Source organism: Furipterus horrens, unplaced genomic scaffold (genome assembly GCF_987537825.1).
Source record: "Furipterus horrens unplaced genomic scaffold, mFurHor1.1.pri manual_scaffold_3, whole genome shotgun sequence".
Lineage (NCBI taxonomy): Eukaryota > Metazoa > Chordata > Mammalia > Chiroptera > Furipteridae > Furipterus > Furipterus horrens.
In genome coordinates this window covers 15,644,702-15,779,960 of record NW_028327173.1, presented here as the reverse complement: position 1 = coordinate 15,779,960, position 135,259 = coordinate 15,644,702, and the positions used below count along the sequence as shown (strand labels likewise).

General features: G+C 48.2%; 1 long non-coding RNA gene, 1 other non-coding gene and 1 pseudogene across 4 annotated transcripts; 1 reads left to right on the top strand and 2 right to left on the bottom strand.

Annotated features, from left to right (window-relative positions):
• Nucleotides 1-24,845: 24,845 nt before the first annotated feature.
• LOC150014373 (U6 spliceosomal RNA) lies at nucleotides 24,846-24,948 on the bottom strand. The gene has a single exon (XR_016510218.1). It is a non-coding gene; the product is annotated as a U6 spliceosomal RNA (small nuclear RNA).
• Nucleotides 24,949-45,722: 20,774 nt separating this feature from the next.
• Nucleotides 45,723-100,658, top strand: LOC150014372 (uncharacterized). 3 transcript variants are annotated; one of them, XR_016509927.1, is made up of 5 exons: nucleotides 45,723-45,821; nucleotides 90,688-90,778; nucleotides 91,342-91,422; nucleotides 97,354-97,415; nucleotides 99,468-100,658. It is a non-coding gene; the product is annotated as an uncharacterized LOC150014372 (long non-coding RNA). The 3 variants fall into 3 exon arrangements; XR_016509925.1 differs by having other exon boundaries at nucleotides 90,685-90,778; XR_016509926.1 differs by lacking the exon at nucleotides 45,723-45,821 and adding an exon at nucleotides 79,045-79,181 and having other exon boundaries at nucleotides 90,685-90,778.
• Nucleotides 100,659-110,796: 10,138 nt separating this feature from the next.
• LOC150014371 (small ribosomal subunit protein eS25 pseudogene) lies at nucleotides 110,797-111,219 on the bottom strand (annotated as a pseudogene).
• Nucleotides 111,220-135,259: the final 24,040 nt, after the last annotated feature.

Sequence of the window (135,259 nt, the reverse complement as noted above, 5' to 3'; positions counted from 1 at the left end):
ATTTACTTGTTGACTCGACCTCTTGTAAGGCTCCAGAGAACTTGTCTCCAACAGGTGACCTCCAGCCTGTACGGTAAAGGCGGAACACAAAGCTGATGGCTGTGGGCGACTGGGGAGCTGCAGAGGTTATCTATTGGGTGGGGAAATCCATAGGGATGGGATGAAGCACAGAACAGCAAACAGCAATGCAGTTTTAACAGAAGATGGAGTGGGTAGGAGCTCACAAAACTTAAAGATGGAGAGGAACCCTGGCAGGGCTGCTCAGTTCATCAGAGCGTCATCCCATATGCCAAAAGGTTGTGGGTTCGATCCCTGGTCAGAAGTATTCTCTCTCACATTGATGTTTCTCTCTTTTCCTTCCTATCTCTCTAAAATCAATAAATATATTGGGTTCTGGCTGGTGTGGCTCAGTGGATTGAGTGCTAGCCTGGGAACCAAATGGTCACTGGTTCGATACCTGGTTGGGGCACATGCCTGGGTTGCTCCCACTGGGGCCTGGGAGAGGCAAGTGATAGATGTTTTTCTTGCACTTATCAATGTTTCTATCCTTCTTTTCTCACTCCCTTTCCCTCTCTCTAAAAAGTAAATATATCCTCAGGTGAGGATTATAAAAAAAAAAAAAGATCTCTGGAGAGGATATAAAAAAGCACCTAAAGGTCCATTTCATGTACATAGAGGAAACTTCCCACACAGCAGCCCATTTAATGAGCACAAGAGCCCGGAGTGGGTGGTGCAGGTATCCTTGCCCTACAGACAAGGAAGCAAAGACCCAGAGGTTTATGTGTCTGGCCCTACCTCGCTCCTATGAGCCACGGGCTGGGATTTGAACTTGGGTTTCCTGGCTGCAAAAAGCCCAAGCGCTCAACCACAAAGCCTCTCTTGTCTTCTCAGCTTTGCCTGTGCATTGAGGCTCCCCTCCAAGGCCTAGGCTCCATCTTCCTGTTCTCCTGCCATCTGCCTGTTACAGCTTGGGTACCACATGGTCTTGGCCCTCCAGGGGGCAGGACTTTGCCAGCCTCGCTGGGCCCCGTGGAGGGAGACTGCTGACTCCGTTGCACCTTGCGTGCCTGGTGCCCCTCCGGCGCTGTTCTGGTTGCCTCCGGACATGCAGAGAGCGGCCAGGGGCCTCGGGGCCTCGGACCAAAGCCGGGGCCGTCCCTCTCCTGCCGCCAGCCAGAGCTGTCTCCTGCCGCCTGTCGGGTTGTGAAGGCGAGGACTTGCACACAGCAGCTGCAGAAATCAGGCTGGGTCAGAAGAACTTAGAAGATAATTGCTTTGGAAGAAAACAAGCTGCAAATAACTCATAATGACCAGAGCTGGGCCCTGCCTGCTTTGCTCTGGGTTTGCTGAAATGTCTCAGGACATTTTTCTAAAGCTTGGGATTTGGCTAAACCTGAACGGTCCTTTGCCAAATACTCTGCTTGCCTTAATTTTCAAAGTTGAGAGTATGTTGAAGGCGTCTCCTCTGGAGCTTCAGGTTCATTGACTCTTGACACATCCCAAGGTGGTTGGTGAGCTGTTTATAAGAGCAGATTTTAGGAATCAGAGACCAAAGCAGGACAGATCTTGTTCATCCCATAGCATATCCCCTACACAGAGGGAAATGCCTATCCCTCCATAATACCTAGTCCTCCAGAAATACATATTCTTACATATTCCTCCACACAGAGAGAAAGTTCTGGAAACGGTGATTGAGGTTTGGGATCCCCAATGAAGGTGGGAGGCACCTCCTTGGTCACTCCTGAGGCACCTCAGTGACACAAAGCACCCTTGCTAGTGCCGCAAAGCTTCCCCACTTTGCTCTTTTCTTGGATTCTAGGAATGCTCCAGTGCCCAAACCACAGATTCCCAGAGGCCTGTCCTGCACAGAGCACCTGGCCTCGGTTCCACATTAATCAGGGTCTCCCTCCTTCTCTCCCAGCTCTTTCTGCCTTCTTTGGCCCCAGCCCTTGGAGCGCCTTGGGAGTGGCTTCCATGGGGCTGACCCTGTAGCCCCAGCCCTGCAATTAGGCCCAGAGCTCCAGGTCTGCCAAGAGCACTGAAATAGAATCCTGAAGCCTTTGCTCCCAGTTTCCAGCCTGCCCCCCTGGGACCCGGCCTAGCTCTTGGCTGGGCTCTGAATCCGCCGTGAAGAGCAGACAGTGCGTGGCTCACCACAGTGGCTCAGAGTCAAACTTGGGATCAATACTGCCGGGTGTGCTCCTTAATAACAACACAGGGCTAGTGATGACGAAGAGCCACGTTCAGGAAGGAACACACATAGCCTCCTTATTTTGGCCTCATTTTGGAAAAATCTGCAACAATGCCTCTGAGTCAATTCCATTGGGGCCTTGGTGACAAACCACTCTGGCCATGTCTGGTGGTTTACAATGTCACCAGAGCCCTTTGATGGAATTACAGCTGGTGCTCTGCTGTCGCAGTCTTGCCACCTCTCTCCCTGTCTCTCCTTCAACACGGAGAAAGAGGTGGAGCAAACTGGAATGCGCACTTGGGCGGCCTGTGTCCTGAGTGCCCACGTGCTGGCATGTCCTGGCAATGGTGGCACAGAAGTGTCCTGGCAGAACTAAACAGATGAATGGGTCATTAAACCGAGTGTTTCTTTACTGATGCTCATCTCCCTGTTTCAAAATTTATTACTTAGTTAAAGGGTGTTCACAGCCTGCCAAGAGATGCTAGATCTTTCTTTCCTTCTGCCAATGAATATAATACTCCCTTTAGCCCTTAATACTCTCTGTCTCTGTTGTTTCTGTCACACACACACACACAGAGTCTTAGATCAAACAAAAGCATCAGCAGCTTTTGGTAATTTTAGAGTCCTCCCTGGTTAAGACCATGACACTTAAAAAATTTGTTTTTAATTTATTAATTTTAGAGAGAGAGAGAGAGGCATCGATTTGTTGTTCCACTGATTTATGCATTCATTGGTTGCTTATGAGTCTTGACAGGAGATCGAACCCACAGCCTTGGCATATTGGGGTGACACTAGCCGACCGAGCTACCCGGCCAGGGCTAAGACCCTGCCACTTTTTGCCCCAGTGGAAGGACTGGCCCCAGCTCCCTTCAGTGGCCATGTAATGGGCTTGAGGTCGGAGCCCAGGGAAAGGAGAGCCATGGGGATGCTGGCTCAGCTCACACTGTGGCTGGGGGGCTGGTGGAGACATGGAGGATCTGACTCCCTCGTGGTTGTCTCCAGATCGGCATTGCCCCCGGCCAGCTCTCTACGGCCACCTCAGATGGCTTCCCAGCCCCCTCATTCCTGTGCTTGGCCCCATTGAGATGAGCACTGTGTGCTTTGGGGCACAGCCAACTATTGTTCCAAAGACAATAAGAAAGATTGGGAAATACAGTGGCCATCACTCCCGGGAGTCCCCAAGTCAGAGATCGACGTGTGTGTTCGGAGCCTTAAACAAGAAGGAACAAGAGAGAAAATGAAAAGGGCTGGGGTCAGGCACCCCAAAAAGATGAAACGAGGCGCTCCTCCCTTAACCTCTGTGACAGATTTAAAGCTTTGGTAGTGGGCCGCGTGGGATTCTCAAACAGTGACTGCCTCATCATCGGGGCCATTAAGCAGAGTGCAAATGACCGGCAAGGGCCCTCGAACCATCAGGCGGCTGTCACCAGCATGGTTTATGGCTTCTGAGCACCAGGTCCCTGGTGGGCAACATGATCCTCTCCTCCCCCACCAGTGACTGTGGACTTTGAAGCTCGTAAATCCAGCAGGGTTTCCCAGGGGCCGCCTGACAATGTGGAGGTGCCAAGGATTTACACCTGAGTTCCCGGGAGGCACAGGTGTCTGGTGGAGCATTGGAGGACACGGAGTCACCCAAAGCAGCAAAGGGGGCCCCCACTGGTGGCAGCTCAGAAGGACAGAGGCTTTGTGGGCGTGTGTTAGGATGTGCGATTGGTGATGAGCCTGGTGGCAGCTGCTGTTTACTGAGGCTCTGGGCTTCCTATACGCTGTCTGTTCTCCTGCCCTTAGTGCTTCCAGCCAGGGGCTGAGCCGGGACTCTGTGCCGGCCTGACCCCCGGGCCTGCCTCCCTCCTGCGGCTGCCTCCATGGCTGGCTGCGCCCATTTAGAACAACTTCAGACCGGTTCTATCAACAGAGAGATGGGTCCTTAGGGTTCCTGAAGGACTGGCACCTCTTCAGTACCGCCTAGGCAGGCAGCACAGGCAGGAGAAACCCCAGATGTTTCACCAGGTCCCAGGTCCTTCCAAGTCTTGTATCCTGGGCAGTTTAGGCTGGTTTTCGCATATGTTGATCAGAGTTTCTCAAAGGATTTGAGGCCACCTGAGAAATGTTTTTCCTGATGCTCTTTCAGGGTCCTTTACAGGTTGGGGGCGTGAGCATCTCTCCGGCCTGTCCAGGGCACTCGGAGGCACCCTCCCCCTCCTGGGGCTTGCCCTCCAGGGTTGTCATGCTGTCTGCTCCCACCATCTGGACCGTATGTGCACCCGCTCCTCCCCGTCCCCTACTCGGTCCCTGGCAGGAGGGTGCCCACATGGCCGGAGGTGTGCCAAGCACTCCTGATGGGCAAGGTGGGTCTCCTTTGCTTCCTGCCAGCCTCTTGCACACATTGTTCATGTAGACAAAGGAAAATGGATTTTTGGTTTCAAGGTGTGATCCACCCCAGCACATCCATCAGGCTCTGCTGTCGCCCTCTTTCTTTTTCTCCCTTTCTCATTTCCGCTTTGGGCTGTGGAGGGGAAATAGCAATTGTGAAAGGGCCACTTGTCAAGATAAAAATCACCCTGCCTGACAATGCCACTGCCCCCCCAGACCGACAGCCCAGGGGTGTACCAGGGAACGGCCCTACGGGTTGCTGCTGAGGGTGACAGGTGGCGCTGCCCTGCCTGGCTCTAAACCCCAGCCCTGCCCCCTACTGGCTGTGCTACCTAATCACTCTGTGCCTCAGTTTCCCTGTCTATCTAATGGGGGCAATAATAATTTCTATACCACAGGGCTGAGGATTCAGTGAGTCCATTCATGTAAAGTGCTGGATGGTGCCTGCCCTGAGTAAGCTTTCCATACATGATGGCTATTTATTAGAAATCAAGAGCGGGCAGAGCTTCTATGGGGAAGTTCAATGTCCAGTGGGAGTTTGTGTGAGAGCATTTGCCATTTGGGATGGACATCTCCAAACCCATCTGCTCATCAGAATTACCCAGGGAACTTTAAAAAAAATCCATCCCACCCATATTTAGTGTCTAATATTTCATTCACAGGCACGATGTTTAGAAGCTCAGGCTTGGGGATCAGCTTGCCTAGGTCCCACTCTGTGTTCTACTGCCTAGAGGCCGGTCACTGGACAAGTTCTCTGACCTCACTGAGACTCAGTTTCCCCATCTTCAAAATGGGTGCTTGTGGGGCTGCTGCCTGGATCGAATGGGATGGTGGACATAAGTCCTGTGGTGACTGGGATCATCCCTTGGTTCTTCGGTGAGGTGCTGGGTGCCACAGTGAAGAGACAGATGTCCTTCCCGGGGCTGGGCGAGTATGGGTGGCAGACATGCTGCTCCTTCCCTGGGACCGAAGCTGTGATGCTGTTGTGACCCCAGAGGCCTTTAGAGTCGCGAGCTAAAACCATCCGTGGATGCTGGCATTGGCTCTGAGCTGCTGTTGCATGAAGACCTAAAGGAATGGAGACTTTGGCATCTCCCCATCGGTGGCTGCTGCATCTTGCCATGTGTAACGAGGAGCCGGGCCCTGTACCAGACAATTTTAGACATCATCTTGCAGAGGGGCCTTCATTCCCCCCCAGGATGGGTACAGGGGCTCCGGGTCCTCCAATCTGCCGAACCTCGCAGTGGGAGGTCTTTGGGTGCCGAGCAGACATAAGCCAGGGGCCAGGGAGCGCCTCCTCCTGCCCTTGATGCGTGATAACAGATGTGTGCTTGTGAGAAGATGCAGATTCAGAAGGAAAATTATGTGCAAGATGAGTCAGTTTGTCCAGCCTCCCTGCCTGTACAACTGCAGCTTTTCATTTATGGACTGGTGACGGGCAGAGGTGGGAGGTGAGGAAGAGCACTGGAGAGGGAGGAATAATGGGGAGAAAAAGAAAAAGATTTGTGTCAGCAAATGGAAGAGCCAAGTTTTTTCATGTGTTTCTGGAGAAATAAAATAGAATTTGCGGTGCTCACGTGTGACTGTAAATCAAGGCGTCTGCTTTGGGCGGCCGTGGGCTCTGTGTTTGCTCTGGAGCCTGGGATGTAGGTGGGTACAGAGCCAGGCAGAGCGCACCCTGGCCCTGGGCTGTAGACATGAAACCGGTCCCAGGTACCGAGTTTAAGAGAAAACAGAATCTGGCTTATAAAAACCACACTGGGGGCTGTGGAGGCTGAGGGAGGGTGAAGGCTAAGGACTCTGCTAAGCCCGGTTTGTTCTCTCTCATAACAAGTTCAAACCCAAGTTCAGGATCTTTGCTGTAGGTGGCAAATGCTTGAGCCTTCTTTTTGTCAGGTGATGTGGGGAAAAAGTTGGGGACATCCTGGCAAAGTGGGTGTAATGAAAAGGGGAACAATTTTAGAGAGTGTTGGCAGGGCCAGGGGAAATTGTGCAAGCAAAATTGGACTTTGGTGGGGCTAATGAGTTTGGAAAATGTTTTGCAGAGCTGCTCCAGCTTGAAAGGCTCCCTGGGAGGTGCTGAGATGGGAACTAGGAAGCATTTTTGCTTCCTTTTCCAATTTGATGAGTTATTTTGTAAAGTAGAAGTGGGTGACACTTGCAGGCCCCACCCACCTGGAGAACCTCCTCCTGCCGGATTGAATCCCTGGCCATCCCAACCCTCAGCACCCCACCCCCACTGTCTCAAGGATGGTGGGTGTCTGTGTTAGCACCTGCTGATTGGTTTTTCACTTTGGCTTTCTTAACTGGGTTGGAAGTGCTCTGGGGAGGGCCCCAGCCCCTAACCTGTTAAACAGACTCATTGGAAATATTTTATCACATATGTACCTGTGCCTACAGGCTGGGGTACACCTTCCACATGTGTATGCATACAAAGGGGAGGCTTGGCACACCTCAGCTAGTCCCCAGGCTGTCTCTTGGGACCTGCGAGACCTCCAGCAGAACTGGCGAAGGGATTGACTTTGGGATTACAGGTCAGGCCTTTGAAAAGGTGGGACTGAGATTTTCAAACAAAGAGGGAAATTGGCTGGTAAGAGCGCAGAGTGACACCAGATTTCTGGAGGACCCTTCGTAAGATGTGTTAGAAGCTTTCATTGTGTCTGTCCTATAGCCCAGCCATTGCACGTCCATGATCTTGTCTTAAGGAAACAATCACAGATGTATGGACAAGTTTAGTTGCTTCATCTCTCTGATCCTCAGTTTCTTCATCTGGAAAATTGGGATGCTCCTCTCTCAGCCCCCCTCCACAGAGGGCTGCCAGGAGGATAACAGTGTGTGGCACCCAGTCGGTGCCCAGGAAGCTATTGGCTATTACTGAGGGCAAACCGAGTCCCGGTGAGGTGTGAGTGACTCTATCCTGGGCACAGAGCCAAGCAGCTATGTCCCTGGGACGAGGCGGTCGGCTCCCAGTGCTGACAGCGGAGACTGCAGGGTGGGGTGGTGGTGCACAGTGTGCTCCCAGTGTTGGGGGTGGTTGGGGGAGAGGCCAGGATGTAGGCGCACACACCTTTCTTCACTTCTCCATTTGCCAAGTGAAGATGATGTCCTGCTGCCCCCTCTGCCAGCTCGGGTGGAAGAGCAGATGCTTTCAGGCTGGGGTCTGTCAGGTGAACCCTTCCAGGACTAGAAAGTAGTAGCAGAACCCCTTGTCTGTCCCCACCATACCCCTCAGCTCAGTTCCTCTGGGCATAGCAGCGGGAGGCTCTGGGGAACACAAGTACACATGTTTACTCATGTATACTCACATATATTCCCTTACTCATGCACACTCACACTTGCTCACACCTCTTCTCACACACATGCACTCACACACACATGCCATTCACACGCATTTACTCACACTCCCATGTACTCATACACTCATTCATACACATTCGGATATGCTCACATGTACTCACAATGCTTTCCTATGCTTGTGCGTGCTCACATTTACTCACACACATGCACACACTCACATTCAGCCACACACACTCACACACACGCATGCACTCACATTCAGCCACACACACTCACACACATGCACACACTCACATTCAGCCACACACACACATGCACGCACTCACATTCAGCTGCACACACTCACACACATGCACACGCTCACATTCAGCCGCACACACTCACACACATGCACACACTCACATTCAGCCGCACACACTCACACACATGCACACACTCACATTCAGCCGCACACACACACATGCACACACTCACATTCAGCCACACACACTCACACACACGCTCACACACTCACCGACACGTTCCCCCTTTCCTGGTCTCCCTGAAATGTCTTTGGCAGCGAGGTCGGGATGGTGGGTGTTTCCGTTCCTGGGTCCGCCTGTGTAAGGGAAGCTGAGAGGTGAGGGAACACAGCTCTCCCACATGGCTCAGAGGCCCAAAGTGGTGGATTGGAAGAGAAATGTTTTTATTTGCTGAGTAGGTCTGAGTATGCTGGCGGCAGGTTTGCTGGGCCAGTAATGAGTAGCTGGGTTCTGGGGGGGCAAATGCACAGCAGAGCTGTGTCTGGAGGTGGAGACACAGAGCCAGGCCTGGGCTGGAGCAGGGGCCAGGGGCGGGGGGGGGGGGCAGAGCTGCAGGGCTGCGGGGCTCGGGGGCGCTGCCCACACAGAGACCCCTTGTGGAGTGCTCTGGCCTGGAAGCTACAGCCAATAGCACTGCTTTTGTTACGGTAAATGGAACCGGGTTTCAGGAGAACAGTACCTCTGTGACAGGAAAGAGGGGGACAAGCGGAAGGCTCCTCGGGAAGGCCTGTAGGTGAGGACGTGAGGATGTGAGGACGGTGGGGATGCACTGTGCACACGGGGGTGACTCTTAGGGGCCTCCCAGGCTTTGGAGACAAAGCCACTTCACTTCACTGGACCTCAGTTTCCTCCTCTGAAAAATGAGTGTGTGTGTGGGGGGTGCTACCTCATGCTGTGTTATGATGGTTTAATGAAATACTGAAGGCGAGACTCAGCATGCATCCTGGAACGACGCCCATGCTACAAATAAACCCTGTGTAGGACCTTTCCCAAGTGCAGAGCACCCCCACTAAGAGCCCCAAACCTGGGTAGTTGCATTAAACCCTCACAACATCCCAGGGAGCACGGGAAAAATTACTATCTTCCATGTTTTACACAGGAGGAAGCTGAGGTACAGGTCACTTGCCCAGCGTCACCTGAGGCCAGAACACGTGCTCCTGACCACTGTGCTCAGTGACCATGCTTCTCTGCCTCTCTTGAGAGGGGTGAGGGATGAAGACAGTTATTGTTTTGTTTGTAGGAAGGACAGAGATGGCAAACCAGCTGGAATTAGCGCTCTGGCTTGAGAACATGTTCATATATCTTCCTCATGTCACGGTCTCATTAGATGGCGTCTTCTACCGCCTTCCGGATATGCGGTGAGGGCCTGAGGGCCTGCTTCCCCTGCCCGTGAGCTCGGCGTGCAGAGGGAAGGGCGGGCAGCCGATCATATTTTATGCCAAGAGATTATGGGTTGATCTCACTTGTGCTTAAAAATTTATAATGTTCCCATCCAGACCTTTCCATGCATGGCACGTTCCTTCAATAGTCCACCATGGTTCATAAAAATGACTCATCCTTATGCCACTTTCATGCCACAGACCAGGGGAAGAATCTTCCCTGGAATGAGTAAGGAAGCTGCCCCACTGGAATGCTGGGGTGTGTCCAGAGCTGGACAACTGAGGATTCATGTCTCTGCCAATGACTTGGTTCCCAGGAACCATGCTCCCACTTTGTACCAAGTTTGCATTATGCTTTTGGGAGCTCCCGGCATCTATAGATATCAGTGATGACTCTGTCATCCACCTTTTTCCTGCACAATTACCAAAGGGCAGTGCTGATATAAAGAAGTCTTCCTTTTCTAAAATGATGTTTTGGGGCCCCAAATTATTTGGTATTATATTCCGAATATAATTTAGAAAATTATAGTTTCTAAATATTTTCTGAAATTTACTCCCAATGTTTCTAAATATTTCTAAAAGGTATAAATTCCCTTTCCAGGCTCAGTAAGGATATCCCAGGCTGAACAGGACAGGTCTGTTCTGGATGTTTAAGTGTCGTTTTGAATCCTGATTCAGATAGAACACCTGGAGAAGGCAACGTGGCCTGGGTGGATCTAATATTACACCAATGGTTGACCCTGGAAGTTGCTTTTATAAAGCAAGTGACAAGTCACCTTGTTCTTCTTATGAAATCAGAGGGAAGGATTACCTTTCACATATAGAACATCGCTGCCTTTTGGCAAATGGCACCATTGAGCCAAATGAAAGCCATGCTTTTCTTGGCTCTTTGGCCACTAATGTGAAAAGTTTTTATTCTTGCTTTTGGAGACTTTTTCCAGGAGTCACTACTATCTTGACATCACTAACCCCACTAGCACCTTCATCTTCCTTATCAATCACAGCCATTTTTTTTTTTAAGGGTGGAGGCACAGAGGGACAGAGTGGCATGTCATGCCATCCCCCCCCCCCCGCCGCCAGGCTCTTGGCTGCAGTGTGCACTGGATAGAACTTTTCAGCAGACACAAAGCCAGACCACAATTTCCCTTATGTTCTGAACAAATTTAAGCTCTCATCTGAATTTAGAGATGAAAAATGCCATCTTGCAGCTCATTCGTGAGGACTGGAGATGACGTATGTAACGCATGCCTGGCACCTAATCACAGTACTATCGTTACTATGATTTCCAGGCAAACTTGGTGTTCACAACAGCGCTGTTTTCCTTTCACTTTCATTGAGCAAGAATTGACATACGGCACTGGATAAGTTTAAGGTGTACAGGATAATGACTTGACTTATATGTATTGCAAAATGATTACCACAATAAGTTTAGTTAATATCCATTAACTCATACAGATGCTCATAATAACATTTATGTGTATATATTAGCGGAATTAAAAGTTCTAAATAGTGCCTCCGTGATGGATCAACTTCTCTTCAAAGATCCAAGAGCTTTATTTTTAAAGTTTTTATTTTGACATCATTATAGACTCACATGCGGTTGTAGGAAGTAATATAGAAAGATCCCATATAGCCATCACTCAATTTCTGCCCAGGGTAACATCTTGCTCACCTGTAGTACAATATCACAACCAGGAAATCAACATTGAAAATGAACATTAATACAATCCATTGACCTTCAGTTGTCACTAGTTTTACATGCACTCATTTGTGTGTATGTAATATATTTAATTCAACCAGCATTTTAAAAAAGATTTTCTTTTAACTATTTTTAGAGAGGGGGGAAAGGAAGGGGGAAAGAGAGGGAAAGAAACATCAATGTGTGAGAAATAAATCATTCGATTGCTTCTTGCTTACTGCTAGCAGGGCACCTGGCCCACAACCCAGGCATGTGCCCTGACTGGGAATCAAACCTGTGACCTTTCAGTTCGCAGGCTGGTGCTCAATCCACTGAGCCACACCAGCCAGGGCTCAACTAGCATTTTATATTATAAATAAAGCCAAGATCTAACATTTTGGTCAAAGAAGCACTTTTTCATTTTCTAAAGAATGACTGGGTTCTGATGGTTTGTCCATTTCCCTACTAGCTAGTAGGCTTCTCTGGGGAAAGCCTTTGTCTTCTGCATGTTCTGTTCCCACAGCTCTGCCAGGGGCCCCTCAAGTGGACAGCAGTACAGCAAACACTTATTGAGCCCCTGCTGTGTCCATGGCCGTGTGTTCCGAGTGCCTTACCCTACAAGGCACATTCTGTCGTTACTATTCCCACTTTACAGATGAGGAAACAGAGGGTTAGGTGCTCCGTAAATGCTTCCTGAATGAATGACAGCATCTGCAAGAGATCTGCCAGCCTTATGATACCAGCATTGGTTGTTTGGGTTTTTCTTATCATGGGTTCCCAAGGTCCATTGCATCAGAAAAGAAATGCTACTCATTAATTCCTTAAACATTTTCCTGTCTTCTGGAAGAATCATGTACTAGTTAAGGGCACAGGTTCCAGAATCAAACTATGTGAGCCCTCCTCTCTTTCTCCTTCCCTTCCAGCTTCTCTAAAACTAACTAAATAAAATCTTTAAAAAACTATGTGGGCCTAAACAGTCAGGTAGCTGTGTGACCTTGGGCAAGTAACTGAAACCCTCTGGGCCTCAGTCCTCTCATTTATAAAATGGGAGCAGCAATAGTACCTGCCTCGGAGGGCTGAGGATTAAGTGGTGTGTGTAAGGTCATTAGAGTAGGGCCTGGCAGCATTCAGAATAACACCTGTTGGCGATCAGCTTCTGTGCTCTTGGCACCACCAATTCTGAAGGCCTAAATGAGGAGCAACTTGGTACCAATTTGTGGGTCATTCCCTGGTTTTAATTAAATTTTCTATTCTCCCCTATGCTTCCCATCACTGGACTGGAAGACTTGGGGTTTAGGATTGGGAGTTTGTTTGGTAATAAAAACATTTATCTTGGGAGAGCTGTTTCGGCCAATGCTGGTGGCTCCTTCCTCTTTCCCTCCCTGCCTCTCTTTGTCTTGCTCATTTTCTTCCTTCCATAAATATTAACTGAGAGCTTGTTAGGCCTGGTGGATGGGGACAGACACAGCGATAAGCAGAAACTGGCCTTGTCTCTGCCCAGATGAAGCGTGCAGTCCAATGGGAGAGAGAGCCCTGGCTTAAATCATCGCACGAGGACAGCGACATCACAGATTCAGTAAGGGCTGCTGTGAAGAACAGATGTAGGGATGTGCCAGAGATTCCCCCACCTTGTTTTCTGCTTATGGAAGGGGCAGGTGCATAGCCTGGAAGTCAGCAGCAGCAGCCAGGCTGGCAGCCACCTTTTGACTAGGCCACTCTTGAAGTGAAGCTGGGAAGAAGGTCCTGAATTACAAAGTAATGATCATAGCTGACAATTGCTATTTGCCCAGCCTTGTTCTAAGCACTTTCCGAATATTAACTCAAGTAATCCTTACATTAAGCTTATCAGGTTGCTGATACTATCATCCCATTTTATAGATGAAGAAACTGAGGCCCAGATTCAGTAACTTGTTTGTGCACGTGGAAGGTGCTCAATAAGCAGTGCATGCACAGCTGAATTTCTATTTGGTGCCCACTGACAATGGGTTTTCTTTTTTTTTAAAGATTTATTTATTTATTTTTAGGGAGACAGGGAAGAAGGGAGAAAGAGAGGGAGAGAAACATCAATGTGAGTTTGGCTCCGGCACACTCCCTACTGGGGACCCGGCCCACAACCTGGGCATATGCCCTGACTGGGAATTGAACAAGTGACCCTTTTGTTTCCAGGCCAGCACTCAATCCACTGAGCCACACCAGCCAGGGCTGACAATGGGTTTTTATGGGTATTTCACATGTTGAAAATCCAGAGGGCAGATAGTGCCTGTAAAAGCTCAATTGTACCCCTTCCCCTCCTTAAGTCTTTCCTCTTCTAGGAGACCTTTTGCAATTAAAAAGAGACAGCATATGATAGATGATGGCTGCTGTCATTCCCAGCATTGTGCTGGGCCCTGCACTGGGCGATTTATACCAGTATCTCATATATTGACATGTGTCTCAGTCCCAACAAAAGCTTGTTCCCCTACGTTGGCAAAACAAACAAATGGACAAACAAACAAACAAACCCAAATCCATCTAAGGCTGCAGCCTTCTTCATAAGGGGCAGGTTCCAGCCACTCCCTCATTCTCTCTTTTTAAACAACTTTACTGAGGCATAATTTACATTCTATAAAACTTATCCTTTTTATGTGTACAGTTCAGTGCTTTTTAGTAAATTTACTGAGTTGTGCAACCATCACCACAATCGAGTTTCAGAACATGTTTTGCCACCTCAGAAAGATCCCTAATGCCCATGTATAGTTAAACCTTTATTCCCATTCTGAGCCCCAACACAACCACTAATCTCCTCTCTGTCTGTCTACATTGGCTTTTCCTGGACATGTCATATGTATGGAATCATACACTCACTATGTGGTCTTGTGTGTCCAGCTCCTTTCACTTAGCATGATGGTTTTGTGGATTACACATGTCATAGCAGGTGGTTGGTTGTTCATTCCTTTTTATTGCTAAATAAAAAAGATACGAGGGGTGACCCCCAAAACCCAGAATTTATTTATAAAAACTCGTGTATTTATTCTTAGATGTTTAAACTTCAGTCACCTTCAAATACTCTCCATCTGATGCAATACACCTATTGAGATGTTTTTTCCACTGCTCAAAACAGTTTGGAACTCGTTGGTTTTGATGCCTTTTAGTGCTTCTGCCATTTTTTGTTTCACCTCTTCCACATTGGCAAAACATTTCCCTTTGAGGACATTTTTTAATCCAGAGCAACAAAATAAAATCACCTGGGGAGAGATCGGGCGAATAGGGAGGGTGGGGCATGGGGGTCATGCTGTTTTGGGTCAAAAACTGCTGAACGCTCAGCATGGTGTGAGCAGGTGTGTTCATAAATTACCCATCATGAAGTGGGCAAACACACCAAAAGAGCCTTCAAAAAAATTAACTGAAGTTGAATGCAGCCTCTCACAACAACGTCAGCTGGTGCACTGATACACATGGGTTCCTAGAACACTCACCTAGTGGGGGAAGCTTATACTATAAGGGGCCTGCCCCCCAGAAGATAATTCTGTTTTTTGGGGGGGTAGCCCCCTCATATAGTACACTTTGTTTACCCAGTTATCTGTTGATGGACTTCGGGATTATTTCCAGTTATGTGATATTGTGAGCAAAATGGCTATGAACATTTGTGTACAGTCTGTGTGCGCATATGCTTTCATTTCTCCTGGGGAGATACCTACCAGTGAAAATTGCTGGCTCATATGATAAGTGCACGTTTACCTCCATAAGGAACTGGTTTCCAAAGCGGCTGTACCATCTTACATTCCCCCCAGCAACGGAGGAGGGTTCCAATTTCTCCCCGTCCTCGCCAGCACTAAATGAGGTCTGTCCTTTCCAGCTTCTCTTCTTAAGGAAAATGCCTACAGTCGACATTTATAGAAGCCTCACCATGTGCCAGGCGCTGGGTGGGCTGCTCCCCAGGCCGTGTCTTTAGAACGTTGAGAGCAGGAGTCCTTGTCACACTCAGTCAGCAGATGAGGGGACTGGGGTGTTTAGAGTGAGATCAGTGGTTCAGGTCACAGGTGTGGAGACTGCAGGGTGTGTGGGTGTCGGGCCCAAAGAGAGCAGAGGGGAGAGCAGGCTGGGGAAATAAGGTGGGGCCTGAGGGGGGACTACTGGGCCTGTCCCCTTGAAGCCTGAGGTCCGGTGGACACAGAAAAGTCAGGCCAGAACGTCCCCTGCACAACAGTTAGGAGAGACTGGGCATGACTCAGGAGGACCAGCAGCATCCATGCTGGCCCCCGGAAGCCCCACCCTCCTGAGTCTGTTCCGGGGAACAAAGAGGCCCTCTTTCCTCCATCCCCAGCTTGGAGAGGACCACAGAATGGGTGTCCAAAGGCAGCAGCATCCTGTTCTCCCCAGGGTGGCCTCTCACCTGGCGCCTTCTTCCGGACTCTGGGACCGTCAGTCATGACAAGATCCGAGGAGGAAAGTTCCTGCCCCGGAGGCTGGCAGGTAGGAGGCGGCCTGCTCTGTGGCCCTCAGTAAATCACCCTGTTCATTTGGCGTCTCGCTGATTGCAATTACAATCCTTCAGGCCCGACACAAAATCATTGGGCTGGTAAGAGGAGAGTACCTGGGTAATGCGTTTAACAAAAATTAACCTGGTTAAGCCCGGACTCTATTGAAAATGAGAAAGTGTGGATGGGCCTAATCGATTTGTCCACAGCCCAATTTACTACAGAGCTGGCTTTGGATTTCAGTTAAGTGGGCCGACCCGAAATGAGGGATACTCATTTTATTAAATTACTCCTTCAATGTAGAGTTCAGATTATGGTGGAGCTGGGTTTGTGTCAGCCGTGGGGGCTGGTGGAAGGTGCCCGTGTGTGCCTGCCCACACTTGCACCCATACACCTCCCCTCACCCCCCCCGCCAAGTGTGCACACAAACCTTTGCAGAGTGAGAAGAGTTAGGAAATATTTATCCTGCACTCGGGGAGCTGAAAGTATGGATTTGATCAAGCACTCATTACTCTCCACCCACCGTCACTCCCCACCACCTTGGCCTCTTGACAGATAAATGATGTTATTTGAAGGTATTCTTGAAATTTCTGACAGAGACTGTTTCTTAAGTGCTTTTAGAGCAGGCCTATACTTTGTAATACTTGTCATATTCTGGCTAGTAAACTCCTGGCCTCTAAAAGCCGGAACCTTACTCTGTTTCCTGAATATGAGGGAATAGGTCATTAACTGTGAATTTCAAATGAAGCAGATTTACAGTATATATCACAGAAATATGTTTATGAGAGACAGCAAATACCAAGGAATCCATGGAGCAGAAAACACCAAGAACCCAGAGAAAGGTCAGCTGATCTGGGGAGCAGGTTTTTCTTTCCTTTTTCAGGGTTTTGTGGCTGATTTGACCAAGTTGGGTGTCTCTTCTTCCAGGTTCCATCCCACTCCCACTCCAATGTGGAGCCCTACTGGGTGATGTCCCTGGAGATCTTGTCCACGGAAATGCCACTGTGTGAAGGTTAACTCGGGTCATTTGAGCTCAGAGGAGGAAGGGGAGTTGGGGTGGGGTGGATTGAGGAAATGGGCAAGAGCTAAGGGAAGCTCAGTTGAGGCTGACAGTCAGTGTTAGGTGTCAGTTTTTACCCAATTATTTAATCAAATACTAATCTAGCTGTGAAGGGATTTTGTAAATGTGGTTAACAGATGTGGTTAATCAGCTGCCTTTAAGTAAAGGAGATTACCCTTGATAGGGAGGGTAGGCCTCATTCAATCAATTGAAAGCCTTAACAGCAAAAACTGATGAGAAATTCTCCCCCAAGGCTGTAACATCAACTCCTGCCTGAGTTTTTCAGTCTGTTTGAAGATTCCAAACTGTTGCCCTGTCGATTTTTGACTTGCCTGACCCCATCATTGTGTGAGCCAATTCCTTAAGATAAATTCATCCAGCCATTCCTCTGCCATCTACCATCCACCCATCCTTCTATCCATCCATCTATCCATTCAGCTATTTATCCTATAATTCTGAATATAACTGGTTTCTGGCAATAATTCCTAGAGCTTTCCCCCTCATCATTTCTGTGCATCTTCTTCACTTGCTGCCATATTGAAGAGGCAGGAGAGCCCCCTCTGAGTGCTTTGCACAGCACACGCATGTGGGGGCGCCCAGGGAGCAGCAGCTACTTTCGCTTTTATGATTCCTGCCCGATTGACTTTCAGTTCTTCTCGGGGCTGACTGCACTTGTGGCAGTTACTACTGGGTGCCCACCCAGCAGCCCTCACCCATCTTCTTTTGCAACTGAGCCCTGGTTTTGATCCAGCAATAGGGTGCCCAACTCCGTGGACTGGATTGTGATTGGTCTTTACAAGTCATGACACTTCCACCCCTCTTGGCTGGTGATGGGTATTGGGGTGTGCATGTGACCCAGTTCTGGCCCAAGAGACATTTGGGGAAAGCTGCCGGAGCCTTTGGAAAAATGATCCCCTGACTAGATAGGCCCACACAGTGGATATGCCCCAGGGCCCCCTTTTCCTTTCACTGTTTTGATTTTTAAAAAACTGAGGTATGAACAAACAGCTCAATAATTTTTGCTTATATACCCACATAACCGCTACTCAGATCAAAATATAAAATGTTTCCAGCACCCTAGAGGGCTCCCGCATGCCCCCTCCCGGGCAATAGCACCTATCAGAGGTAACCATTTTTCTGACTTGTATCACCATAGTTGTCTTGTCTGCTCATATAAGTGGAATCACCTTGTGTATCTTCATTTAGCTTCTTTTTTATAAGACATTTCTTTTTAAAGAGCAGTTTTAGGTTCACAGAAAAATTGAGAGGTAGATACAGAGATTTCTCCGATTCCTCCTACCCCAACACATAAATGACTTCCCCATTATAATATCCCCCACATCAGGCTCTTTTGTTAAACAGCATTATCCATACTGTTACTTAAAGCAATTCTTTTTTTATAAAAAACATTTTGTTTATTTATTTTTAGAGAGAGAAAGGGAAGGAGATAGAAAGGGAGAGAAACATCGATGTGTGAGAGATACATTCATAGTTTACTTCTCACACACTGCCAACTGGGGACCTGGCCCGAAACCCAGGCATGTGCCCTGACTGGGAATTGAACTGACAACCTTTCAGTTTGCAGGTCAGCACTCAACCCACTGAACCACACCAGCTAGGGCAGCAATTCTTCATTTTTTAATATTTTTAATTGCTTTGGGATTTCCATTTTATGAACGCATCATAATTTTTAGTTGTGAGTTTGTTTTCATTTTAGTGTTCATAGTTTTGATCTTTTTCTTAAGTAAGTCTCTTTGACATTTCATATAATAATGGCTTGGTGATGATGAACTCTTTTAGTTTTACCTTGTCTGAGAAGCACTTCATCTGCCCTTCCATTCTAAATAATAGCTTTGCTGGATAAAGTAACCTTGGTTGTAGATCCTTGCTTTTCATTACATCGAATACTGCTTGCCAGTCCCTTCTTGCCTAAAAGTTCCTTTTGAGAAATCAGCTGATTGTCTTATAGGCACCCCTATGTAGGTAACTCTCCACTTCTCTCTTGCTGCTTTTAGGATTCTCTCTTTATCTTTCACCTTTGGCATTTTAATCATGATGTGTCTTGGTGTGGTCCCCTCTGGGTCCAGCTTGCCTGGGACTCTCCGTGTTTCCTGAACTTGTATGTCTGTTTCCTTTGCAAAATTTGGGAAGTATTCTTTCATTATTTTTTCACATAAGTTTTCAATTTCTTGCTCTTCCTCTTCCCTGTCTGGCAACCCTATGATTCGGATGTTGGCACATTTAAAGTTGTCCCAGAGGTTCCCAAGCCTCTCTTCATTTTTTCAATTCTTGTTTCCTCATTCTGTACTGGTTGCCTGCTTTCTTCTTCCTTATGTTCCATATCATTGATTTGAACCCTGATTTCCTTCCCTTCACCATTGGTTTTGTGTGGATTTTCCTTCATTTCACTTAGCTTAGCCTTCACTTATTCTGTTATGCGTTTGCCATACTCAAGCATATCAGTCAAGCCTGTGAGCATCTTTATCACCAGTGTTTAGAATTCTGTGTCTATTAGGTTGGCTATCTCCTTGTCACTTAGTTCTCCCACTGGAACCTTGATCTGTTCCCCTTTTGGGCCATACTTCTCTGTCTTCTCATCTTGACAGGCTCCTGTGTTTGTTTGCTTCCACATCCCAGGTAGAGCTGTTGCTCCTGTTACATTGTAAGTGGCAGAGCCTTAGGGATTCGTCAGTACAGGGCGACCTGTTTCACTATGTTGTGGTGCTGGATTTGGGGGAAGGGTCTGAGAAGGAATAATGCCGCTTGCCCAGCACTCACCCCTTTTCCAGGCACTTCTCCCACTTCCGCACCGGTCTGGCGCCCCTCTAGCTGCTGCCCGGGCCATCTTACCCAGAGTGGGTGAGTCTGTGAACGTTCTAGGACCGTGGGGCCCTTTAACCAAGCAGACTCTGCTGAGAGACTGGCAGTTTCTGCCTCCACCCCAACCCCCACTGGTCTGCACAGTCAGAAGCAATGAGGCTTGATTTTCCCGGTGCTGGGACCGTGAGCTGTGTGGTCTGGTGAGAAGCTGGGAACATTCCCAGGTGTCCTTCCTGACTTTTAAAAATGTGTAACTGTGCTTTCTGCCGGCCTGCTGCTGCCGCCGCTGCTGCCACCACCACACTGCATCCTCTCTGCCCCGGCTCTGCCCCTCCTGCCTGTCTGGATGAGTATTTCTTCTTTATATCTTTGTTTGTTGGACTTCCATGCAGTTTGATTTTCTGGAACTTCTGGTTTCTAGCTTTGAGGTAGTTGTATTCCTTCTTAGTTGTGGAGGGAGACACAGTGTGTCTGTCTAGGCCTCCATCTTGGCCGAAAGGCACATCATAATTTCTTATTCACAGTGGACATTTGGGCCGCCTTTCCTGCCTTGGACAGTGTTGCGGGAGGAGGTAATGCTTGAAGTGATGGCAGCCATATTGCTACTGTGAAGCAATAAGAATTCAGTTCAAAGCTGAGAGCTGACCAGCTGAGGATGCCAGAAAGGGAGGGGAGAAGGAGCAAAGGTCCTTTTGGAGCTATTAAACCAACCCTGGGACTGCTTTTCTTTAAACTTGTTAAGCCAATATAAATATCCTCATGTCTTAGGCCATTTTTACTCAGGTTTTCTATTGTTTGCAATAAAAAATATTCTAACTGACAGAGAATTCAGACTATCCTTCCAGACATGGGTCATGTGGCACCTTTCCCATACAGCCTTCTTCAAGTACTCCAGCCCACCTGGGCCTCTCTCACTTCAGCCTCTTATAGTCCTAGATGCCCCACCATTAATCACGTGTTCTCTCACACCATCCAGTCACATTTTCTGTCTTGCTTTTCTGATTTCCCCCTACTAGAGAATATTGGAATTGCTCATGGGGCCCAGAGCAACAGAGCTGAGGCTTTGCAGATTTAACTTTATGGTTTGACTATTCATGGGCTTCCAAGAAGGTCTACCACATGTGGTCATTTACAACATGGCTTAAGGAAAAACTGGAATCCATTCTGCAGGGCTGACCTGCCTGAGTTTATCAGTCAGCCAGGGAGAGCATCCTGGGCACCCCCCGCCTTTGCCACCTACCTCGACTTGATCCCTATTTATGGTGGTGCAGACATTTTGTGCTGCTGTGCTTAAATCTCTCAGTGAAGCCAGCTGGCCCAGCTCAGATCCCAACTTCTTCAAGAAGCCTTTCCAGACTTCCTCTCCAATCACATGATGCTCCCATCCCCAGCCATGACTAATGCCACCTCTGAACTCCCACGGGACTGCACTTGTACCTGGAGGAACTTCATTTAGTCCTGTGTTCATTCATTTACTCAGTACATATTTATTAAGCACCTATGGTAAAGGACTATTCTGAGTCCAGGGGATAAAGCAATAAACAAACAAGCCCAGGTCCTGCCTTCATGGAGGGTTTTGTCTAGTGGGGAGAGAAACAGTAGACAGGCCACAGATCAGATGATGAGCATGCTGTGATGAGAAGATGTGACAGAAAGCGGAAGGAAGAGGAGGGTGCTGGGGGCCAGTTGATATTTTAAGCAGGGTTTTCTGGGAAGACTTCATTGGTAGGTGATGGCACGAGCTGAGTGGGAACTGAGGAAGGGTGTTCCAGGCAGAGAGAATGGAACAGCAAGTGCAAAGGCCTCTGGGTGTGTTGAGCAAAGAGGCCAGTGTGGCTGACATGGAGGGAGAGAAGCAGGCAGTGGCAGGAGATGAGGACAGGTCCTATAGAGCCTGGCAGGTCAGGTCGTGGTATTTTAATTTTGTCTCTGAGTGACATGGAAGTCCTGGAAGGCTTTGAACAAGGGGGTGACATGACCTGAGTTCCCTTTTAAAAGCTCTCTATTGCTCTGTTGAGAATAACTATAACAGTGGTGCCCTGAGGGGACAGGTGAGGGGACAGCAGGGTGTCTACTTAGGGGATTGATGAGAGACAGTGGTGCCTGGGCCAGAGCTGTGGTGGCAGGTGCTTAGAAGGTCCTGGAAGGCAGTGTGCTGTAGTCTTGAGGCCAACGCTCAGGCACTGGGGCCTTGTAGCTTGCAAACCTCAGTCCCATCATGGCAATAGTCACTTAACCTCTCCATGCCTTAGTTTCCTCATCTGTGGGACGGGGATAAGAGCACCTACTTCACAGAGTGAGGTGGGCCACCCCCCAACGCCCTTGGCTCGGTGGAAACTCACTGTCCAGCAGCGGTCTCAGGATCACGGATGAGAGACAATAAGTAACCAAACACTGTATTTTGTCTGGGAGGAGGAAAGGTGGCTGATCTCTCTAGGAGAGAAAAGCCCCAATCAAGCCTTCTAAGCTCCTTTTATTGAGAAGGATAACCAGGGGATACAGAGGCAGGATACACAAATCATCAAGCAATTTGAAATGCTTGGATTACTGTTAACAATCACTGGTTACTAATAACAATGTAAGGAACACAGTGAGCATTCTGGGTCACAGTCCACTAGGCTTCCTGGCACTATATGGACATCAAGCGAATATACCTTCTGGGTACTTGATGTTACACAGTGTCTATTGCTAATTGAAGAGCTAAGAAAAACAGAGCAAGCCTCAAAGCAGGATGTGCAGTCTTTAAATCCAGCCCCCACAAGGACCCCCTGAATGGGCTTTTGGGTCATGTTCATCTCCAGCCTTCCCGGTCTTCCGGTCAAGACTTACAGGCCTCCTTGGGGGCTAGGGGATAGCTAGCTTGCAGCAGGGCTACAATTCCCGAAACCATGCAGGGCAGTCCCCTACAACAGAGTCATTGTGAAGATTAAATGCCTTAATATGGAAGGTGTTTAAACAGTGCCTGGCACACAGCACGTCTGATGTGTGCAAAGGTGAAACCAGCCGGACTCACTGTATTAGTCAGGGTTCTCCAGAGAAGCAGAAGCAACAGGACACACACACACACACACACGCATGCACACCCGGAGATTTATTTATTATGAGGACTGGCTCCCGCTATTACAGAGGCTGAGAATTCCCATGGCCTGCCGTCTGCAAGCTGGAGACACAGGGAAGTCAGTGTTGTGACTGAGTCGAACTTGAAAGCATAAGAACCAGGGAGCCGAGGGTGTGAATCCCAGTGTGAGGGCAGGAGATGAGATGAGATGTCCCAGCTCAAACAGTGAGGCCGTCCATTGTTCTTCAGGCCCCCAATGGACTGGGTGCCACCCACCCCCTTAGGGAGGAAACGCTTTCAAAGAAACACCCAGAAATAACGTTTAATCAGAATACCCTGCGGCCGGTCAGGATGATACATAAAATTGGCCATTACGCTTGTTAATGAGTTAGATTTAATAAAAAGGCCCAGGAAGTTTCCAAAGTTTTAGTCCTATTACCTGGAAGAATAGAGTGGCTGCTTCCTGAGGTGGGAAGACTATGGGAAGTAAATTTTAGACAAGTCTGAGATACCTGCTGTCCCGCAGGTGCCCATCCATCCCTATGTACCTATCTTTATTTGAGGAGGCATTTAGGAGGAATTGAGGAGGAATTTAGGACTTTAGGACATTCGTTTTGAAGGGAACTTTAATTTCATGAAGTCCAAACTCTTCATTTTGCTGATTAAAAACAAACAAACAAGCACGAGGCTCAGAAAGGAAGTGACCCACCCAGAGTAACAAGGAGCATTGTGATCAGGGTGGGGACTGGACCCTAAGGTCTCCCAGCTCCCACCGCCTCCTCTGTGGCTCTGACTGCGTTTAATCACAGCAAAACTGGTGAGCCTGGGGCTGAGGCTGGAGGTCTGTCCCAGAGGGTTCTCTTGGAGGCCCAAGGCACCCACCACAGCCAGGCCTGCCCCGGGGTTGCTCTGTTCCTCTGCTACCCTCTCATTCTTCCTGTGCCAGCCCGAACAATGCTCCCTGGTGCAGGGGTCGGCTGTTGAATAACAGCTCTCTGGTGGGTTGTTTCTAGGGTGTCACAGTAAAAATCACTACCATCTGTTGAATGTGCCTGACACTGTACTTTGTACCCTTGGGAGGTCAAGGTCAGGAGGCCATTGTCTGCCCAAAGAGCCTCGCTACTAAGTGGTGCACTGGGAGGCCTGGCCCTTGTGTCTGCATTAGTCAGATGGCCACTTGTGCTTCTGGGAGGGGCATTGGACAGGGAGTCCAAGGATCTGAACCCGCTGTGTGACCTCGGCCAGCTGTGTGACCTCAGCATACCTGGCTTATCTTCAGCATATCAGTCCTGGCCCTGCCTTCCTCCTGATGTGCTGTGCACATGGGAGTTGCTGGTGCCCTGTGGTTTGTCGCTTCTCCTGATGACCATCCAGCTAGTGCCTACCAGCTACTGCCAGTGTCCTGCCTCCACCTCCCTCTTCACTTCTGAGGGGTGAAGTGCGCCATGACCAGGGCTGGGCTGTGTGCTGTGGGTGGCTGGTGGGAGCTTTGAACTCTCCTCCTTGATGTGGGGACTGGAGGATCAGGCGAGGATCCTGCTCTGCTGGGCCAGGAGGTGCCCCAGACAGTGATGCCTTTGTGAACCCTTCCCTGGGGCATCTGCCCACAGAAACCTGTTGGCTCAGAACTGCCTCTTAGAGAGAAAGCAGCCTTCAGGAGAAGGGAAACAATAAGCTTGTCATGCTCAGGATAGAGCAGGGCCTGGGCGGAAGCTGGCACTGGTGGGTTGGGAGACCAACTCAGGAGCCCTGTTAGCGCTTGAGGAAGGAAGGGCGTGTAGGCTGGTAGGGCGGAGGCCTGGGGAATGTGTGGGAAGGGTGTTGTCTTCTGTGGCTCTATGATCAAATCCCTACCTAATTCTCTCATCCTGTGCCACCTTGTCCTTTGCTTTCTGCTTTCCAATGCACACTGGCTGTGCTTTAATCCTGCCTCAGGGCCTTTGCACATGCAAAATTCCTGGCCTGAGATTTTAATTTTTCAAATATGCAGAACATTACAGAACATAATCATTCAGATAACCTGGGTGCCCATCTCTGAACAGACATTAACATTTTGTTACTTTTGCTTCAGAACACTCTCTTTTATTGTGGTAAAAAATTCATAACATTAACTTTGTCATCTTAACCATTTTGTGTATATAGTTAAGTAGTGTTATTTACCTCGTAGAGCGGTAGAGCTCTAGAGCATTTTTATCTTATAAAACTGAAACTCTTTCCCCATTAAACACTACAAAATATGGAATGCTTCACAAATTTGCATGCCATCCTTTCACAGGGGCTGTGCTAATCCTCTGTTGTTCTGGTTTTAGCACCTGTGCTGCCGAAGCCAGCACCAAACACTTGATTTTTAACCATTCCTATTCAGAATCCAAAAGATAGTACAGGGTAGGCAGTGTCCTCCCTTCAAGCACCTTGTTCCTCTCAGTAGAACCTAACCGGTACTCCTCAAGACTGTCAAGGTCATCCAGAACAAGGAATGGCTGAGAAATTGTCGCCGACTAGAGGAGGCAAAGGTGACTTGACGGCTCTATATAATGTGGTGTCCTGGATGGCATGCCAGAACAGAAAATGGACGTTAAGAAAAAACTAGTGAAATTAGAATAAACTGTGGCGTCTAGTTAATAGTAGTGTACCAGGGCTGATTCCGTAGGAGTGAAAAATGGACTATACTAATGTACCATTTTAACAATAGTGTAAACCGGGTGAAGGATGTACAGGAACTCTTTGTACTATCCTTGCAATTTTACTGTAAATGTAAAACTATTCCAAAATAAAAGGTGTTTTTAAAGGCAAGGGGCAGAAGAATAAATATTAATGCTATCATGTGCATATACATATATAATACATTTATATTTGCATATGCACAGGATAGTTCAGAAAGTGTATTTTAGAAACCAATTACATCAGAGGCCTCTGAGAGGAATAAGATGCTTGAAGGCCAGGGAGGGGAGCACATGGCTTGATAGCTCATCTCTTTTTAGTGCTGAATAGTATTCCATTGTCTGGATATCCCAGTTTAGTTATCCATTACCTACTGAAGGATAGATACCTTGATTGCTCCAATGTTTTAGCAGTTATGAATAAAGTTGCTGTTCCAGAAATTATTTTGTTTATTCATTTGGATTTTCTACATAGACAATCATGTCATTTGTGAAGGAAGACAATTTTAATTCTTCCCACATGCTTCTCATTTCCTGTTCTTGTCTTATCGCATTAACTAGTACTTGTAGCATGATGTCGAAAACTATTGTGAGGGGCTCACCCTTACCTTATACGTGAGCTTAGTGGTAAACTTTCTCACCATGAAGTGTTTTTTGTTTTTGTTTTTGGTAGATGTTCTTTATCAAGTTCAGGAAGTTTCGTTGAGAATAAGATCATGTGATTTTCTTCTTTAGCCCATTGGTGTGCTATTAATTTTGACACTCAACTCGTCCCTAATTTAGCCAGTGGGAGTCCTTTCAGGCTGCTTTCTGTTTTTATGATATGCCCTCATCTGTCTTTGAATATTTCCTTACATTCTGGCATAACAGTGTTCCCAGCTCATTTTATACTTTTCCTGTCCCAGCCCGGGAACAGGCCACATTCCCAAGGAGCTCTGGTTCTGTTTAGTGGAGAACAGATTTAGAAATCAAGATCTGGGCCCTCGGTGTGCTCATTGCCATTTCGGGTGGGGGTGGTCGCAGGTGCTCGCGGGCATCTCATTACATTTTTATTTACTTCACCCTGGTCAGGGCTGCTGTACTGTGCAGGGGTCCTCCTCACCATGCCGCTCTGGCCATGGCCACCCTGCCCCTGTGAGACAGACACCCTTCCTTTGCTGGGGCTTCAACACCTGTTCAGGTCACCTCCTCATGTGGACGTCCTCCTCACCCCTCTCAGGCTCTGACACCCACTCAAGGCCACTCTTCACCTGTCGTCGCTCTCCACCACCACCCTTGCTTGACCCTATCTCACCTGGGGGCTCTTGACTAAATTACTCAGAAAGGGAAGGGCAGGGAAGAGGAAGATGAAGAGGAGGAGGAAACTAAAGTGCACTTTTAAAGCATAAAACCCCTACAAAATTGCGCACAAATGATAGGCCTGAAGTTCAGTGAATCTTTACAAAGTGAACTCATTCTTGTAACCACCAGCCAGAAGGGCTGCATTCTAAGGGGTCGGTCATTCAGCTACTGGGTGGAGAACAGATAGAAAGGGGTAGAGAGTGGATGCAGGAAGCATTACTGTGGGCTAAGGTCCAGGTGAGAGGCCACAGGGTCTTATAGTAGGGAGGTGTGGTGAAGGGTGCGAGGTGGCTGGATTCAAGATTTATTTGAAGGGAGAACTCACAGAATTTGCTCCTGGATTAAATGGGGAGAATGAAGGAAGAGAGGACCCAAGGATGACCCGGGAAGTTTGACCTGAGACGTGGGTAAGCGGATGCTGCCACTGTTGAGATGGGGAAGATTCAGAGAAGCTGTCCCTTCTCCTGAGGAAAATCACGTGTTCTCATTCAGGCACATTAGATTTGAGATGTTGGTAAGACGTTCAGGTGTAGAGGCTGAGCAGCGGATGGGGCTACCAGACCGTAGTGTCCCAGATAGGTCTGGTTGGAGCTATCAATGTGAAGGCCATCAGTGGACAGGTGACATTTAGAGCTGTGCATTGGGTGAAATCACCCAGAAGTGAGCATAGATGGAGAAGAGATCTGAGAGAGCTCACAGCCTTGGGGCATTTGAGACTTGGAAGAGGGGTCAACAAAGTGGCCTAGATATCAGTTTCCTCATCTGTAAAATGGGTATAATACCTCTCTGGTGGGATCATTAAGAATTGAGTTGATATATGTTAAAGAACCTAATGGGTAATTAACATTAACTTTTCCATTTCCCACTCCCTGCTAATTTGCCTCCCGCTCTCTTCATTGTCCCAGACTCTCCCGTCTCTCTTACTGCCTTTGCGTGCCTCTCCCAGTTTTTCTCATCTCCACCTTGCAATACGCTCAGTGCAGCAACCATGTGACCTCTCTTCCCTCCTTTCAAAGAGGACTTACTTGCAGAATTCCCCTCCGTGAACTAATGTTGCCTCCTCCCTTCCTCCCCATCACCTACTGCCCAGTTTAAGAACAATAACTTTACCACTATTTTTAAAAAATATTTTTATTTATTTATTTTTAGAGAGAGAGGAAGGGAGGGAGAAAGAGAGGGAGAGAAACATCGATGTGTGGTTGCCTCTTGCCCGCCCCCAACTGAGGATCTGGCCCACAACCCAGGTATGTGCCCTGACTGGGAATCGAACCAGCGACCCTTTGGTTCACAGGCTGGTGCTCAGTCCATTGAGTCACAACGGCCAGGGCACCACTATTTTTGCAGTCCTGTGTGTGCCACTCTCTTCATCTTATCCCCTAGACTCACTCCTTAGAGGATATGGATATGTTTCTAAAAATAACTATTGTCTGCTTCTCGCGTTTTTGAACTTTATGAAAATGGAATCTTGTCTTCTTCTGTGACTTGCTTTTAGTATTCAGCATTTTGTTCTGACATACAGCTGTATCTCTGCATGCAGTTGTGATTCATTTATTTTTCTCTGCCATATGGATATTCTGCAGTTTATTTATGCATTCTACAGTTGATCAACTTTCTGGTTGTTTCCAGATTTTGCTGTTACAAAGAGTGCTGATATGAGTATTTTGCCTGTCTTCTGTGATGCAGATACAAGAGTTTGTTAGAGTAGGTACCTAGGAGGGATGGGATGTCTGCTTCATAGAGAATGCACATTCTCTGTAATGCAACATTGTTTTAGGAGTGTGAGTACCAATTTAGGCTCCCACCAGCAGTATATGTATTCTTTTTAAGATCAGGAATGAAGCAAAAGTATCCTATGACCACCTTTGTTCAATGCTGTACTGTCCCACAATCTTGATTACACTTATGATTAGACTTCTTGATTTTATAGTAGTAACACATTACAGTTTTAATTTGCATTTCTTGAACACCAGTGAGGTCGGACATCTTTATGTGTTTCTTAGTCATTTGATTTCCTCTTTTGTAAGAGGCCCGCTTTAAATCTTTTGATAATTAGATTGGCTTGTAGTTCTTTATGTTAGCCTGACTATGGGTAACAAATGTCTTTTCCTAGTTTGTGATTTGTTTGCACAATCTTTATGATGTAGGTCGATGAAAAAGTTCTTATTTTAATGTAATTAAATTTACCATTCTTTTCTTTTATGGTAAGTACTTTTATGACTTGTGTAAGAAGTCCTCCTATCCCAAAGTTATAAAAATTATTCTCTTTGTCTAGTAAAAAGCTTTATTAGTCTTTAATCTACCTAGGACTGATTTCAGTGTATGGTGTGAGGTAAGGATTCAATTTCATTTCTCCCCTCCTATATGTATAACCAAGTGTTCTAGGAGCAATTATTGAAGAATCCATCTTTTCCTCATTGATCTACAATGCCAAGTTGGTCAAAGCATGTTGACATATGTGTAGGTCTATTTCTGGGCTCTCTATTCTTTCCATTGATCATTTTGTCTATCATTATCTTAGTACTGAATAACTTTGAAATAATTTGTGATATTTTTAGACACACCCCTATTTTGTTCTTTGTTATTGTATTTTTTCCATTATCATTTATCTGCCTTGTACCCCCCTTCCCACCTTGTTTTTCTCTTGAAGTATCTTTGTGTTTTGTACTTTCACATATATTTTAGAATCAACCTGTATGTTCCACAGAAAGAATTCTACTGTGGGTTTGATCAATTGAGAGAAAAAATATACATGGTCTGTTCAGAAAAAGTCCAGCCATTGTTAATATACGAGAATGGTTTACATGACATCAATGTAACCTGGAAGCCAAGGAGAGTGGACTGGAATGCGCATGTGTGAACAATGACAACTTCACTGTACTAGTAAATCGGGGTTGGTAGACACCATTGAGTGAGCATGTGTGCTGTGTGGCCATAGCATTTAACATGACTGAGTGAGCAGAGCAATGAATCTGCATCAAATTTTGCATTAAGCTTGAGCATTCCTTCACAGAAACTATTCAGATGATTCAGTAGGCTGCAGCTATGGGCAACTGGTGACTGGCAGCTTCCGCATGACAACACACCTGCTCATGCATCATGTCTCCTGCAGAGTTTTATTTTGTGAAACAGCCCCACTACAGCCCAGATTTGGTACCCTGTGATTTCTGGCTTTTCCCCAAATTAAAAGTGCCTTTGAAAGGGGAGAGATTTCAGATCATCAATAAGATTCAGGAAAATACGACAGGGCAGCTGATGGCTATTGGGAGAACTGTGTGAGGTCCCAAGGTGCCTACTTTGAAGGGTACTGAGGCATCATTGTCTTGTGTACAATGTTTCTTGTATCTTGTATCTTCTTCAGTAAATGTCTCTATTTTTCATATTGTACGGCTGGACAGACCTCGTATTTCTTATTGTGTCCATGGTGACGCTCTCCATTTATTTAGAGATTCTTAATTTTCTCTACAAAGGCCTTGCATAATTTCTGTCCTTTGATGCTAAATTTAGCACCAAAAAATAAAAAATAAAAAATTTTAATGGTAAATTTTGATTGTATTGTATTATTAAACTTAAATTTCCAAATTTTGTTGCCAATGTTAAAAAATGCAATTGAATCCTATAGATTAACTATGTAGTCAGCAATCATTCTTAACATTCTTTTATTAATTCTAATAATTTGCATATAATTTTTTATTTCTTTACATGATAATGACATTCTTTTTCTTCCTATTTATTGCATAAATACATTGGCCAGGGAGTCTAGTATAGTGATGATTAGAGGAGTGATAAAGAGGCCATATCCAGTTCATGATCTTAACATGTTTGTTGTGAGGTAGGTTTATTTCTTCTTTTTCTCATTTTCTCTCTCTCTCATTTTCATTTAAAAAATTGATAGATTTCCTTTACTTATAGTTCGCTGTTTTTTGAAAAAAATAATGAGTGTTGAATTATAACAAATGATTTTTCTGAATTACTGAGATAACTGGATTATTTTTCTTTTTAAATCTGTTAATATAGTGAAGTATATTAAGTGATTCATAAAATGTTAAACCAATCTTGGATTCCTGAAATAAATACAACTTGGGTCCAATGTATTTATTTCCCTTTTTATTACCAATTGCTGAGTTTGGTTTGCTAGTGTTTTATTTAGAGGTTTTCATATATGTTCATGAGTGTAATTTTTCTTTCTTAATTTAATTGTCCTCATTAGGTTTTAGAATTGAATTATACGTAACAAAATGAGTTGGGGAGTATTCCTTCTCTTTCATTACTTTGCAGTAGTTTGTATACATTTGAAAATATTTATTCCAAACATTTTGCTGATAAAACCATTTCTGTTGATCTCTTCCATGTGGGATGGTTTTTATTGAAGCAAAATTCTTTAATAATTTCAAGATTATTCAGAATTTCTATTCCTTCCTGAGTCAGTTTTGGTAATCTATACTTTTTCTTGAAGATTTTCCAATTTATCTAAGCTTTCAAGTTTCTTGGCATGTAAGTTTATAATATCTGCTCATTATCTTTTTAAATCTCTACAGCATCTGTAGTTATGCCTCTTTTTCATTATTATTTGTCATTGTTTATTTTTTTAAATCAGGTTTTACCAGATTTATTTCCTGTTAATCTTTTTTCTCTCTTAGCATTTATTTTATCACAACTTTTTATTTTGAAAAATTTCAAACCTACCAAAAGTTGCAAGAATAGTACAGCAAATGCTTATTTATCCTTTACCTAGATTCACCAAATATTAACATTTTACCACATGTATGTTCTCTCTCACACTGCTTTTTATTTTTAAGAACAATTTTAGTGTAAGTTAGAGATACCATGACACTTTACCCTGAAGCCATTAAGCACATATTTCTTAAGAACAAGGACGACATTCTCCCACAATGATCACACTTGGGAAATTTAACATTGATAAAATATGGTCATTTAATATTATAGGCCATATTCAAATTTCTCCATTGTTACAATAATGAGTTTTATAGCTGTTTTTATCCCTTTTAAATCCAGGATTTAACCGAGCAATCTGCACATTGCACCAGTAAAATACATTTAGTTGTCCTGTCTCAGCTCTTATCTACAACAGTTGGCCAGCCTTTATTCAAAACCTTTATGACAGCAGTTTTGAAGGGCTCAGAACAATTATACAACATTCCTCTATAGCCTGAATAATAGTCTCCCAAGGGTGTCCATGTCTTAATTTTTGGGACTTGTGAATATATTACCTTATGTGGCAAAAGAAACTTTGGAGATATGATTAAGGGACTTGGGGAGGATGAGAGTATCCTAGATTATCCAGGTGGATAATGTAATCACACAAATCCTTAGAAGGGAAGAACCTTTACTGGCCAAGTTGGAAAGAGATGAGATGGTCATTATTTAGTGCCTTCATTATTTTTTAATAACAAATTCTACATTGAAGCCTGTTTTTTCTGATGTTAATATAATTACCTATCTTTCTCATTTAGTTAGCATTTGCCTAGAAAATCTTTTTTTTTTTTAATTCTCCTACTTTAAACCCTCCTGGGTACTTACGTTATGTGACTCTAATAAATGACACTTACCTGTATTTAAAAATATCTTCCCTGAAAACTGGGATTTTAGATAACCAATGATTTATTTGGATTTTTTTTTCTCTATTTGTTTTGTCTTTTGTTTTTTTTTGTTTTTTTTTTCCTTTTCATTTTTAGCCATTTTGGAGGGATTGGTCATTTTTCTCATTTTTCCTTACCATCTGTTTGAAAGTTTTATACTTTATTACTATCATTTTAGTCATTAAATTAGAAATGTCAACATACCCACTTACTTAGTAAAAATTTAAAATTAATTGCCATTTCCCTTTTCCCCCTAGTGCAAGCCAAAACTTCATCATCCCTCTCTTATTCTATTTGTGGTCACGTATTTTTACCCTACTTTGATTTTTTAATCCCATATGGTATTAATGGATTGGTCAATCTATGCTGCTTAAATTTACCCCCATATTCTCCATCTTCCTTGCTTCAGTGACCTTCCATCTGGAATTACTTTTCTCCTGCCTGAAGAACTCTTTTAGTGTTAAAAAAAAAAAAAAAACGAGGATCTGTTTATGGCAAAGTTGTTCAGTTTTTGTTTGAAGCTGTCTTTATTTTAGTCTCATTTTAAAGGATATTTTCTCTATAGATTCTATATATAGTCATGTTTTTCCACCACATGGAAGATGTTATTCCACTGACTTCTGGCATCTCTTGCTGCCGTTGGGAAGTCAGCTGCAGTCCAATGTCGTTGACTTAGAAGCCATCTGTCTTTTCTCTTTGGCTGCTTTTATGAATTTCTTTTTTTCTTCGGTGTTTTGCAGTTTCATCATCACGTGTCTGATGTTACAATTGCCTGAAAGGAATAAAAACAGGATGCCCCGTTAAATTTAACTTTCAGATAAATAACAAATACATTTTTTGGTATAAGTATGCTCCAAATATTGCATGGGACATACTTACACAAAAAAGAAATAAATTCTTCATTATTTATCTGAAATTCAAATGTAACTAGGAGGAGTTTTCTATTTTTATTTGACAAATCTAGTAGCACTGGTAGGTGTTAGTTTCTTTGTATTTAACGTGCTTGGGCTACTTTAGATTCTTGAATCTGTGGTTATTTATTTCCATTGTTTAGACTTTTCTCAGATATAAGGACTGAGTCAATGACCACTGCCTCTTCAAATATTCTTTTGCCTTCTCTTTTCTTTCCCCCTTTGCCTTTTATAACTATGATTGGGTAGGTTACAACTTTTCACACTCATCTCCATGTATCTTAAACTCTGATATTTTCTACCTCTATGATTTGTTTCATTCTTTTTCAACTGTGTTTAATTTGCTTTTAAACTCACCTACTGAGTTTTAAATTTCAGTCATTATATTTTTCATTTCTAGAAGTTCTTTTTTAGATCCATGAAGTCACTTTCATAAGCACTCACTCTTTACTTATATTTTCAATACCCTTTAAAAATGGCATTTAACTATGTTTAATTAAAATTCTATGTCTAATAATTCAAGTGTTTGAGGTCTTCGTGGGTCTAAATATACTATCTCTTGTTTCTGCTGACTCTGACTCATGATGCCTGATTTCCTTGTGTGCTTTGTAATTATGACTGGAAACTCATATATCAGAATTTTACCTTTGGGTAATCTTTGAGACTCTGTTGAAGGTGCATTCCTACAGAGGGGATTTGCACTGACTTCCTCCAGGAGCCTGTGGTCATTACCGGCTTGAGACCACTTTACACTAAATTCTTTGGACCACCCAAGTAGAGTGGATTCAGGCGGCAAGTCCTCTATTATTAGAGTTGGCTTATAGCTACAAATTCTAAGAGAGGGCTTTCTCCTCCTGCTACTAATTGTCAATGTTGAGTATAAGCAATTTGCTTTGTAGTCCCCAGGGAGTAGGGAATAGGGTAGTTTTGTTCTAGTTCACCTTGACACCAATGTGTGACATTTTGGGGTCTCGGCTTTACGTGGAGGGGGTTTTCTGTTAGAATCCTCACCCAGGTTAGGTTCTGGGTTTTGTCTTTGATCTGCACTTCATGCAGCTTCAGAGCATGATTGACAAGTATTCAATTAGTTTTTAGTTGTAAATACAGTATGCCTTACCTTTTGAAGGGTAATCAGTGCCATTACATTATTATTTTTTTCTAGCTGGAATATTTGGTTGTTTTTTGGTTGGAGGTTGTCAGGAATGTTTAGTACATCCTCCTACTGGAAACACAACACCCTGCTTTCCTCTGCTCGCCCTTCTTTAGTGAAAGCTTGTGAAATCATTTTCTGAGTGGTTTTCTCTCCTTAATGCTATTGTTTTGGGATGTGCAAGCAGAGGACACTGTCAGATATAATTATCATAGCACTGCATCTTTAATTTGGGCTAGCATATTCATTTATTCATTCACTCATAATTTATTCATTGAATTTTATCAAGCCTCTATTAAAGGCTAGGCTTTCTGTTAGGTCCTGGGGATTTGGGGTGAACAAGGCAGACAGCCCCTGCCTGCCCTCCTGAGGCTCACAGTCTAGTGACTTGGGTACATCATTTAGTTTAATCCCCATAACAACCTTGTGGATTGTGTACAATCATTTTATAGATCAGGAAAAGAAGGTACAGAAAAATTACGCAATTTACCCAAGGTCAGACAACTAGTAAGAAGTAGATCATGGGCTTGGGCCCAGGTCTGTCTGGCTACAAAGTGCTTAACCATTCTGTCCTTAGCCTACGATGTCCTTAACCATGATGCTCTTGGATATACCCAGAGAGGGCACTGCTGGGTATGCCAGGAAGAGAGGATGCTCTCTTCCATGCGTGGAGGGAGATGAAAGGTAGACGCCATTGTTTGTTTCCTCAGGATGAATTTGGATGATAGGTCAGGCCAACCCATGAACAGAGAGAGGTTAGAGTTCCAAGGTACAGGGCTGAGGCCGAGGAAGGCTCATTCTGAGGACCTCCGTAGCTATTTGTCTCAGAGTATAACACTGTTGCCACACGTGGAAGACAACCAGGAAGGAGGAATTAGTGGCTTCTAGACAGTTCCATGGGGTTGTGGTGCTTCTGTTGGCACTTCCTTCTGGAAAATACACCCTGCATGTCAAGGGTGTCAGAAGCCAAGTCTCCCCTTGAATGTGAGGCTACCTGGTTCCCTGGATTGAAAAATCAGATCTTGTGGCGGAAGACTCTTCCCCTCACTGGGCCTCAATTTCTTCATATATATAGTGAAGACATTTGACTTCATGATCTCTAAGAGACCCTTCCACTTCTAGCACAGTGTGGTCCTGTGAGGCACCCAGAGAGGGACCCTTTTCAGTGCTGTGTCCCGAGAAGATCCAGTGGTAGAAAGTTAGGGAGCAGGAGACCTATCTTTTCCTGCCCTGACCAATGTCCCAGTTTTGGGTACAGTCAGGTGAAACAGCCCCACGTGTCCCAATCCTACAATGCCATCTTTCCCAAACCAGCGTGGAGAGCAGCTCTTTTAGGTGACCCTCCTTAATCTCCCTGCTCGGTGATGCCCAGAACACTTTGCTTGCTTGGACTTCTTCCATAACATCTTTGTTTCCTTCCTCAAGCTTCCTGAGGGTCAGGGTGGGTCTCCTGCACCCTGAACATGCCCCACCCATCCAGAGCAATTCCAGAGGAGCGACAGGAATGACAGGAAATCAGCTCTTTTGTTCTAAACAAACAATTCTATTGAAAGGTTTTACAGTTAGGTAGCTTTTCTACATTACACATAATATAAAAACATTTTATATAACATATAAACGAAAAACAGTATTTTTAAGGGCTTTAAGTGTTCACGGTAGCAATTTCATAAGTGTTAGAAGTATAATGATGGAAACAACCACGGGTCCTCTTCCCTAATCCTCCCCTCCCCCAATTCCCCATCATCCCTTCACCCAGGGAAAGCCATTGCTAATGCCTTGGTGGATTTTATTCCAGTCTCTTCTACCCGTGACAGTAATGGCTGGCATCCTGCTGCATATGTAGTTTGCTACTCTGTGCTTAACACTGAGGAGTCTTTGGGAGACTTTCTCCACACTCCTTACTTACTCTTTGAGAATATGATAGTGAATGACTGTCAGATGTTTCCAGCCCACTGAGGTCCAAGGTATAAAGAGCCGAGCTGCACAGAGAATCTACCAAGAGGCTTGCGGAGATGGGAAGCAGACCATCTCCATCCCTTTGTGGCTGTTAGTCAAGGAATACCCTCTCTCTGCCCAGGCACTGGGCAGCCCCTCTTCAAATCCCCCAAGAACTCTGTGCGGAAGGTTCTCTGGAGACAGAAATTCTGGAAGGCTCAGAGAGGTGCAGTGACTTGCTGAGAGTCACACAGCTAGCCAGTGGTAGCTGAAGATGCCTACTTCCAGGCCTCCCGCAGTGATCTGTAACACGGTGCTGGAAACACCAGGAAGGAGGGAATAGTAACGTGAAGCTGTACCCTGTGGCTGGGCTGCGGCTGGGGCTGAGCTGGCCGCCCTAGGAGGGAGAATTGGGAACTCGCTGAGTTTGGTGCTTCCTGCCCAAGAACTCTGGAGCCTCGCGCCTTGCTGCTCGGCGGTTAGCTGTGAAGTTAGCTGGCTCAGGATCACAAGCTCACAGCTCTGTGCTTAGGGTAGCTGTGAGGTCGGAAAGAAGAGGGAGGCGGGGGGACCCCAAGCAGTGAAACGTCTCTGATTATTCCTCTCCCTGAGCCTTCAGTGATTCATTAGCACTGAGAAGAAAATAATTAGTTGACTAATTATGAAGGGGGAAGGACCCCCGCCCCCACTCGCCCAGTGCTCCAATCACTCCCGAGGACACAGAGAACTGCTGTCCTCCTCAAGACCTTTCCCGCTATTGTTCTTCTCCAGAGACTTGGGGTTTCTTGCCTGAGCGATAAAGGCCCCCATCTATGGTGGTGGGGACACCATTTGTTACTCTCAAAAACCGGGCCAAGAACACTTGGTGGGGGGTTATTGTGTGCTATTACATGGATTGGCATTCTGTTCCACCCACGGGCTTAAACACTTCCTGGTTATAATTAGAACCATTTCCAGCTGCTCTGACATGCACAGGGGGTTTGCCCAGAGCACAGCAAGTGGCCGAGGGTAGAGCCAGAAAGCCGGGTTCTAATCCCGCCCCGGCTCTGGGCTATCAGCTGAGCTTAACTGAGAGTCTCAGGGTGGGAAGTCCTTGACTCATGAAAGGGAGACAGAGCCCCCTCTCCAGTCCCCCCGCACCCATGTCCTGATTCTGCCCTTCGGGGCACAAACCCTCTTTTTGCCAGGGAGACTTGGGGGTGGGGGGTGGGATGTGTGTCGGAGGGAGCAGTTCCAGCCTGACTCCATAAGATGTTTTTGGATTATGATATATTGTCTCATGAAAATGTTAGAGTTATAGGTGAGGACTTTAGAAATCATTTAATTGTGTGTTTTTCAACTCTTGTGAGGCTTCCCTAGACCCACTGAATCAGTCTTTTAACTCAGGTGGGTACTTTGAAAAGGGCTCATTGGTGGTTTTTTTAAATTTAGACTTTTCATTTTGAGTTGTAGATTTACATGTAGTTGTAAGAAATAACACAGAGAGATCCTCTTTACCCTTCACTCAGGTTCCCCCAATAGTAATATCTCTTGAAACTATAGTGCAGTGCCACACCAGAATATTGACATTGGGACAGGCAGGACACAGAACATTTCCATGGCCACAAGGATGCCTCAGGCTGCCCTTTTCTTGCCACATACACTTTCCTCCTGCCCCGACCTCCTTAAAACCTGTCAATGACTCCTGTCACTCCAAGAATATTATTTACATGAAATCATGCAGTATTTAACCTTTTGAGATTGACTTGCTTTCCTCAGCCTAATTCTCTGGAGATCAATCCAGATTGTTGTATGTCTCAATCGTTCCCTTTTAATTGCTGTATAGTATTCATGGTATGGCTATACCATCGTTTGTTTAACTCTTTACCCATTAAAGGATATCTGGATTGTTTCCAGTTTGGGGGCTGTTACAAAACCGCTATTAACATTCATGTATAGCTTTTGTGTGTGTGGATGTAAGTTCTCATTTCTCTTTGGGTAAATACTCAGGAGTGCAGTTGCTGGGTCACGTGATAATTGCATGCGCAGCTTTTAAAGAAACTATCAGAATGTTTTCCACAGTGGCTGTACCATTTTACATTTCCCCCAGCAATGGATGAGTGGTCCACTTTCTCTGCATCCTCATCAGCAGCTGATGTCCCTGTTTTTCATTTTAGCTGTGCTGATAGGTGTGCCGTGATATCTTGTTGTGGCTTGCAAGTTGCATTTCCCTTATAGTGAATGATGTCAAAGATGTTTTCATGTGCTGATTTGGCATCTGTATTGCTCTGGCAGTTTGATAGGCAGTTCTGGTCACACACCAGGTCTGGTCTACCCCACTGGGCTCAGTTCTGACTCTTTCCACCTGGTCATTTCACCTCACTGAGGCTCGGTTGTCCTAGCAGTGAAATGAGGATACCAGTGCCCATAGGGAAGAACTGTTCATGGAAAGCAGTTAGCCTTATGCCTGATACATAGAGTATTTTATAAATAAAATTTTGTAACTCCTACCTCATACTTGGTATATAAATGAGTAGTCCTGTGGTATTTAGAATAGAAGCCTATCACAGTAGAAAGGGAAGTGGCTAGGAAGCCAGGAACTTAAGGTGTAGTCTATACTCTGATTGCTTGCTGTGTGACCTTGGACAAATCACATACCCTCTCTGGGCTTCAGCTTTTTCAGCTATACAGAGAGAGGTTACAAGCTCCAAGGCATCTTTCTGGTAGATCAGACATGGCCCCTGCAATCCACTGTACACAGATTTGTAGCAAATCTTTATTTGCACAAGGGGTGAAAAATAAATTGCTCAAGGACATTTAGTGTATGGAAAACAGACTAGTGTATTCAGGGTTCACATGGTCAGGAGGAGGTTGGCTGTGAGTTCTTCTGGAGAAACTTCTGCAGAGAGGAGTTCAAGATGCTGATACAAAAAAGGAAGAGAGGGGAGGAGGGAGAGATGGCTCCCCACTTTGGAATCACAGCAGAGTCCATTCCTTCATTTGCCCAAGAAATAGCTGTTCTAGCCCAGGGACTCCCAAACCTGGCTGACCAGTGTAATTGTCCAGACAGGTTGTAAGAATATCAGTTCCAGGGTTCCATCTCCGTGACTCCAAGTCAGTAGGTCCAGGAGTGAGACCTGGGAATTTGTCTCTAACAAATGTCCCAGAGAGGTCCTCTGCAAGCTGTTTGAGAACCTCAGCTTGATTTTGTAAAAGGCATTATCCCCTGTCATTGCAAGTAATGTCCCTTTATGGAAGATTACCATAATCATATTGACATTAATAAGAACAGGTGATGTTTATTAAGCACTTACTACATGCCAAGTATTGTTCTAAGCATTTATACACTCACACACATGCAATCTTTACTCATCTATGAGTATATACACACACATACTCCTTCCCACAGCCTCATGGGGTAGACGTTATTAACACCCGCATTTTACAGATGAGGTTAGGGAAGTGGCAGAGCTGCTTGTAGCTGGGCCACAAGGTACACACAAGGCCAGGGCAGGGCCATAGCTCAGGTACAAGCAGAAGGCTATGGAGGCTCAAGTAACACTCAATGACAAGTGGAATCAGGAAAGACTGCATGGAGGAGGCAGCCTTGGCTAGTTCTTGTTGCCTTTGGACAGGAGGAGACCTAAACTGTGATGACAGTCCTGTTGTAACAGCTTTCTTTCCTGTCTCCGAGACTTCTGCTTTACTGACATGAAGCATGTGGCAATCAGGGCCCATAGCACCTTCAGGCTCAGGGCATGAAGACCCCTTTGGGCCAGTGGTCACTTCCTCCTGCACTTTGTCCATGGAGAGTTCCAGTTCCCAGGGCTCTGCCTAGCTCCAGCTATAAGATTGGGGTGAGATAAGTGTCACTGGGACCCCTTCTGGGCTTGAGACCTGGGAAGAGGGAATGGGCTGACTTTGCTGCAGGCTCGGTTTCAGGTTACACAGAGGGGCTTTCTGGGGTGGGTTTCAGGGAGAGAGGCTGGCGCCTTAGCAACTGCTTGGGCATAAGGACCACAGTCAAGTCAAGGTTCTGTGATCTCAGACAAGTTACTCTGCTCTTCCTTTGTCTACCCTGGAGATGGGATAATGACAGCAAGCCCTGGCTCATGGGCGTGTGTGCACTTAACTGAGGCAGAGAGTGCACAGCACCTAGCATAGGGCTTAGCACATGGAAGCATTTAACAAATATTTTATTATTATTGCGGGACCTTTAAGATGCCCACTTCTCATTATTTTCAGCCTCAAAAATTGAAGCAGTGGTTCATGCCATTGCAAATTAGCATTCGTTTCTTCTTTTACCCACTAAATACTTGTGAAGTGTCAACTGCTCGGGGCTCAGTCTGGGGGATACAGTTATGACAATGTGGCCACAATCCCTGCATGCTGGGAGCTTCTCACTTCGTGGGGAGCAGCAGTGACATGCCCTGCGCTGGGGTGGCAGGGAGCTCCCAGGCACTTGGCAGCAGGAGCCCTTGCTTTTTTGAGATGGAGGTGGAACATGGCTTCCCACAACCAAGTCCAGACCTCTAGGAAGGGTAGGAGCTGGTCAGCCAGGGGAGCGAGGGGATGGTGTTCCAGGCAGAACGAATGGCAGTTGCAAAGGCTGAGGAGGGAGAGGAAAATTGCAGTGAACTCCAAGGAGTGAAGGTGGGAGAAGAGGGAGATGAGGCTGGAGAGACCACGGAAGGAAGACTGGGCGTTTCATGGGGCTGTCTCCTTTATGAACCATGGGGGTGGCAGGGGGAGAGACCAGCAGTCCCGCTGAGACTTCAAGGCCAAAGCTCTGGCTGGCTGTGTGGGGCTGGACCTTCACCATCAGCTCCTTGGGTGGAAACAAGCTCCTACCTGCGTCCTGGCTTCCTTCGTGTCTGCTTAAGCAATTCCTGGACTTCACCACTGTTTTCTCTGGATGGTGTTTCTGATCCAAACATCCTTGGCACACTTTCCCCTGCCCATCCCCCATTATTTAATTTAAAACCATTCATCTAATTAGTGTCTGTCGGGATGGTTTTGGTGTGGTTTTGCCTGGAAGGACTGGGCTACATTGGGGGACATCTTGGATTTTCTTCCAGCTCCAAGACTCCACTGTACAGTTCCCACATTTATTTTGGCCTGAGAATGTTCCAAGGCGGAGATCAGAGACCAGGAACTTGGGAGCCTCTGTTGTCTCTGGGGCCGACCACTGGCAGGAAGGTTGAGTCCTTTGCCTCAGTTGTCAGCCACTTCTCCATCCAGAAAGGGTCCAGACCAGAGTGCACAGCCGACCTAGAGCATGTCGAGGGGGCAGTAAACCTGCGATGTGTCAGCATTTAATTTCCTTCTTCAGAGTCTGAGGCTCCTCTCCATCTATGCACCCCCTACACCCATATTTTTGTTCTAATATTCTTTTGTATTCCTTGACATCCATAAGGAAGGGGGGAGGGCAAGAATCAGCGGGGATCTCCCTCTTCTTCTGGTCCTTCATGCTGTGCTCATTCTGTTACTTTATCCTATTTGATCTCCTTGGAACATTCTTTAGGTGGTTTTGTCCCCAAATTAAAACTAAAGGCTGAATTCTTCAGGGATGTTGAATAACAAGGGCCCCCAAGGTAGAATCAGAGAGATGTGTTTGTCTCTTGGACCCTTCATGTACCCGTGTCTTTTGGGAAACCATTTCCCCTTCTGAGCCAAACATCACTGTGCTCACTCTCCGCTAGGCACAGTGATAAGTCTTTTCAGATTGATCTCAGGAAATCCTAACAGCAAACCTGCTGGCATTCCCATTCCCATTTTACAGCTACAGAAATGAACGGAGGCTTAGAGATTATATGACTTGCCCAAGGTCATAATGTGGGAGAGTCAGAACTTAAACCCAGGTTTATGGGGTGCCAAAGCCCATGGAATATTCTGTGCTCAGGTTATGAGAATGAAGAGATCACAGGTGATTGAACCCACTTTGGCCACTCTAGTTAAAGATCAGTGGGAGGTATTTAGAAGACCGGAAGGAACAGTTCTGAGTCTTCAGTCCTGGAACTGCGGTCCTTGTGTCTTACAGCAGAGAGCCGTGTGGGGAGATATTAAGTGAGAGTATGAATGAGAGGATCCAGTCAAGATGGCAGCACAGGCAGACATGGCTCCCCTCTTTGCACAACCACATCAAAATTACAACTAAAATATAAAGCAGTTATCAGCCAGAACCATCAGAAATTGAGTTGAATGGAAGTCTGACAACTATGGAATTAAAGAAACCACATCCATCGAGATGGGTAGGAAGGGTGCAGTTGTGGAATGGGCTGGTCTCTCACCCACATGTGGTGAATAAAAATTTGGGAGGGACATCTTAGGAGCAAGGAGTCCCAGCCCCACACCAGGGCCCACAACCTGGGATTCCAGTGCCTGGAAAATAAGTCCCCACAACTTCTGGCTGCAAAACCCAGCAGGGATTGAGTCCATGGAAGAACCTGCTGGAGCCCCAAGCAGTTCCTCCTAAAGAACCCACACATGGACTCACCTACCCAGATTCACTCCCTCTGAGCTCCAGCACCAGGGTAGCAGCGTGAAAGGCACCAGTGATACACAGGGAGAAACTGAAGTGTCTGGCATCAAGGCAAGCAGAGGATATTGTCCCTTTTCTAAACCCTCCCCCGACAGAGCCAGCAAGCTGGTGCCACATCTGAGGCTTCATCATCCTGGCTAACACTGTTTGACCCACCTTGGAGATCCCCAGAGACTCTGCCCCACCCAACTTACAGGCACACCCAAGCTGCTTTTCCATATGAATGTATTGTCTTTGCTCCTCCTTCACAACTTCCTAAATCCTCTCAAACAAGCAACAGCTGGCCTCAGTGAGCTCCAGACCCAGCACTAGGCAGCAGCCAGCTTAGATTCACAGCTTGGCTTTGCCTGGGAATCCCTAAGACCAGCACAAGTAGCAGCCATCTCAGATTTCTTTATAGGTCAGTCAGGGTGGCCCTGGGCAAAACAAAGGTGGGGAGTGACCTTGGCCTGCACCACCCGGGAAACCCCAGGGCCAGCACACCCAGTGGACAGCTACAGATCACGTTGGAGCACCACCACCCTGCCCTGCACAGCTGATCCTCCACGGAAGGAGGAGGTTGGTGGTCAGTGGTCACAGCCAGTCCTTGCAGGTGACTGGCCTGGGTAACTTTCTCCCATTGATCTGCCAACAGCAACCAAGGCTCAACTATAAGAGGAGGGTGTACTCAGTCCACACGAAGGGCATACCTTGAGTACCCAGCTTGAGTGATGGGGGGCTATGCCAGTGGACCTTACAGGACACCTACAATATCAGGCCATATTACCAAGACCCGGTGTCAAAGCAGCTCTACCCAATACACAGAAACAAACATAGGGAGGCTGCCAAATTGAGGAGACAAAGAAATATGGCCCAAATGAAAGAACAAAACAAAACCCCAGAAAAAATCTAAATGAAATGGAGATAGCCAACCTATCAGATGCAGAGTTCAGAACATTGGTGATCAGGATGCTCAGAGAAATGATTGAGTATGGCTACAAAATAAAGGAAAAAAATGTTGGTTATACAAAGCAAAATAAAGAAAAACATACAGGGAACCAATAGTGATGGAAAGAAGTTGTGATTCAAATCAATGATTTGAAACAAAAGGAAGAAATAAATATGCACCCAGAACAGAAAGAAGAACCAAGAACTGAAAAAAATAAGGAGGGGATTAGGAACCTCTGGGACAACTTTAAACATACCAACATCCAAATTATGGGGGTGCCAGAGGAGAAGAGGATGAGTATGAAATTGAAAACTTGTTTGAAAAATAATGAAAAAAAACTTCCTTAATTTGGTGAAGGAAACAGACATACAAGTCCAGGAAGCACAGAGAGTCCCAAACAAGTTGGATCCAAAGAGGACCACACCAAGACACATATTTAAATTGTCAAAGGTTAAAGATAGAGAGTGAATCTTAAAAGTAGCAAGAGGAGAACAGAGTTACCTGCAAAAGAATTCCTGTAAGACTATCAGCTGATTTCTCAAAAGAAACTGCAGACAAGAAGGGACTGGCAAGAAGTATTCAAGGTGATGAAAAGCAAGAACCTACAACCTAGATTACTCTATCCAGCAAAGCTATAATTTAGAGTGGAAGGGCAGATGAAGTGCTCCCCAGACAAGGTACAGTATTCCCTCACTTATAGTGGGTATTACGTCCTAGATGCCCCCGCAATAGGTGAAAATCCGCGAAGTAGGAAACTTACATTTATTTTAGTATTTATATATATTTTAAGACTTTATAAACCCTTCTCACACACATATAAACCATTCCCAGTTCCTTATTAACCTTTCCCGCTCCCTTATTAACCTTTTCCACACTTTTATAAACACTACTTATGTTCTTAAACATATTCTACACTTTTAAACCTATGTAACTTTAACAACATATGTATACAGTATTGCAAAATCCCGCGATATAGCAAAAAATCCACGATAAATAATTAAATATAATATTTTTAAAAATCCCGCGATACAGTGAGGCCGCAATAAGTGAACCGCGATATAGAGAGGGACTACTGTAAAGCTAAGAGAATTCATCATCACCAAGCCGTTATTACATGAAATGTTAAAGGGACTTATTTAAGAGAAAGAAGATAAAAACTATGAACACTAAAATGACAACAAACTCACAACTATCAACAACTGAATCTAGAAAACAAAAACAAAAACAAACTAAGCAAACCACCAGAACAAGAACAGAATGATAGGTATGGGGATCATTTGGAGGGTTATCAGCTGGGAAGAGGAAGGGGGAGAAATGGGGAAATGGTGCAGGGATCAAGAAGCATAATTGGTAGGAACAAAATATACAGGGGGATGTTAAAAATAATATAGGAAAGGGTGAAGCCAAAGAACTTACATGCATGACCCATGGACATGAACTAAAAGGGAACGCTGGAAGGAAGGGGTGTACCGGGCAGAGGCAGACAAAGGGAAAAAAACTGGGACAATGGTAACAGCCTAATCAATAAAATATACTTAAAAAAAAAAAAAAGATGTGTGAGAGAGAGAGAGTATGAATGAGAGACCAGAAGAAGGAAGCAAGCAAGTCTGAGGAGTTGTACCCTGTGGTTGTTTTGCTGTGAGCTGTTGGGTTTGCCAGCCTTTGAAATCATCTATAATGTTACAGCAGGGGTGTTCTTTGCAAGCTAATGCAAAGGTTGGATTTATTCCATTTCAGGGTTAGACTAATGTCTGTTGGTAAAAACATTTTCTGGGAATCAGCTATTTGGATTTGTTCTTCTTTTTAGGGTCTTGGGAAGGGGGAGGTAAGATGATAAACAGTCATTGGAAAAGCATTGTTGTGGTAGCTCATTACGTCTCAGGCTGTGGAGACCTTGCCCTTGGGTCAGGAAGACAAGCGGATGTGACTGGGAGACAGTATTGAGTAAAAAGGACCATTGAGACCAAGTCACTTTTCTGACCACAATTCCCTTCAAGAACATTGTAGCTCAGCTCTTTCTCTTTTTTTAAAAGATTTTCTTTCTTTCTTTTTAGAGTGGGGGAAGAAAAGGAGAAAGAGAGGGAGAGAAACATCAATGTGTGAGAGAAACATCAATCAGTTGCCTCTTGCACGCTCCCAACTGGGGACCTGGCCTGCAACCCAGGTATGTGCCCTGACTGGGAATTGAACCAGTGACCCTTTCAGTTTGCAGGCTGATGCCCAACCCACTGAGCCATGTTCATCAGAGCTCAGCTCTTTCTTAAGACTGGCTGTTGCATGGAGCCTCACCCAGGTCACTCTCTCCAGGGGTAACTTGGGGTTGGAGCTGCCTGTGCAGGAGGAGAGGAGCCATGTGGAACCCCTTGAATGTGTCTGTTGGGCAAGGAATAGTTGCTCAAGAGGAAAGATCACCCAGGCTTTCATGTGCTTACTCAGGGGAGAAAGATGCCAACCTCTGGGTGGAGGAAGGGTGGGGCCAAGGGCGGAGACTCTGGGCTGTGTGACCTTGGTTAGGGTTCAGGTTCCTAAACTCTAAAGAGGGGATGATGATGATGATGAGCTCTGGTCACTGAGCTTCCATTGCCTCAGAGGGCTATCCCAAGGGCTGACCGATCTGAGAGCTGATTGAAAACCTGGCCTGGGCTTGCTTTTGAGAAGATCTGTTTTTCACTTCCATGCACTACACCTAGTGCATTTTATAAAACCAATGGCTGGCTCTTGATCCTCACAGTACAGGTCAAAGAAAGTCAGAAGCAGCAAAGAGCTGGGCACCTGGTCGCAGGGTGGCCTGGGGATCAATCCAGAGAATAAGAGCTGTGGGAGGCCAGGAAAGGGACAGCTGGGCGCTCAGAGCATTTTTTAGGTTAGAGCTGAACTAGGTCAGGAGAGATGGGCAGACATCAGAATCTCCAAAAGCACATTCTTTAAAAAAATTTTTTCTCCTGATTTTAGAGAGAGAAGAAAGGGGAGGGAGGGAGGGAGAGAGAGAGAGAGAGAGAGAGAGAGTATCAATTTGAGAGAGAAACATTGATCGGTTGCCTCCCATATGCACCCTGACCGGGGATGGAACCTCAGCCTATGTATGAAAAACACATTTAGTTGGTGGGAATGCAGACTGGTGCAGCCACTATGGAGAACAGTATGGAATTACCTCAAAAGATTAAAAATGGAACTGCCTTTTGAACCAGCGACTCCACTACTAGGATTATACCCGAAGAATCTTGAAACACCAATTCAAAAGAACTTATGCACTCCTATGTTCATTGCAGCACTGTTTACAATAGCTAAGTGCTGGAAACAGCCTAAGTGCCCATCTGTAGATGAGTGGATCAAAAAACTGTGGTACCTTTACACAATGGAATACTATGTAGCAGAAAGAAAGAAGGAGCTCCTGCCATTTGCAACAACATGGATGGAACTAGAGAGAATTATGCTTAGTGAAATAAGCCAGGCAAAGAAAGAAAAATACCATATGATATCACCTAATACAAGAAACTAAAGAACAACACAAACAAAGGAACTAAATAGAACAAAGAGCAGAATAGCAGTCAATGGGGGGGGGGGGGGAGAGGAGGGGGATAAGTAAGGGAAGGGTTTAGTCAAAGAACATGTATAAATGACTCATGGACATGGACAACGGGGAGGGATATGATTGCGGGAGAGGGGGTGGGTTGGGTGGGGGAGAGAAATTAGGGGAAAAGGGGACAACTGTAATTGAAAAACCAAAAAAAAAAAAAAAATTCTACTCAAAAAAAAAAGAAAAACACATTTCTTTAAAAAAGATTTTAAAAATGTTCGAAACAAATAGTTCCTCTTGATTGTGCCCTCAATGAAGGGCACAAAGATAGCCTCACTAAATGGAGGTGTCTGGAAGCAGCTCCCTGTATCCATCACACAGCAGTTCGGTAAGGACTTGGGGACTGGCGGGCATGAATCCTGCTCTCTAAGACTCCAAGGAAAGAAAGGGGGTCGGCCACCAGTGCTGATCCTCCTAACATTTTGCTAGCCTAGGGGTACTGAGAGTGGTGGATGGGCATCAGGTCCAAAGTACCACGGGAAGATCCCCGGGGGTGCCAGCCCAAACCTGGCCACAGCTCAGAAGCACTCTGGGAAATTTCCATGAGGTGACAGGACCCTCCTGCAGAGATCAGAATCTCTGCGGGTGAGACCCTGGAATCAGCAGCCAGGGGATTCTGATGCAAGCGCGGGGGGATCTGTACTTGGGGATTCCTCTTCCGGGTTCTCCACTGTGTGAAACATTTGGCCTGGACCTTCTGCATTTCCCCACCAGCCTCCCTGCTCCAGTGTGACCCTCGGATTTGGGCCTATGGCTGTGATGCTGTAAGAAAACTGGGGTGGCCACTTTCCTCACTTTTGTGTGGGGTCCCTGACAATGCATCTCAACAGCTCTGGCCCACAGCAAAGCGGCCCCCTGGACCCTCACTGAGCTCTCCTCTGAAGCAGGAACCAGTTAGCATGCACAACCATCCTTTGTCCCGATGGGGAGAGGCCAGGACATGGATAAATGCAATTGTGAAAGCAATTTTTCTCAGATCAGGATCATATAAGACAATTACTCGGCAAATTATTATAATGAGCCAAGTTCCACTTCAGAGGAGGCTAATTTAATCATAGGAAGAGCTGGGGCTCCAAAGGATTCTAATTAGATTTCTTTCCACACCCCCCTCATGTAGTTTTTCTGAAGAGCAGCCAGAGCCGCTAGATTGTGTTATGTTTGGGTCCAAAGTGAAGAAACTTGGGTGCCAGGCCTGGCTGGGGAAGGCCATCCATCTGACTCCGCTTGACAGCGCAGATCCTGCTCCCAGGCCACTATGAAAGTCAACAGGATTTGGGGTGGCAGGGGTGGGGAGGAGTGAAGGGGGGGTGCAGTGGCATAGGGCTCCCTGTGCCAGGCTGAGATGGAGCGATGGGGTAGGTGTGACAAGTGAGATCTGGAGCCAAACTGCCTGCATTTGAACCCTAGCCCTTCCCTTTCCCAGCTGTGTGACCCTGAGTATGTGGCATTACCTCTCTGCATCTCAGCTTCCTCATCTGTGAAATGGGGCTAATGCTAGAATCCACCCCATAAGGCAGTTGGGAACATGAAGTGTGCTAAAACACATATAGCGGTTAGGACAGTACCTGGCAGAGTATTAATATTATTACTACTCTCTAAGTAAGGAAATCAAAAGATGGGAAAATCTTCCCAAGTTCAGGGCTGACTTCATTTTGCATGAAGCCATTGGGCTCGGAAGCCACCTTGGAGGAAATACCCAGGAGAGAGTCTTATCTCTGCTACTGTGACAAGAGATCACAGTTTAAGTCCTGGCTTTGCCACTTATTAGCTGTGTGACCTTGAAAAAATTGCTTTCCCTCTCTGAGCTTCAGTGTCTTCATCTATAAAGAAATGATAACAATGGCAAACTCAAACCAAAGAGATATGATACTAAGGGAAGATGTATGTTAGATCACCTGGTGTGGGGCCTGGGTCAGAGTGACACCTTAAACCATGTTATTGCCCAAACCATCAATTCTAGAAAGCAAATATTTTCACATATGACATCTCTGGGGTTTAATACATCTTATGGATGATGGCGCCTTAAAATTGCTATTGTCTGGGCAATCAAAAGTGTTAAGTGTCAAGACTTGCATAATGGGAACAAGTAGCTTGGTAGAAAATCCAAGGGGAAATTAGGAACAAAATGGCTGTGAGAGGCAGTTGAGGGATGGCCAGTCCTATATGTTTAGGAACATTGGCCACAGGGGTGAAAAGTACGTTAGCTCTGCATAATGGTGAAGCCAACCTGGGTGTCCAACACCCATGACTTCTATATTTTTCAAGGATTTTTTTAGAAAATGCCACATCCTCTATGTTTCTGGAGGCCAAAGGACAATGTTATGTGAGAAAACAAACTCCAAGACTCCGAATTGAAAGGAAGTCAGCAGAGGTGGGTTTCTGGATGGGAAGAAGTTTTAGGGATCCTGCCGCCATTCGCATTCTTTATGTTTTCACATTAAGTATGTACAGAGTGAAGTGTAACTAAAATCTATGTCTAAGCTGAAGAAGCCTTCTCCAAGCACGTAATCAAAATTCTAGGTGATAAGAAAGCAGGGGGTCATGGTTTTCTGAGCAGCGTTTTTCATTCTTAGTGGTACCTAAATTCATGGTGTGTTTTATGATGGCCGTTGTCTTAGGTTTGATAGATTTGGGTTCTATTTCCCATCATCTCCCACAGACTTGACTACTTGGGGAGCAAGGTCTCACCTTTGCTGAGCACCTCCTGAGCCTGACACTGTGCTCGACGTCTTACACGTTATTTCACTTAGTCCTCCCAACAAGCCCGTGAAGGAGGGATTCTCCTCCTCATTTTGCAGATTAGCTGAGGCTCCGCGAAGGAAGATGGCTTGCGCGAAGTCATGGGGCCAGAACGCGACCCCCCGTTTGAAGGCATCATGCCGCACTGGAGGGGAGGAGGCCTGGCCCTCTCGAGACTCTGCCCTCTGCTTTGTTCAGTGGTACCACCAGGAATCCCTCTGAGGCCTGGGCGAGACCGTTTGGAGGCAGGATCAAAGCCCACTCCACCAAGACTCTCAAGTCTTGAGTCATCATTGTTGGGTGACAAATAATGAATTGGGTGCCTGGGAAGCAGGTGGGAAGAGGAAGCAGCACCGACAGAGGTACTAAGAGATATGGGTTCTAATTCTGGGGATACCACTTGCTGGCTGGGGGCCAGTCACGTAACCCTCTCTGGGCCTCTGATTCCTTACTGGTAAAAAGAGGATGATGATGGTAATGAAATGTATTAAAAAGTATGAAGTGTTCAATGTTGGGCCTCCCTGTGTGTCCAGAGGTCAGAGTGGGAGCTCCCCCAGGTGCAACCTCTTGCTTTGTGGTTACTATCATCACCCCGGGGAGGCCATGCACCTGAAGGTGTCTCTCAGGTAGCTTTCAGCAGCAAGGCCTTCAGGGAAATGGGGGCTTTTAGAGAGTGGCATAGCTATTGTCTGTCTCTCTGGCCAGGGAAGGGGTCCAGCAGTGCTGACCAGGAGCCCCTGCTGCCGGGGCCAGGTTGGAGGTTCATCACTAGGGGACTGTGGATCCTGGCACCTGTGCCCCTGACAGGAGGAAGCCAGGCATGGAGAGATTCCACTTCAAAGGCTCAATCTTCAGATGCCTTAGCCCTCCCCCAGCCTTGACTGCAGCCTAGGGTTCTCCAGGGACTCTGTTCTCCAGGGAGGAAGAGGTGGTGGGTTTCCAAGCTGGGACAGAAACCAGAGTGTCTGGAGCAGACCAGCGCCTGGTATACTCAGAGCCTGAAGACATCAAACAGCAAATGAGAATCATTTTGAAGCTCTCTGCCTGATTTCTTTGAGGTTGGAGCACAAGAACATGCCTTTCCCCCCTTTAATTCTCTTCCCTATTGCTCCACACATAAAGAAAATTTAGATCATTCAGGTTAACAAAAAGAAGAAAATAAAAGTCCTCTATAAACTTACAATTTGGGGATCATGTCTGCTAATGTTTTGGTGAATATCCTTCCTGTCTTTTCCTATGGGCAGATATATATACAGGTTTTTAAAAATGACCTTCTGCGAGCCAAGTGTTGCTGGTTAGATTCCCTGTAAGGGCACATGACTAGGTTGCACGTCAGGTCCCCATTTGGGGGCACAAGTGAGAGGCTACCACACAGTGATGTTTCTCTCCCTCTCTCCTTTCCCCTCTCTCTAAAAATAAAATAAATAAACAAACAAGTAAATAAATAATTTTAAAAAAATGACCTTGAAAATGGAATCATGCTCCATGTGAAGTGCTTAGAATAGTGCCTGACTCATAGTAAGTGCTTAATTAATATTAACTGTTACTATGATTTCCCTTTTATAACCTGATTTTTTTCTTTTAAGTATAATTTCAGCTCCATGAGAAGCAGAACTTTGTATGCTTTATTCACCTCTGTAACCTAGTGCTTAGCACATAGTAGGTGCTGAGTAAATATTGTTTTAATAAATAGAAGAATAGATATTCATCTCATTAGATTTTTATCTGTAATATTTAATAGCATCATAATAATGGATTGCTTAATTTGTTTCTGAGCTCATGACTGGTGTTTATTTTTAAAAAACCATTCCCCATCTCCTAACTCCCCACCTCAGTCCATATCCTAAACCCAGACCTTGTTTCTACCTGCAAGTGATGGGGGATGTTGGGTTCCCTGGAGCTTGGGGACCCAGCGTCACTTCAGAGAAGCCAGAAGCCAGCCTGTGGGCTGCCAGCGCCCTCCCTGGCTCACAGAAACCACCAATCATTGACTTAAACAGTCTCGGTAGTGCTCAGACAAGTAAAACCCCAACTCCTGCATTTTTGATGAAGTTGACATTATACAAACGCTCAGGGCTTACTTGGTCAGACCTGGCAGCAAGGGGCTGAATCAATAATGAAACACTGGGAGGAATAAAGCATTAAACAGGGCATTCTGCAAGGCAAGCAGCTGGGGGGTCAAGTCAGGTGACCCCGCATGGCCTGTGGCCCATGGGCCCTTTCCCCTGGCTGCAGGGACAGGGTTGGGCAGGCAGATTACCTTCAATTCCTACAAGTGCGGTGGGCAGTGTGACTTCCTTGGAAAGCCTCTAGGCTAGAAGCCCAGACACATGCAAACAGTATTCACTTTGTGACCTCAGGCAGGTTATTTTTTGCCCATCTGCCTCAGTTTGGAAAACAGATCCTTGACAAGGCTACCAAGGTCCTTCCGAACTGTGGGGTTTGAAGCATTCAGCATGAGCTGGGGGACATGTATGGTCCAGTGTAAAGGCTATGAAGAGCCACAGATGAGCAGGACGTGGAAATCCACCATTGGGTCAGCCCTAGCTCTCTTTCCAAGCCAGGGAGAACCATCTTCTCTCTGCTCTCAGGTTCATGGCCTTGGAGCATCAAGAAATGTCTTCCTCTGGCTTCTGCTCCCTCCAAAGGATGTTTGCAGACAATGTGAGTCCCCAAGTCCCAGATGTCCTCTTTTACCCAGATGACATCTTTGGCCCGTGCCCTAAGACCCCTAACTTTGGGAATGGAATCTGCCCCCTTCTCAAAGAGGGAGAGGCTGGGAAAGAGAGGAGGGTGTAGCCAAATGAGGAGGGTGAGCCATAGGTGCAGCCACTGGGTGAGGGTCTCCATGTTTACCCCAACACAGCCTCCCTTGGCTGGCTCATTTGCTTTCTAGAACTAGAGCACTCAAAGCCTGGGAGTTGTTAGAAATGCAGCATCTCATCACCTCCCGCACACCTGCTGCAGCAGTATCTGCGCTAGAACATGCAAGACGAAGGGCCGCTCCTGAGGGCTCGTCCGTGGGGGGGGGGGGGGGTAGGTGGCAGGGTGGCGTTGCTCTCAGGGACAGTGCAGCGTGGTGGCACAGTGTCCCATTATCCAGCTCAAGGAGCGCTGCTGCCTCCGAGCTGTGGGAAGGAACATTTGGGAAACGCCTTAAATTCAGGTTTTCCACGTTTAAATTCTCATTAGATTACCTACCAAAGTTGTTCCTCACTCTCTCTTTGTTCTTATTTCTGTAAAATTTGCAAAAAAAGACTTAAAATATTTAAAAGTGCTTTATTAGACCTAGATGGTACATGATAATGGCTATATTTTCTCATATGTTGAAGATGAAAACAAAATCTTTCTCTCCATTCTTCTTTTGGTTATGATAATGCCATTGAGACCATGGGGTTCTTTGAGCTGAGGTACTTTCAGGGTGCTCTTAAGACAGGTCTCCCTGAGCCCCTTCAAGACTAGACTCAACAGTGATGCTCATGGACAGAATGTGTCCCAGGCTTGGGGCAAATCCACTATAGAGTCCTCGCTATGAGCATTTTCCTAGCGGAAAATCCAGTTACGTAGGGCCCAGTCTTCCAATGAGACAGAAAGCCAAGAGCAGAAGCCACTGGGCCTTCCTTCACATTCCGGAAGCTCCTTTCTTTACTCCATTTATTCCCTCAGCAAAGATTTGTTTGACTGTTACTACTATGCTTGATGCAGAGCAGTGATTCTCAAAGTATGGTCCCTGGGCCCCTGGTGGGGTCTCTGGGACCCTTTCACGAGGTCTGTGGAGATAAAGATATTTTAATAGTAACACTCAGATGTAATTTACCTTTTTCACAGTGGTGAAATCTGTACTCATGATACAAAAGCAACAGCGGGCAGAAGTGCTGACACCCTAACACGAATCTAGGCAGCGGTCTCCATGGGCTAGGGCCATTGTCTTCTTCATGGTGTACACTCACAGCAAACATGGAACAGAATCAGCGTTATCAAGCCTTGATCCTTGGGTGCACGTCTCATCAGTATTCTGTGTGAGGAACTGGGAGACACATGCAGAAGTCCGCCTACAGAGTCCGCTGGGGCCGTGAGAACAAACAGCACTGTGACCGTCTGAGTGGTGCGCTGAGCTAGCGCTGCTGGCGTGGGGCACCAAGTTTACTTAGAAGAATGACTGATTGGGTATCTGGTGGATATTTCATTGACTGTGAGCACCATGAGCCCGTCACTTCAAGGAAAACAGCTGACAGTGTTAGTTTCAAAGACAAAATTTGAGCTTTCAAGTGAGAATGGGAATTTTGAAAAATCTACACCCGCCACTATGAGCTTGGCACCTTCTCAATACTTAAAGACGTTTCTAATGAGATCTGTGATGGTGCTAACAAATGTGATTTTTGATATCCTGTAATGAAATGTGTCCACATTTGGAAGATAATTCAGTGAACCCCTATTTTCCTAAGGACCAATGTATGATGTATTAGTTTCCTAGGGCTGTCTTGACAAAGTGCCACAAACTGGGACTTTGGTTCATACAATAGCGATTTATTCTCTTACAGTCTAGAGGCTAGAAGTCCAAGATCAAGGCATCAGCAGGGTTGGTTTCTTCCTGGGGCTGTGAAGAAGAATCTGTTTCATGCTTCTCTCCTAGCTTCTGGTGGTTTGCTGACAATCTCTGGCATTCTTTGGCTTGTAGGCACACCCTCCAGTCTCTGCTTTCATCTTCATATGGCAATCTCCCTGTGTGTGTATGTATCCAAATTTGCTCTTTCTCTAAAGGACACCATTCGTTTTGGGTTAGAGTCCACCCGAGTCCACTATGACTTCATCTTAACTAAGAACCTCTGAATGACCCTATTTCCAAATAAGGCCATATTCTGAAGGACTGGGGGTTAGGACTTCAACATATGAATGTGGTGGAGAGGATACAATTCAATTCACAACACATGATATCACAAATCATGCATGGGTAGAAGTTTCATTCAAAGTTCAAGGCAGACCAATGAATTTTAAAATAATTGAATATAAAAAATTGATAAATGTGGTTCAGATTCCGCATTGTAACTGATGTTTAAGAAATCACCATTGTTGGGTTTTGGTGTAGTAACAAAGAAGAATATGCATAGTTATGTGAAAAGGCTATTAAAACACTCTCCCTCTTTCCAACAACATATTGCGTGAGGCCAGATTTTCTTCTTACACCAACAAAAACAACATATTGGAGCAGAATGAATGCAGAAACAGATATGGAAATCCAGCTGTCTTCTAGAAAGCCAGACATTAAAGAAATCGACAAAATAAAGCAATGTATTCTTCTTACTAATAGTTTTGTTTTGAAAATATATAGTTATTTAAAACATTCGTTTATGCTAACATGTAATGGATTAGTAAATATTTAAAATGTTTTCAGTTTTAATTTCTAATACAGTAAATATCTCTAGTAAGATTTCTCAACTTTGGCAGCGTTCACATTTTGGGCTGATGATTCTTTGTCATGGGGGCTCTCCTGTGCGCTGTAGGATGTTAGGAGCATCTCTGGCTACTGACACTGGATGCCACTATCAGTCTCCTTACCCCCACAAGTCGTAACAGCCAAATGGCCACCAGTGGAGGACCTCTGACCCATAGATCTAACCAGTACAAACAAAAGCTCTTTGGGGTCCTCCATAATTTTAAGAGTGAAAAGGGATCCTAAGATTAAAAAATGTGAGCCCATGGATGTAGGGGGATCCCCTGGTGAGCAAATCATTCATGGCACCTCCTCTCATGGAACTGAAGTGTCTAAAGGAGGAGACAAACGTGAACCAAATAGCAGTAAAACTGCAACCTCAGCAAGTGCTTTTGAAGATGTATAGGTGCCGGGAGGCCTCCTCTTCCTCTCTGCCAGCCCCACGTCCACTCTCTCACCCTGGCTCCTGTACTTCAGTCCATGTTGCTCAACCTGAAGACCTCGCCTACCCTCTGTGGTGGCTGGTCCGGGTCGCAGTCACCTGGCATATGCTGGGTATGAATCAGAGATCTGAAGAGGGAAGATATCAACCTTTTAAATTAATTTCCTCACTTTTCTTCTGGTAGACTGAGACACAGAGAGGAGGAGAGAGGCATGGAAGGTCAGGTCACATGCACTTAACAAACACCCTCCTTCCTGTGGTTGTCCTCACGTCTAGACCGTCAGAGGTGGGGGTAGGGAAGCTGTCCCTTGAACGGAGTGCTGACTGAGTTCTGGCCAGGCCCTCCCCCCCTTACATGTAGTGCTATTATCTGAGGGTTTAGTCATTATTTGTTCATTTACTCAATAAGCATTTATTTAAAGGTCTACCCTGTACCCCATTAATTATGGTAAACAACAGGGACAAAGCCCTTGTCTTCATGGAATATGTTTGAGAATGTTTACTTGTGTGTGTGCACACTGGTGTGTGTGTGTGTTGAGGAGGGTAGATAATTGACACAGAAATAAATAATCATGCTCATGCCAGAGGACAAAGCGCTTGGAGGTGTACAGGCAGGGTCACAGGGGACAAAGAGAGATTTGTGAGTCGGCGAAGGCCTCTCTGAGGACAGCAGTAACTGGGGTGATGAGGAGGCAGCCACATGAAGTACCAAACAAAAGAGGTCTCCCGGCAGAAAGGCAAATGCCAAAGCCCAGAGCCAGGCAAGAGCCTGAACTACTCAAGCAATGGGGATAAAAAGATCAGTGGGCCTGGCGTGTAGCGGGGCAGCCCCAAGTGGTGTGAGCTGAGTTCAGAGAGGCTGGCAAGAGGGGATAACTTAGAAACTTAGAATCAGAGTGTCTTTGTAACGTGGGAAGCCACTGGAGAGTTTAAAGCATGGTTTGATTTATATTTGAAAATATATTAAAAACCCCCAGCACTCTGGCTGCTGCTGGGTGGAAAATGAAATGTGTATGTGTGTGTGGGGGTGGTGAGAAGGCAGGGGAAACAGAGAGGCCAGTTGGGAAGCTGGTGCAGACCCCTTGCGAGAGGTCACAGTGAATTGGACTAGTGCAGAGGGCGAGGGTGTAGAGAAAGAGATGTGAGTTACACACTGGACATAAAGTCAAGCGGAGTTGTGGATGGCCTGGTGGTGGAGGATGAAGGAAAGGAAAGAATGAAAGAGGACTCCAAGATTCGTGATTTGAGCTACTGGAAGGTTGGCGTTACCATATATTGAGATGGAGTGATAAGGGGTGCAGCAGATTTGGGTGGGGAAAATCAAGGTTCTTGAACACAATAAGTTTGAGATACCTATTATATACATCCAAGGGGACCATTGGACCTAAGAGTCTGAAACTCGGAGGAAAGATCAAGACCAGAGATACAATTTGGGCATCATCAGCGCATGAATGGCATTGAAACCTACAGGTCCGGATAAGACTACCCAAGGAGACAATGGTCAAAGGGAAGAGAGCCTGGGCTTGAGCGGTGGGGTATTGTTTCCCTAGAGCTGCCATAACCAAGTGCCACAAACCAGGTGGCTTAAACAAAAGAAACTGTCTCAGGGTTCTGGAGGCTAGAAGTCCAAGATCAAGGTGTCAGCAGGGTTGATGTCCTTTTGAGGGCTGTGAGGGAGAATGTTTCATGCCTCTCTCTTAGCTTCTGGTGGTTTGCTGGCCATCTTTTGCATTCCTTGGCTTGTAAATGCATCTCCCTGATCTCTGTCTTCAATTTCACATTGCATTCTCTCTGTGTGTGGGTCTGTCTATGTGTCCAAGTTCCCCATTTTTATAAGGACATTAGGCATATTGGACTAGGACCCATCCTAATGACATCATCTCCACTAGATCATCTGAAAACACCCCATTTCCAAATAAGGTCACATATACAGGTATTAAGGGTTAGGACTTCAACACCTTTGGGAGGGGGTGCAACGTTACCCATAATACCTGGGGTCTCTGAAATTCTGACAGAAGAAGAGAAGAAGCTGCCCATGAATTAGGAGGAAATTCAGGAAAGCCTGGTGTCATGGATGCCATCAGAAAGAAGTTTCTAGAAGGATTGGGAGGTCAACTGTGTTGAGTGCTGCTGAGAGCTGAGAGTTTGAGTAACACGAGAAAAGCATCATTGGTCCGTCCCCAGTGATGAAAATTAAATTGTTGTGTTTGCTAAAGTATTTTTGGCTGCAAGCAATAGAAACTGACTTTTTTAAGGAAAAAGAAAACCAACATGAGTAATTTAATAGGTGTTGATAGATTCAAAAGAAGAGTCAGCTTGGGAAGACAAGGGACCAGGATATTTAGCACTATGAGCTACTCTCAGGCGATGTCAAGAATATTCATATAGCCCTGGCCAGGTGTCCAGGTGGTTAGAGTGTCGTTCCATGCACTGAAAGGTTGGGGGTTCCATCTCAAGTCAGGGCACAGACCTAGGTTGCAGGTTTGATCCCCAGCTGGGCATGTTTGGGAGGCAGCAAATTGATGTCTCTCTCACATCGATGTTTTTCTCTTTCTCTCTCTATCCCTCTCTTTCTCTCTCTCTAAAAAGCAATGGAAACATGTCCTTGGGTGAAGATTTAAAAAAAAGAATATTCATACCATAATATTGAGAACCCGTTATCACCAGGTGCTATGGGAGGCTCTGGAGTGCAGGGGGAGGATTAGGCAATCCAGTATCTTAGCCCCAATGACTCCTAGCTGCTTAGATGGCCTCTAAGTTTCAGACACCCAGGACAGAGAATTGTATACTTGAGTTAGATGTACTTTCCTGAAGAAAAAAAAATCAGCGGTGGCTGGGGTCGGAGCGGGGCAGAGGCAGGCAGCCCAGACAGGCTCTGAGAAGCACCAGGCAGTGGGAGGGGACTCCTCAGACGTGGTGAACTCCAAGAGGTGTGCCCTACAACTTTCTCTTCTCTGCTTCTTGTGGACCACCCTGGGAGGTGTGAGATGCCATCTTTGAGAGGAATTAATAGGGTAATTCACTTCTTTATAGCTCAAGAACCCTATTGGGGGTGCTGGACAGCAAGAAAACAGAACTTGCCAACTTTTGTAGCGAGGAAGGTGTGAGGTGGCTCCTTGAATCTTGGATGTGATGATGGATCAGAATAAATAGAACTTCCTTGGCATAGTTAACCAAGGGGTCAGAAGACACATTATACCTGAGAACCCCCCCCCACTGACTATGTTCCCCAAGAAGGCCCAGAGGACACTCCCTGAGGTGATAAGAACTGTACTGATGTGGCTGCACCAGCATCAGTGAGAAGCGCCATAGTGACCGTCTCTATGGAAGATGCTGCCATGGAACTGAGCTTCCTGGTATCAATGCGGATAGTACCCTGATTCCCCCCCCCCCACACACCACCAAAAAAACCCCTGTGCTCATTTGCTGGGCTAACTCTGTACTTGGGCGAGTGGACTTTTCAGACTTGCCCAGACTTTCTGAGTATTATTATAATAGATAATTGGTCTAAGCTGGCAATGATATCAGGGACCTGAAATGCTATTATTGGTCATTCAGTTAGAGCAGAGGGTTTATGGAAGCCAGGCAATAAATGGAGCTTGGGCCCAAGTACCTCTCATGGTGAGTTTAATGTGTTTACACACCTACTCTGCAGTTATTTCCCAGGTTCTTAGTGTGTAACTGGGAAAGATATGTGTGGCAGCTGGAAGAACCCTGACATTGGTTCCCCAGCCTGTGGAGTAAGAGCCATTATGCTTAAAGATGCCTAATAGAAGCTCCCGAAACTCTTCTCCTTCCACTCCTGGTCAAGATAGTAAATCAGAAGTAACAGTATTTTGGGAAGAATTGCAAAGATGATTGCCACAGATGAAGACTTACAGGGTGGTGATTCCCATCACTTCCCTGTTCACTTCACCTATCTGGCTTGAATGGATTCTGACATACCATAGACTTAAAAAGCCGAGGCCTGAATCCCAGCTGCTGTGCTAAATGTGATATATGAGTATTTACTGGAGCAGATCCACATAGCCTCTGGAACGTAGTATATGACTATTAATCTGATGAGTGCATTTTTCTTGCTTCTCATCGGTAGAGAAGATCAAAAGCCATGGCTTTCACGTGGCAGGGACAGCAGAACATAATTATTGTCTTACACCAGGGATGTATTATCTCTCCTGCTTTCTGACATGATAAAAGTCCATAGGGATCTGAAGGGTCTTGACATTCCACAGAACATTTCGCTGGCCCGTGCTATAAATGATACCATGCTGATGGACTTGGTGAAGAGGAAGGGGATACCTAGAGACTCTAGAAAGACACATACGCGCTGTAGGGTGGGAGGTAAATCCCACAACGATTCAAGGGCCTGTGATATTGATGAAGTTTGTAGGGATACAGTAGTCTGGGGAAACGAGTACATCTTTCCTAAAGTAAAGGGTAAACTGTTGAGCCTAACAATCTTACCGCTGAGAAATAGACATGATAGCTGGTGGGCTCCTTCGGATTTTGGAGGCAGGGTTAACCACACTTGCTAATACTGCTCTGACTCATTTGTTATATGACACAGGAGGTTGCCAGGTATGAGTGTATGTAGAGCAAGCGAGGGCTCTGGCAATAGGTTCAGGCTGAGGTGTAATGAGGCCTGCTTACCTGTTAGGCACAGTACCTAAGATCCACCATACTTCTAGGGGCCCACAGAAATATTGTAATTTACTTTAAAATCAAAAGAAAAATTAATATTGTAATAATAATAAAAATAAATCCAGTCTGGACTATATCCATTTTTATACCAACAGGATCATAAAATTTAATTTTTAATGTTTTTTTTTTTTTTAAATGAAAGAAAGGGCCCACAAAGGAAAAAATGCCTAGTGTACATGAAAGCCATATGTAGCTCCAGGTGCAAGCTGCTCTACCCCTTTGACCACGTGATCAAAGCAAGTTGATGGTGTGGGATGTACCTATGACAGAGCAGGGCGCCATGCAGAGTATCTGGTCAGTCCCTTCAGGAGCGTCAGAGTGCAGACCCCTGGAGCTCTGTATCAAGGCCGTGCCCTCTTTGATAGAACGCTGCTGTCCATCTGAAAAGCAGCTCCTGGCGTGATGCTGAGTCCTAGCAGAGAGTGAGTGTTTGGCCACGGGGCACGAGGGACTACGAGGCCAGAGCTGCCTGTCTGTCATGAGCTGTGAACTGCCAGAGACACTAGTCAAAATGCCAGTTAGAATGCTCCAAGTTATATGATGGAAATCGTTTATTTGGGGTTGGGCCCAAGCAAGAGGCCCAAGTCAGTGGCATAAACAAATAGCAAGGCACGACCCCATGTAATGACCTTTTCCAAACCAACGCTCCTTCCTCAGCGCCCTGCTGTGGCCTCAGGCAGGTTCTTTAGGACCAGCTGAAGGAAAGGCCTTGGCCTGGTACACAGGTGAGTTGAAGCAATATATGGTACTGGCCAAACAGGGACTGTGGCCACCACACTCAGGGGTGGCCCTAAAGGACAATAGTGAAGGAAAATCCCCCTAGATGGGCAGAGCTGTGAGAATACACTTTGTGGTCCAGATGGCACAGAGAGAAAAGGGACCCAAGACATGGGAAAATATGACCTTCTAGGTGTGGTTAATGGCTTGCCTCTGTTTTCTGGGGAAAACCGATTCAAAACATAGGGTTTACTTTCTTCCAAGCACATATTGAATCCTTAAACCAATCTTATCAGGTGGGTACTTTTGTTATTCCCATTTTACAGATAAGGAGACTGAGGTGCAGAGGGATTAAGTAACTCGCTCAGAGGCTTACGAATAGCAACTGTGATCTTGACTGAGGCAGTCCAGCTTTAGACTAATTTTCATAGCAGGGTAAAATGAGTAGTGCCACACTAGCAGTTGGGACGTCTGGTTCGAACCCCAGCAATGACACTGATATCCTGTGGACTCTGGGACAAGTCTTATCTGTACTCTAGGTCTCTGTTTCTTCTCCTAAAACGTGATGCTTGGATACTGTTATTGATAATGCTTCTTCTTGATCTTCTTGATTTTTCTGGGCCTTCCAGGGGTTCAGCCAGAGCTAGGTGCAGGAGGTGCAAGCATGAATGAGCCATAGCTCCCCAGGAAGACGCCGGCCCCTCTGTAAGCTATATCCATAAAGGCTGCATTCTTCACCTACCTGAGCAATTATGGGTTTGGAGGTTTTTAAATAATGATTTCAGCATGTGCTTTGTATAAACAAAGGCTGGGCAGGGGAGATGAGGGGAATGTGGGCCTGGCTCGTTTGCACAGCTAAAAATAGAACCGTGAAAGTCCTATAATGATGAGGCAGAAACTTAAAACAAATTTCTTGGAAAATTCTCTCCCCATGCCACACTGCCCAGGTATTTCCCCCCTTTTGCCTCGTGCAGATGGAGCAAGGGAAATTGGGGTGAGGGGCGGGTGTCACAACACATACTTCCTTCCTGGCTCGGAGGAGGAGGGGGCCAAGGGGAGTGAGCTGGGAACAAAACGTCTGTTCAGGAGCCTGATTCAGGCTGACATGGGTCTTTGAGCTCCCTGAGTGGCATTTACAGCCACAGATATGGAAAAGAAAATAAATCTCCCAAGACCAGCATCTTGCTTTAATTAATAACATAATCAAGTTTCTGGCCTCGTGGAATGGGAGGATTTCAACACTCAAAGCCCCTCTGGCAGCAGGCAAGCAGTGGGCCCCTTGGCCAGGCAGCCCCCAAAGCAATGGGCCGGCTAGCCAGGCAGGGCAGAGAGATCAGGGAGAGTGTGCTCAAGGCCTCTGGGCAGGAGCAGCAGGCCAGCTCCCAGGTGAGAGCAGGGTTTCGGGGGCGGAGAATCAGGCAAGCGGGAAGCACTTTGTCATAATCTCTGGGCTCACTGTGCATTTATTACCTGCTGGGCTTCCATTTTGATATCCCATTCAATCCCTACAGAACAACCGGGCAGGCTAGTCTCCTCATTTTTCAGACCAGGAAACTGAGACCTGGAGCAACTGGGGTGATTTTCCCAGAGTCACCCAGGTGGTGGAGCTGGGATCTGAATGATCTGAACCCAGGACTGACTGAGTCAAGAGAGACAGAGAGGGGCCGAGGCCACTGAAGGACTGAGGGTCTGTGCCCTCCATTTCTCCCCAAGGCTTCCAGTGAGAGGTGGGGATGATGTCTCTCTTAATCAGGATTATCCTGATTGAGCTGATGTCTAAGGAGGGGTAGGGAAGGGCGTTGAGAATGGTGGCCAGATTTTAAAAGTGGGTTTAGAAGGAGAGAAGTGGCGGATGCTGAGAAGGCAAAGGAATGAGTGTCAGGAGCCCTGGGACCTGGGTTGGACACCCAGAGTTCCCTCCAATGCACACTCTCCAGGTTCCATGAGCCAGGAGCAGAAAGAAGGACAGAGGCCCCTGGCTGGCGGGGAACTCTGTGATCCTCTGGGTGCTGAACCAGGCTGAGGACCAGGGCCCGGGTGCTGCCGTTCGCTCCCCGACGTGAGGAGCTACTTTGGACAGCCTCCCTGGCTGACATGCTTGGCTCTCTTTGGAGGGTCTGATGAGTAAATAAACACAGGAAATCATTAAACCATGATCTGACCCCTATCTACCTTTGTTTCTCTCTCCCCCCAGCACACCAGGCCTTGACTAAGTCAGTCAATGTGTGTCCCTTGGTTTTCTGCATTTCCATGGCTGTTCCCATCACCTGGAGGGGTCACTTCTCCATCGCTGACACTGGAATCCTCTCCACTCACTGGCTCAAAAGCTGCCTCCTCCAGGAAGTCTTCCCTAAGCATCTCAGCCAAAAGTAATTCTACCTTTGAGCACCCACAACACTGTCTCATTACTGGGATCCTTTTTACCTTGTAACCGAGTCACTCATTCATTCAAAACTCTGTGGGTACTTGCTTTTAAATGTTACTTTGTCCATGTCTTAGTGCTTCGCTAGGTTGCTCAAAGGTAGAAGCTGTTTGTAGTTATAATAATAATTATAATAGTATTTTCCAGTTGCTAAATGGTTACTCTGTGACCAGGCACATAGCATTTTTATGTGAGTTATTTTGTTTAATCTTCATAAGAGCCTGTGAGGCTGGTGTTATTATCCTCCATATTTGGAAGGTGAAGGAAGGAACAGAGGTTATGCTAATTGTCTAAAGTTATCAGCTAGTCCACGGGAAAGTCAGAACTTGAACCCAGGCAGTCTGAAAGCAGAGTCCAAGCTCACAACCATTAGTTTAAACAACGTGAAATGTGTGAAAGTGCCTGGCATGGTGCCCGGCCCACGGCCGCTGTCCGTAGCACCAGATTCTCAAACGCTGTTTGAAACTGTGCTCCCCGCAGGCCTCCAACTAGACTTTGACTTATTTGTTTCCAAAGTTTGTAAATTAATCATTAAAAAAAAATGGCTGGCAGAATGAATTCATGGTAAGTTTGGGGAGTTTTTCTGGTTATTTACTATTGTATAACAAACTTCCCTAAAACTTAGTAGCTTGAAACAATTGTTTATTATTATTTCTTTTTAAAAAATATTTTAGTTATTTATTTATTTTTAGAGAGGGGGGACAGGAGGGAGAAAGGGGGAGAAACATCAATGTGAGACACATCGATTGGCTGCCTCTTGCGCCCCTAACTGGGGACCCACAGCCCAAGCCTATACCCTGACTGGGAATTGAACCAGCAACCTGTAGGTCCACAGGCCAGCACTCAATCTACTGAGCCACACCAGCCAGAGCTATTATTATTTCTCATGGTTCTGTGGCCTTGGCAGGGTTCAGAGGGGTGGTTCTGGCTTGAGGTCCCTCCTGGGGTTATAGTCAGATGCCAACTGATGCTGGACCATCTAAAGGCTCACCTGGGCAGGGCGTTCCAGATGGCTTCTTCACTCACCACAGCTGGATGGCTCTAACAGCTGGAGGCTGGTTAGGCATCTTCTGTAGTTGAGCTTCCTCAGAGCATGGTGAACTCAAGCTAGTTGGACTTCTTACATGATGTCTGGCTTCATCCAGAGCAAGCATTCCAAGTGGCTAAGGTTGAAGTCCTGGAAGTCACATGCCATCATTTTGGTGCATTGAGTACTGGGAGGTGTGGTCCATTGATTTGGCAGGAGGGCATCTTTAGAGACTACCCTGGGAGTAGCATTGAATCATGAAGGTCGCAGGGGCTTCCATCACTCTAGCATGGCTGTGAAGCAGGATCTACCCAGGAACCTAGGGTCAGAGTTAATCTGGAGGTAAACTTCTGAATGAGGATAGCCAACACGTTTTTTGATCCATAATGGCTCAGGTTTCTCACATTCTCCCAAAGAATTTAACTTTGCCTGAATTTGGGCCCTGGAAATTTTGCTTCCTGGTTCTTCAAGAGCCAAATCCCCAAAACCTGACTTAAGTCAAATGGACAAATCTTTGTTGAGCATTTACTATGTGCCCTGCCCTATGTAATAATAATAGCTAATACTTTGGTGTGCTTGTGCCTGACATTCTTTTGTGCTTATACATATTGTTGGATATAAATTCCATAACAATACATTTGGTAGGTACTTCATTATCCCCATTTTATAGATAACAAAAACGGGCCACAGAGAGGCTAAGTAACTTGCCTAAGTTCTTGTAATTAGCAGCTGAATCAGGATTTGAACTCAGGTATTTCTTACTCTAAAGCCCATGCTCCTGAGCTGTATGCCACCTATGACCTGCTCTGTGTGGAAGACCTGTATCACAGAACACTGTCCGTGCCTTCCAGGAAACCGAATCTACTGGAGAAAATAAGACTTGGAATACTTTGTTAAATTTTGTTCAACCTTTGTTCAGGAAGTAATTCTCTTATTTTTTACTGGTCAGTGGAAAGGTATCTATCTCTCTGACAATGATAGAATGTAAGTTTCATTTCGTAAGAATTTCTCCTGAATTATCCATCAGAACTTAGAGAAAATGTTTGAAGTGAGATGTCATCATTGAAAAACTTTATCTGATTCGACAAAAGTGGGTTGCTAGTTGAATTCATTAGCATATGCTCTGTAATGAGCCATGCCAAAACCTAGTGGCTTACAACAGACATATTTGTTCAGGAGTCTATGGTTTGGCAGTCTGGGCTGGGATCACTGGGCTGTTCTTCTGCTGGTCTTGGCTGAGCTCATTCATGTGTCCAGTCAGCTGACAGATGACAGTCTCCCTCACCTGTCTGGTACGTGGTTGGCTGTTGGCTGAGGTGACGGAAATAAGTGACCTATGTCTCATCATTCAGCAGGCTACCTAGGGCTTGTTAACATGGGTGTGGTCACGGGTTTCCTAAGAGTAGTAAGAGGAAGCAATTCCTAATGACTTTGCTTGTATCACATTGACCAAAGAAAGTCACATGATCAAGCCCAAGTTTAAAAAGTAGAGAAATAAACTCAATCTCTTCAGGGAAAGAGTTGAAAAAGTCATGTGAAGAAGGGACATATATAGGGCTGAGAAGAATCTGTGGCTACTCTTTCAATTGATCAGATGGTTTTCCTAAGTCAGAAGACACCTGCAGGCAAGCAGAATAATGCTACCCCCAAAGGTGTCCACATTCCAGTCCTGTAACCTATAGCCAGATGATTTTGCAGATTAATTTATTAATTTAAGCAATAGTTACTTATTAATTATTTATTAATAATTAAAATTAACTTATTAAAATAAGTTAATCTATTTCATTGCTTATACTTGGCCTGTTCAGATTTTCTGTTTCTGTTTCTGATTCAATTTTGGAAGATTGTATGCTTCTAAGAATTTATCCATTTCTTCTAGGTTGTCAAATTCATCCAATTATTAATTTAAGTATCTTTAGATGGGAAGATTATCCTGGATTAGACAGGTGGACCTGATATAGTCACAAGAGTTGTCCTAAGTGAAAGATGGAGGCGCGAGAGTCACATTGGAGAAGCAGAAGTAATGACAGAAGGAAGCAGAGGTTAGAGTGATGTGACTGCTGGCTTTAAAGCTGGGAAAGGGCCATGGACCAAGGAATGCAGGCAGCCACTAGAAGCGGGAAAGACAAGGAACGGGTCCTCCCCTAGAGTCTCCAGCAGGAACGCAGCTATGCTGACACCTCAACTTTTAGCCCAGTGAGACTTTTGATTTCCAGAACTGCAAGGTATTGGTTTGTACTATTTAACCCATGAGCTTTGTGGAAATTTATTATATTATCAGTAGGAAACTAATAACAACACCTTACAGCCATATGACCTTTTTCTTAAGACCAATACCTGTTTTGCAATTAGTCAAAAAAAAAAAAAAAAAAAAAAAAGAAGGCTGTCATATCCCTTTCATTAGCTAGAACAAAGACAAGGGCTTTTAACTACCCACTCCCTAAAGTCCTCCAATCCTAGCACGGAAGTGCTCCCTGGGAACACTTTCTTCTTAAAACCTATTCAAGGGGAAGAGGGAAGAAGGGGTTTGATGGTTTGATAAATCTGCAGATAAAACCAGGGCTAGAGTGAGCAGAGTTGAAAGAGTACCATAAGAAAGGTATCATATTGTTTATGAGTTACTTTCCTAAAAGATCCTGATCTTTTAGGACTATTCAACTCTTTATTATTAAAAAAAATAGTTGTAGTAACAAGTTTTTTTTTTTAAAGAATAACAGAGTATAAAAGGCTTAGACCATTACCAAGTTTTCATCGTTTACCTGCTGGCTGCACGTTTTAATTGCCAGCAAAATCCCTAAGAGGAAATAAGAAGCTTCTCTCTCAATAATGCTAAATCAGTAGTGACAGTCATGTCACACCCAATAAATGGAGAACCAAGTGAGACGGCCCACAATCCTGAATGAAAGTGCACGGAAACACTCGTCACCAGTGGGGACACACTGGTCGTCATCACAGTGGCAATCGTCAGTGAGCTGTGCAGGTGGCCTCTACAGTGGGAATGTGTACCAGGCTGTCCCCCTTGGTGTAACTTCTTCCTAATGCACCCCGATTTCTCTAGTTCAGACTTTAGCCAGCAGATCTGAAAGTATAAAATGCATCTGCTTCCTTTATAAGTCAACAGGGTGCCAGAAAGATGTAGCCATATAAATCTCTCTGAACTGGAAGCAATTTCAAAGAGCAAAGAACCAACCCCTTCTTATCCAGATGGGGAAACCGAGGCCCAGAGACAAGTGACAGGCCCATCAGCCGGCAAGTTGGTGGCAGGACAGGAACTAGACCTCCCATTTCTTAATTCTTGGGCCAGTCTCTGGGCTGCCATTTAAGAAAAAAAGTGCAGAGGAGACGGGAGAAAAAGAAAAGAAGTGGAGGAGAAAGAAAAAGCTAAGGGAAGAAAAGGAAGAGGCCAAGGAGGACATGAGCAACAGGAGTAAAGAAGTAAAAACTTTTTAGCCCAGTGGATCCCAGATGCTGTCTGAGGACCAGATACAACAATGTCATCTGTAAGATAAAACAAAAGAAAATATTCCTAAAATAGAATGCTGAGGGAAAAAAGGTCAAGGTTTTAAAAAATGGAAAGTAATGTTATAATAAAATAAAATGAAAATAATGGATACGAAATACCTACCCCATGTGTTTGCTGTAAGGACTGAGCAAGGTTAAAGATATAAACGTGCCTGTTGGTGAACTATAAATTCCTCTTTTAAAAAACCGGGCTGCCTGACCTCAGGCAGGTCACTTCTCCTCTCTGGGCCTCCGTTTCCTCAACTGTACAATGAAAGTTGAACCAGACGAGCGACAATATTCTCTGAGCAGCTAGTGTTGTCTAGACTGAAATTTGGGGGATGCCAAAGAGAAAGAAAACATGGTGTTTCTGTTCAAGAAACTCCCTCAGTCCACTTACCCCATCCCTTCCATCTACTTGAGCTAACAGCTCTGCAAGATTGATCCAGAAAATTTGAGCAACAAATCCCCTTTGCTTTAACTGTCCAGATGCTCTTGAATACGAAGCAGCTGGGTGCATTCTAGTTCTGCCTCGCCCACGTGCCCTGCAGCTGTGCCAGGCCAAGGCCCCCAAGTCACGAGATGACACCTCCTGCCCGCTGCTCAGCAGCCTCAGGCCAGAAGGGCCAGGCTGCGCAGACAAACTCCATTTCTGGCTCATCAGTGACTCATTGTTAGAAGTCACCCCTTGGGGAGCTTGTTAAAAGGCCATTGGCAGCCCCAGGAGGGAGGCTCAATTTGCCTTTATGAATGAACTGCTCCAGAGAAATCAATGCACATGTCACTCAGGTCAAGTAAACAAATGCGTTTTCTCCTCGGTGCCTAGAGCAGGGGCTGCCGAACCTCCCCGTGGCAGGGGGATTCTGAGAAGCCCTGCTTTAGGTCTGTACCCTGGGCAGGAACCTACATGCCACTAAGCTCCTGACCAACCCACCTGCTGTCCCCAACCCCACCTTGAGGGGCCTGTTTCCAAAGACACAGGAATAGAAGCAGCTTCTCTGGTACTTTGACTGGAAAAGATTCTACAGAAAAATCTTTTCTTACTGCATTTCCATCTTCCCTTGTCTTCCTTCATTGATTCAGGGGGACGTATATTAAGCACCTATAATGTATCAGTCATATATATGTGAGGGGAAGGGACTCAGTGACACATAAGACAGCCCTGTCCTCATGGGCTCACACTGTACAGTGGTTCCTTCTGCACCAGAATCACCGGAGAAGCTTTTAAACAGATCTCCCAACCATCCACGTGTGACAGAGGACATCCACTCATAACTGTCTACCTCCTCTCTTAGTTTCACCTTAGGCGGTAGTATTCTTACCAAATTTTTATTTCAACAACCAACTTTTGATTCTAAACATGTAAAGAGGTAGACGAAAAAAGTATCCCACAACTTTTACTTCTTATTGACACAACACAGTTCCCGCGACACTGAAAGTGATTCCTTCCTTGCCATCTGAGAGAGAATGTGAAACCAAATATTAAAGTCACTTCAGGAAAATGAAGCAGCAGGTTCTTTGTGGAGAGACGGTTTTCCTTTATCAGAAGACAGTGTCCCCACAAAGGGAAGTGAGCCCCACAGTCATCTGAGGTGCTGGCTTCCTCATATAGATACTGGGGAAGGAGCTCTTGTTCCCATGTTGTGATCAGAAGGTTTCTCACCATTAGCTGCATGCAGTGCACCCCAGATATGATGTGGTGAACATTCAGAAAAGAAAAAAAAAACCAAAAATATTTTTCCAGATCCTCGAGGCCTGTGGGCACACATTTATTCAATATAATTCTAGAGGTAAATTATTGACAACATGAATCTGTTATTTTAAAAAGTCCTTCTGCAATATAGATATAATTTTAAAGCTAAGAAATGTATTCTTTTTTTTCTCAAGGTATATCAAAATTAAGTTAAAAATTAATCAATTCTGGACAAGCAGACTTCTGGTGACAAATTACCAAGGATTTATTACCGCAAAATGGCGAGAGACAGTATGAGAGTCAGAGAGAAAATCCTGATGGTTTTGAGTCCCTGAGACCTAGTCATATTTCTGCTGAATTTCTCAAGACACCTATGCATGTTAATTTTAAAAATTGCCCTGTTTGGCTAAGCAAGTTTATATTGGATTCCTGTGGCTACTTGCAACTAAAAAGAGCCATGACTAGCACAGACCTAAAAGGATTCTGAAACATTCTCTCAGCATAAGTTGGGCTGCTTTGGGTGGCAAGTGACTGAACTAAAACTTAAAGAGGTCTCACACTGTAACACTCCTTATCTCATTTAACAGGAAGTCTGAAGCTTGATCAGTCAAGACACGATGATATCATCAGGGACCCACATGCATTCCCTTTTTGCCCTGCTGACCTCAAGTGTTGGCTTTTGCCCTCAGGTTAGTCCTCCTGTAGCCACGCCAGCTACGGTCCTTACATGTCCTCTGTGAGTGGGAAGGAGGCTTTCTCCTCACCTATCTTTTTTTCTTTTTTATACCAGAGAGGAAAGTCTCTTTCAAGAGTCACCTCAGCCAACTTCCTCTCAGGTCCCATTGGCCAGAATTGGGTCACATGACTATCTTTAGCTGCAAGGGAGGCGGGGAAGGTAACCAGCCGGCATTTTCAGCCCTGAGGTAGAAGCAGGTTCTCTGACAAGGAAAGTAGAACAATGGTTACAAACAGACAAGCAATAGTGTCTGCCACACTCTCCCTTTCACTTTTTCATAACCACTGCAAAGTAAGAGGAAGACAAAGACTGGACAAATGATGGTCTTCATGAGTAACACCTTTATTCAAAAATATATTCCACACAACAACATGGCTGCCTAGGCATGCCTGGTGACTGTGTTTTGGAACTACACATGTGCTCTCTCTGCTATGAAGCAGGATACTGTTTTTGAACTGTTAACTGAGAGGTTTTGGTTTCTGCTGTTTCCCTCTGCCCTTTGACCCTTCCCTTCAGTTGGCTGGATTTTTCTGTTCCTTGCCTCAGGTAAAGGGTGACTCAGCAGAAATGCAGAGAGAGGAAGAATGAATTCTTGGCTTTGAGTTTCAAAAACTTAGATGAGAGATGACTCTCAGGGTTGGGGAAAAAATTAGAGAAACAGAGAGGAAGAGGTTGGTGGGATGGCGCTGGAGAGACCACGTGGCGTGAGAGGGGTCAGGTCTAGCTTCCATGCCTGAAAGAACTGTCTGCTGGGTTGGTGTCCCAGAAGGTCTTCCCATGGACAGCAGCAGGAGCATTGCCCACTGACCAGCTAACTGGCAGGGTGTCTGTCTGTGTCCTTAGGGACAGCCCCGTTTGACATCCAGGACACTCAAGCTCCCAAACACAGGATGGACCTAGGGCTTAGTAGGAGCTGAGTGTGGTGAAAAGCAAGCCCAGTCCCTGTCTCTGACCCAGACTTGGTTGGGACTGAACAGCCAAATTCAGTGATCAGCCCCTGTGCTGGGAATGTGGACAATCCTCCTGATACGATGACAGAGAGGAAAGAGTGCTGGGGTCAGCCTACCAGTAAGACTCCCATAAGCAGTCACAGTGGCATCGTTCAGCTTAGCATAGACCCAGAGAAGGCTGAGTTCACCGAACTCTTGCAACAATCCTATGAGCCAGTGCTGTTTCTAATTCCATTTTATAGATGGAGCTGCGTAGACTCAGAGAGTTCCAGCAACTTTCCCAAGGCCGCAGTGTTGGGATTCCCATCCAGGCCCTCTGGCTCCCGGATGCTTTGCCAGTCTCTCAGTTAAATGACTCCCCCATGGTCCCACTGTATAGGAGTGAGCAGAGACCTAACCCTGACTCCCAGTCCATGCTCTCTAGCACTCTGTCTGGCCTCTGCTACCACTTGGAAAGAGTAGAATGGAAACCGAGCAAGGAGCGGAGAGGAGGAGAGGCCGCTGCGTGTCAGTCTCCCTCTGCCTCTCAGCTCAGACGTCTGTCTAGGTGGCAAGAGGCAGCACACAGCTTTCTCCTGCCTCCCCATCCCTGCTCAGCTGACAGGGGGACGGGCTCCCACCGCAAACACCCCACTGTTTACTTGCCCCCGTGGAGGCTGAGAGGCGTCAGGGGGCCTGGAGGGGAGACGCAGCCATACCAGCCATCACCTGGAATACATTACAGCAGCTGTGACTAATTAAACTTTGATTTCCTCAAATTTCGATCTTCTTGGAAATTCCTTCAGAGCTCGATGATATTCAAGGCTGTGGCAGAAAGTAAATACCAGACGAGCCACAGGGGCCTCCAGGCGGCCCATTCTCTCTTCTCGTGTGCTCTCCCGTCTCTCTGCCCCCCTCCGCGGTCCTTCCTGAGGCCTCACAAGAGAATCCCCTAGATGATCTCCAAACCACAGCCCCAGAAGCTGATTTGGGGTTTCCACCTAGGTGAGAAAAGGCTCCTTCTGTCCTTTTAGGGGGTGACAAGGATGTGGCGGGAGGGGTTCTTGTTCTCCGCCCCCTTGGGGTGCCTGCAGGCTTGAAAGCAGCCGTCTGGGTGGCCTGTGTTTTTGGGTTCCCATCTGTGGCTTGCCCTGGGGTCATCTCAGGCAGCCCCCCATGTCCTTGGCTGGCCAGCCAAGCAGAGAGATCCAGAGAGAGAGGCAGCTGGAGCCAGCAGGCAGGAACGTGGCTCACAAGGGATGTAGCCGAGGCTGGATGTGGCTGCTTCCGGGTGTGGACACTTGGGCTCTGTGAAGTGTCCATGTTGCCGCCTGTCTGTCCTGTCCATGAGGGTGGGGCAAAGGCTGATGGCACCATTCACTGAGCATCTGTTACGTGCCAAGCCCAGTGCTGAATCATTATAATATATCCTTTCTCTCCAGTCTTCACAGTAGTCCTGTAAAGACTCAGGCAGCAGCGCCCTGGTTTACAGAGGAGGTCAGAGGTCAGGAGGTCACCTAAGGTCAGAGAGGTTAAGAAACTGGCTCAAAGCCACATAGTAAGAGCCAAGAATGAGACCCTGACGCATCTGAAGTGAGCACCTACATCCTCACCGCCACATCACAGGGCCTTCAGAGCCTGAAAATGCTTTGTAAGCTTTTGGTGGGATGGAAGGGAATGGCGTAACATTTATTTGGACATTCTTTCTTCTTTTTAGAAGATTAAAGAGATTTTAATGTTTTATTTTTTAACTTAAAGGCACCAATAAATACTTGTTTTCTATAGAAAAATGGGAACATGTAAGTAAGTGGAAGATGAAAGTGAGCATCAGTAATCCCACCAATCAGAAACCACATCTGTTCTCATCCTGGTGTGTATTTTTTCAGATTGTGTGTGTGTGTGTGCATGCACACAGACATGCATGTATGTGTGTATCTTTCTGTTCCTTTAAAATGATTCATGGAGCGTGTGCAGTAGAAAAGTGCTATAGACATGGGTGAAGCCCACGGACTAATACGTCAGTGCCTGGTTGGATCCCGGCCCTATCACTTATTAAGTGTGACCTTGGCAAGTTTCTTAACCCCACGTGCCTCAGTTTCTTCCTCTGCAAAATGGACAGAAAAGCAGTACCTGCCTTCTAGGGTTGTCAGGAGATTCAATGGGATCATGAATAAGAAAACAGCACAATGCTTCATATGTGACAAGCACTCAGTGTCAGCTACTACCACGTGTGTCAGGCTGCAAGCAAAAACAGGTCTCTGACGGAGCGCTTGGTCTAGCAAGGGGAGAAAGACTTTAATCACGACATCACACAAGCAAAGGTCAAGTCACCTCCAAAGTGCTACAATAGTGAGAGAAGAATGGGGAGCTAGAGAGCCTGGATCCAGGAGATTGACCTAAGCAAGGAAGTCCTGAAGGCTTCATGTAGAGGTGACACTAGCCCCGAGATGTGAAGGATGTGGGAGAGGAAGCTAGGCTGGCTGGCAGAGGGAAGAGCATGGAAGGAAGAGGGAACAGCATAGGGTATGGCCTGTGAGTGCAGTGACATGGCCAGTCCAGGTCTGAAGGGGGCCGGCCTGGGGAGGTGGTTTAAAGCTGGGAAGGGTAACATGATCTGACTGATTTTTAAAATATCCCATTGGCTGCCTAATAGAGAAGGGATTGCAGTGGGTGGGGGGGCATGTCAGAGCAGACGGGGGGGTGGGGTGGGGAGGGGGGGGCATAATCGTCCTTGGGCCCTACTCTGGCCCGCCTTGGTCTGTGCCTCTCCCAGGGGGGAGAAAATTCTGTGGGCCAAGGGTACTTGCACCCTGGGGGCCTCTACCCACAATTCTCTCCCATAAGACCTTAATATGGGTACCCCTGGGCTGGAGGGTGTCAAAGGATTGGTCATTTGCAAGGGTATGGCTGCGGGGATGGCAAGAGAAGGAGGGCAGGAACTGATAGTCTCCATTCATACTCTTGGCAGGGGCGGGCCTATATGGTACCATTCAGGAGAGAAGCGCAAAGACTCAAGAGGTGTTCATGTAAAATCTCTGGCAGTTAGTATAAGCTAGGACAGAAAGATGGGGCTCAGGGGTTCCATGAAGAGGGCCTGGCTTGGGTAGAGGGTAGCTTCTGAGTTGGGTTTATATATGTTGAGGCTGAGGATCTCTTGGGACATTAAAAGATGTCAGATAAGCAATTCATTGTCTCTATTTTTCTCTCGATCTTTCTACACACACACACATACACACGCACATACACACATTTGAAACTGGTTTTTCTGGGATGATGTGTTGAAGGACTCTGAATCCAAGGAGCTTTGTCCTCACCTGAAGTCTGGTCCTATTAATCTACTCTTAGTCATTGGCACCCTAGTATGAATTAGTGTCTTGGTATCCTTCAGTTTGGTTCCTGCCTCAAAGCAGTTTCTATCTGGAGTAATCTAGGAGTGTGGTGCCCTGCCAGCCCTCTGTCCTTGTGGAGGCCCCCATGAAGGGCCGAGGCCCAGCCTGATTGATCTTGCTAACCCATCCTCCGTGGGCAGAAAGCATGGCTGTGACTCTGGCTCTCAGGCTATTGGTTCAACCCCACCTAAGCTCTGAGTCCCCTCCAGGCTTCTGGCCCTGGCCCATTCCTGCTTCTCAGCAAAAGGTTACTTAGGCTCCATACCTGTCAGCAGCTCGCTCCTAGCTCACTCAGTTGAGCAATAGGTATCTTTTCCCAAACTGTTCTAGGCAGGGGACAGATCTGCCTACCACCACATATAGTCACATGTGGCTCTGAGCTAGGGCCTGGGGCCTCTTTTGCTACCTATCCCCTGCCCAGGCAAGGAGGCAGGCAGCAATACCCTGCCACTTCAGGGTGCCTGGCCCTGCTTGGACATCTGTGCCCTCAAGCGAGGCCATCATGCAGGACTCGTTCCAGCTGGTGCCATAGCCCAGCAGTTGGGTTGCTGCTTCCTCTCCCCACTCCCTGATCAAACAACCACATGTGGACAGTGGCTGAGCTGCTCCAGCTCCCTAGGGGCAGGGAGCTGGCAGGGTAGGTGCAACCCAGCTGGCCACAGTTCTGGAGGCTGAGTGTGGGCTGCTGCCTCACCTTGGCTGCCCCCCTTCTTCCCAGAGGGATTTGGACATGGAACTGGTGGAAGGAACCACAGAGAGGAGAGAAAGAAGGAGCCCACCTTTCCCCCTCAAGAGATCCGAGGGATGAAGTTGCATCCTGGGTGCGTCCTGACATCTTCCTGGTCAGAGAGCCTTGGGCTTTCCAGGCAGGATCTGTAGAATTGGGAAGAGTGAGGCTCACAGAGGTTGTGACTGGCTTAATGTCACCCAGCAGCCGAGGTGGTCTTAAACTCAGACCGTTCGACCCCTGCCTGATTTCCTGTCCAGGACTCTCTTCCTGTCTCCTTTTCAAGTCCCTAATATATTCATTTTGTCAACAAATATTTACTGCCTGGTTCCTGTGTGCTCATTCTAGTGCCGGTGCCATTTCACAGAGAAGGCCCCTGTTCCCGAGGAGGCATGCCTCTGGTGAGACAGCAAACAATGAACAGAAAACAGTTAAGGGGAGCTTTAGCTCAGTGCCTGGTGCCCAGCAGCTGCTCTGAGTGTGTGGAATGGCTGGCTGTAAGAGTTCTGAAGAAAACAGAGCAAGGCAGCATGATGGAGGGTGGGAGGATTTTATAGACAATGTTTGTTTTCACTGAAAATCCTACCGCCCAATATGATGATACTAGGAGGCAGGGGATTTGGGAGCTGATTATGTCTTGAGGGTGGAGTCTTCATGAATAGGATTAGTGCCCTTATAAAGAGACTCCAGAGAGTTCTCTTCGTCTTCTTCCCATTGTGTATGAATACAAGAAGTTGGGAAATGCCTTCACCAACAAGCTGACCCCGATCTTGGCCTTCAAGCCTCCAGAACTGTAAGAAAGAAATCTCTGTTGTTTATAAGCCACTGGCTGATGGCAATTTGTTACAGCAGCCCAGGCTAATACAGAGGGCTACGGGTGGTAGAAGTATTCTTAGAAGAGGTGACAGTTGAGGAACAACAGGATGGAATCAAACATGTGAGGATCTGGGGCAAAACGGTTCCACAAAAGGTCACAGCAAATGCAAAAGCCCTGAGGTTGGAATAAGGTCACTGTGGCCGGGGTGGGGAGAGGAATTCAGAGGGGCACTGCAGGCCAGATCAGGCAGGTCTTGGTAAAGAGATCGCAGGATGATCTCCAAGGGGGCCCCTTAACTCGTTGGCTCCAGGAAGACACCCCCCCCCCCCAAATCGATGAGGCCCTTGGCAGCCTCCACAGTCCAGAGCACCTTCTTCCCTTTCTGGTCCTGGAGAGGAGGGAGACAGCCAGGTGTGTGTGTGGTGCGGGTGGGGTGCTGGGAATGTGGGGACTGGAGTTCTGGTCGGACTGGTTATGCAACCTTGAGCCAGTCCCCTTTCCTCAACTTGACCTCCATTTTGTAAGCTGTGAAGTTCGAGAATTGGACCATTCAGCTCTCACTGGCACGTGGAGGAGAGGTGAGAGGAAGGAAGGTGACCAAACAAAGCTCAAAGTGACTAAATGGGTGTTTTGCTTCGTTTTCAGCCGAGGCATCTGAAGCCACCAGGAGGTTGTCATGGTGAGGATAGTTCGGGCCACTTTGTGTTGATGGCATCACTGTTCTCAGTCTTCAGTCAGGGGAAGGCCCTTGCAGTACAGGCTGATGGACAGCAGAGGGCGCCAACTGAATGGCCAGGGATCTTGGGGAAAAGAAAGTAGTTGGTCTGGGGTTGGTGCCTGATGATTGGTGGCTACCTATGATTTCCTTCTCTTAGTAACTGGTGACAGCGGGTATGTGTCCATGTGGATTCATTTAACAAAGATTCACTGTGACCATTCTATGCTGAGCACTGTCCTAGGTCTCAGGAAAAGAGGGAATGATGTAGCTTAGGAATGGGAGTTAGTCTTCATCTTAGATGTTGGTTTGCTTTGACGGGAGCGCTATGCTTGGTGCTTTGACTATGGTATAAACAAGCTCTGAACCTGCATCCTGACTCAGGAAGACAGAATGATGTGATTGATTAACAATGTCTGTCAGGGTGAGGTGGGGGAGGGGGCACCAGGAATATCAGCCATTTGTTGTTTCTTCTCTAATGCAACTTCGTTATTGGACAATTGGATAAATCAAGATTCAGAATGCCAAGTTTATTTGTACGAGGTCATGCAGTGGGCAAATGGCAGAGTTAGAATAATGCGCATTGTCTGTTGGTAGCCAGGTCTCTGGGCTTGAAGAAATTGCATCTCCAGGCCTCCAGGGACTCTCTGGACAGTGGTGCCAATGACCATCCTGGTAACTGGTGGGGGCAGGCACCGGCATGTTACCAACTGGGGTAAGCTATGATGCTGGGTGTGTACAGGGCCAAGCTCGGGGCCAATGGGACAGGATGAGCCACTGCAGACCACACAGTGTGAGCCAAACCCCAGCTGATCAGTAGCGAGCTCAGGCTTGACTGAGGCCACTGACTGAGTAGAGGGTGCTGTGCTGAATGGACCCTGGGCAGTGGGATATGGGGGGTGCTGAGCCACTGTTCCTATGTAAGGTATTTACTGCCTATTGGTGGGGACAGGCATGGGGACAGTATAACAGAAACACAAAGCAGAAGGCAAAAGAGCTAAGCAGAGGCACCAGCAGCAGTGAGAGATGGAGGGTGCTGTCAGTGGTCTCTGGGGGAGGCCTGGGGAGGCCTCAGAGGAGATGCCTAAGTGTTAAAGGTTAAAACAAGTCATATCTATTGCAGACAACTTGGAAGATATAACAAAACATAGAAAATAAAATGACAAACAACCTGTAATCAATCTCTATACAGAAGTAATTACTATCAGTATCTTAATCATGTATTTACACAGAACCAGAATATCGTGCTACAAGTACGTTTGACTTTTCTTTTTATTACTTAATGCCCAGGATCTCCAGGTGAGATCCTTGGCAAGCAGCGTGGACCATCACCTGAGAACTTGTTAGGAATGCAAGTCTTTGTCATCCCTCCTTCCCCCAGACCTACTGAGTCAGAGACTTCGGGGGTGGGGCCTAGCCGTTCATTTGAACATGCCTGCCAGGTGATTCCAATGCTTCCTGAACTTTGAGAACTGCTGGCTTCATGTGGTTCTCCACTGTCATTAAATACGTCTCACAGTCTCAATGTTGGAGTGATCTTTTACTGTATTGGCTTAGTCAATCCTCTAAAACGATGCTGTGGTGACATCTTAGGTGCACATGCATGTGGACACCAGGGCTTGTTTGGGGTGGTGCCCTTTGGGCCGGGCCAGTAACACGAGGCAGGAGGCCCCTACAGGCGGGAGGAGATGGAGGGGAAGATGCCGTGACTGGAGGCTGTCTCTGGTCTGGGAGTGCGTGCAGACAGGGCTCTCCCTCCCCTGCACACCCTCCCTGGAGTGGCCCTGGCAGAGCAGGGAACAAGTGAACGTGTCCACATGTTGGAAGGGACTTGGCAAAAAGTGTCAGATCTCCTAGGGCCAGCGGGCCGTGCCACAAAGCAGAGGGAAGCCACACTCGGCCATGCACAGACCAGGAGTCGCTGTCATCTTTCCCATGGGAAGAGCCCCAGCCAGGGTCAGGTGAGGCTCCCGGTGAGGGAGGGGTTGGGGGTGGGCTCTCTGGTGAGCTTGTGGGGGCTGCGGCAGGCGGGAGCTGCAGGGAGAACTTTCTTTTTAGGCCTGTTCTGGGCTGAGGTGTCAGCAGAAACCCTAGAAGAAGAAGGAAGTAGTTTGGCTGCTGTCTACACACTGTTGGGGCTTAACCCAAACCACACTGGTTTTCTCTACATGGTTTCTTGGCAACTTAGAGACCAAATATGGTTAAAAAGAAATGACAGCTCAAGATAGGTGAGGACACCACAGGACACTACTAGGGTGTTCTGCATGAATTCAGATCATTCAACCCCACGAGAACCTCCAGTGACCCCACAACAGCCATTGTCACCCCTGAAGAATGAAAATCAAGGAGGCATTGGAAGGCTGGCAGCGGGAAGGGGGGCCGTTTGTATCATTTTCAAAAAAGAGGAACAGGCAAATTCTGGGAAATCTTTGGCCAACCAGGAGGCCCTGCCTTGCGCTGCTATAATGTTCTTGAACAGACCAGCGAACCGCCGCCAAAAGTGACAGCTGCCGAGAACAAAGTCTTACCGCACTTAACTCGATTTTCCTTTTGATCAACTGAGCAGGCTGGGCATTGGCAAGACCATGCGGAGCGTGACTGAATAACCTCCCCAGGGACTCTGCCCAGTGGTACGCCTCGCCCTGAGCCCTCTCTGTCCGCGCCCCAGAGCTCTCTCCGTGCTCGGTTCGCGTTCATTCCTTGAACTACCCCACCCCACTCTCGGTCTCCCTTTTGGAGACTCTGGGCCTCCATCCCTGTTGTTCCTTCCGCCTGGAATACTGGTCTCCTTGCGTGATTCCTAGCCAACCCTCCTCATTCCTCCGGACTCAGTTTAAACATCGTTTCTGCAGGAAGGCCTTGCCTCTGCCTGCATGGTGTCCCTCCTCTGTGTTAAGTTCAGCCCCCTGGTGAGGGTGGCGTTGTGACTGTCCCGACTGTAAGCCTGGGTGTCTGTTTCATGTGTCACTGTGAGTGGAGAGCACGCAGCAGGTGCATGGGGAGTATCTGTGGAAGAAATCAAAGGAAATCTTTAGAGCTTATCTTGGCCCATGTCCTGAGAAGGGGCTGAAGGACCAGGGAATAGTTAACCTTGAAAAGAGAAAGTTCAGAGGAAGGAGGTCATTTAGAAGACAGGCTCCATAGTTATAGGTGTTGTTAGAAAGGGCAGAGTCAAGACCCACAGGTAGAAGTCAGATGGATGCAGGTTTTTGTTTACTCGAAGTGAAACCCTTTTGTGCCAGAGACTGCTGGTAATGGGGACATTGGGGTCGTCATGCTTCTGGGGTTTCATGCCTGTCTCCTGCATTGGTGGCCACCCATCTGCCTGTGGCACAGGTGGGCCAGTCAGGTGGCTACCTGTTGTCTGGAGCACCAAGGAGGCCTTAATTCCTGTGGACACTGGTCCTCCTGAGCCGTCTGAGCTGATTGACACTCAGGACTGAGGTTGCAGAGGCTTTACTTGTGGTGGACACGGGCTGTCTGGCCGTGCGACTCTGAGTGTGCCCTGCTGTGGGCAACATGTTTCTGATTATGGGCGGATACGTGGGAAGCCAGGTCTGGCTCAGGAAATGCACATGAATGGTGGGCCACCTTTGGCTGGAGCAGACAAGGGTTTTGCCACTCAGGTGTGTGCCACTTACAGTCACTGCTGTTGGAAGTCCTGGGGTTAATTCTCCACACTGCACCCCACCACAGGCAGAGTCAACCTGGAGATCCACAGACTAAAGGGTGGGGGGCTGTGCAATGTTGGGCAACCACTTAACCTCTCTGGGCCTCAGTTTCCTCACCCACATAGCCACGGGGCAGAGGAAGCTGACAGCTGCGGTCGCTTTCAAGGCTGACGTTCTGGGATTCTATTTGGCTTCTGGTGGGCTGCACTAATAGCTGGAGCCCCAGGGAAATGTGGGAGTGCTCCTGAGCGGAATCACAGCCATCCGGGTGGACAGACCCTGATGGGAACTAGGGGAGGGGCGGGACCCAGCTGTGACAGCAGTCAAACCTTTTAATCATGGCTCTTTGGGGTGGCGTGGGGTGGGGGTAGGGCACAGCTCTGTGGATGAACTCAGGCAATTGTGAACCCTGGCTCTCTGAATCCAAATTTCAGAGCTCAGTTTCGGGCACAGGACAGAGTCCTACCTGCAAGAAGTGACTGTGAGCAAGTCACTCCCCATCTCTGAGACTTACCCTCATCTGTTCAAAGAAGAGCTGACCTTCTGAGGTCTCTTAAGGCCTCTCCAACCTGTGCCGCCCATAGGGCCCCTACATGTGGCACTGACATTGACCAAGCAACCGCAGTAGCCACCATAGCTGCCATCTGCTGAGAAGGGGTGATGTGCCAGCCGCCCAGCACTGCCTGGCCTCCGCGGGAGACTAAGGCTCAGAGCCGTGAAGGTTGCAGAGCTAACTGGAGGCAGAGCTGGGGCAGAGTCTGGGCTGCTCACCCCTCCGCTGTCTCTGCCTCCGCTGCCACAGTGCCCTCCCACCATTTGAGCGCTCTTCTCTCTCCCCCCTCATCCGCTGTGCCCCCTCCATCCTGCCTCTGTCTTCCCCGCCCAGGTCTCCCCCAGCTCCCCCGGCCCAGCCAGGCCAGGGTCTCTGACGTCCACTTAGCCGGAAAGCTACTCTGTCCCCCAGTGCTTGCTCTGCCTGCCCAGCGGCAGCCCTACCCGCTGCGGGACCTCTCTGGCTTGTGACCAGTTGCTGCAGAGAAACCCTGAGCTCGATTTTTCTGACCACCCGATGGCCACCGTTCCCTCCACTTAATAAATTGCACGGGAGCAATGGGTGGTCGACGGCAGAGGCCTGCCTGCGCCGGTCTGGAAATTAAAAGCAGCGGCTGAGAGTGGGTTTGAATGCAGCAACAGGAACCATGAATATTTTACAAGAAACCGGAATTATTAATGTTTCAATAAAAAACAAAACCCCAATGTCCATGTGAAGATTACATGTGACTTAAAGCCGTCAGAAAACCGCTGCGGTCCTCCTTCACTCTCCCTTAAACCACTCAGCATGGTTTCGCTTAAACCGTCCCCATCTCCCCAACCCTCAGCCCACCCACTCCAAACGTGGTGGGGAGGGCTGCATCCGCCCCGATAATTAGCACGGCCCCCACCTTCCTTCGGAGCTACGGACGACCAGAGAAATATTTCTGGAAGACTATTTACGAACTTCCCCATAGTCATCAATCATAAGGTTAAGAAGAAATGGAGCAAGATTTCTTACCTCAAGGAGCCTCTAATGCAAAAAAGCTATTTACTGGGCACGGACGGGGGCTGAGATTTCTGATGCCATTACTATAGAATACATAATAGCATCAATAATTAAGTATAAATTGGATTTAATATTTTATGCTGGCGACATGTAATTTACACTCTACCCGAGAAATCAAAGGTCATGTCTGAAATAAATGAGTGTGGGGTCGAGCCTCCAGTGGAATTAGCACACTTCCCCCCTCCTGGCAGCTGCAGCCCAGGACAAGAGCATGGGAGGCTGGGCTGTGGGGAGTGAGGGCAGAGTCGGTGTCTGGGAGCCGTAGGGAGCCGCTGGTCTCTGGAGTGTCCTGTGTAAGCGGGGCCTCAGGCCTCCCTGGGGTGAGTGGATGCTTATGGAGGCTCTGGGAGGGAGGCCCTGGAGTGCTGATGGTGGAGAGGTCAAACTCAGAGACAAGTCCACCCCTGAGACAGAAGGGGAAGGTGGGGTTGTAGCACTGAAGAGCTCACAGTGTCCTGAGGGGAAACTGAGGCCCAGAGAAGGGAAGGGGCTTCCCCAGAATGAATAGGACCAGGGCTCCTGGCTGCCAGCCTTTGTCAGGACTGCTCTGACATGTGTGTGACAGGGTCATCGCCTCAGACCTCTGCGTGTGTCCCAGAAACACAACAAGTCTGCTCGCCTGCTGGAGAGACTGGCTATGGTCCGGGCTGGTGCCTGGCTCTGCCCTGTGTGGCTCTCAGACCTGCTGGCCATGGCTGGGGAGGGGCTCTGGCTCGTGTTGTGGTGATGCGTAGGGGGGTGGATAAGCAAGAATGCCCCCTGCAAGGGTGGCTTAAGGTCTGGGCCGCTGTTTGGCATTAGCAAGCTGAGCACGTGCGATCACTAAAGTGTTCCACAGTCTCTACTGCCCCCCGGGAAGAAACCAGTGTCTGCTTTCCTTCTGAAGCCCTTGGGCATCCAGCACCTGCTGACCAGGCCATTCCCTCTCCCCAGGACACTCTTTCCTAGGCACTCCATTCCAGTCTCTGCCCACCGTTCTTTCCCAAGCAACCTCTGCCCATCCCCCCATCTGTGGCCCAGGGTGTTCATGGCTCTACACCAGACATATGGCATGATGGTGGGCCTCCTGGCACAGGAAGCAGACAGGAGCAGGGGTGATCTGGCTCATGCCCTGAATGCGAGGCTGTGGATGTTTCTAGAAGCTGCTACGGCTGTTTTAGGAGGTGCCCCCATCCAGGAGGCAGAAGTGGGGACCAGGAAGCAGAACCCTTCCTCCCCCGTCCCTACCTCCAGTGCACAGTTTGGGAAGAGAGCTGGGGAAGGGCCCCGAGGAGGGACCCTGTTTCCTCATCTGTGTTCTGGCAGCTTGGCCTGGATGGACCATATTATGGATGTTTGTGTCCTCTCCAAGTTCATATGTAACCCTAACTCTCCAATGATGGTATCAGGAGATGGGGCTCTGGGAGGTGCTGAAATATGAGGTTTTAATGGACCCCGCAGCATCTTTCACCACGTGAGGGCACTCGGCCAGCTATGAACAAGGAAGAGGTCTCACCAGACATGGCCATGCAACGCTTTCATTTTGGCCTTTGCAGCCTCCAGAACCACGAGAATTAGGTTTTTGTCGTTTGTAAGCCACCTAGCCTATGGAATGCTGTTACAGCAGCTTGAATGGACTGAGACAGATCCCAAAGCCTTTCCAGCTTGGAAATGTCTGCTTGTTTGTGACCTAGGGAAGCAGGTGGGTCATGGGAGCAACTGATGTTTGCTGTGGGCCCAGAGGCTGCTTTGGCATTTTTAAAGTGTTACCTCATTGGATCCCCATGAGGCAGGTACTGTTACTCTGCCCTTTTACAGGCAAGGCAGCTGAGGCCCAGGGAGACTAGTGGCTTGCCCAGGCTCACAGCAGTAAGTCTGCAGTAGAGTTTAGACTCCAAGTTTTGTCTCTGAATGTCAGCCGGGGGTTGGGATGGGGCAGGTGTTGGGTCTGAGTCCTTGGTAAACAGTATCTCAAATGGAGAGACAGGGGAGGGTCCCTTTAAATGCCGAGGGAACCTCGAGGAAGGGGAGCAATAGACTTCAGCAGTAGACTCGAGCCCCACAGGGTGGCATCTTCCTCACTGCCCCTCTGTCCAGCCCACCCACAAATGCAGACCCGAGTCCTCATCTGAGGAGGCAGATACGTGCTCTCAGGCATCTGTCCAGCTCTATGGGCCTGGGATGCTGTGGGTCTGTCCCTGTGACCTCTTTCCTCTTCTGCCTCCTGCTGGGAACTCTTCATTGGCTGAACCCAATAGGAAGCCACAAGGCTAAGGGGCACGTTGAGGTTGCCCATGGAGGGCAGCCTTGAGGACCAGGAGCAGGGGGAGAAACAGAAACGGGACCTGGAGGGGTGGCTGGGGGAGTCAGCACAGCCTGGTGGTAACTGTTTGTCTGATGCAATTAACCAGGAGGGAGGGGAGGGGTTTCTCCTCCAGGATCGCCCAACAGGTGCCTTTGACAGAGACAACCCAGCCAGGCTGTGACTTCTGCCTGGTGGGGGTTTTGTGTGCCTGGGGAAAGGGCTCCAACCTGAGGGGGTAGGGACAGTCTGGTCAGGGCACACGGAGGCTGAGTTTGCCACCTGTGGTCCCTGATCTGTCTGGAGTCCAGACCACTGGCCAGATCTTGAAGAAGTTCTTTGGCTGGCCTTGGTGACTAAACTTCCTCCTTCTAAAGCTGATGGCATCCTAGCTTCTCTTCAGTCATCATTGAAGCACAATACCCGTGTTTTCTCTGCGCCCCCTAACAACTCTATATCTGAGTTCTGTTTCACAGAATAGAAATCTGGGGCTCAGAGAGGCAGAGAAAGCTGCCCAAAGAGACACAGCTAGTGAGAGGCATAGCCAGGATGGGGCCTTGGCTCAGGTGCTCTCCACGGGCTGCTCTGCTCCCCTCCTCAGCCTGCCCAGGAGAGAGAGGAGACAGCCTGGGGCGGGAGTGCCAGTAAGAGCTGCCTCAACCCCTGGACCTCCTTACACTGGCTGTGTAGCCTTGGGCAACTTCCTCAACCTCTCTGAACCTCTGATTCCTCATCTGTAAAACAGGGCTCAAGACATTTAACCGGCAGCAATGTTTTGAGTGTTACAGGAACGTACGTTGAACGTGGGCATGTGGTGGATGCTCAGTGGATATGGACTTTGTAATGCCAGTGCTGGTTAGGATGGATCATCATCCTGTGACAGAGGCCTGGTTTAGCAGAGGACCAAAGAGAGAGAGGGACACTCCAGGGTGTGGCAGGCCCTCCTCACTCCTGCAAACGTGGTTTGCAGGAAGCTACTTGTTACATGTTCTGGTTATCTATTTCTGTATAAAATATCCCCAACTTAGTGACTTCAGACAGTGACATTTAAAAAAATATTTTGTTTTATTTCAGAGGTCAGCCCTCAATCCACTGAGCCACACCAGCCAGGGCAGACAACGACATTTCAAAAATATTCTTTCTGTTCTGAGAGTTGACTGGGTCCACCTAAGGTGGTCCTTGCTACATTCCTCAAGCACTAGCGCTCAAGAGTGTGACCGGGGCGAGAATTGTCCTAAAGGCTTCCTTGGCGTCAGGTCTGATGGCTGATGCTGGTGTTCTCTGGAACCTCAGCTGGGCCTCTTGGCTGGACCACCCCCATGTGTTTTCTCCATGTGGCCTGGGCTTCCTCGGGGCATGGCGTCTGGGGTTCCAGGAGGCAGTGTTTCAAGGGGGCAAGTGGAAGCTGTGTTGCTTTTCATGACCTGGCCTCCAAAGTCACATAGCGTCACTTCTGCTATCCTCTCAGCCCCCACCCCCCACCCCAGATCAAGGGAGGGAGCACGTAGGGCCATGGTCACAGTGTTGGAAGAACATGTGGAATGGAAACTGTGGTGGCCATGTTTGGAAAATACAATCTGTCACACTGCATGAGTTCTGTGGCCCAGGAAAGTTCACATGAAAGGAGCTTTGATGTCCCATTTGCTTTCTTCTCACATCTGGGAGATCCATGTTTACCAAATCACTTCTCTTCATTGAAGACTGCAGCAACTGGTGTTCCAGATTGACCTGTGGTACGATAATCATTGTTTTGAGGAGTGGGGGCAAACTGAGGCCCCAGCACCTTGCACAGAATGGACACAGAGCAGGTGTTCAGTAAGCCTTGGCTGGTGGGATCTCAGAGCACTTGACACAAACAGCCCAAGATTCCTGGGAGGGCGGAGAAGATGTGTGTCCATGAAGAGGGGCCCCCAGGGCTCAGACCTGCGGCCAGCAGCTCAGAGAGGTCAAAGGCCCTCCCTGGGTCACACGGCGGGCCGTCAGGAAAAGCAGAAGTGGAATCCAGATATCCTGTTGTCTGGCTTGGGACTCTGCCAGGACATTTGGTAGCCCTTGAATCTGCAGAAGAAATCTCCAGGGGTCACGGATTTAAGTGGCTGAGCTTCTGAGAAGTAGCTCTGAAGAGGGCGTGAGACCTTCCCACCATGGCTAATCCCTTTCCTATGCGAGTAGGGGTGGGGCGGGGGAGTGGAGGGCACCCCACATGCTCTTCTTACCATGTGACATGGGCTGCTTCCATTGAGAGGCAGGTCTGTGTTCCCTCCCTTGATTCTGGTTGGACCTGTAACTCTGGCCCTTTCAGATTCACCTGTAATTGAAGGCCAGAGTGCCGCTTTCTTTCTTCACAGACTGTGACCAGCCTACTGATGGGCGCTTCCTTCCCGACTACCTGTTGAGCGGCATCGAGAATCCCCGGGGCCCTGGGCCCTGGGGAGTGAAGAGACAGGCCCCAGGCCTGGGTTCTGGCAGCTCCTCCCCCAGCCTAGCCTGCAAGCTAATGTCGCCTTAATGCTGTGGTCAGGCAGCCACGTGGCTGGGCTCCCTGGGCAGGCAGGGCTACATAATGGACAGCCTAGACCCGCCCGCTGACGGCCCCATTAAATGTGGTCGATTTTTTTTTTTTTCTGGTTCCTGGTGTTTTAAGCTGAGTGTCTCTGGGCAGGCATTCAAAGCCTGTTCCAGAGCTAATCTCAGAGGCAGGGACAGCGCAGGCCTGGCTGCATTAAATGGCTAAATCTGGAGCAGGGTGGGCAGAGCTCATTCGAGGAAAGAATAGCATCTCTGTGGTCTTGGGCAGCAGCGGTCACCAGGGCTGGCTGCTCTCCCTGTCCTTCAGGCTGTCAGCGGGGATCGTGGGGTTGTAGTTTGAGTGCGGGGAGTGGTCACAGGTGAAGACATTGAAGCTGGGGGCTCTGTGCCTTTGCTGTGTGTCCTCCAGGCAGTTGCTGACCCTCTCTGTGCATTGGTACAGGATGGGATTCAAGAGGTGCAGGGAGCTGGACAGTCTCTGTAGTTAAGGCTCTCAGGATGTTGGGGTTGGGAGGGCCTTGAAGGCTTGAGGGGAAAGTACAGGCCAGCCAGCAGGGCACAGAAACCAAAGGCTGGGCGTCTAGGAAGGTGGTGGTCATCGAAGGTCTGAGAGGAGGACCAGGATGGCCCAGTGATGGGGAGCTGGGGGCAGGAGAGACTCAGGCATTGGAGCCAACTGCCCGTTGGCATCATGTAATTCTAGTCGTCTTCTCTCACTGGGGTTAGGACCCCAGAGCAGGATAGGCTGGAAGCTCAGCTGAGCTGGTAGGTGATGGGGAGGAGAGGGGCTAAGCTCAAGACAGGGTGGGAAACACCTATTGCTGAGCCCAGGGTGGGGAGCTGGGCTGCTGTATTCCCCTGCCCCAGGCCAGAGCCTGGAGAGGAGGTGAGCTTGCTGAGGAGCGATGGGGCCCCAGCTGGGGCTGGGGACACTGGGACTGGGAGCAAGGCAGGCCTGGTGGCAGTTCATGCCACACAAGAGCCAGAAAAGCCCTTGGATATTGTTTAGTTACTTGATTGAGAAACAGGCTCAGAGAGGGAGCTTGCTGAAAGTCACACTGTGGCAGAGCTGGGACTATTATATCTGGGTCAGATCTGTTCTCTGCTAGACGGAGAGCTCCTGGGTAAGGAGCCTGCCTTGGCCCTCTCCACAGACTTCCTGGACCCTGCCTGTACTTGGCCTGTAGACTCATCACTCCCGGTCTCTGGGTGAGGGACATCTTCATCCCTTGAGGTGGGGAAAGACTGTCCAGAGGCATGGGAATGACCAGGAGCTGGTGATCTAATTCCTAATCCCATTTTGGCCATCAGCTTGCTGGGTGGTTTTGGTCATTCTCTCTCTCTGGGTCTTCGGTGTTTGCATGTGTGAAATGCAGGCGATTGGCCTGGCTTGGGGTGGGGGTGGGGGGGTGGGGGGGTCCTTCCAGATGTAGTCTGGGCTCTTTGCAGTGCTTCAGGGCTCCTGTTTGGGCCCCTCTAGCTCACATCCTTCCTGCCCCTCATCTCTGCCTGGTCTCACCACATGTCCTCTCTAGTCCCCTGGATTCACTGTGAATCCTTACTCTTGCCTGCCACTGAGCTGCACCCTCTGAGTCGTATTGAATGCATTCCGTACGCTCCCATGCTGTTTGCTGGGCAATTGCCAACAGAGAATCGACAGTTCAACTGGGGAGACTGGGGAGGCAGACGTGGGCTCAATACAGCGAGGGGTTGTGTGACTTTCCTATTGCTGCTATGACAAATGACTACTGTCTTATTGGCTTTAAACAGCATAAATCTATTATCTTATAATTCTGTAGGTCAGAAGTCTCACTGGGCTAAGATCCAGGCATCTGCCCAGCTGCGTCCCCTCTGGAGGCTCTAGGGAAGAATCTGTTTCCTTGCTTTTTTCAGCTTCTAGGGCCCATCCACATGCCTTGGCTCATGACCTGCTTCTTTGTATCCAAAGCTATCAGTCTAGCATCTTCTAGTCTCCCTTCCTGATTCTGACACTCCTGCCTCCCTCATTTAGATGGGCCCAAAGTAACCACAAGGGACAATCCAGTCTTTTGACATGCCGAATCTTTAACTTGAGCACACCTGCCAAGTTCTTTTTGCACATCACAGATTTTGGGGATTAAGACATGAGCATCTTTGGGGGCCATTATTCTGCCAACTACAGGTATCACTATAGTCCCTGCTTCCAAATGATCTGGTGGCACAAAAATCCTGCTCAGGCCTTTCTTGGGCCACTCTTGGCTTTTAATCCCAGTTCTTCCAGCTGCGAGCTGCACAGCCGTGTATGCAAACCTGCCAACTGCTCTGAGCATCTGTAAGTAAAGGATTTTAATACCCAACTCAGAGCCTTGCAGTGAACGTTCAAGATATGTGGGTATCTAAACTGGGTAGAGCAGCCATTCAATAAATGATGGCATGTTTCAATTTATAGATGCCCCACAACATGCCTTCTGGTTCTGGGTTGACTGCAGTGGATGGGCAAGGACGGGGAGTAGATGAGGCATGGGTCTCACCCTGCCCACCCTGCAATGCCATCCTGGGGTTGGGGGCATGGTGTAGAAAGGTACATGCACTGAGCTGTCTGGGCCAGGCCTAGCCCCTCCTGTCTTGATCTAATTTGTTTATTCATGCCACTATAATTTGCTGAACTCCTACAGTGGTGAATAGGACAGGTAAAGGCACATTCCTGTGTGTGTGGGGGGTAGGTGGGTAGGAGTAGGTGGCACACTCAATTAACAATAAAGCTATTATGTACACAGAAAAACCCCAGCTTGTTCAGTGTTAGAAAGGATAATGTGAGAGAGTAGGGTGGTCCAGGAAGTCTTTCTGCTATGACATTTAAGCTGAGTCCTAAAAATGGGAAAAGCCAGGACTGGGGATAGTTGGGTTAAAGCATTGATCTAGGTAGGCCTTTGGAAGAGCATGTGCAAAGGTCCTGTGGCAGGAAAGAGCTTGCACATTCAGAGGCTGGTGTGGATGGAGCAAGTGTCCAAGCAGGAGAGTAATTGAGAATGAAGTGAGAGGGAGTCAGGGCTAGGCATGCCACGAATTTGGATTTTGTTTTAAGGATGAAGAGTGGAAGGTTTAAAGCAGGGGTACCTGATAATTTATGTTTTTAAAGCTCACTCTATGTGCTTAACTAAAAATTATTGTGAGGTAGAGGGTAGGCTGTGGGGGTGAATTGTATTACTGGTTTTAATTATTTACTTCTCTCTGTGGGAGGATCATTTATGCCTACTCCACTGACTTCAGATTTATTATGTGATTTGCTTTGGTCAATAAAATGTAAGCAGAAGTGACACATGCTATTTTGGGCAGACTCTTAAAGGCCTTACATGATTTGCCATGTCTCTTTTCTTTCCTCCAAAACAACTGTCATGTTCTAGAAGGAGGCTGCTCCATCTCTGCAAGTTACAGAGTGAAGATGCCATGGATCAGAGCAACATATGACCAGCAATGAATGGGCACTGTGGCCAAAAAGTAAGTCTTTGCTCCTGCAGGCCACTGAGACATGGAAATCATTTATCACTGGAGCACAGTCTAACCTGGTCCAATGAGGTCTTGTGGGTAGAACAACTAATTTTTCTGGTTTTGACTTTAAGTGGAGAGAGCAGAGGAAGACCTGAGTTTAGTCTTGGGAGCAGTTGGAAACCTTGAGGCACCAAGGTGAGCAGAAGGAGCCTTGGAAGAGGAATCGCTGGCTCTGGCTTTTGTCTCAGCTCTGCCATCACACATATTTATCAAATACCTCTGAACACTTTCTACTGCCACCAAGGTGACAGAGAACCAGGGTCCTCTCTTCTAGAGCTTACAGTCTTATGGGAAGTGAGCCCCTGAACAGGTGTGAGGAGCCTTATGAAAGTGGAAATGAGGTCATATTCCTTACTGTGGCCCTTGAGGCCATGCTGACCTTTGACCTCTTTGACCACATCTTCCATCTCAACCCTTCTCTCTGTGCTCTGGCAAGTTCTTGAATGGGTCTGGTTTACTACACCCTCAGGGCCTTTGCACATGATCTTTTTGTTTTTTTCTTCAAATCTCAGGTTTATCATCATTTCATCAAGGAAGCATTTCTGACCCTCATGACAAATTCAAGATGTCCTTATGGCACTTATGATTGTGCAGTGAGTAAGAATCCTCTCCCTCAAATTAATGTGTTTAAGAAATGGAATACCTATATTTTTATGTCTTATTGGTCTATTTGCCTTTCCTTGTATTAATACCAACTATCTTAATTACTTTACAATGTCATCATATTCAATGGGTTAAGTTCTTTAACTTTGTTCTTCTTTAAGATTGTCTTAACAATTCTTAACCTTTGCATTTCCATGAAAAAAGTTAGACTTAACTTGTCAATTTCTATCAAAAAGCCTGTTAGGATTTGGATTTGGATCACATTGAATCTACAGATCAGTTTATGGAGAATAGTCTTATAATATTGAGTCTCTAATCCATGAACATGGTATACTCTTCTACTGATTTTAAGTCTTTAATTTCTTTGAATAATGTTTTATAGTTTTCTGTGTAGAGCTCTTATACATCTAATTTTAGATTTATTGTTAGTTATTGATATTTTCTATTCTATTATAAATTGCATATTTTTATACTTCATTTTCTAATTATTATTATTGGTACAGAGAAATGCAATTGCTTGCTAAATTGACCAATTAATTTTAATTATTTTAGATTTTTAGCGGACACAACCACATTGCATCTTGCTTCTTCCTTTATAATCTTTATGCCTTTTATTATTATTATTATTATTATTATTATTATTATTTTAAACCTTATTGTTCTGGTTAGGATCTTTAGTAACAATGTTTAATAGAAGTGGTGATAGTAGACACAGTTGCCTGATTAACAATCTCAGAGGAAGGTTCTCAATATTTTACTACAGTAGTCCTTTGCTATATCGCAGTTCACTGTATCGCGGAATTTTAAAAAATATTATATTTATCATGGATTTTTCTCTATATCATGGGATTTTGCAGTACTGTATATGTATGTTAAAGTTACGTAGGTTTAAGAGTGTAGAATAAATGTGAGGTTCCTACTTCGTGGGGGGGGGGGTCTGGAATGTAATATCCGCGATGAGTGAGGGAATACTGTATTAGGTATGATGTTTGCTGTGGTTTTATGTTGATATCTTTTATTAGATTAAGGAAATTTTCTATTTTTTGTATTTGCAAAGAGTTTTAAAATCATGAACTGGTGCTGAATTTTATCAAATGACTTTTTTGCATCTACTGAGATGAATGTAGAATTTTTATTCTTTATTTCCTTTATTCTATTAATATGGTCGATTACAATAATTTATCTTTAAATGTTAAACCAACCCTCTCATTCCTGGGAAGAAAAACCTGAACTTAATTATGACTATAATAATCTTTATACATGGATACTTGGTCTGCTTGTATTTTGATAAGGATTTTTGCATTTATCTCACTTAATTTTTATAAGAATTCTCCAAGGAAGAAAACTATTAGTATTTCCACTTTAGAAATGAAGAACTGAGCCTTAGAGGGGTTAATTAATCATGAGAGAATTTGAACTATAATTTCCTTTCTTGCAATGTTTTTATATCAAAGTTTTGCTGGCCTCAAAAATACTATTTAGAAATACATTCTTTGGAATGGCTTAAGATTGGTATCATTTATTCCTTATATTTTTGGAAGAATTCACCAGTGAACCCATCTGTGCCTAAGATTTTCTTTGTGAGACATTAAAAATGGGTGTTACCTTTAAAATATGTAGGACTATCCAGATTTTGTATTTCTTCCTCTGTCAGTTTGTTAGCTGAGTTCTCTGAGGAATTTGTCCAGTTCATCTAAATGATCAACTTCAATAAGGAAGATATTATGTAAAACTTTATACAATATCTTATTAATTTAAAAATCTTTTTAATAGCTGTAAGTTCTGTAGTTATGTCTCCTTTTCTCGTTTTAGATTTTGGTTATTTATGCCTTTTCCTACACAGAAGCAGCTTCAGGAAGCTCAATAAAGCTGCCCAAGGTCCTAACCACCCACATACTAGCCATTTTTACCCTAGTGTCTTGCTATCTCCTTGGGTTCTCCCTGGAGGTGAGATTTATAGATTTTTCAGGTCCTAGGAAGCTGTCTGGTTTTCTTTTGTCCTCCTGTAACACTTGATCTTGGGGAAATGTAGTGTGGGGCTGATCTTTCTCACACTTTCTACATCACTTTTCATTACTGCTGACTTTCCCCAAATCTCATATGCCACCCCACCACACACTGACAAACTTATCCTTACATCAGCCCAAAGATCTTTACATAATCTGAGTGATGAGAGAGTTTGCTTTCTCTCCTTACATAATCTCTAGACTTGCTCCATGACCTCATGTTTTGACTCCCCTTTTGAAATTCAAAAGCCAGGCAGAGGCCCCTATTTTCTCTTTCTGCTGTCTCATTGCTTTCTTGAACTCCGTCAGAGGCCAGAGCGATGGGGTGAGTGGATAGAGGTGAAGCTTGGGAAGTAGGCAGGTGGGCTTGAGTAAGTCATTTAATCTCTAAGAGCCTCAATTTCTCCAGTTGTAAAATGAAGGTAATGACCCCGGTCTTGCCTTGCTCATAGCGTAATGAAAATGGATCAAATGAATGCTCAAAAGCAAGGACACGAAGAATAGTTTATTGTGAACTACACCTTGTATTCAAAGAGTATACATATACACACACACTATTTAAATAATAATAATTATTATAATTAATACAGTGTATATTAATTATAAAACAGATGCCTGTGTCCACATCACCTAGCTCAAGAAATTACTTTACCTTTGAGACTCTCAATGTCCTATTATCATTTTTCCAAAAGGTAATCAACATATTGAATTTTGTATTTGTTATTCTCATTCTTCTTATGGTTTTACTTTTTAAAAAGCTAGCCCTTAAAAAAAATAGCCCTTAACAATGTATGTTTTTTAGCTTTGTCTATTTTTGAGTTTTATATAAATGAGTCCTTACTATATGTCTTCTTTCCTGTGACTTGCTTCTTTCATTCATCACTGCATTGTGAAATCCATCCATATGTTTGTGTGTAGCTAAAACATTCATTTTTCACTGCTTAATAATATTCCATTATAGAAATGTACCACAATGCATTTACCCATCTCCTAGTTGTGGACATTTGGATTGTTGGATTATTTCAAATAATGCTATTGTGAACATTCTTGTAGATGTCACCATACCATAGCTGTGACCTAATGCAGACCGAAGATTTTCTTTACGCATGAAATTGCCAAGTCTTAGTGTGTGTGCATATGTAATTCAAAAATATTATTTTCTAGATGCATTAATTTACTGTTACTGCCATAACAAATTACCACAAACTTAGTGGCTTAAAAAACACATTTATTATCTTACAGTTCTGTAGACAGAACTCCAAAATGATCTCACTGGGTTAAAATCAAAGTGTTGTCAGGGCTGTGTTCCTTTTGGATGCTCTAGGGAAGCATCTGTTCTTTGCCTTTCCAAACTTCTAGGGGCTGTCTACATTCTTGGCTCATGACCCTTCCTCTCTCTTGAAAGATGGCAATGCAGCATCTTCCAATCTCCCTGACTCTGAGGCTCCCTCTTTCACTTATTAGGCCTTACATTGGGCCCATTGGGATAATCTCCTCATCTAAAGGTCAGCTGTTTAGCAACCTTAATTCCATTTGCAACCTTAATTTCCCTTTGCCTGTAACCAAATACAGTATTCCCTCACTTATTGCGGGTATTACGTTCTAGATCCCCTCATGAAGTAGGAGCCTTACATTTATTCTACACTCTTAAACCTACGTAACTTTAACAACATACATATACGGTACCGCAAAATCCCACGATATGGTGAAAAATCCATGATAAATAATTAAATATAATATTTTTTAAAATCCTGTGATACAGTGAGGCCATGATAAGAGAACCATATTGTATACGTATGTTGTTAAAGTTATGTAGGTTTAAGAGTGTAGAATATGTTTAAGAACATAAGTAGTGTTTTATAAAAGTGTGAAATAGGTTAATAAGGGACTGGGAATGGTTTATAAGTGTGTGGGAAGGGTTTATAAAGCCTTAAAATATATATAAATACTAAAATAAATGTAAGGTTCTTACTTCGTGGATTTTCACCTATTGTGGGGGTTCTAGAACATAATACCTGCGATAAGCGAGGGAATATTGTATATTCATAAATTCTGGGGTTTGGAGGGGAGGCATTGTCCTATTCACGACACTGGATAATGCAAACTCGTTTGTTAAAGCTGCTGTGCCTGTTTACACTTCCGCTAGCAGAGGCCCATTCCCTTTGTTCCTGTGAGACCTACTTTTTACTATAATTTCTTATTTTGAAATAGTTAAAAATTCATAGGAAGTTGTAAAAATAGCACAAAAGTGTACCTTTCACTTAGCTTTTACATGTACTTTTAAATTTTCTCTTTCTCTCTTCTCTTTCTTTCTTTCTGGTAAAGTCCTATGAAATGTTATCATATAGATTTGAGCAACCATTAGCACAACAGGGATACAAAGCTTAGAGGTCGCCATGTGAAAGCAGGTCCTGGAGGCCTCACGTGGGTAAGAAGAATGGCTCAGAGCCAGGGAACATTCGGGGGTGAGGCTGTGAGAGAGGAAAGGGAAGGTCACGGCCCTCAAGGTGCTGATTCTTGGGGATGCAGCCCTGCCCACGAAAGACCTGGTGAGGGTCACCTTGGCTGAGTCCTTCCCAGTGCACCTGAGCGTGCAGGCATCAGGGAGAAGCAAGGACTTTAACTCTTCCAGATTAATCCTGCTAAGTTGCAACAATATTGATATGCTATTATTTTCCATCTTTATTCATCCCCCGGCGAAGAAAGAACGACTCCCCCCAGGCCATTCATAATTGAAAAATGCTTTTAAGGCCTTTACGAGTTGAATACTAAATTTTGTGAGGTGCCTGCTTTATCGGGCCTCCAGTCACCGATGATACATTTACTCCCTAATGTTCTTTAAGAAAAGGGGCTTGAGCGGCATGATGGATGGGACCGATCAGAATCAATGTTCTAGTGACTCCGTTGGCCAGGTGGGTCTGGGCTGCTCACTTGGGGAGACAGACTGGACAGGGGACTGGCTCTCAGCAAGGGACATGGGTGAGGCCTGTTGGCTGACATTAGCCTTGAACTGTGGCTTATCATTCATTCATTTGTTCACGCATTCATTCAATAGATTCCACCAGATGCTGGATACAGAAGTGGGTCAGACCCAGCTCTGTCCTCAAGGAGCAGTAGAGTGCATGTGTCTAATGAAGGGGGTATGCTCGGGGCCTGGGAGCAGGAGGGGAGGCTGGTTTTGCATGGGGAGGAGCTGGCAACCAGGAAGAGCTTCAGCCCAGGGGGACATTTTAGTGGTGTGCCATAAAGGTTTGTGGTGTGAACGGAGGAACTTGCCAGGGCGAGAAGGGTGCTCCTGGTAAAGAGAGCAACCTAGGCAAAGGCATGGAGGTGAGACCCATCCCGGAGCGAGGAGCTAGAGCCACTTGACTTCTTCAAGAGTCACCTGATGACTTCAGAGGTGGCCAAAGCTGCGATCCTACTGATCCAAGTCAGAATCCCAGAACTGGCAAAAACAGAAACAGAAACTTCAGAGAACTTCTGGCTCAACCCATTTAATTCTGATGGACAAATCAGGCCCAGAGAGGAGAAGGGACTTTCTCAGGGTCTCGTAGCTGGGTAATGTGAGGGGGGAGGAGGGGAGGACCCAGGGGTGAGCCCGTAGCTGGGATTCTGACCACACAGCTGTGGCCTCATAGGGACCAAAGTTCAGCTTTGCCATTGACCTTGGGCCTCAGTTTGTTTTTACATGCAAACTTGGTTCATGACTCCTCCAGCTCCCAAACCCTATGAAGCCCAGAGAGTGTATAAGTGTTATATTGGGTCACACATAGCTAGTCAATGACATAGGTGGGGGGAGGGGTGTAAGAAAAAATTTAAGTGAGAAAAAGTGGATGGTGGGAGGAGGCCAACATTTGCTGAGCACCCTGGACAGTGGGCTCTTGATTTGTATCTTCTCTTTTCATCTCTTACTAGCCTTGGTGACACGCCATGAACTCCCATTTTGCAAATGAAGAAACGAAAGACTTTGAAGTGAGGTGAGCTGTCCAAGGTCACGCAAGAAGGACCCAGCATTTGAAGCCTGATTTTGAACACTTTATTTCAAAGCTCATGTGCTCCCCACTGTCCTGGGCTGTCCCTGCAGGGGCCTCAGAGAGAGAAATATAGACAGATACAGAATATCTGCCTCTTCTATGGTTCCAGTGTCTCTGACCACCACCCATGAATGTTAAAGCCTGTGTCATGTCATTTCATAAAGTGACCAGGTCGTCCTGATCATTTATTCTTCCCTGAGGAGGTCATTGCTTAGTCTTTGTCCAAAGACCTGGGGGTGAGGTGGTGGCCATGGAGAGGGCAGCAGAGAGAGTAGAAGGGGAGGGCCCAGGGCCTCAGATCTTGATGTCTACCTCCTCTCTGGACCAGCCTCTCTCCCCTGGGCCTGCTGAGGACCTGAGAGGCCTTGGTCTGGCCCAGGCCTGACATGGGGAGTGGAGGCGGCCAGGCCTCTGACCTCTGCAGTTGGTCTCAGACCTTGTGGTTGAGCTGTGGCCTTGGTATTTGAGTCCTGTCTCCCTGAGTGACGCCACCCCAATGGGGCCAGCACTGAGTGGGAAGACATGACAAAAGAACCAGTACAGCCCACTGTGGACAGTGCATTCATACAGGATGCCCAGGGGACTGTGGGAACCATCAGAGGGCTTCCCAGAGGAGGGGGCATAGAAGCCAAGAGCCAAAGCACGAGGAGGAGCTGGCCAGTGACAGGAGGAATAGCATGTGCTATGGACCAGAGGTGAGCAAGCACTTGTCCTCCACACCCTCCTCCTACAGGCTGCCTGCCCTCAGTGGCCCTCCACCTCTTCCCAGGAGAATCCTGATTGTTAAATATGCCTCCCTACCATGGAACTGTGGCCCTCTGAACTCCAACAATGGGCCGTCGGCATTTGTATGAGTGAGCTAGGGCTGCTGGAACAAACTTCCATCGACAGCAGATGTTTATTTCTCATAGTTCTGGAGGCTGAAGTCCAAGATCAAGGTGCCAGCCAATTAGTTTCCTGATGAGGGCCCTCTTCCTGGCTTATAGACTGCCACCTTCTTGCTGTGTTCTCACATGGCAGAGAGAGAGAGAGAGAGAGAGAGAGAAAGAGACAGAGACAGATCTTTCTTCCTCTTCTTATAAAGCCACTAATCTTATCATGAGGACCCCAAACTCATGACTCAGTCTAACCCTAATTACCCCCAGAAGTCCCCATTATATTTAGGTATAAGGGCTTCAACATATGTATTTGTGGGGACACAATTCAGTCCATAGCAGAACAGGAGCACATGGGAGCTGGAGGGACCCATGAACACTGTGTTCAAACACCTAGTGGGTGCCTAGGACACACTTGTTACGTGGAAGAAGGAGTCCAGCACACTCCTATCAGATGGAGACACAGGCTGAGCTGGGGCAAAGGCCATGTCCAGTGTCATGCTGAAGGTTCGTGATCAACCTGAAACCTGACCTCAGACCTAATCTGGGCACAAGATGAGGTTCTAGGTCCCATGGGGTCCAGCCAGGGTCAGATGCTAGAGGCAGAAAAGGCCAGGTAGGTCTGCAGTGCTCTCTCTTCCCTCAGTTCCACCTTTACCCTTGTATTCGACAGTGATTTTTAAAGTACCTACTATGAGCTGAGAATCAACACTGACAAAATGTCTGATTGCATGAAGCCTATCCTAGTGGGGAGAGAGAGGCAGACAATAAATGGAATTAATAGTTAAAACTGATAGAATGCCATGGAGAAATATAGAGCAAGACAAGAGGGGCAAGGGATTGATGAGAGGCCAGGAGTTCTTACAGACGGGTGTGCCAGGGAAAGCATCTCTGATAAGGTGACGTTTGAGAGAGACCTGAAAGGACATATGGGGGTTTTAACAGATTCTTTGATATTCTTCCCTTCAAGAGATAGAGTTTAATTTTCCTCCCTTTCCATGTGGATTGGGCTTGGAGACTTACTTCGAACAAGTGAAATGTACTAGAAATGATGGCATATGACTTCTGGGTTGGTTATAAAGTACCTTACAGTTTCCAGCTTAATCTCTCTCTCTCTCAGATCACCTACTCTGGGACAGCAGCTGCCATGTCATGAGGACACTCAAGCAGCTCTGCGAAGAGGCCCACCTAGTGAGGAATAACCCGTTCTGCCAACATCCAGTGGGAAGCTGAGGCCTGCTGCCAACAGCCACGTGAGGGCACTGTCTGGGAAGTGGGCCCTCCAGCCCCAGCCGAGCCTTCTGATGAGTGCAGCCCCTGTTGACATCCTGACCTCCAAGAGCCTGAGCCAGACCCAGAACCCCTGGATTCTTGACCTACAGAACCTGAGTGATAATAAATGTTGGTTGTTTTAACCTACCAAATTTGGGGGATAATTTGTTATGCAGCAATAGATAACAAATACAGAAGGGGAGGAGCCAACATCTGGATACCCTGGAAAAGGGATCCAAGCAGGGGGACAGCAGAGAAAAAGGTCCTGCACCTCCATGCAGGGACAGTGGAGACTCCACCTGGCTTAGTCCTTGTCTGTTTGATCCTGTTTCCTCATTTGTCAAATGGAAGAAGCAATACCTCTCTTGTCCCTTTCAAGGGACATTATCAGAGAAATTCAATTACAGACCTAGGAAGGCACAGAGAGGAGGACTTGCTGAGCCACACAGGTGATTACAGCCCGCCTGAGATGCGAGCTAGCTCCACTGTGCAGGCACCTGCTTTGCTGTGGCTGCTGATTTCTGACCCCTTCCCAGACCTCCTGGATGAGACTCCCCAGAGGAGGATCCTGGGAACTCCACATTTTATGTACCTGGGGCTCAGAACTCACAAGACATCTGATTTTGGATTCATACACACAGTTGCGAGCTGCTGCGCCATCCCCAGTTTCCTCAGGCTCCCTGCAGTTCCTGATCTCTCTCAGGACACCTGGCCAAGACCTTCTCACCCTCAAAGTGTATCTCAGGTTTCTGTCCCCCTTCCCCAGTGCCTAGAGTCAGAGCTTCCTGCCATGGACTCACTGCAGAGCCCTGCTCTGGCTTTTCTGGCAGAAGTGTTCTAATCACTTGTGCTGTGGCTCTTGAACATGGCGTTGTCATTATTTGTTTAGAATGGGCGACTCTGAGATTGGAGAATGTGTATGATATTCACTGTGTAAGCCCAGAGGTCAGCATGGGGCCTAGTGCCCGACAGGCCCCGAGGAAAGTGTTCTGCATGGATGGAAGATGAAAGGATGGGGAGACGCTTGGAAGAAAGGGGGAGAAAGGAGGAAGGATGAGAGACAGGGGAAGGGATGAGAGGATGACCTGGAGGAAGGATGAGAGAAAGGATGGGAGGAGGAGGAGGAGGAGGAGGGATCAAAGGAGGTGTGGGAGGAAAGAGGAGGAGGATGGGAAGAGGAATAGAAAGAAGATGAAAGGAAGGGTTGGACAGGGATGAGCGGGGATTGCAGGAGCCTGCGAGGACAGATGGGAGGAAGACGGAGGGGAGGGATGGGTTGACGAATGAATGAACGAGGACACAAGTGGCTGAACACAGTCTATCCAACCACTGTGCCTCTGTCCACCTCCACGGACCTGCCACTCGCTGAGACTCCGACAGGCCCGCTCAGTTAACCAGGCCTGTTTTACTAACGCGCCCTCTTCTGCAGCAGAGGCAATTAGAGCCCACGGTGGACGCTTCTCCCCAGGCAGCCCCACCTGCCCTGTCCCGTCCCATTAACTTCCAATTCAACAGCCATCCCCGACCTGCAATGTATAATGAAAGACATTCAAAATATATCCAAATGGCATGAGTATTGATTTATTAATGCTGGGGAATGTTGCTCTAATTGAATTGAGATCCAGGAAGTAAGTTAATGCAGCTGACGGTGCTACAGGAATTGAATTACCCCAGGGCCCAGAATTATTACCTTTTCACTCTCTTTGTTGTCAGTGGGATAAATAACAAATCAATTGACAATTCACCCTGGTGGCAAAAAAAAAAAAAAAAAAAAAAAAGTCACAGAGCTCTGAACTGAGAGCTGGGGAATGGGTGTGGGTGAGGGGTGGGGAGCTTCCTGGAGGAGGTGGAGTGGGAAGGGGAGAAGAGATGAGGGTCTGTCTCCAAGCCCAGAGCCCTCCCTTCCCTTCCTTCTCTAGTCCAGCAGCCAGAGTTTCCTAAAACACTGACTGCCCAGACTGAGCCACTGCTCACTGAGAACATCCCCAAATACACTCTGAGGACCAGAGAGGGAAAGACTTGCCCCAAGTGGAGTTTCCCCATCATTCCCTCCACCTCCCTGGCCTCGGCTGGGTGTGCATTTCCTGGTTGTAAGCTCTATTCCTGAGGCCTCTTCAGATGTGTGCTTTGCTCCCTCCTGCTGCATCCTGACCACTCCCCGCCCCACCCGAGGGTCCTCTGTTGTCCAAGGCACCCACTGGGCAGGGAGGGCTTTGAGGACTGAAGGTTGAAGCCTGAATGTTCCCCGCACCTGGCCACTGAGAGATTCATGCTAGGAATCTGGAGACTTCTCAGAGGACGAAAGACTCTGGTCTGCTCCATCATGAGGAAGAACCTCAGGAGTGTGATTTCAGCTGGCATCTTCCTCAAAATCCCTTCCTCCCATTCTTCTTGAGCATCCCCAGGTGTCTTCTAGCCTCACACCTGCCTCTCCTTCCATGGGACACCTTTTAGGGGAATAAATGCCTCTCCAAAACAAAGGGCTTTGGCAAGAGAAATACTTGGCGTGAAAGCCCAGCTCTGCTTGTTGTGAGGTTTGTGGCCCTAGGGAATTGGGTTCACATCTCTGAGCCTCAGTTTCCCCACCTGTCTAATGATAGCAAAACCCCTTTGCGCCTCATGAAATGGTGGCTCTGAAGTGCTTCAGCAAACACAGAGCTGTTGATGACAGCCAGCGGCTGGCGAGTGTCTGCCAAGGACCACACGCTTCTCCCGTCAGACGCCTCCAGCCATTGGCTGCCCAGCTGGCCTTGTTCTGGTCAAGGAAGAGAAAGGCTGAGTTAATTAAATCAACAGCTAACAGTGCAGGTTACCCACAAAAGTGAACTTTAGTGCCCCTAAAACCACTGACCAAAGGAGGGCTGGGAAAAAAATGAAACCACAGTTGGAGTAAAATGGAAAAAGAAATCATCAGCTCTACATCACTTCAGCTGGCCACAGGTATCAGCATATTAATTGGTCTTTGACTCGATTTGGCTGTGGGAGTCAGGGCAGGCTGTGGCTTCAGGGAGCCCAACTGGGCGCCATGAGGCTGGCCGCAGGGCAAGCTGGGAGGGCGGCTGGCCACAGGGACGGGAGGCGCGGGGGGAGGAGGGGCAGGGCTGGGGCCTCCACAGGCCCAGGAAGGCCGGGTGTGCACTTGTAGGTGTGAGCGGCTGGGTGGGTGTGAGTGAGAGTGGAAATGGGTGTGGGTGCCCTTGTGGGTGTTGAGGAGCTGGAGGCATGTGGCCGTGGTGAGCGAGCACCGTCACTCAAACTGCTTGGCACATCAAAAGCTCTTGATATAAATTTGTTATTTTCTGATTTTCACAACAGCTTGAGCTAGAAGTTGGTAATTCCATGAAGAAGGTGGAGGAGGCTCACAGATATAGGCTCTTGCCAGGTCCCTCGGGCAGGCATCAACGGCAGTGGCAGCAGTAATGGCAGAGCCCATGATAATGTAAGCTCATGCTTAGGAAGTGACCGGTTGAACTCAGAGCACAGTACCAGGCACAGAGGAGCATGAAGGAATCAAGATGAATTTCCTGAGAATCAGAATCTACTCCCTGGACAGTCACCACTTGTGCTGGCCTGGGCCCTGCTCTCCCTTCTGATGGCTTCTCTAGAGCTGACCTGCAGGAGCAAGGCCTGGGGGACCCCGCCCCCCATAAGTTCCTGCAGGTCCCAGCCAACTCTGGGTGTTAACAGTTCTACTGTGGCGAGTGAGTTTCTTTCTGCTGTAGCTGCTGCTCTGACACTAGTGACCCGTGGAAGCCGTGACTGTGCCCAGCTTTTCCGCTCGCTGCCTGCCTGTTGGACGTGCTCATGGAGCCAGCAACAGCAAGCTGTCTGTCTGAGGGGCATCCCCAGTGCTGGGGAAATGTCCAGTGGAGCCCACGTCACGAGAGCCTGGATACACATGTGTCCCGCATGTGGACATGGGCCTATGCCAGAGAAGGTCTGGTCGGCTCCCCAGGCCTTTCTGTCAATTCTGGGACATTGTGGGCAAGAAGGGTGCTTAGATCACCTTTCTGCCCCTAAGTTCACAAACAAAGCAACTGAGGCACAGAGAAGGGTGGAACTTGCTTGAGGTCATAAGGTCACACAGCAAGTCAAAACCCAGGGCTCCAGGTTTCCAGTGTCATGTATTTTCCTCTCAAACTTCCATGCTTCCAGGGGTCATGTTGGTGACAGTTCTAGCTGCAGAGTGGCGACTGGCATTGCTTCAGCGTCATGGAGGGAAGAAGGGGTGCTGGAGACTGTGACAAATTGGAGAGCCCACACCATGTCCCAGCAGGGCAGCCGCTGGCAGCCAGCCAGCACTGTGCAGGAAGGTGCGCCACGTTTTGCCAGAGCTTCTGCTTTCTCAAGAGAAGCTGAAAAGTTGGGTTTTTACGTGAGGTTTTACAATTTTAAATGTGGGCAGAGCTCACAAAATTTAAAAGCATGGTGACATGCAAAGCAAAAATGACACTTTTGCTGTCTGTGGGCTGCAGGCAGTGACTCTGGGAATCTTTTTCTGTGCTCGGTGGATAGGACTGTGGGAGGAGGTGAAAGGCGGGGTGCTGCAAAGCGGATTTGCTCTGAGGCATTGCTGACCTGCTGCACCCATTCATTCACTCCTTCATTCATTTACCCTCTTGTCCCAGAGGATCCTGAATGAACCCAAGCTCCCCAATATCCCAGCAGCCAGGATGGGGACAAGGAAGGATTCTGGAGCCTGCGGGAGCCTGCTGGTGCCTCTCTTGGCATCTTCCTGGAAGAGGGTCGAGGCTTCCTGGGCTTGACAGAACGTGGAGCAGAGCCCACAAAAGGCAGATCCAACCCCTAGTCCTGGTTCCATTCCTACCACGGGGATTAAAATTGGGAATCAGACAGACCTGGGTTCAAATCCTGACTCTGCCAGTGACAAGCTGTGCGACCTCTGAGCCTTGGTAAAGAAGACAGTGCAGATCCCTGGCGTGTCCCCTTGGGGGCTGCTTATTGCAAACTCCAAGGCTCTACCTAAGGGCTTCCCCTGACTGTGTGTGAGGCAGGTACTCACAGGCCAGGCTGCAAGTAAGTGCTGGAGCGTGAGTGCCCTTCGCAGCCTTCAGACACTGAACCCCAGGGTGTCAGTGGACAAATGTCCCAGCTCCTTCACCCTTAGTTTCGGATAATCCCCAAGGGGATGCGTTTCAGTTGTCCACAGCGGCAGTTTGCTTGATGGCTCACCCCTTCCTGGCTTTCTTTCCTTCCTGGTCTCATTACCCCTCTTCCTTACCAGTGTTTCCTGGAATCATCTCCCAAATAAACTACTCACAGTAAACCCTGTAAGAACTGCTGCTGGGAGACTACGAGCCTCCATTTACTAAGCTGTCAAATGGGTACAGTTAATATCTCTTCAGAATTGCTGTGAGGGTAAAACAAATTACCACACATGAGATGCCCCAGAGCTGCTGGGCATGTGGGAAACCTTCCTTCAGTAGGAGGTAGCTTTGATTATTATTGATGATATTGTGATATTGGGGCTGACCCCCAGGTGCCCAGGCCAGGCCCATTAGGGCAGTGTTGAGGTGGGAGCCTGGCTGCCCCAGCAGGGCCTCGGGGATTCACTGAGGGTTCAGCATGGAAGGGCACCCCCTCTGTGGTGGGGAATGTGGAGTCAGTAGCAAAGAGGAATGGGTCCCCAGGGAGCCCATCAGCACCACCCCCACCGCCAGGCTCAGAGCTGTTAGTGAAAACGGTGCTAATGGGGCTGGGCCCAGCTGTCACTGCTGAGGGGCAGGTGTAGGGGGGAGAAGAGAGTCCTACAGCCTGGCTCACCCAGTGGCCACCCAGCACTCCAGAGAGGCTGGATCTGCACAGGAGGTTTCTTGGGGGCGGGTGGGGGGCGGGGAGGCTGGGCTACCGCAAGCTGTTTCCCTGGAAGATCAACTCTAAGTCTTCAACCTGCCCAGATTCAGGTAGGTTCTTGAGCCAGGACCTTGGGCAAGACACTTCCCCACTCTGAATCTGTTTCCTCCTCTTTAAAATGGAACTAATGATAATACTGACGTTCTTGGGTTGTTTTTGAAGAGTTAGTAAACTAAAACTGGACCAGAGAAGCGTGAGCAAGAAAAGGCCTCCCTGAGAAGTACACGGCCTGACCTCCCGACCCAGCCTCTGCCCACCCCACTCTCTGCCCTGCTACCCTGAATGTTGGGGCTGGGGCACTAACATATCTCTGGCTTCTCTGCCTTTGGTCTCAAACCTCATGCTACCTCACCAGGGGACTATGGTTGTTACAGGACCTTTATGTCCAAAGAATGCGGCTCCCCAGAGATACAGGCTGGGAGCACTCTCCAAAGTATGGAGTAACGTCCAAGTGGATTTCTTGCCCTCCATCATTGTCATTTCCTGTGCCCACATCCTGAGGCGTCCTCACTCTGCATCCCGTCCCTGCGTCCTGGGACAGCTGTCCCCTGCTTCACTCCCACCTTGCCCCTCATCCCCAATCCAGAACTTGAACATTTGCAAAGCCGCTTTGTCCACACAGCTGTCTCTCACCAGCTCCTTGGAGCTGGCCTTGGAGGTTCTAGGCTGCAGTTAGGATTCCCATTTTGCAGATAAGAAAACTGAGCAGGGCCAGGACTAGCGTGAGGCAGGCAAGGTGTCCCTGATGTGAAGTTCTGGGAAGCTGCCATTATTTAGCCCCAACCTGGCGCTGGAAGGTACCTGAGAGTGGGTGTCCCTGTGGCCCTGGCTTGGCTCAACCTGGTCCTCAGCTACAGGCCCTGCCCAAGTCTCTCAGCGGGGAGGGGCAGAGCTGGCCGTGGAGGTCATTCTCCCGACCGCTGGCTGGGTGGTGGGTCTTCCCTTTGCACCAAGGTGAGGGGGAAGGCTTGTTAGTATGGAAAATGGCCCTGGAAGAGGAAAGGTGGAGTCTGTGGTTCTGTGGCCCTGCGTGGGGCTGGGGCTTGGTGGGATACAAGGTCTGGAAGTACACAGGGTTCTGCAGCTCTGCCCGGGGAATGGCTGGGAAGGCTCCTGACTGCCACTGTGGCATGATGCCTACCGTGTGTGTGTGTGTGTGTGTGTGTGTGTGTATGTGCACGCATGTGAATGTGCATGCAATTCTAGTGATTAACTTCCTGAAGGAGGGGACCACCCTAAATGGGGGTACTAGTGTCCTGAGGGGCACTAGTGTCCTAGGAGCTGTAAGAGCAGAAGGCTCTCAAGGTGCAGGTCTCTTTAGCCAAATCTGGTAAAGCTAAAAAAGGCACAAAATACATTAAGTGCTTTATACGTATTAACTCACTGAATGCTGACAAGGGCCCTCTGAGGTATGTGCACTGTTATTATCCCCATTTTCCAGATGAGCAAACTGAGCCTCAGAGAGACTGGCCTGTCCAAGGCCACTTAGCCACTCAGTGGCAGAGCTGGCTCCTCCGACTGTGGTCTTAGCTGCCATGACTTCCTCCTCTCCCTTTGGAAACAGCCTGGGGGTGGTGAAGTGTATCGGGGAATTCAGGGGAACTTTCCTTGTAAGAGCAGCACAACCGGAAGCGAGGCACGTCATTGCCCATCTAGAGGAGCCCACACTGCGGGACAATCCAGCAGTCCTTCCCACAGTGACACAGTGAGGGCAAACAATGCTACTGTGTGCTTCACACTGAGGGCGTATACTCACTGAGAGATGTGATTTTCCACTGTGTGCCTGGGACCTTTTTATATGAGAAAAAACAAAACTACACGCGTCTCACTAAGTATTGAAAGGGCTGGAAGATTCCAGACCCAGTTGCAGCCTGTGACTAGTGCTTCTCAGAGGGAGGCTGGGGGTGGATGGAGAACCACCTTAGCCACGAGGAGAATACTGCTACAACCAGCATGTGTTATTTTTGTAATTACACAGGAAACTTGCTTTTTAAAAGAAAAGCTATTAAAGAACCTTCAAAAGGTGGCTTCAGGACCCCTCCCTGTTTGACTCCCAGAACCCCTTGGGGAAGCTCCTGCCTCAACAGCCTGGCTGACTCAGGTCTCTCCCTACGCAGAGGGCAGAGGCCTGTCACAAGGGAAAACCTCCGGGTTTTTTTGTTTTTTTTTTTTGTCCTGCTCCGCCCACCCTTCGGGCTGCAGCAGCTGAGGGGTTGGGGTTGTGGCACCCCATCTTCCATAGTAGTTGGCGGGGCACTGGGCCAGGAGCCAGGACTCTGCCTGGAGCCCCTCTGTTCCCCTCCTGCCCAACCCAGACCACCTGTGTGAGTTTTGGGCTATTGCTTTTATCTGGCCTCAGTTTTTCACCTGCAAAATGGGAAAAGTACCCTTCCCAAGCTGGGGCTAAGAATGAAATGCACTTGAGAACTATGAAGACAGCTAAGGTTTGAGGGATAACTGTACTTTTTCTTTACTAGTAACTTTTAGACCAAAGAGGGATTTGAATTCTGTTCTACCGCTGACCCGATGTGGACATGGGGGTGACCTCTCTAACCTCAATTTCTTCATCTGTAAAATAGAAATAAAAGTAAATCACTCACAGGGTGGCCACAGAAATTCAGTGAGCTAATTCGGGAAGCATTCAACATGGTCCCTGGCGCACGGGCTCCCTAAGTGGGGGCCACGATGAGGAAGGAGCAAGGAGCTGCCTGGTGTGCTGGGGAGCAAAGGCTCAGGAGAAGGGACACTCTGGAAGTTGGGCCTTCTCTCTGCCGTGACTTGGAGAAGGGGAACCAGGGCTGGGGTGTGGCAGGGGGAGTGTGGCCACTATGGTGAGTCCCGCAGGCCAGCCTGAGGGCTGCTCTCCTGCCACATACTGGCCAGCACACTGGGGAATGGAGAAGTAAGAGTCCTTTCCCAGGGAGGGCCAGACAGGCAAGCCAAGGCTGGAAAAAACCCTTTGGTCCGTGGAGCCCAGGGGTGGGAAGCACTAGCCCCAGGTCTGGTCACTGCACCCCTATGGCCCCAGGCCCCAGGCTCTCCAGCTTGGATCTGTCAGGTCAACCAAAGCCAGGTTAACCTTCCTGAGGCCCAGCCCGACCAGCCCCTCTGCTGTTCTGGCCTTTCGATGGCTTGCTCATGTCCGCAGAGTGAAGCCTCATCCAGCTCTCTACGCTGACCTTCCCAGCCTGCCTCAGTCTGACCTCAGGCTCCATGGTGTGGCTGAGGGGCAGCGTGAGGCTTGGCCTGGCCCGGAGTTCTCCTGGGCTGCTGGTGCGGCCACCTCCCTTCCCCAGCCCTGTCCCAAGTCCTCACCGCTGACTCTTTCCTGGGCTGGGTCTACCATGGCTCTTGTGACAAAATCAGCACACTCCCTCATGTGAGGACAGCACTTCCCAGTTTACATGGCTCAACTGTAGTCCATGGCACAGAGACATGGGAACTGGGACCCCACAGTCATGGCTCTGGAGACGTGCTGCCCGGTCGTCCTCCAGGAGATCCTGCCATGGGGAGCATGGCGGCCGAGGGCCCGGCTGCCACCTCTTAGGATCCAGCCCCATGTTCGCACCCAGGCCAACTTCCCTCCTACCCAATGCCTGAGCGGGGCCAAGGTGTGGGGCCTGACTCCTGGTCTGGCGGCTCTTCCTGCCTACCCTGCTCCCCCTCCCTGTTACCCTTCCCAGTATGTCTTCTCATGTCTAATCCCACTATGATGGCTACTTATCAGAGGGCCATTTCACAGATGGGAAAACTGAGGCTTAGTAGTGGGAAGTGACCTACCCAAAGTCACATACCAATTACGGCCAGAGCCAGGTCCAGAACTAAGATTTCTTCCTTCCATCACGTCCTCCCACTGCCTTGCCCCCCCCTTTTTAAAAATTTATTTGTTTGTTTGTTTATTTATTTTATTTTTAGAGAGAGGGGAAAGGAGAAAGAGAGAGAGAGAGAAACATCACTGTGTGGTTGCCTCTCACTCACGCCCCAAACTGGGGACCTGACGTGCAACCTAGTCATGTGCACAGACTGGGAATCGAACCAGCGACACTTGGCTTGCAGGTCGATGCTCAATCCACTGAGCCACAGCAGCCAGGACCATGCCTTGCCCCCTTGATTCAATACACTGAGTTCAAATGCCAGGGCGGCCTTCCCCACTGGCAGCGAGGCTGGCTCTGGAGGTATTTGACCCAGAAGAGACTCTTACCTTAAATCACAGCAGTGGTGGGGGACTCAGGCCCTGCTGCCCATCCAGGGTCCTGCTGGGATCTAGGCAGGGTTCTCTCCAGGGAGTGTGAGAGCAGGTTTTGCAGCCTGGCTTTTAAAGCAACACGACATCATTAAATCTGTGATGGAGCCCAGGCCCTAATGGCTTAGCCACGACTCTCGGGCGCCATTCCTCACTTCTGGGGAGGGCAGGTCAGAGGCTGGGGGATGGATGGTGGTGGAAGCGCTCTGGGGACCCTGATCTTGGACTTGGCGAAGAGGCCTCCTGTGGGGGCGCTCTATCTGACCAGCTCTGAGTTTTGCTATCGAGGCATCAAGTTTTGACTGGGCAAGGCCCTTGTAGAGCCCCCGCTGTCATCTACAGAGGGAAACTGAGACCCAGAGCGGTGATGGGACTTCCTCAAGGCCATACGCTGAATCAGCACTAGAATTTTCCTGCCTGTCTTTTCCTTTTCAGAAATGCCTCCCGCACTTCCCACCCCCTCTCAGCATCTGACTTTCTCCCAGACCTCCACCACACCTGGACAGTCTTCAGTATCCCCTAAAGGAGACGAGCTCTCTGCCTCTCCCAGGAAGAACACAACCTAGGAGGCTTGTTCCTATTGGCATGGCTCTGCCCATCAGAGTTCTTCATTTCAGCAGGGGGTTTCTATTTATCACAAAAGCACACACCCGATTATACACAGTGATATCATTTTTGTCTCTGTTCTCCAGATAAGCCACAAGCCGGTCACTGAGACCTGCAAGGCCCTGTGAGGGTGGCCCTGCACACTTCTTTGACCTCCCTCCCTGGCGCCACTGTGCCCTGATCTGTGTGCTCTGGGCCCCAGCACCCCCCTCCAGTCCCTCTAGTGCAAACCCCTTCCCTCTGCAGGGCTCTAGCTGGTCCCTCAGCTGCCACCCTCTGATCTTGTGCCTTACCAGTGGATTTCCACTCACACCCTGCTACACCGCAGCTTCAGGGCTGTGCCCTTGGAAAGTCTTCCTAAACTGGGGTGAGGCCCCTGGCATATGTGCTCCTGCCACTGGATCCTGATTATCTTATTATTATTATTATTATTTTTGATTTAATAAAGTTTTATTTTTCAAAATGTACAGCTTGTGGGACCTGTTATTCATGCATCTTCACCAACACCTGGGGCATCCCCACCTTTGGTGTTTCTGGTGTAAATTACTTGAGCTCTGTGCTTTGAAACTAGTTTAATAAGTCCTTTACTAAGGAGCTCCTGAAGGGCTGCCCTGGCCAAGGAACCGCGGATCTTCAGTCGCTCAGAGACAACAGCCAGGGTTATAAGCTTGTAGTTGGGAACTTCTTTACAGAGTTTGTCGTATGTTGCTTTGTCAAACAAGACTAGGTTATTGAGTTTGTCCTGAACTTTGCCTTTGGACCACTTCTTTTTGGCCTTGCCCCCAGATTTGTTCACTGGGTCTTTGTCTTTCTTGGCTGACATTCCAGCATCTTTCTTCTTCTTCTTGTCCTTGGGCGGCATAGCGAAAGTTCTGGAGCAGCTGCTACCACCTTTTCCTGAGAAGATGTCGGACAAAAAGCTGATTTTCTTATTATAATGATATGCATGTTTCCTGTGTCTATCTCCCCTGGTCTAGAGCAGGCTCCCAGGGCAGGGACTTAGCTCATAATGAGGAAGGAAGGAAGGAAAGAAGGAAAGGTCGAAATGGAGAATCAGGAAGTAGAAACATAGAAATAGAGACAGCGCTGATGGCTGTGGCTCAGTTGGTTGAGTGTCGTCCTGCAAAGTGAAAGATCATTGGTTCGATTCCCCATCAGAGCACATGCCTGGGTTGCAGCCCCGGTTCCAGGTTGGGGCACGGGCGAGAGGGAACCTATCCATGTTTCTCTCATACATCAATGTTTCTCTCCCTCTCTTTATCCCTCCTTTCCTCTCTCTTTAAAAATAAGTTAAATCTTAAAAAAAAAAAAAAAAAAAAAAAGAAATAGAAATAGACAGTCAAGCTCACAGAGAAGAATAACCCCATACGGGCAAGATAGTTGCTCAAGTTAGGTTCCAAATTTGACTTTGAGCTTCCCAGCAGCCAAGGCAAAAAAGGAAGATATGGTCAGTTACATCAGTGCTGGTCTCAAAGGAGGAAGCCCACCAGTTGCCCAGGGGAAATCCAGCTCTCTGTGGGAAGGTGTGCTCCGTGATGGGGCGGTTGGTGTCCTAGCAGCCCTCTGTGTATGCACTAATGAACTTCCCAAGGCAGCTTCTCATGCCACTTGTGGGTGAAAGCTGAGGAGAGGATATTGAAAAGTAGCTGGGAGACAGCGTTTCTGCAGAGAGCTATGCAATGGGGCCAAGGCTCTCAGAAGATTCTAGGCTGTGCTCCAAGCAGATGCCTCGCCAGTGCTCTTGCCTGGGAGAGAGGCCACCTTGGCAGTGAGGTGGAGTGTGGAGGTGGAGAGCGGACTTGAGTCAGCCTCACTGGCCCCCCTTTGCCAGCTCTGTTGTTCCCCACCAGTCACCTCACCTTGCTGAACCCATGGTTCCTTCTTCCTCTGTAAAGTGGGGATTTTGTAGGACTGCCCTCTGAAGGATGCTGGCAAGGTTCAATAAGGCAGCGCACATCAAGAGATCAACACAGGAGTGTCCATCAGCATCATTGTCATTAGAGGTGTCAGGGCCAAAGCCAGAAGGTTCCCACACAAGAGTCAGACTTGATGACAGGGGTATTTGCACGTGGAATGAATAGCCCGGGGGTACATTTCTTATGGTGGGGTTGGAGGCATTGTTGCTCTTCAGCATCTCCTATGCACCTGGTCCTACACTTGGTTTCCTGGGAAGGGAGTAAACTGAGGCACAGAGGTACAGCTCAGGCTTTTGTGTGTTGGGAGAGACAAAATACACCCATCTGGGAAGAGGAAAGTTCTAGGTCCTTCAGGCCATGGGAGGGCCTTGAGTTGTTCTGGACAGGGCAAGGGGCCAGGAAGGGGTCCCGGTGATGGACTAGCAGGGAGGAAAAGATTTGGGTCCCAGAAGGAGGGGAGAAGGTCATTCCAGGTGCAGAGTGTGTTCAAGGGACAGCAGAGTGACAGTCACTGGTGTGGGACCCTGTACAGGCTGAGTTCTATTGCACATGCTTACAGTCTCAACACATGGAGTCCCCACAGCAGCCCTATGGAGCCAGCACTCCAATTTCCACTTCAAATATGAGGAAACTGAGGCACAGGGAGGTTAAGAAACATGCCCAGGATCATAGGTTAGTGTCTGTCTGCTCGGACTGGGTGGTTTAACCAACAGAAATTTATTTCTCACAGTTCTGGAGGTGATAGTCTAAGATCAAAGTACTGGCCAGTTGAATTTCGTTCTAAGGCCTCTTCCCTTGGCTTGCAGGCAGCTGCCGTCTTGTATGTGCCCCTCTGTGTGCATGCGTGGACACACAGAGAGAATGAGGACTCTGTTGTTTCTTCTCAGAAGGGCACTGATCCCGTTGGATAAGGACCCCAACCTTATAGCCTCATTTAACCTTAATTACTTCCTTAGAGGCCCCATCTCCAAATACAGCCATACCGGGGACTAGGGCTTCAGCATATGGATCGAGGAGGGCGCACAAACATTTGGTCCATAATAGCTAGGAAGGGGCCAAATTGAGATCTGAACCCAAACCATCTGTCCACAGCCCTGCCCCTGAAACACACTTGTCAGAGGGGGAGAGGGAGCAGCTGGGGTTCAGGGGCTGCAGCTGAGGCCAATCAGGGACAAGGAGAGCGCAGAGCAGGCAAGGGCGGCAGCGGCCACAGAGACGCAGGAGTGGGAAGGTCAGGGATCAATGGTGGGTAGGGGAAGCTGGTCTGAGCAGGGTGAGGGGCTCATTAGCAGGAGGCCCAGCTGGCTGGCTGCTCCAGACCATGAACTTGGCAAAGGGCAGCAGCTCAGGGGCAGAGAGTGGCCTGTTCATGCAGAAGGGGATCCCCAGGGGCCCCTAGCCAGATCAATGAGGGCAGCCAGGTCGATGAGAGCTCAGCAGGCCCTGGGGGTGAGACCTTGACCCCCCTCAGACCGGAGGATAACAACAGGCTCCTGCAGTGTGAGACCCCATGCAAAGCACTTCCCTGCCACCAGCGCTTAGTGAGGAGGCACTTGATCTGGCCTGCTGCCTTATGCAGACCTCACGACAACCCTGCAAAGCTGTTCCTGTTATCCCCATTTTACAGATGAAAAAACCGAGGCTCAGAGAAGATGAAGGAACGTGCCCCGTGGGCAGTGATGCAAATCCAGACAGCCTGACTCCAAATCCCAGACTCTTGCTAATGTATTTTCCCAGAATTATCTCTTCTTGGTTTAGTTCTGGGTGCTTCCTTACCTGCTAGCTTGGTGGACAGATGGGCAGGTGGCCTTTGCCTCTTTCCTTTTCTGTCCCTGGTTTGATTTTCTGAGTGAATGGCAGGTGGAGGTGCGTGAGGATGGACAGGAAAGCAGAACTGAGGTCCTCAGAGCAGCTGAGCAAACAGGCTGAGACCGGACGAGGAAGTCAGAACAGAGGGGCTGAGGCCGCTGCTGTGCGAGCATCTCCCATCCCAATGACCACGCCAACCAGGTGAGCGTGGACAATACTACAATGAGTGCATTATTCAGCATTAACTCTGCCCCCTATGGCTTTACCCCTTCAGGGCACGGAAACCCAGAGCCCCATGTTGGAGGGGACAGGTACTCGTACATGTGGATTACTGTGTGCCAGGGCTGTGCCAGGCACAAAGGGTTCCATAGCAAGTCCAACTAGGGCAGTCCCCACTTGCATGGGCTTACAGTCGATCAGGGAAGTCTGACATGCCTCACCTGATCACGTGACACCACCAAACTGGCCCCAGTCCCTCAGACGTCAGACCTCACAGAGGGCACCCAGACGTGTATGGAGTTAGTTCCAGGGCTGCAGATTCCTGGAACTAACTGAACTGTCCATCAGGAGGGGAGCGATGAGCATGTTATAGTACAGCGATGCGATGGGGTAATATTCAGAGCTGGAACAGACTCAAGTAACCTCAGGATGCGCTCATCTGGAGAAATCACCAAGACAGCTGCTAAATAGAAAAGCTAGTTACAGAGCAACTCAAACAGTATGATTCTGCTTTACAGAAAACACGTGTGCGTGTTTGCATGCATGTGTACCTTCTAGAGAGTGTTGTCTTGATTGTCTTATGGAAAGGATACAAGAGATACGCACCATATTCAGGGGCTTTACTTCTTAATTTATGTACTTAAGAAAAAAGCTATGGCATATGGATGATTCAGCCTTTCTGTTTTGTTTTGAGGGTAAAATCTGCAGCAGTTAATAACTGTGATGATAGATCTATATACAAAAACACGAAAAGATACACTCCTGAAAGAAGACAGACCAGTCGGAGAAGCATATGTACGGTATGGTCCTATCTGTGCAAAGTAGACCTTACACATGCAGAACTAAATAATATCTATGTAGGCTTTTTAAATGCACAGAATGGATCCACAGAGTAGATGCCAAGCTGTTAACAGGGCTCCCCTCTGAGGATGGGCTAGGAATTATAGGGAGGGGGTGAAAGGGGCTGTTATTCTTAATTCCCAAAGCTTGGGGTGCCTTCAGGTCACAGGGACCCCAAGAAAGGGAGGCAAGTGGCAAATGGAGACAAATGGGTCGTGGGGTGGGGGGTGGGGAGGGGTGCTTGGGGCTGCCTGTTCGTATTTGAACTTCACATCTTGGGTCCTTCTGCTTCCCTTCGGTTGGCCTCCATGACTCAGGGGCAGGGAAACTGTGTGCATGTGGTGGGGCGGGGGCTGGGGTCGGGGACAGTGTGAGGCTTCTCCAGAGGGTTGTCCCTGACTGTCCCTGCCGTTGCTGGGTAACCAGGGAACCCCTAGGGGGTCTACTAGTGCCCTCCCATGTCCTCCTCTCCCAGCCTTTTCTGATGACGAGGGGCTGATGCCAGGGCAAGCAGGGCCTTGGACACTGGCTCCTGCCCCAGGACTGACCACAGCAGCCGCACGCAGCCCGAGGCCTCCGCGGCGCTGACCTTTCCAGAGCCCTGAGACGGCATTAGTGTTTACACAGGGGCTGGGCTGGCCCCGAGCCGAGCCAGTTACTCCAGCGTCCCGTCCCGGGGGCCTCCTGACTGCCCCTAAACCCTCTGAATAAATGAATAATAGAAACAAGATGAGTAATAGCTCTGCTGGTGGCCTGGGGAATTAGAAGCAAACAGAATCCTGAGAGGATCTTTGGGTTGGCAGCCCGGCTCTGAATGGCAGGATGGGTGCTGGGGATGTGAGGGTGAAGAGGGGGCCCCAATAGTCCCGCTCCAGGAGTGGGGAGTCCTGGTCCAAGCGGGGCAAGGGTAGTCAGGAGGGGCTTGTGGATCTGGTGGAGCGATGACAGCGCGCATGCTGCTCTCCTGCCACGTAGCCAGCCAGGGCTGCCTCTGCTGGGACAGTGTTCCCGGGGGTGGGATGCGCTTGTCCAGGGCTAACGAGGGGACGGGGCGCGGCAGCTGGGTTATGCCTGGAAGGGTTAGTATTTTACAGCAAGTGGGTTCTAATCCTGTTCCCTTTACTTTCTACTTGCGTGACCCTTGGTAAGTTAATTAATCTTCCTGAGCCTCAGTTTCCATCAGCTATAAAATGGGGATAATTACAGTACCTGTCTTATGAGCTTGTTTGGAATTAAGTGAGGTGACGTACTTAAGGTGCTTAGCACCTGATGTTTATTAAAGGCTGAATAAGTAGCAGCGATTCTCCGTTCCCCTCAGCCCCTTACTCATATTGGTATTATAGGTTCAGGCTCTCAGAAATGCATGGCCACACAGGGGGCCAGGCTGGGACCACAAGGATTTATGCCAGGAAGAGACTGGATGGGGTCTTTGAAAGTGTCCTCTAAAGAGCTGGTGCCCAGGAAACGCTGTCTTCCCAGGAAGCCCACCCTGCTGTGAGTTTGGGTTTGGATGCCACCAGCCTTACCCCTGATGGATCTGCAGAAAGCAGCTGGATGCCGGGGCGAGGGCCAGCCTTGCTCTGGGCTGAGGCTGTGAGGTTCGAAGCTCCTGCTGCAGCCCTGCAGTTGGGAGTGGGGTGGGGCTCCACAGCCCCTTTCCCGAAGGACCTGCTGGGGTCATGGCCTGGCCAAGATGCTGTTGCTCTTAGGGACACCTGCCATGGCCAAGGGGGTGGGAGCCAACATTCTCCAGAGAAGGTCCTAGGTTGTCTCTTTGGTAACAGTCTTGAAAAACAGAAAGTGAAAAAAAATAGCCTCCACATTGACTTTCAATGTCTTTGCTGAGGTTTAGGTCTGGAAAGAAAATAACTTCCTCCTAAACCTGAGACCTGGACTCCTTCAGGAAGCCTTTAAGCCACGTCGTCACTTTTCAAACTTCAGTGTCTCCATTTGTGAAATGAGCTTCGTAAAGAAACTGACCTCCCCAAAGAGAAAGCTCTTAGGAATATGCAAGCCTCAGTTTCCTCATCTGTAAAATGGGCTGTCATGAGACACTACATGTAAAGCATGTAGCACAGGGCCCAGCCTTCGGGACCAGGCCAGACAGCCCCAATCCTTTTCCCTTATAACAGGGCTGAGGCAGAGGTGGCAGGGACTGCTTCTATCCCCATCCCCCATTTTACAGAAGGAAATGAGGCTCAGAGATTGCCCAGGAAGGCAGTGGCACAGCTGAGACAGGGGGTGTGGGGGGTGTGTGCCACTGCCATCTGCCTCCCCCAGCCCTGCCCAACCCCCACCCTCACCTCCTGGGACTGTTGTCATCGCAGTGAGGCCTACACTGCACTGAGAAGTGGCCTGGGACGCCGGGGAACCCACTCGTACTCTCCTGACCACTGTCACCTCCATTGGCTCTCAGCCCCAGCTGGACCTGTGGTCTGGACCTGCCCGAGTCCCATGGCTGGTGGTTGAGACCCCAAAGCCACAGTCAGCTGTATTGATTGAGGGCCATGTGGTGGAACCCCTGCATGGGCAAGGCTCTGAGAGGGAGTGGGAGGAGCCGGCCCTCCAGGAAAGGAGTTAGTGTCTGCTCAGCCCTGAGATCGGTGAGGAGGGGGCTGGGCCTTTGGAAGAATGAGGGGAGGCAATAGGGCAGCACACAGTAGGCCCACAGTGCCCTTACTTAATCCTCAGAATTCTTGGAGTAGATGATACCACTGTCCATCTTTACAGGTGAGGAAACTGAGGCACGGGCTGCATACCCTGCCCAAAGTTACACTGAGCAGCCAGGGCAGAGTCAGGATCTGAACCCAGGCCATCAGGCTCCAGAGCAGAGCTTTTGTGCTACTTTATGGGGAAACAAGAGCCCATTAAAAGCCTGTTCTTGGGCAGAGGCGGTTCCTTGACGGAGAGAATCAGAAGCTACTGCAGGCTTACGTGAATTAGTGCCCACCAAGGGGCCTGTCTCTGCAGGCGAAGGCCTGAGCTGAGCCCCTGGGACCCCACACTGGGCATAGTGGTGGGTAAACAGCTGGGCTTTGGGGCCAGGTGGCATGGGGCAGGACTACAGGAGGGTCAAAGTGAGGATAACACGAGCAGCTCACGTGTGTGGAGTCAGTGCTGTGACAGACACTGTCTGCATTGGTCAGAGTAGTGAATTAAACAGACTAAAGTCTCTGCTCTCAAAATGAAGCCGAGGCGTGGCAAGGAGAGGGGAGCTTGCTAAGGCGACATGACTGCTTGATAAGACATCCAGACACAAATTCTGATCACTTTTCTGGTCTAAAATTGTAGACAGGAAATACCTTTCCGGTGGTTCAGAGGCCAAAAATCCAGTAGACCTGTTCAGGAGGTGGGGGTGGAGGTGGGGGGTGCTGTCTAGCAGCCTGAGAACTGCTGGACCCTCCTGGCTGATGGACACCACCCACCCCAGGCCTGTTACACTTGACTCTTCTCTCCATCATTTCCGCATTTCTCCCTCCACCACCCGCTCTCCCTCCTCTCTTCCCTCTTTCCCTTTTTCCTCCCTCCCTCGCTTTCTCTCTCTCTATTCCTCCCTCCCTCCCTCCCTGCCTTTCTTCCCCCCTCGCTCTTTTCTTTCTTTCTTTCTTTCTTTCTTTCTCTTTCTTTCTTTCTTTCTTTCTTTCTTTCTTTCTTTCTTTCTTTCTTTCTTTCTTTCTTTCTTTCTTTCTTTCTTTCTTTCTTTCTTTCTTTCTTTTCTCTTTCTCTCTCTCTCTCTGTCTCTCTCTCTCTCTCTCTCTCTTTCTTTCTTTCTTTTTCTTTCTACAGTTGTGAACACCACCACAATCAAAATATAGAACATTTCCAACACCCCAAAGTTGCCTCACACCCTTTGTAGTGAGGGAGTCCCTTACCCACCCCGCCACCCTGCCCACTCCCTGGTCATTGGTAATCATTGATCTGCTTCCTGTCACTATAGCTTTTGTCTTTTCTAGAATTCTATATATGCTGAGTCATACACTGTGGACTCGTTTGTGCCTGGCTTTTTCACTTAGCATAATGTGTTGTTTAGGTCTATAATTCAAGTTTAATTTTATATATGGTGTGGGGTAAGGTCCAAAGCTTTTGTAGTTCTGTTGTTATTGCTTTGCATATGGAGTACAAACCATAGAGGGTTTTGCCCAGGCCTTAAAATATGATGGAGTTTGCCCCCTTGGATTTTGAAGATGCTTTAGACTGATGACTCCTTTTTTTCTTCTTCCATTTTAGGCCTTTTTGAGTGTGACTGTCTATCACCTGCATCTTATGCCAGTCCACCTTTGTATTTTGGAAGCAGGGACTTGGATGGAGAGGAATTTTGCCGCACAGTGGGTCATATACAAAGTCCCACCCACACCTGAGATTTTGCAGATGTGATTAAGTTAAGGATCTTGAGGTGGGGAGATTATCCTGGATTAGCCTTATAAGAGGGAGGCAGGAGGAGTCAAAACTCAAGGAAAAATGATGTGATGACAGACGTAGAAATTGGAGGGACGCACTTTGAAGATGGAGGAAGGGGCCACGAGCCAAGCAACATAAGCAGCCGCAGAATCTGAAAAAGGCAAGGAAATGGATTCTTCCTCTGAGCTTCCGGGAAGGAATGCAGTCCTGCCAACACCTTGCCTTTAGCCCAGTGCAACAGACTTCAGACTTCCGACCTTCAGAACTGTAAGAGAAAAAAATGTGTGTTGTTTAAGACCACTACATGTGTGGTAATCTGTTATATAAGCAATAGGAAACTAATGTGCCAACACAATTTTGAAGAACAAAGGACTTGTCTTTTTAGATTTCATGACTTACTATAAAGCTATAGTGATTAAAGGAGCGTGATTCAACAATAGAAGAGAGAGCTGATAAATGCATCTGCTCGTAAGTGAGACATAGCACATGGCAGAAATCAGCATTTATAGAGCAGTCTATTAGAAAAGATAAAATGAGATCCCTACCTCAGAACAAACATAAACATAAATTTCAGATGCTTTAAAGCCTTAAATGCAAAAGGACAAAATTTGAAGTTTTTAGAAGAAAATGCATATTCATGACATTGGGGTAGAAGTTTTATAACAATACACAAAAGTTCAAATCATAAAATAAAACAGTAGTGAAGACCTGCGTATCTATATTGAGCATACTCTATGCATCAAGCACTATCACCTCCATACTGCCACCAGAGTCATCCCTCTGAGCACATCATGCTCCTAATTCAAGCCTCTGCTGGGCCCCTGGTACTCCCTGAGCACAGTGGTATCCAGTCCATGACCAGTCATTTGGGGCCCAACAATGTAGCAAAGGTTCCTACCATTTCCCTGAATGCATTGTATTCCACACACCCTCGTTGCTTTTTGGCATTCTCTAAACACATAACATCCTTTTTCATACCTCCAAGCCTTTGCACATGTTCTTCCTTCTGCCTAGGGTGCATTTTCTTTTTTCACCATCTGGATGCCTCCTATTCATCCTTCAATACTCAGCTCAAGCCTCATGCCCCAGTGAAGCGTCCTTGGCTTGCTGAGGGATGGACCATTGCCTGTGTGACAACACCGCCACCAGCACTTACCTCTCCTTTCATTATTAAGCAGGTCCCTAAGGGGTGGGGAGGAGTGCAGAATATCATAGTTGAGAGTATTGGTTCTGGGAGACAGATAGTCCTGAGGACAAATCCCAGATCTGCCTTTTACTTGCTGTGTGACTCTTGACAAGTGTCTTAAATCTTCTGTCTTGGTTTCTGTGGAATGAGGCAGTAAGACCTACCACTCAGGGTTGTGGAGACTAAATGAGATGACATAGGTGATGAATTTGTGCCTAAGTCTGTACTGATCCAAAAGCAGACCCTAAAACTAGGATGTGAATTGCAGGTAGTCCATTTGCACCGTGACTTCTGGGAGCTCCGGCATCTCTGGCCATGGCTAAGCCCTGACCTTGAGCCATCTGATCTTTGATCCTGCTGATGAACAGAGTCCTGATCTGAATACAGACTGACTTCTGTCCTTGTCACAGACTGACCCCCACGTCAAACCATATACTGGCTCTTGACCTGGCCACAGACTGACTTTTGATCCAGCCACAGACTGATCCCAGCTATACACTGACCCCTGATCCAGCCACAAACCACAGACCCAGGCTGACCTCTGACCCCAACCACAGGCTTTCTTCTGGTTCCTGGACAGCAGCTGGTCAGGTTAAGATTAGTCAGTGATGTCCCTTAGCCCCTCTCCCTGCCAGTGTGTTAAGGTGCAGCCCCCTCTAAGTAGGAGAACCCCTTCACTCTACTGGGGGATTCTGGGTGAAGCAGCAAGGAGCCCTATTAGCTGCACCTTTCCGACCTCTGCAGCCCCACCATGGCTGACCACCCATCAGGCTGTGATTCAGCACCTCTCCTTGATGAATTAGCACTTCTGGAACCTGCATTCTGCCATAGTTCTTTGGGGACCCTGCTCCCTGAGGGTGCCAGATGTGAGGTATCCCTTTAAACTAGAGAACTTCTAATGAGCCCTGGTATGGGAGGCAGAAGACCAGGGTCTGAGTCTCAGCTCTGCACTGACTCATTATGTGTCTTTGGACACAACCTTGCTGGGCCTCAGTTTCTCCACCTGCCCTGCCTCTTCTCTACCAGACTTGGAAAATGCTCCCTAACCTGGGAGAATCTATGAAATGGGAAGAACAGCAGCTTATAACTCAAGATGGATTGAGATGAACCAATGAGACAGTTGCCTCAGAGTCTTTGCACTCTCTGTTCCCTCTGTCTGGAATACTCTTCCCTCAGACCCCACATAGTTCACTTCTTTCTCTCCTTTGGCTTTCTACTCAAATCCCACCTCAGGAGAACCTTCTTTGACCACATAGATTAAAATTCCACTCCTTTCCCAAAACACTCTCCATCCTTTTTCCTACTTTATTTTTCTCCAGAAGTTAGCACCGCCTGGCACATGATATATTCGAATTATTGCTTAGTTCATTATCTATCTCCCTTGTCCAGAATACACATCTCAGGAGGGCAGGATTTTTCTTCCATTTTGTTCACCATTGTGATCCCCACACCTAAAACATCGGAGTGTAAGAGATGCTTGCTAAATGAATGAATAAAGCAAAGAGGTGTTTAAGCAAATGAATGAATAAATGACTCATGAAAGTACTTAAGCCACCACACCAGCACTAAAGACTTAATTGATGGTATTTGCTGTTCTGGTGATTGTCATCACCATCAACGGGTGATGTAACCACATAAGGAGCTGGGTCTGGCCTTTGAGATGGTGGAGCCTTCTAAGTCCACTCCAGCCTGAGCTGACCACACACACTCAGAGCTGCAGCGGTTATCACATAGGGCAGGCAGCTGAACAAGGCCTAGGCTTGGAATCTGCCAGTTTGAGGTTCAATTCCCAGGTCCTCCGTTTCCTAACTATGTGACTTTGAGCACAATTACGTCCCGTATCTGAGCCTCGGCTTCCTAACAGTCAATATGGGTAGCTCCTCCATAGGATGTGCACTCCCAGGGCTGAACAGAGCGCTGGATGCACAGGGCGGCCATTCCGTTGGCTGGGATCCTTGAATGCCGGCGCACGGGCTCGCTGTTTTGTTCCAGGGGCCATCCTGCCTCATCCTTTGAATTAGACCTCGCTGGAGGGACTGGAACCTGATCCTCTTTGTCCCCTGGCTTCCCAACAGCCAGAGGCCAGGCCTAGTCCAGTAAAGTGGAGTCTGCTAATGGATTGACAAAATCGTGACTGTGCTTCTGGGTACCCACCTGCCAGTTACAGCCACCAGGGGGCAACACGGCTATGTGCACAAAGGGCTGCCCCTGGTTGGTAACTTAACATCTTTTATTCCGGACAGACAGGGGAGCCTGGTCCATATTCCAGCCTGTCAGCTATTTCTACCATTCTGTTGGGGAAAGAGCCCAGGAGACCTGGCTTGGCCACTCACTTGTGTGTGACCTTGGGCAAGAACCTCCCCATCTCTGAACCTCAGTTTCCTCAGCTGTCAAATTAAGAACACCAGCCATGGTATCCTATCATATGGCAAGACCCAGGGTTTGTCTCAACGTGTTTTTAATCAATAACTGTGTTCATGCCTGCCACAAAGTGTTTCTTCCTTTTCCTCCTAATTCTTCCTGGCTGTTCAAGTATTACCTTATTATACATGCTGCCCTCTGTTGGCTGGAAGAGGAACTACCGTTTCAGTGAGTGCCCTCGAACGTGGCTCGGGAGAGGGAAAGGGTTGGAGACCATTGTTACCAATTGATTCACTTACTCAGTGCTGGGCTCTGAGAACACAACAATGAAAATGATACACATAATAACCAAAAAATAAAATTAAAAAAAAGAAAACGATACACAGCTCATGCCTTCAAAGAGATCCGTCATCTGCAGGGGTTGCACATCTGGGGTTTTCCTTGGCCCACCCCATACTTCTCCAATCTGACAGGGCAGTGTAGTGGTTAAAAGCATGGACCCTGGTATGAGGACGTCTGGGTTCAAATCTTGACCTTGACGTTTACTAAGTGTCTGACCTTGGACAAGTTATGTGACTTTCTGTGCCTTTGTTTCCCCAACTATAAAACATGGATAATAATACTACCTATCTCATAAAGCTGCTGCAAAGATGGAATTAGTTTATATGTCTGAATAATTTAGAACAGTGCTCAGTTAGGGCTGGATAGGTGTCCACTAAATAATAATAAACACACATTTGTGGAAAGGCAGAAGGAACAACATATACATTTTTCCATTCAATTGAATAAGAGCTAACATGTCTCTAAAGAAGTCTTCTGTGAGGGTCAGGTCAGTTGAGCTCATTTTGCAACAGGCATTTTAGTTCAGAATGCCGTTACCCACCATAGAACCCAGAGGCTGGTTTTCACCCCACCCCTGGGGTGAAAGGCCTGGTGTGTAAGGGCTCCCCTTGTCTGGTCCAGCCTCTCCCCCCCAGGCCCAGGGTTCTAGGTGAGGCCTGAGCTGGACATTGTCTCTCAGCAGCAGACCCTCACTTCAGGGTGATGGTGGAAGCAAAGCCCAGCCTTCAAGGCAGATCCCATGCTGATGGCAGTGCTGAAGGTGACTGGTACTGATGTGGTGCTGGTGGTGGTGGTGGTGGTGATGGTGATGCTGGTGCTGGTGCTTATGGTGGTAATGGTGGTAGTGATGGTGCTGGTGGTGGTGATGCTGGTGGTGCTGGTGGTGGTGGTGCTAGTGACACAGGCGGCGCTGGTGACAGTGGTGGTGGTGATGCTGGTGGTGCTTATGGTGGTGACACTGGTGGTGGTGATGCTGGTGACACTGGTGGTGGTGGTGATACTGGTGGTGCCTTTGGTGGTGCTGGTGCTGGTGACACTGGTGGTGGTGGTGCTGGTGGTGGTGGTGATGCTGGTGACACTGGTGGTGCTGACGGTAGTGCTGCTGGTGGTGGTAGGAGCTTAACCTCCTCCTCTGTCCTGAGTGAGCCCAATCTCCCTCAGGCCCTGTCACCCTCAAAATCCTAGAATAGAGGAGGGGATGGATACTCTCTGAACTTCCCAGGGACTACTTTTGAGCCACAAAAGGATGGTTATAACAACAGGAGCACCACGTACCCTGCCTCATCCTGCCTGTAAAGCTGTGAGAGGCCTCATCTCCCTGTGCCTCGGTTTCTTCGTCTGCAAAGTGGGAAAGGGGAGAAAGTACCTTGGTCCCGGACTTTCACATTTTGCTTTGGAGATTTGATGAAATCTGGACCCTCCCCTCAGGAAATGTAAGCACCCACACACAGCCACATCTACATACAAACACATGCACACACAACCACAGCCCATGTGTGATCTGGGGTTTTTTAGCTCTTCTGCAGACTCATGGGCTCCAGTTCTACCCCCTAGACAGACTAATCTCTAGCTTCTCTGCCAGCTCTGCCATGCAGGACACTCAGGTCTGAGGTCCTCTCCCCTGAAGCCCATGCTGGCCTGGGTGGCTTGTGCCAGGTGGCTCGGGAGGCCTGGTGTGTCAGGGCTCCCCTTGTCTGGTCCAGCCCCTCCCCTCTGAGGCCACCATCACAAAGGCTGCTTGGGCTCTGGCGTCCTAGGAGGGCCCTCTTGGCCTCCAGGAAAGGTGGAGTTGGCGGGCAGAAGCCACATACGAAGGGGTGGGTATCAGTGGCGATAACATCTCTGGCTACTGACGTGGGTGAGGTGAGTTCTTCACACCTGGCCTCTCCAGGATCATGGCTTCCCATGACTCAGTGGAATCAGAGAAAGAGATTTGTCACCTGTTAACGCAAGAGAAGGTGGAAAAGTAAGAGGAGTCCTCCCCTCAGGAGGTTTCCCTGGGGCCTGGATGCCACTTCCTGTACATGGAGCCTGGGGTAAGGGCCAGCAAAGAGCAGGAAGCCATGATATCTGGGTTCTGGTCCAGATCAAACTCAGTTAAGTAGCCGCTCACGGTCACAGCACATTACAGTTCACAAAGCATCTCACATGCATCATTCTTGGTGAGCCCCTCAAGAACTGTGGCTGCTAAGGGTTGGTCTCTCGTGGCAGGAAAAAGCTGATTGACTTGACCAAGGTCCCATGGCAAGGACAGAGCTGAGTGAGGCCTTGAACTTGGTTCTGGCTCCCAGTCCTGAGGTGCCCCTGCTGTGTGAGGCTCCTGTGACTGCTAATGTGAGCAACCGCCTTCCCTCTCCAGCCTCAGTCTCTTCGACCGTAAAAGGATGTCAGACCTGAGGAGCCCTTGGGGACTTTCCAGCTCCGATCTTTCTGGATGTCACCTTTCATTGTCCCTCCTAGGTAGCAGGTGGGGGATTATCACCCCCTTTGAAAGATGGGGAACAGGTCCAGACAGGGAAGCAACTTAGTCAAGGTCTCAGTGCAAGGAAGTGGCAGAGCTGGTGGGAAAACCTAGGTCTGCAGACCCCCCGCCACAGAGTCAGGGGGCCCAGCCAGAGCTGGGTTTCTAAGAATAAAGTGCTGCTCCCAGAACAGACCAAAGAACAGGGACTTTCAGGCGCAGCTGTTTTCCAAGTGTGAGCTCAGGCAGGGCCGGGCGTGGGGGTGGGAAGGGGCCGACCACTTCCTGCTCGAGCTGGCGCGGTCCCCGTGAGGTGGTCATCAGAAGCCGACCACTTCCCGGTCTGGGCCGCCTTCCCCTTTCTGAGCCGGGGCCGGCTCCGTGATGCGCTCCTTTCGTGCTGTGGCCTGGACAGTGTCTGGCCTCTTTTCATTTCCCCCGCTCACCACGACCCTTTCCACAGCCACCAACGGTCGGAAGCTGCTCAGAGCTGCCTTCCCGGGTCCCCTGTCCTCAGCTGAGCACCTCCTGGCCAGTGGGCCTCCATCCCAGAGGCTGGAGGGAGCGCCTCCTTCCCCGGCTTCCTGTGTGCTAGCAACTCATGGATACACAAGTGTGCTCACCGAGGATCTGTAATGAGGCATTAATATTCCCACCGAGGCTCAGAGAGGTCGTTGTGACCCAGGGTCACACAGCCACTAAGTGGCTGAGCCAGAATCAGAACTCAGATGTGTATGACTCTAAAATTGCATCCTTTACACATTTAATGTCCCCAGGGGCACCCCCTGGAGAAAGTCCGAGCCCAAGGAGGCTTGGATGTGAGAGGCTTTAGAAGGGTCCCACCAGACATCCAGCTCTCTGAGGGCAGCGGTGGCATCTGTGTCTCCTCTCTGCTGTGTCTCTGCACCCAGCCCTGCGCCTGCTCCCATCCAGCTTCACAGACACTCAGAAGCCCTGGGCTTGACGACACAGGCCTGAGGGAGACATGGCCCTTGTCCCTTCTGAGAGTAGTGACTATCCTCATTATATGGGCACGGTGCTAGAAAATTTTAAAGGCACCTCAGATCCTATGTAGAAGATCACAACATCCTTTAGTCCTCTAGCAGGGAAGCCAGAGGCTCATGGGATCTCAGCACATTAAGGAGGCAGCAGAATGTAGAGCCAGATGCACCTGGGTTCAAATCCTAGCTCTGCCAAGCCTACTGTGGCCTTGGGAAAATGACTTCATTGCCTCAATCTCCTCACCTGTAAAATGGGGACGAAACAGTAGAAACTGCCTTAACTGGCCTCCATCAACTGTGTCTCTGGATTTACAAACATCTCCCTTCCTTTGAAAGGCAAACTAGAATATGCCACTGCATTCTGAATGTTCCAGGCTGGCCAGCTACCATTAGTGCCATTAAGTCATTCCTCCTGGCTCAGTGAGATCTGTCCCCAAATCTGTAGCTGCCCATTATAATTCCTAAACCAATGGGACTAGAAAGAGAGCAGGACAGACCATTGTTGTGTCCCTGCAAACTCAGAAAGGACTTTGGAAATATCCAATAAAAGAAAAAAATGCTGTTGAATTTGGCATGAGCAAGACACTATAAAAGATAACTACTAGGGGAAAACCATTGTTAAAATCTACCAAAAATTTACGTTGAATTAGGTGTAGGTTAAAACTTAGGTAAATTATTAAAAATCCAGAAGGATCCTCTGTTTTTAGATGGCTTCCCAAGCGTCTGTAAAGTCTCACTCCACTCTAAAGAAACCCAGATGGGAACCATAAATGCAGTTGCGCAGGTTTGTTTAATTCAAGAAATACAAGGTAAAACTTTGGCCAGAGGCCTGGGTCCCAAAGAGCCTTGGCTCTGCATCAAAAGATCATCTAACAAATGTACATGCTCAAGCATTACGTTCAGTAAGTGCTTACTTCATGTATCATAAGATGTCCTGCTTTAAATATTTCTTCTATTAACAAACCACCTGTCTTGCTATCATTGGATAAGAGAGTCCTTCTATTAATAGTACTTACCTCACAGGGCAGATGCAAGGACCGAAGAGGTAACGTATGCAAAGCATTCGGTGCAATGTCTGGTACACAGCAAATATTAGCTATTATAATTACCTTCAAATCCAGCTCGCCCCACCCCCATCCCCCGTAGGTGAGAATACTGAGGCTTAGAGGATGAGCAGCTTGCACAGGGTCTCAAAGTAAGTGGGTTGCACCTACTCAAAGTAAGTTCCAGGCCTTTGCCCAAAGGCCTAGAAATGGGATCCCTGAATCCAAATCTGATTCCTGCATTCTGCAGGGCCTCTCCCTGGTCCTGAATTTTAGAGCGACCATGCTTCCCAGAAGAACAGTGGCATGTAGGCGGCAGGCAGGAAAGTCACTGGCAGTGGGTGAGGTCTTCAGCATCCCTCAAAATCACACTCCCCCACCCTAGCTTCCCATCACCCACTCTACTCGGGGGAGATATATGATTTCTCTCTTTAGTTAAGTGTAAGGAAAACGCCGAGTTTAGTCTCAGCAGCCCCTCTGTATTCACAGATCCCGTGTATTTTTATGTCCAGGAGCTTTGTTCATGTCATCAATTATTTGTTTCCATGTTTGGCTGCTCCATAGCCTGGGAGCCCCCAGAGAGAAGACACCAGGTCTGATCCATCTCATGCCCCTGAACCCAGCCCAGTGCCTGGCAGAGGGTAAGCACTTCACAGATGTTTGTCGGACAAATGAGCAAACCGAACACATGTGAATAATGGGGTGCCCCGGATTTCTTGCTGCATCCACACTAGACTTCCTGGCTGGGGCTATCGTGGAGATGAGTCTGGAAGTCTTGGCCTGGCCTGGTGCCCAGAACTCTCCTCCTCCTTTTTTTCCCCCTCTTCCACCCCTCCAGCCCTCCAGCCCCTGGACTCCTCTTTCTAGAGAGTCTGAGGTGTAGGTGGGGCAGGGCAGACTCTGGGAAAGCCAGCCCTGTGGTGAAGCCCCCTCTCCAGGGATGGATGGGGTGTGGTCTGGAGCTTTGAGTCACCTCTGTGGTGTGGTGGGCTGACTCAGAAAGAGAGAGAGAAGGAGAACTTTGTCAGTCCTCCTGGTTTCCATGGGTCCTGAGCCTGGCCAGGGAGGGGCTGGGCGTGGTGGGAGGCGGGGAGAGGCCGCCACAAGGAAGGTGTTAAGACCACACGAAGCAGGCATTGACTCAGATCTCAGATATCCTAGAACACCTAAGCCCCATACTTTCTGTGCAGGGACATTGAGGTTGGAGAGGCAGCTGGGTGTGGTGGAGGGAGGAGTCCCATCCTGTCTTTACCTCTTTCCCTTCCTGAACCTCAAACTCTTCACCTGAGATTCCAAACACGGGGGTTAGACCCAATTCTCCTCCAGCCAACACCTAGTTGGAGTGCCAGGGCTTTGCCCAAAGGCCAGTGGGGCCTGGAAGAAGAGACCAAAGACCAAGAGCTACCATTATTTGAGCACCTACTGTGTGCCAGGGACTGGCAGATCACCTGTATGCATGATCTAATTCAGTCTTCATGACAGTCCTCCAGAGCTTCCTTTTGCAGATGAGGAAACTGAGGCTTAGGGAGAGGATGACTTGCCCTAGGTTGTACTCTGAGTTAAAGGGGTAGCTGTGGTCCCCTGGCTCAGCCTGACCTCAAAGTCCTCATCCTTGACTACTAGCCCACAGAGCTCCTATGTCTCCCTTATCTGCCTGTGCACCAAGGTGCTCAAAGTGGGGTCTTCTGACCCTGAACAAGAACTTGGGAGGCCAGTCAGGGCTGCTGGTCCTTGTCCCCTCTTGAGCCTGGACCTCACTGGGGAGCCTGTCCTACAGACTGCAGCCATCCCAGACCACCCCTCCCCGAACCCGCCTGAGTTCCAAGTCAGCTGGATGGCTCTGGGGTGGGCATCTCTTTTTCCTTTTATTGTTTTTCTTTTCTTCCAGCTTTTTGTAGTAAATTTGGAGAATACAGATACACAGAGAAAAGAAAAATTATTCCTCATCCTTGTTACTAGAATATTAACGTATGGGTGCATTTTATTCCAGTGTCTATTTTATGCACAAACACTCAGTTTTGTTTTTATGAAAACAGGACTGTTTGTTGACAGACGTTTATTTCCTAAGCCCCAACTGGGGGTGAGGGCTGTGCTTGGTCCTCCTGGCCTGCAGGCTTCTCTTCTTGGCTCACCACCAGGTCCTGCTGGGCCAGGCAGTGCTCCGGAGCCATTGTCTGTGTGCGAGAAGGTGGGCTTCTGGCCTACGGTTCAGGGCTTGAGACTGGCTATTCTGAGTTCTGGCTGGGTGGCCATAGCTGTGTCACTTGATATCTCTGAGCTTTGACTTCCCCATCTGTCAGGTGAGAATCACAGCACCTGTCACAGGACAGTATGGAGAACTGAATGCGTAAACCCACAGAAAGTAGCACAGAGTGCTCCACAAAGATTCGGTCACATTCTCGTGGGTGGCGGGGCCTTATGCCAAGGACCGTTCTCCTGGTGTGCTCAGGTTGCAAAGCTGGACCTCGGTCATGCAGGACACCTAATGACAGTTCTGTGATTAGCATCTTGCCAGTTCGACTTGAGGTCAGGGCCTGGAAGACCTTTCACCACCCTGCGGTGTTTCCAGAAAACGCAGAATCTGGCCCCAATCGGCTTCCTTCCCGCGGGCTGCCAATGTGGGTGTGATTCTCAACCGAAAAACCAAAGCCACAGCTGAAGACCACCAGCCAGTCTCCTTCCTGGTGACAACCACGACCCCTCTGGGTTCCACCCCAGCTCCCCACGGCTTGGGGCTGATGAAGGTGGACTAGCAGAGTTAGGAAGAGGAGGGGACAAGCAGAGGACAGAGATGGAGTATGCTCAGGTGCGTGATCTGCCAGGATTGGGGTGGGCTCATGGCAGCTTGTAGGTGCCCCATAAATGCTTGCTGTGTGAACAAGTGAGTGCAGGAGCAGAATCTGGGGAAAGACATCTTCAGCTTTTCTGTCCAAATTTCAAACCCCAGAGCTTGCCAAAGCTGAGGGGTGCCTGAAGGACGCAGCAGATAAGTGAGGTACAAACCCACCTGGCTGATAGCTGCCTCAAAGAGAAGCAGCCTGTTCCTGTCACCCACTTCCCTCCCTTTGGCCACCCGCCATTCCTCCCATTGTAGAGTCCCAGCTAGGAGAGCCCTGGGGATGGTGGAGGCCAAGTGTCTGGTTTCACAGATGAGCGCACCGAGGGCCGAAAGAGGCCTGCTTCGGCCCAGGTATCTCCACTCCTCACATCCTGTTTCTCTTTGCAGCTACCTGATCCCCATACGCCCTTCCTGCTGCCTCTTCCAGGAGCCTCTGAGTGATGAAGTGGGGTCTCACCCATGTGAAGAGGACTGCGGCTGGGGCTCAGGGCCAAGCTCCCCAACTTTCAAGTTCTCAGACTTCTCTGAGCCCCTGTATTCTCACTTGTGCATGGGGGACAGCAAGAGTCCCTGCTCCCAGCTGGGTGAGGACTGGAGGCAGGAGAGGGCATTGAGAAGCACCGTGGAACTGGGAAGGACCACACCCATGTCCCAGGTGGCCCTCATTCTCCTCACTCCCCCAGGGCGCAGGTCACTCTCCTGCCACCTGTTAGCTTCCTGCCTGTGGTTTACCCCCCATCAGTATCCCTCAAGCCTCCACGGACTGGTGTCGCCCCTCAAAAGGCCTCTGAGGCCACCGGAAGAGTGATGGTCAGTGGTAGGCATCCTCAGGGGTACTTGGGGCATTTGATGTCAAAGGGAACACTTGCTCCTGTGGTCAGCTGTCATGCCCTTGCTGGCGTGGCCGCTCTGATCCTCTGCAGGGTTCCCACCTAGAGGGGTGCCAGCGTAGCCTCCTCTGTGGCCATTAGTCCTTTATGCCTCTGCTCTCTCCTGGCACGGCTGAACCCCCCTGATCACTGCATTGCCCCTATTGGTGTGGCTGCTGCAGCTCCTGTGGTCCAGTCCACTGGTCCCTCTGCTGGCATAGCTGCTCCCATGGTCAGATAAGCTATCCCCACCCCCACTGGCATGGCTGCTGGATCCAGGTCTGAGGCCCCGACTTTCTGCCTGCATGGCAGTACTCGAGGATCCCACCAGACACCACCAGACAGTAACTGCCGTTCCTTCCACTTGTCAGTCCAGCCTCCCTTCCAGATCCATCACTTGAGGGACCCTGGCTCTCCCAGATGATACACTTACCTCTTCCCTGGAACCTCTCTGTGATCCCACCCCCTGCGACCAATACCATCTACCTGTGCCCTGGTGATCTCTGGACCCCGCCAGGGTGGAGCTGAGGGTGCCTTCCTCATGGGACCTCAGCCACTGCTGTGGTGGCAGAGAGCAGTGGGGACACAGGACTCCCTCCCTCCCTCTTATTCCATTACTCTCCAGAGCCAAAAGCAAATAGCCCAGGATTCTCACATCCATGGAGGTGTGGCTACCTGCTGTCCTGGGAAAACAGGTCCTCTGTGTGGTCCCTCTGCGACCCTCCTGTCACCCCCAAACCCTTACTGAGCATCAGGTGTAAGGACCTGCTTTCCCCAGAGGTCACCAAAAGGCTTCAGGATTAGGAGAGAGAAGGTTTTGAAAAACTTGCCTGGTGACTGCTATGCCTTCCCCCAGCCTCTGGATGCCTTGGTGGCGCTTAGTCTAAAACCTTGAGGACCAACTGTGGGCTACGTACAGTGCTTGCCCTGGGGAGTCAGCAATACAGTGCCAAGCACATTCCTGGAGACACTGGGTAGGGACTGACGAAGAAAACGGAACAAATCTTGAATTGACTGCAGTTAGGATGAGCATGCAGAGAGGTGCCGTGTGTCAGGAGGCACCTAACAGAGCCAGTCCTGGAAGGTTCCAGGGGGAGGGGACTTCAAGCTGAGGTCCCAGCTTGAGAAGGATATGGTCAGGCAAGTGGAGGAGGAGTCAGTGCTTCACAGTGAGGGGACAGAATGTACAAAGGCTCAGAGCAGAAGCGTGTGCACGCTATAGTTCTTGAAGTCCAGACTTTATCAGTCACGACTTGCCAAGCTCCTGGGACAGGCTGGCACATCCGTTGATGGCTTGGGCTCTGGCGCTACATCACCCGGATTCGAATCTCCTTCGCACTTACTAATTAGGCGATCATGTGTAAGTTACTTGACTCCCTGTGCCTCAGTTTCCTCATCTGTTAAATGGGAATAACACTTATAAGCATTTCCTAGAGTTGTTGGGAGGATTAAATGGGATCATTCATAAAGTGATTAGCACAAAAGAAGCACTCAATGAACATTAACAACTGATTAATCATAAGCCCCATCCACTGAGTATCTACTGTGTGTCAGACACCATGCTATACATCCTGCAGTGAACCTTCACACAGATCTGCAAGCTTGGATTCACTGCCCCATTTCACAGATGAGAAGCCTGAGGGCAGAGGACCAAGTCACTAAGGTTGAGTTTTTGGAGGAATCTGGGGTGACTTCTTGGAGGAGGTGATGGCTGTGATGCATTTTTATGGATGGGTACTCTCCGAGCCTGACAGCCCCTGACCCCAGCAGAACATTTCAGCCCTTGGGTTCCCTGGGTCTAGTGGTGGGACAAGGGGGCTGCTCCAGGCACTTCCAAGGCCTTCCAGGAGTCTCAGCGAGGGAAGGTCCCATCGGGCCAGTTTCTCAGACCACAGAGCCTCGAGCAAGCGTCAAACAACAAAAAGGCTTTTCTCACTCTGGATGAGTCACCAGACTGAGAGAACAGACGCCCGGTCCCTGTGCTGAAAAAGACGAAACCACACATCTGAAGAAGTTTCCCACGCCACCACTTGCTTTAAATAGCAGCAGAGAAGTGGAGGAGGGAGGGAGGGGAGGTGGGAGGCAGGGCTCTCCCCACTAGGCCCTGGCTGGGGTCTCCACTTCACCCCGTGCTGGACCAGGACCTGAAACCCCCTTGAGGCTGGTTGTTGATGGGAACTTCGGCCTCACGGACACCAGGAGAACACAACAGAGGTCCTGAGTCGGTGGTGGGCCAGAGGACAGTGGACGGACTGACAGACAACTGGAGAGATATTCAGCCGGCAAGCGGGTGTGTTGGGGTACAAGTCCAGGAAGGGGGAAGTTGACCTCACTCTGCACCCTGGTGCAGCCTCCAGCCCCCCAGCTCAGCTTCCTTGCAGGTCACCTGACTCCCCCTCAGTGCACAGGCTGCCCCCGCTGCTGCCTGCGTTCGTGACTGAGCCCTGGGTGGCGTTTCCGGAGGCAGGCCAGGAGCCGGGGCTGCTGACGCACTTGCCGCCCCCCAGCAAGGCCGGGTGCGAAGAGCGAGCCCCCCATCCCCCTTTCCCGTAAATGAGCTCACCCACCCAGGCCTTGAAGGGATTCTAAGAAATGAAGCCTGAGCACCTGCTCCTCGCCCACCATCTCGTTGGTGGGGGGCAGGGAGGATGGGAGGTGTTGGGGAGGGGCGGGGGTCCTCAGTTCTCCCCAGCTCAGCCCTTGGGCCCAGGCTAGAGTTCCGAGGCAGGCAAAGGTTCCCCCCTCAGGTATGGAAGACCAGGCGGTGTGACTAGTTCAGGAGGCCTTGATGGCCTGGGCCCATTTTTCAGAGGGTAAGCTGGGAAATCCCAGAGATGCCTGGGAGATCTGTCTGGTTCCTCCCAGGCTGGAAGTAAGATCACCTTCCTGGTGTTCAGGCAGCCCTTGGGGGCCAGCAGCGGCTCTGTGTTGGCCCTTAGAGGCCATCTGAGCCAAGGTCCAGAGAAGGCAATGACTTGTCCAAGGTCAGTGTCGATCCAGGTGTATCTCTCTATGGGTCCACGGACCTGGCTAGCCCACCAGTACCACCATCAAGCATTTACTGAGCACCTACTGGATCCTTAAGGGGGACCCAGGATTAAATCAGAGGGCATTCCACTAGGGTCAGTAACATAACTAGGAGTCACCAGAGCCTGAGGCCAGGGGTCCTCAGTGCTGGCTTCTCATCTAGGCCTCTAAGCTTTGAAAATATACAGATTCTAGGCCTCCAGCCCTGAGAGGAGAGTTCAGCGCATTGGGATGATTCCTCTAGTTGATCAGATGACTGAGAAGCTCTGGGACAAACTGAGGGCTTGAAGGTGATTTTCAAGGGCTTCTAATGCGAGGCTCACTTCACAGCCTTCTCCTCCTGGATCAACCTCCCTGTACACACCCAGCCCGAAGGTGCCCCAAAATGATGCGTGGCCCAGGGCCGGGCTGAATGAACGATGCCCTACAGCCCCTGCTGCAGGGAAGGTGGGAGCCAGCGCCTGTGGCCCACATGCTCACTCGCTGTTGCCATGGCACTGAAGGAACTTGGTTCTCTCGGGCCTGGTAGTGCTTGCTGGCCTCTCTCTCGGGGACTTGGGAAGCAATGTGGAGCGCACAGGCCGGGCTCCCTGGTGGTTAGGGCTG